General features: G+C 35.9%; 2 protein-coding genes across 4 annotated transcripts; both read left to right on the top strand.

The window, feature by feature from the left end:
• The first annotated feature begins 48593 nt into the window (after positions 1 to 48593).
• LOC131438166 (homeotic protein labial) lies at positions 48594 to 98086 on the top strand. The gene is made up of 4 exons (XM_058607999.1): positions 48594 to 49628; positions 86276 to 86365; positions 92829 to 93004; positions 97685 to 98086. The coding sequence occupies exons 1-4, from the start codon at positions 48743 to 48745 to the stop codon at positions 97865 to 97867; spliced, it is 1335 nt and encodes a 444-aa protein (XP_058463982.1). The 5' UTR covers positions 48594 to 48742; the 3' UTR covers positions 97868 to 98086.
• A 14597-nt stretch (positions 98087 to 112683) lies between these two features.
• LOC131435715 (neprilysin-1-like) lies at positions 112684 to 130008 on the top strand. Of its 3 annotated transcripts, none has more exons than XM_058603871.1 (10): positions 112684 to 113073; positions 113288 to 113841; positions 113897 to 114024; positions 114082 to 114199; positions 114253 to 114458; positions 127026 to 127316; positions 127370 to 127873; positions 127928 to 128090; positions 129118 to 129434; positions 129490 to 130008. In XM_058603871.1, exons 2-10 carry the CDS (start codon positions 113337 to 113339, stop codon positions 129760 to 129762), a joined length of 2505 nt encoding a protein of 834 aa, XP_058459854.1. In that variant the 5' UTR covers positions 112684 to 113073; positions 113288 to 113336; the 3' UTR covers positions 129763 to 130008. The 3 variants fall into 3 exon arrangements, with proteins under 3 accessions (XP_058459854.1, XP_058459852.1, XP_058459851.1); XM_058603869.1 differs by having other exon boundaries at positions 113197 to 113841; XM_058603868.1 differs by having other exon boundaries at positions 113155 to 113841.
• The last annotated feature ends 6728 nt before the right edge of the window (positions 130009 to 136736 follow it).

Raw genomic sequence — 136736 nt, 5'->3', positions numbered from 1 at the left:
TGCACCAAAACAGGGGAAAAATAGTCACACACGTTTCTCAGGGATGGCGCGACCGATCTTCACAAACTTAGATTCAAATGAATGGTTTTATGGCCTCATACAATTTTCTTGAATTTCATTTGGATCCAAGAATTAGGAATTACAAGGAAATATGTGCAAATTTATTAAAAAATGCACTCAATTTGCTCAGAAATTTCTTAACAGATTTTCACAAACTAAGAAGCAAATAAAAGGTTTTAATTTTTTTATAAAAGTCCCCGAAAAAGTTGATCCAGATGCAACTTCCGGTTCCGGTATTGCAGGGCGATTAGTGACAATTTACAATTTCATGAGTATTTTTTCACGAGCGATGGCGAAACGAGGTGCACATTTTTATAAAACTTACCGCTAAATTCATCTAATTGGCAGATCTTGTTAGTTAGTGAATATATAAAACTACTTTGGGACTACTAGTCCCCGGTTTCCGCTTCCGAAAGCACCGATAATAGTGAAAAACTCTCCAAAAACGAAACTCACTTCGATTTCTCAGTAACGGTTAAGCTGATTTTTACGAATCATGATTCAAATTAAAGTTCTCATTGTCTTTAAGTATACTGTGCAATTTCATCCTGATCCGATTTCTGGTTCCGAAGTTATAGGGCGATGATTGTCAAAACATTCAAATCGTCATTCACAACGACGATGCAAAACTAGTACGCGATGGTAATTGATACGCCTATATGAAGTATTTTCATGAGTGCCCTCGATAGCCCAAAAAACATTATTGATAGACAAAACAATTCGGTAATCAATACATGTAATTTTCGGAGGCTTGTTGAGTAGCTCAATATTTTCAGTGCGGGGCATAAGTGCCCTCTATGTTGGGCAGAACCGCCACCCTAACAATAATTACATTTTCTCCGTAATTTAATTGGATTTCCTCTACTATACTGCTTTCCTTAATACAATCAATAAGATTCACGTTTATTTTAGATAATACATGTACTAAAAATATCATCATTATTTACTTCTTTGCAGTTTTCCGCGACATGTCGAATTCTTTAGCCGTCTTTCGAATTGTTGAGCCACCACCGTGCACTGACTGGATTACAGCAAGCATGTTTGTGTTTGACCACAGAAACCCTATTGTATGTCCGTACCATCGTTCAGAATCTGCTGTTAGTTGTTTGTTTACATTGAATGTTTCAACACTGAACGACTTTGAGGTTAGGTTTGTTCATCATCTGTTATGGCACACCTGCCCCATAGCAATATGGTGAACTTGCCCCGTTATGAACCGATTGCAAAATCATGGTACTATGTTACTAAGAAATCAATTATCGATATTCAATTTTTAACAAATATTCTACTAAAAGGTATACCAATGATCTGATATTAAAATGAAACCCTAGCAAATGGAGAATAATTGAAAAACTCCTATTTTGAAAGATCTCGTTTTTATATTTTCTGTGTGCTAATTACAAGATCTGGTTTGTTTGGATTTCACGATCAAATGAATAAATGAGGAAAATAGAAGCAATATGAAATTATATCGTGGACATTCAATGAACAAACCCAAATGTGATAAATGCTCATTCTATGTGAAAATGGTAGGGGTGACAAATTTGCCCCTCTGGCAGTTTTGCCCCACCTTCCCATACGTGTGGCTTTGCTCCGTTTGCAGCGTGTTTAGTTCCGTATAACGTGCAGGGTTGCCACATTAAAGTTGATATTTCTCAGGTGAACAAAATGTAAACAAATTGTACCTAGTTGTTAGTGTTATTACAAGATCACGAAAACGATGCTTTTCTATAAAAGTACACTTATTGCATTTCTCATATAGAAAGTTAATACAATCACTTGAAAAATTGACTAGTGGAAATTGGCCCGATGGGCTAAGTGTTCTATATCATTCGACACAGTTCATCGAGCTAAGCAATGTATGTGGCTGTGTGTGTATGTGTCAAATATTGTTACTCATTAAATAAAAAATCTCGTAGTCCCACAGGTTGCTATTGAATTTCACACCGCCATTTAAAGCGACGATGCAAGCAAGGGTAAAAATATTCTAGATTTGGCTTAAAACTGATTCAATTTGTATTGGCTATATTAGTTACTTACTAAACGAACCGTCTTCGGATATACTGGTTTCAAGTTCCCGGTTTCAGAAGTACCGGAAATAGTGGTCAAATGACTTGAGCAAAAAAACAAGGTCCCAAAGAGTAGTTTGCCGCCCCCCTAGAAACGTTGCGCCGGGGGCGAGTGCCCCCTACTGCCGTAAAAAAATACTTATTTGTTGTGATATATCAGTAGAATGAACATGTTCGGTAGTTTGGCTGTTCAAAACTTGTAAAAATATGCAAATATTACCGAACGAAGTTCAGTATTCGTGCTCTGGGTGAAAAACAGTACAAATAGTGGTTTCGAAAATTTAAAAGTATTTCGACGTGAGATTCGAAGAGCGTGGCAGAACACCGAAAAAAATTGAAGACGCCGAATTACAAGTATTTTTGGACGCAGATGATGAACAAACGCAAATTAACAACTCGCAGAACAATTCAAAGTTACCTAATGCAGGTTTTCTTCACTGTTTAAGTCAGCATTGAGATTCTGTTGCATTTAGTTTTCAGACATTTTTACTGTGTAGTGAAAATCTATTCAATTATATGTGGGAAAGTGTTGTGAGCTCCATTTTATCACACTTGATTACTATTGTCGGTACTTCTGAAACCGAAAACTGGATATCGGCATAATAACATTCAATCATAAACTAATTTGACCTACAAAATGTTTTACGATTCTCTATGATGGTTTGAATTTGGATAAAATTCAGCAAATCATTGATGGGACTATTAATCCTTTATTTGATTACAGGCTATCATGATCGGCAATGTGGAGAAATTTACGCTCCAATTTAAAGAACAGTTGGAGATCAACCTATAGACTCTAAAAATCAGTGCATATGTTATTTCCGCAGAAAATATTACGAGGAAGAAAGCCTTCGAAGACTGCAAAACAATCCGACATTTGAAGAAAAAGTTATTAAAGGAAAACCGATACAAGGTCCGAACAATGGTTCTTTCGTTAACACATCTAGTACCACTGTTGCTAGTGATCGTAATATGATTTGACTTTCTCTTACTATACTATAACGGTTGATCTGAGTTGTTTGTTGTCTTTACAATAGTTACTTAGTTTAGTATGAAGATTCATTTTAATTGACAAGCCATGTTCCAAAACTCACTGTTATGGGAACCAAAACGAACACGGAAAATGTGCTGTATATGCTACTGTTGAATTTCATCCTACTTCCGGTTCCGGAACTCCAGGGTCAAGTATATTCAAAAGAGATCAACAAATGCGTGTGTGACAAATAATTTCACTCAATTTTTTTCGGAGATGACTCAACTGTTTTCTACAAACTCAGGTTCATATGAAAAGTCGTATATTCCAAAACAAGGTTCCTGAATTATGTTTGGCTCCGACCTCTGGTCCCGGAACTACAGGATAATATATGAAACGAAATTAAAATTGTGTAACTCATTTTTCTCGTAGATGGCTGAACCGATCTAAGATTCAAATGAAAAGTTTTAAGATTCTATAAAACATCTTGTTTTTCAGTCAGATCCAACTTCCTGTTTAGGGGATTAGTATAAAAATGTCTTTTTCACATAAATTAATCAGGTTTATCGGGTTAGCAGATTTGGATAGTCGATAACCAGATAAACTTATTTCATTTTTGGTTGTTTTCAGTTTTCGTTTCGGAAGCCACCCAAAAATTTAATTCGCGCTGCAATTCCTCAAAGATGTCTACATTGATTTTCAAACATTTTGAAACAAATGTAAACTACACAGCTACTCAGGTGAATTTGTCTGACTTCGGCTAAACCGAATTTCGAATTCCGGTTCCAGTATCGAATCGTTTCTCAAAGCTCAATTGTTTTCTCAAAAAAGCCAAATCTAATTTCAGAAACAAAAGTTCAAATTAAAATAAATCCAATATTATCCAATTCTGACTTCCGATTCTGGAATTGTAGGATGATGAATTTTTCAAATTCAAAGCGATATAGAAGATGATAATCTCGAAAAGCTTTAAAGTTGGACTCAAAAATATTGCAATTTGTTCGTCATATGGCCATACGACTCGGTTTGGGTTATGCTGATTCCTGAATATCGGCTCTGGAAGTACCTTAAATTACCCTAAACTCTAAAGTGGAAATTACTTTAACATATCATGGAATGTTTAATCGATTGTTACACTTTTAGATTTAAATTCGATCCGATTAGCAGTTTCGACATTACAGAGTAATAAGTGATTAAAATCTCAAATTGCCATTTAAAACGACGGACATTAGAATAATGTCATGAAAACTGAAACACCGAAGAATATTCATGCAAAAAACACGTGCGGATTGATAAAAAAGGTATCATCTCACTGCTAGGTGGATTAAGCACGTTTTTCTATATTTGAAAAACGAGTAAAACACTGCTGGGGCTGCCGGTTTTTCTAGTTATTAAATCCAGATTTAAATTTTAAAACTGACATAAATTATGCATCTACACGAAGAACCCTACGATCATAAAATTGCGATATCGCAGTTTTTGATTTTTGCGATAGTTGATTTAACTAATTTCTTTTTGATTCAACCAAAATGGTTCTTGATTTGCATATATTCAAGTAGTTGAAAAATATGTTGTTTTGAATGCTGTCAAATGCCGGAGACAGTTGAAAGCAAAACAATAATCGCAATGCAAAATCAACAACTTTTTTAGTTGAAATCTGTTCGCGTCGCTTCAAAATGTCGATGAAAACAACATCGATGGTTAAAGCGTTTGGTGAAATTGTGTTCATTCGATTTGAGAAATTTACGATAACAAGTGTTTATCTAACAGCGGTGTTGTGATAAAGTTAACCTTGTTTGACATGAAAAAGATTTGGTGACAAATTAGAAAATGTCAATGAATGATCATCTCGTAATCTCATCGCATCTTTCAGGTATGCGCAAAAATTTTATGCTTCAAATTCGATCATTATTTACTTCCAGCAGACTGTTTTACTTCCAGCTGTTTGATACCGATGATGATGTTCATGCATTAGCAATAAAACGCTTTTTGACATGAATTTAGTTTATAAAAGTAACAGGAGCGAAGGGTTTCAAATGCACAGAACGCGCTGCGATTGAATGGCGCGTTTGAATTGCCGTTGCAAAATTCCAATTCCCAGCGGTTGATGCACCCAAGCTCATATAAATTGACTAAAATTATCAGTGCATAACTTTAGTTCAACCGTTTGAAGGCATCATTCTAGGTAAATTTAATAATTTCGCTAATTTATTCGCCCCTCCGGGCACTTTTGCTGATTAAAAACGTTTTTCTACATCAATCATTTCCGATCGAATCAGAAGTATTTTTTTTAGAATTTAGATCTTTACTGATCTGAAAACAAACAAACAAATAAAACCGATTTATTTTTCAACTAACAGAATTTTGTTTCAATAACAACACCAGTTATTTCAACTAAAATATTTGTTGAAATTGAAAGGTATGTGTCCTCACTAATTGACAGCATTTTTTTCAAATCGTTTCTGCTAATCGAAAAACAAAAATGACAGTTTAGTTAAAACAACAATCGATTAGTTGTACCAAATTTTAACCAATCGAATTCAGAAAATCAACTAATATTCTGGTTGAAATGGGATCGCGGGTGGTTCCGTGTAGAACTATAACACTACTGAATATGCCCTAAAGCTATAGAAATAATTTTGCTTATATTTATAGATTCGCGTGCTTACTTTGTATTGCCTGACCAATCAGAGCGATACTTCCCATCTGATAAATCGCTAACTCCTTCAAACTAATCGTCTCCGTTAGGGAAATTCAGTAAGCCAGCATAGTGTCCTAGATTTTTAGTAGACAAAATAGGACACTGTTCGCTAATAATCAAAATTTCAATCATATATAATTGAAAATTCGTGGCTTGATACATTCAAATCGGAACTTAGAAATATTTCCAATCAAATGGTGAAATAATATTAATAATTGATACAAAATTGACTGAGCTATATGTGTTCAAAACCTGACCACATTTCTACGTGTATTTTTCCTTGAGTTACTAATTTGCACCCCTATATAGAAAATAAAGATGTGTTCTACATAAAAAAATTCTCCTTTTTGTTTCGCCGTTCTGAATGACTGAAACAGAGTTAACAAAAGTGTCACGATATCGTTTATTTATACCGGCTTCAACCTAGTTCGATCGTTCGCCGGGTATGCAACATAAGTTTCATAAACACGCTTAAAATGAATATTTCTCTACTTATCCCCATGTAAAATTGGAACCGGAAGTAGTATCGAAATAAAAATCAGAATTATTTCACTAGTATGTTAGACCTTTAATTTGATTCTATATTTGTGAAAATCGGTTCAGTCTACAAGAACATGAAGTGCTTATTTTTTGCTATTTTTTTTAACACCCTGTAACTCTGGAAACGGAGATCGAGTCTAAACATGAGATGGATTAAAACAGGTTTTTGTATTGAAACAGCATTAAAATTTATATATATATATATATATATATATATATATATATATATATATATATATATATATATATATATATATATATATATATATATATATATATATATATATATATATATATATATATATATATATATATATATATATATATATATATATATATATATATATATATATATATATATATATATATATATATATATATATATATATACATACATATATAATTACGTTCTTGGTTCGCGTGAGCAAGTTTTAAAAAACTTATTTTATTATTATTATTAACAAAGGAACCTTCTTTGTACACTTCTGATAAAAGACTAACTGAAAACTGCCTAAGCTACCTGCCGCTAACCTAACCTGTTGGGGCCAAGGGTGCTGATGATGCAGATAATGTGCCTGGTCTCTGGTTTCCTTGCTAACCAGGATAGTGCTTACGTTGTTTCCTGTCTCACGCCACTTCGTCTGTTGGCAAGTGCGTGAGATGCTTAGTTTGCATGAATTTAGTCCATAACTCCTCCGGGGGGTGAAAAAGTGGCGTCCTCAGCACTTGAGCATAGGTTTCTAGAATTTGTAATGGTTTGGGAATTATTGGGTTTATGAGTTGTCTTGTGGTGATTATTCCAACGATCTTTTGAACGTTTGTAGGAAATAATTATGAAGGCACTTAATGCTATTAACATTATTGTCGTTAGAGACAATCCTCCTGATAGACTTCATGTCCAGATCTTATTATCATACTGCTTTAAATAAACATGCTGAATTTGTTTGCGGTTCAGCTGTGTTCTATTATCGATCTCGTCAATGTCATGATTGTCCAACAGATGATGATTCATAAGTAGGTTGTGTAGAGCACCTTGCATAACTTGTGGTTCTTCGAAGATTTCGTTTGTTGTGACTTGTTTATTCATAATTGTTATGGTACAGTTTGAGAATGTTATTAGGAGATTTCCTTTTAATGGTCTGTTTTCTAGACCGCAGTCGGATTTTAGCTCGTTGTTTTTAGCATTCGTAATTAAAAGTTGGTTGTTTCCGATGAGTTGCGCTTCGGTACCGGATTCGGTTTTGGTTATACAGTGGCTTTGCATTCCGTTGATAACGGGATAAATACAATTGTCTCGGAACTTTTCGATGAATGCGCTTCGTTGAACGTAGACTGCTTGTTGTAAAAAGTTCTTTTCCATGTTGGATGCTTTTTAATAACTGTGTTGTTGTAGTTTAATGCGAAAATACGGATTATGTCCGATTCCTTTTCCTGTAGTTTTGGAATATGTAGGATGTACAAAAGTGTGTCCTTGCTAGTAGCTATTTTGGGTGTAACATAGGTAAGCGCTTCGTCTGGGATGTCTACTGTCACTCCCTGGTTTTGTAGTATTTGTTTGATGGTGTTAACTTCTTTGAATGATAACATTTTACTGTTGGCTGTTTTCGATAATAGTATCGCGTCCTGGATGTCTAGTAGTATTTTGTTTATTGTGTCTACGTTCAAGATCAGCGTAATTGTATCTAGTTCGGTGAGAACTAGCTGGTTGGAGTGGTAGTTTTCTGCTATGCTATTTATAGCGTTTATTAATTGTTGAATTCTTTGACCCAGTTGCTCGTTGACCGTGTACTGCCTATTATTTTCGTCTATTAGTTTGTTCAGTGTTGTGTTGATTATCCTTAAGTCCTCTGCATCCGGGTTGCCGGCGATCGATTTCCACGTACTCCCTAGTGTGTCCCATCTCTTGAATCTATGATTTGTTTCTGGTCTGATCTGATAGAAATTACTATATGTATTCCTAATCTTATGTTTTGCTATGTTTTTCAAAGTGTTGTTATCTGAGATCTTTTTGTATGCTATGTTGGTCAATGTTTGAATAGTAATTTCTAGATTGGTTAAGTTTATAGGATGTATAATTTGAGTGTTCCCTATTGGGATCCTGCATTTTCTTAGTTTTATCATCAAAATAGGCTTCTCGTTCAAGTCTGTGATTCCTAGGTTCTGACATAATGTTCCTGTTACTAAAAATATGATAGTTATAATTTGCATATTGGTATTGAATGAAAGGAGAGGAAAAAATTGATACTAGGGTTTGTTGTTTTCTTTTTGTTGAGCTGAAAAGAAGAGAATGTTGGTATTTTGGTTAGGGTAGGCTGCTTTCAGTGGGTTTTGTAGTACGTCTCTTTATTTTCTATATTTTTTTTATTGTATCAATGGTTCCTAAAACGAGAAAGGATAATATTAGTGGAGTTATCTCTTGTTTCTTGTCCGTTTTAATTTACTCTTGTTCCTTTTAACGTTTCGTTTAATTGCAATTGTTTTTCGTTGTTACTTAAACATTTTGATTCTGTAAATCTGGGGTCAGTTTTCTTTCTAGTTATCTTTTTTATAAAAACATCATCATTTAATTTAATTTCTGGGGGGTGTTCTTTTGTGTCGTTGTATTTGGTCTTGTTCATTTGACTTCTTTTTAGGTGGTTTCGGGTTTTGGAGAATATATTCTGGGCAGCTAGTGTTATGTTGCGTGGGTGTATTGTGTTCGTTTGGTTGAAGATAATTTCATTAGGTTTATATGAGGTAGCTGAGTGTATGGTTTCGTTGTATAGAGCTACGACAAGTGCGATGATTTCTGGAGAATTGAGTTCGGGGAATTTATGTTTGTTTGTGTTGAACATCGCGATTATTGTGCTGTGAGTCTTTTCGACTTGGCCATTGGATTCTGATGATGACGAATTGTATTTGAATTCCGAGTTCACCTAGAAAACTTTTGATTCGGATGCTCGTAAATGAGGCTTCGTGATCACAAATTAGCAGTTTAGGTGTGCCAAAATGTAGGAAATATTGGGATAGTGCGTTTTGGATGTCTACAACGTTTCGAGTTGGGATTTCGATAAGATAGAGGTGTTTCGAGAAAGCGCATATTAGGGATAAGTAGTTGTGCTTGTCAATGCCAAAGATGTCCATATGGACCCTATGGAAAGGAGCTGTTTCTATTGGCCTGGGTGATATTTTGATGTTGTATGGTCGTCTTTCGTATTTATGTTGCGCGCAGATTATGCATGAATTTATGAATTTCCGAATTTTTTTTTGTTGTATTTGGGAAAAAGAAAGACCGTTTTATCTGGTTTTCTACTTTTTGTATGCCACGGTGGGCACGCTCGTGCTCTCTTTTCATAATTTGATCTTGTCTCTCTTCCACGGTCACGTCCTCTACTGTATTTTGTGTTATGACAAAGTGGGAGTTAGAGTTTGAGAAGTGTTCTCTATACACGTCCTGAATCATTTGCAACATATTTTCTGGGGCTTGTATGGCTGTCTGCCTTCCGTTATGATATGTTTTCAGAGCGTCTGTAATGGTTTCATGGTTAAAAGAACCACGGCAGATAATTGTTCTTCTGTAGTTTGGAAAAATTTGTTCGGTGATGTCTGAATTGAAGGTTGCTTCTCGGAATATTAATTGGTTTCTGAAGTTATTGATGGGTCTATCGGTACAGCGGATGTAGAAGTCGTCGGACGTATCAGCGGAGTGTGAGGTGTCTGGCAAGGAACAGGGTGGGTTGTTGATTTGGGAGTCTGAGAGGCTTGAGATTTCGTCTGTTTCGTTTGCATTGACGTCGATCTTTCGGCTTAACGCGTCGGCAACGATTTGGTCGAATTTTTTATAAGAATCAAAGGTTTATGATCCGTTATGAGAGTGAATTTGTTTCCGTATAAATACGGTTTGAATTTTTCTACGGCCCAAATTATGGCTAGCGTCTCTTTTTCTGCCGTGGAATAGTTGATTTCGTGTTTATTTAACGTACGGGATGCGAAAGCAATGGGTCTTTTTGTTTGTGTATATAATACAGCGCCCAATGCGTAATTAGACGCGTCGGTCGTCAAAATGAAGGGTTTGGTGAAGTCGGGGTATCTGAGTATGGGGTCGTCTACTAGGATTTTTTTGCATTTTTCGAAAGTTTCTATGAATTGTGGGTCGTTAGCATTTAGTGTTTTTTTGGGTCATGGGTTTTGTAAGCTTTGCGTAATCTTTTATAAATTTCCTGTAGTAGCCTAAGAGTCCTAGAAATTGTTTGATTTGTTTTTCTGAAGTTGGCAATTGCCAATTTTGTATTTCCTTATTTTTTCTATGTTGGGTTTTATGCCGTCGGGAGTTATTATATGTCCGAGAAATTCACAATTTCTTTGAAGAAATACGCATTTGTCGAGTTGTATTTTGAGATTAGCGTTCTCCAATCTTTCCAATACGTTTTTCAGATTTTTCAAATGATCTTTTAGGTCCCTGTCGAAAACGATAACGACGTCTAGGTATACATGCCGATTAGTTCTCCTAAGATGGCGTTCATGGCCCTTTGAAAAGTTGCCGGAGCATTTTTGAGGCCGAACGGCATCCGCAAGAATTCGTAGTGTCCGAGATCGGTACTGAATGCCGTTTTTTGTCTCGATTCATCGTCCATTTCGATTTGGTGGAATCCAAATCTGATTTTAGGTCGATAGTGGTGAATATTGTGAATGTCCTAAATTGTCGAGTACATCTTCGATTTGTGGTATAGGGTGTTTGTCGTCTATTGTTACTTCGTTCAGTTTCCTGTAGTCTATAACTACGTGAAACTTCTTTTTGCCTGACGCATCGGTTTTTTTTGGTACAATCCATATAGGAGCGTTCCACGGTGAGTTTGAGTATGTTATTATTCCGTTCTAGAACATTTCTTGAATTTGCTCTTTAACGGTTTCTTTATGGATGTGCGAATAGCGATAGGTTTTAGTATAGATTGGTCTGTCGCTAGTTGTTTGGATCTTATGCTTTATTTTGGTTGTCGAGGTCAGTTTTTCGTCTTCTTTTAATATGACTTTATGATGATCGGTGAGTACCTGTAGTAGTTCGGTTTTCTCTAGGTTAGAAAGATGGTCGGTTCGAATTAAGGTTTTTATGTTGTCTTTAAATTTGGGTGAGTTTTCTGTTTTTTGCGAAAAAAAATCATGTGTTTCGAAGTTGTTGACTTTGATTTGAATTCTCTTAAGTGGTAATTGTGGTTTTTTGGGACTGTTTGTTCTGACAAGAAGAGAAGTAAGTTTATTTTTTGATTGGTATAAGCCAGGTTCGACGAGTATGTTTTTGCATAGTTTTGTAGGTTTCGGGACAAACCAGTCTCCATTTCTGTGGCTTGGAAGAGTTTGTTATATGGTTGAAATTTTTCTTCAGAGGGTAATATTTGCAATAAGGTATCGTGTGACCTGCTATCGATATTGTTTCTGTTTTGTGGTTAATTACAGTATTTGTTTTAACGAAGAATTCTGAGCCAATGATTCCGTCAAAAAAATTGTGAATATTTGCTTCGAAATAGATTTGTTTGGGGATGTCAAAACCAAGTAAGTTGACTTCTCCTTTGCGATTGATGATGTGCGTGCCAGTGATATTTTTCACGTTTATATTTTTGGTTATTTTTGTGTTGGGGATTATTCCCAATTTAATGATATTCTTATTAGCTCCTGTATCTAAAAGAAATTTTATTTTATGTTATGTTTCTAAATATGGGAGATAATTCATGTTTCGAGGATGTTCTGAGTTGTTAGCCAAAAATTTACTTCATTTTCCTCCTCTTCGTCTGACTGCTCCGAGTTGTCGGAATCGGCTACCGTTTCACTATTATTAATCGCTTTCTTGTTCAAAATGAGTCTACTCCTGATCGATGGATCTACGTCCATGGGTGGTTGTTGGTTGTAGAAAGGTTTTTTCGGTTCCGGCTTGTCGTTAGAAGTTTGTTTGTTAAAATTAGGTTTATCATTTGGGTTTTGTCTGTTGGGGTTTGATTTTACGAATTTTGGCTGGTTCATATTATTCGCCGTTATTTATTTGCTTCTAAATTTGCACAGGAAGGCGTATGCGTCTTCCAGATCTTTTGGGCGCGCAGCCTGTGCATAACAAAAGTATGGTTCGCGAAGGCCGGCAATGAAGGCTGCGAGTGCGTCCTCTTCTATGAAGCTGGTAATTGCGTCCCAGTGTATGCGATATTTTTCGTTTTGTTTTGAGAGTGTTTTGATATTTTGGATGAGGTCATTAGTCCGTTGATAGTATTTATGTACGCTTGTGTTTTCAGTCATTTTATTTTGCCATAACTGGCTCTTGTAAGTAGTTAATTCTTATCTGTCACCTATGGCATTGGTTAGTATTTCCTTGATTTCTTCGAAAGATGTCGGGTTTCCGGCGAGGCGATTTTGACATCGTACTTCAAACGACGGTGTTAATATTTATTGAATCCGAAAAATATTTTGGAGTATAATATCTTCCGTCGTTAAAAGGAAGCCAGTATAGCCGGAATCTTTCTCTCTCCCTCTCTCTATCACTCTCACCCTCTCTTTCTCTCTCTCTCAGATACCGGTGGGAGCACCGGAAATAGTGGTCATATATTCCAAAATATATCTCACTCACTTTTCTCAGTTTCTTTGGTTTGACCGATTTCCACAATCTTAGAAACAAATGAAAGGTCTCACGGTCTCATGTGGAATTCCTGAATAGCATCCGGATCCGACTTCCGGTTCCGGAGTTATAGGGTAAAGTGTGTTAAATATTGTACACCGTCACTTAAACCGGCAAAACTAAACACGCAAAAGTTTTTCTAAACTGAACTCAAAACTACTTTAATTGATAGTCATTATCAGTAGGCAACTAAAAACCCGATTTTGGTTATCCTGGTTCTCGGTTTTCGATTAACGACGGGAGATAATAGTCCTATGCTCAAAAATGGATCTTATTTTCTCAGAGATTGTAGAACCGATATTCCCAATCTTAGGGTCAAATGAAAGATCTTATGATTCTACCAAAAATTACTGCATATTTTCGGATACAACAAAAATTTAAATCGTATAAAAACTTCAAAATTTGAAAAAAAAACTTGGAGTAGGTAATGCCAAAGACATAACCGCGATGTTGGCGTAGGACTGCACGGCCGGTTATCTTGTTGTTAATACGGCCGATTATCTTGTTGTTAGGTGGATAAGAGTGGAAGCCGTATTATGGGGCGACCTGCTCCCCTAAAGTTAGTAAAGGAGTGTCAGGAGGGTGGGACCTATACTGTATTGATTTTGAACATATTTTGATATTACAAATCATTCATTAATAGCTTGCATCTTCTAAACACACTTTGCATTTCCGAGTTCTTGACGTTCTCCAGATTATAACGAGGGAGAGACTATACTAAACTCGGATGCTTTGTTGGTGTACTTTGATGTCGGTGTGTCATTTATGGATGGTTTCCAGCAATTCAGCTTGACCAGTGTTTAGTTCGTTTGGGGTAGGACCACTGTAGAAGAAAGAAAGAGAAAGAGAGGGCACTAGATTTGCACGTTTATAGCTTTGAGGAAGTTGTAGAGGTAGGTCATGTAAAGGAGATCTCGGGTTGCCAAAACGTCACGAACTGGAACATAAGGTGGTCTACCTCGGGCCCGAAGGGAATCAATTAGCTGGAGTCTGACGTCGCAATACTCGGAGCACACCCAAACAACATGCTCGATGTCATGATAACCGTCTCCGCAAACGCAAAGATTACTCTCACTAAGGCCAACACGATGAAGATGCGCTTTGAGCAAAGAGTGGTTGGACATAAGTCTTGACATTGTGCGAATAAAGTACCGGTTCACGTCCAACCCTCGGAACCAAGCTTTCGTCGATACCTGCGGTATAATGGAATGTAACCACCGTCCTAGATATCCATCATTCCAGGAGGTTTGCCAGCTGACGAGTGCCTCTTGATGAGAACGACTGAAAAATTCATTGAAGCAGATTGGTCTTTCATAGGTTTCACCTTGTAATGCGCCCACCTTGGCCAGTGAGTCCGCCATCTCATTGCCCCTTACGGAACAATGTGATGGGACCCAAACCAAGGTAATCCGATATGATTTTTCAGATAAAGCTGTTCCCGTATTTTCCCCGAGAAATACGCGAGTACTTTCTAGGCTTCACTGAGCTAAGAGCCTCGTTAGAGCTGAGACTGTCCGATACAATGAAGTAGTGGTCTGTGGGCAAAGTTTCAATGATCTCAAGGGTATACTGAATTGCAGCTAGTTCTGCGACGTAAACTGAAGCCGGATCACTGAGTTTATAGGAGGCGGTGAAATTTTCATTAAAAATACCGAAGCCAGTGGACCCGTCGAGATGTGATCCGTCAGTGTAAAACATTTTATTACAGTCGACTTCTCTAAATTTGTCATTAAAAATATTTGGGATCACTTGAGGGCATACGTGATCCGGGATTCCATAAATATCTTGTGTCGAAAAACACCGTAGAATTAGAAGTATCATAGAAACGAACACTGTGAGGATTGTAGGAAGAAGAATAATTGTTACGTGACATGAAATCAAAGTACAATGTCATAAATCGGGTCTGAGAATTGAGCTCGACTAGCCGTTCAAAGTTATCGATAACCAACGGGTTTAAGACGCTACATCGAATGAGTTGTCGATATGAGAGATCCCACAAACGGTTTTTCAACGGTAGAATTCCCGCTAGTACCTCGAGACTCCCCGTATGAGTCGACTGCATACAACCCAAGGCAATACGCAAGCAATGATACTGGACTCTCTCCAGCTTGATAAAGTGTATTTTCGCGCTGAACGGAAACAGAAACATCCATATTCCATCACTGACAATATCGTTGTTTGGTACAGCCTTATAAGATCTGTTGGGTGAGCTCCCCACCAAGTCCCGGTCACTGTACGGAGAAAGTAGATTCTTTTTTGGCATTTTCGTTTCAGATACCTAATGTGACATCCCCAGGCACCTTTGGAATCAAACCAGACTCCGAGGTATTTGAATGTGAAGGCCTGAGCTATGGTTTGACCCATTAGTTGAAGCTGTAGTTGTGCAGGTTCACGCTTCCTGGAAAATACTACCAACTCAGTTTTCTCCGTGGAGAATTCGATACCCAGTAATGGTCCTTGCAGGTCGGTAGACTTGGATCCTGTAATAGACACCACGCCATCATCTGCAAGTTGCCTTAACGTGCAAGAATTTTCAAGACATTCATCGATGTCATTGACGTAAAAGTTATAAAGAAGGGGGCTGAGGCATGAGCCCTGGGGAAGGCCCATGTAACTAATTCGTGAGGTCGTCAAGTCTTCATGTGTAAAAAACATGTGCTTTTCCGATAATAAGTTGTGCAAAAAATTGTTCAAAAGTGGGGAAAGACCATGCTTGTGCAGCTTCTCCGAGAGAATTTTTATGGAAACTGATTCAAAAGCCCCCTTTATGTCCAAGAATACTGATGCCATTTGCTTCTTGTGAGCGAATACCATTTGAATTTCTGTAGAAAGCAGCGCAAGGCAATCGTTCGTTCCTTTGCCTTTACGGAAGCCAAATTGTGTATCTGAAAGCAAGCCACTTGTTTCCATCCATTCATCGAGACGAAACAGAATCATTTTTTCCAACAGTTTCCGAATACAGGAAAGCATTGCAATCGGCCGATACGAGTTGTGGTTGGAGGCTGGTTTGTCCGGTTTCTGAATAGCGATAACCCTCACTTGTCTCCAGTCTTGAGGAACAAAGTTCTGTTCGACGAACTTGTTGAACAAGTTCAACAGACGTTTTTTCGCGATATCGGGAAGATTTTTAAGCAAATTAAATTTAATTTTATCACACCCTGGGGCATTGTTGTTGCACGATAAGAGGGCAAAAGAAAACTCCGTCATCGTAAAGGGGGAATCGTTTTCAGTGTATCGAGAGGACGTGACGCGATAGATATTCGATTCGCGAACAAAATCCAGGCAAACTTTCTTGGCGAAGTCAAATATCCAGCGATTTGAATATTCTACGGATTCGTTATTAGTGGTTGCATTTCTCATACGACGGGCTGTATTCCACAGAGTGGTCATCGATGTTTCCCTAGATAGGCCATTGACGAACCGACGCCAGTAACCTTTTTTTTTTTGCTTTAATCAGATTTTTCAGGGTCTTTTCTAATGATGCATATTTCTCGTAGTCTTCGCGCTTGCCACTGTTCCCGAATTTTTTATACGCGGATGATTTTGTTTTATATATTTCCGAGCATTCTTTATCCTACCATGGGGTTGAAGGTCGCGTAGTGATTGTAGTTTTGGGTACTCGTTTGGTCTGGGCTTGAATCGCGGCGTTGAGGATCAAGTCAGCTAGGGATTTGTATTCTTCTTCTAGCGAATCTGGTTGTTTCGTTTCGAGAGCTTGGGATATCGCGGTCGAGTAAGAATTCCAGTCGATGTTTTTCGTGAGATCATATGTCATATCGACTGATGTCGGTGTTTGTGCACCAGTGGATATTGAAACCAAAATCGGCAAGTGATCACTACCGTGGGGATCAGGGATTACCTTCCACTTGCAATCTAGCTGTAGTGATGTCGAGCAAAGGGATAAGTCCAGCGCACTAGAGCGGGCTGGCGGTCTTGGATTGCGTGTCATTTCACCCGTATTTAAAATTGTCATATTGAAGTTGTCGCACAGATCATAAATTAACGAAGAACGGTTATCATCATATAGGCAGCCCCACCCCGTACCATGCGAGTTAAAGTCTCCTAAAACTAACCGCGGGGTGGGAAGAAGCCCAATGATGTCTGCCAGTCGTCGATGCCCTATCGAGACTCTGGGAGGTATGTAGATAGAAGCTATACAAAGATCTTTGCCTCTAATTCTGATTTGGCAAGCAACAACTTCAATGCCCGGGATCGAGGGAAGGTTAATTCTATGAAACGAATAGAACTTTTTGATCCCTAAAAGAACCCCTCCATAGGAGTCTTTCTCGATCCAGGCGTATAATGTTGAAATTGTGGAAGTCAAAGTTTATATTTGAAGTAAGCCATGTTTCACACAATGAAAATACGTCGCAGTTACGCGAATTTATCAGAAATTTGAAAGAATCTAATTTTGGGATGATACTTCTGCAATTCCACTGCAGTATAGTGATCATATTCTCGATTTCTGTAGGTATTTCAGCCATCGATAGATACGATCGCTGCAAGGAGGGGCCATTGTTCTATCAACTGTTTTAAAAATGTTCTTACTGTTGGTAATAAAGCCGTTAGAATACTTTTAAGAGGATCAGTTATATTGAAGGCTGTTAATATCCAGTCCACGATATCAGAGAATTTTAGGGGTTTCATAACTCTTAAACGCCTAAACGTATCAACATACTTCCTTCAGCAAAATAATAGTATCAAATTAGTTCTATAAGTGTTCCATACATTGTTTTTCGAGAAATGAGATACACCAAAACTACAGTTATAGTTTTCCTTTCAAAACATTCTATGTGAGCTATCTCTTCGTGAGGAATGGTTGACTTGTAATTTGAACGGCAACTTGATGAACACATAGTTTGTTATACGGACGGTTCTCTGTTGAATGGTCGTTCTGGTGCTGGTGTCTACTGTCGCGAAATAAGACTAGAGCAGTCTCATTCACTTGGTAGATACTGTACTGTGTTCGAAGCAGAAATCTACGCGATTCAGTGTTAAATACAATCGGCACTTCAGTAGAGGATCTGTAGTAAACGAATTTACGTACATACTGCGAATCGTTCTGCATTCTTCCGGGAGTGCAGAATGGTGTCGCTTTTGTAAAATCTCTGAATCCTCTCGGGAGTTGGAGGTTTTATTAACTGTGCATCGTTCATCAGAAAGAACGCACATAGTAACAAACCTAAAAAGGTTTTACAGCAGACTGTTCGGTACCTTCAGAATTTACTTCTTCTTCCACTCAATGTGATTCCCAGCAGAAGTTGGATCTGGATGATATTTGGAAGATTGTTTGATTTGTAAGTTTGTTCAGGAATCAGAAGAAAAATTGGCTCAAATGGCACGTTCCCCTTGATAATTGGAGATTTGTGCCTTGCCATCAATTTGTTTTTAGCATCATTTTCCCGATATATAAGAGGGAAGGATTGAAAGGAAATGGTAAGGGTTGGACTAGGAGGATTGGGAAAATTGACGACACAAAAACACATAAAAGCAGAAGTAAATTCTGCACCCCTAAGGGATGCTGAACAATCTGCTGGGGATCACATTTAGTGGAAGCAGAAGTAAATTCTGAATCTCTACGAGGTCCCGAACAGTCTGCTGTTAATAAAACCTCCAACCCCGGAGAGGATTTAAAGATCTTACAAAAGCGACACCATTCTGCACTCCCGGAAGAATGCAGAACGATTCGCAGTATGTACGAGCAGAAGTAAATTAGGTACCCCCTAAAGGATGCCAAACAATCTACTAAACCCTATTTAAGGTGAATACAGAAAGGATTCATTCACTCCAGGAAGAACGATGAACCCTTCTGACTGTAGCTCCTTACCACATCGGGTGAGAAACGAGAGAATATCCTTTAATTTTAGCTCCACATACACAAACTCAACCATGTATGGAGAACCAAAAACCCGGATACGTAGTTGCGTCAATGCGGGACAGGTACATATCAGATGATATGAAGTACCATAATCGCATTCACACAAATCACACGAATAATACTCAGCACGGTGAATAGTAGCCATGTGATAATTGAGTTTGCAATGTCCAGTTAGAGCTCTGACCAGAATACTGCAATGATGCTTGGAGAAATGCAGTGGACACTTTAACATTTTCAGATTTAAATCTGGTAGAAATGCTTTTGTCTGAGCGCAAGTTTGCAAGCTGCGCCAGTAGCTGGCATGTTTGGATGCAGCCCAAGAACGAATCTTGTTCTTTATCCAACTAGTTGAAAGTGGTAAATCTGGTTCAGGACCAACGAACTCATTCGTTGCACCAGCTCTAGCCAACTAATCAGCCCATTCATTTCCAGTAATACCAGAATCCATAAGAAGTAAACAGCATTTAAAATGCTAAGGTCTTCAATTTGAGTTCGACATGCGATCACTAGAATCGACCGTGAATCATTCGAACAGAGTGCTTTTAAGGCTGCCTGACTGTCGGAACAAAAATAAATTCGTTTACCACAGATCCTCTGCTGAAGTGCCGATTGTACTCCACACAGAATCGCGTAGATTTCTGCTTGGAACACAGTACAGTATCTACCAAGTGAATGAGACTGCTCCAGCCTCATTTCACGACAGTAGACACCAGCACCAGCACGACCATTCAACAGAGAACCGTCCGTATAACAAACTATGTGTTCATCAAGTTGTCGTTCCAGACAACTAGACAACCATTCCTCACGAAAAGGATAGCTCACATTGAATGTTTTGAAAGGAAAACTGCATGTGAGAGTTAGGTCACTAGGAGCGAGTAAATACTCATCCCACGTAACCATTTGAGACCACAAGCGAATGTGGCTAGTAGCATAATCTAAAGGGTTACTATTCCAAAGCCCTGTAACCTTAAGACGATATGCACAAGATAATGCTTCTTGTTTTAGGAACACATGTAGAGGTTTAATGCACAGTAGCGCCTCTAGAGCAGCAGTAGGAGTTGTCGTAAATGCTCCTGTCATCGCCATTAGGACCATCCTTTGGAGATGATTTAGCTTTGACTGAATTGTCGCGACTTCTCCTTTCTCCCACCATACAAGACATCCATATGCTAAAATGGATCTAACAATAGTTGTGTAGATCCAATGAATATATCTGGGTTTGAGTCCCCATGATTTTCCAAAAGCTCGTCTGCATTGGCCGAAAGCCATGCAAGCTCTTTTAATCCTGAAGTCAATGTAAGCAGACCAATTCAGTTTTGAATCAAGAATAACCCCGACGTATTTAATTTGATCAATCACAGTGACCTCTGAATCGAAGAACTGTAACGGACGAGCTCCTGTGATTATCCTACGATGAGTGAAAAGCACCATTGATGTTTTGCCCGGATTTACAGATAATCCAACCTGACAACACCATTGCTCATCAGATCGCAGGGCTTGCTGCATTAAATCAAAGAGAGTGTTAATGCTTATACCGGTCATCAATATATGATAATCGTCGGCCAAACCGTAAGTCGGAAATCCAAGTTTGTTAAGTTTTCTTAACAAACCATCAGCGACTAGGTTCCATAAAAGTGGAGATAGTACACCACCTTGAGGACACCCACAGACACTCAGCTTTCTAATCTCTGCTTGCCGAAGCGATGAACAAAGAAGTCGATTGCTAAGCATTGCGTGTATCCAATTTGTGATACTTGAAGGTATGCCATGATCACGGGTTGCTTCCAGAATTGAATTGAAATACATGTTATCAAAGACACCTTCAATATCTAGGAAAACTCCCAAGCAATATTGCTTTTTTGAGAAAGCTTTTTCAATGTTGTACACAACATCATGTAACAGGGTTGTAGTGGACTTTCCACGCTGGTAAGCATGTTGCATTCCATGTAGCGGATGCACGCTCAGGCTAACATACCTGATATAGTGATCGACTATGCGTTCCACTGTTTTAAGAAGAAATGAGCTAAGACTGATAGGCCTGAAACTCTTCGCTTCCTCATAAGTGTCGCGACCGCCTTTGGGAATAAATTTGACAATTATTTCCTGCCAGGCTCTTGGAATATATTCTGTCGCAAGACTAAAAGTAAGTATTTTCTTCAAAACATGTTTGAAACGTTCATACCCTTTCTGCAGTAACACTGGGAAAACTCCATCCTTTCCAGGAGACTTGTACGGAGCAAAACTCTCAACTGCCCATTTGATCAATTCAATCGTCACAACGCTTCGAGCAAGGGTCCAAGAATCGTAACTACCTGAAAAAGTCTCGGGAAGAGCTGTCGGTGATGGATCCATACATCCTGGAAAAAGAGTGTTAAAAAGATAGTGAAGTACATCACCTTCATCAGACAAGTGTTCACCATCTGAAGTTCTAAAGAAACTGACATTAAAGTCCTTAGACTTCGAAAGTAACTTATTTAGTCTGCTAGCCTCGTTGAGACTAGAGACATTTGTGCAGAGGCTTTTCCAACCACTTCGCTCAGACGATCGAAGAGCATTTTTGGTAAGCCCTTCGAGCCGACACGAATGCTTCCGACCCATCTCTGCGTCGGTGATTCCAAGCTCTTCTGCATATTTTCCTTAGTCTAGCAAGTCCAGCATTCCACCGATGTCCAGCCAGCGACTGGCACCATTAAAGAAGGTGACAAGCGATTATAAATACACTCTCCTACTCAATGCTTGATCGGAGAAATAGGTATAAAGCGAGAAGACTAGTGTTTGATGGACAGAGAAGATGTTTGGATGTAAGCGTATCTCTTTCCAAAAATTCATCTTTTCTGTTATTTTTTCATTCATTTGGCTTCTCCAAATTTATCGTTTGAATGATCAAAGAAGATGTACTTATAATCAGACAACGAAGGTTCGAGCTCATCGGAGACGATCCAATTAACCAACTCATGCGCAATTCTATCAGAGCAGAGAGTTACTTCCAGATCTCGCAAAAGTTGGACGGTTTCTTGCATTGACTATGTGCAGGTTTGTACTGTTCACAAATTCCATCATATCAGAACCTCTCAAATTTATATCAGTGCTGCCCCAAATGATATGGTGAGCATTTATGTCACTGTCGATTATAAGCGGTAAATCACTTTTGCAACAGTATGATACAACCTTTTTGAAGTCATCGCTTGGTGAAGGTTGATTATGCGCAAATATGTCGAACAATAGACATATTTTCTGTCTGTGCCATCAATAGTCATACCAACTGTGACAGCACAAATATACTGAGTTGTGAGCTCCGATATGAAAGAAACATCGAGAGCACTATTGCACGTATTGCAATAGTCATTTCACGTGGAGGAATTTCACGTGTATTAGTCATACCGTTTCAACAAAGACTGGGTTTAACAATTTTCCAACGTAGAAGTTTCCCTTTTGGAAATATTGTTCTTGAACCAAAGCTATAGAAGCTTTACTTTCATGCAGAAGTCTGGATAGATTATAGTTGTTGTAAGTTTATAATAGAAATAGATTTCTGCTACTCTAACCATTGTCAATTAAAGTAATGAACACTCCGCACTTATCGTACAACAACTAGAAGAAACCAAATATATTGGCTTATAATCGCCTATAGCGAACCATGTAAGGATTTTTTAAATGTTTTAATCATTTAAATTCCACGAGTTGCGAAGAAAGAAGTCGTCCACTGTGCCAGAGCTTCGCTTAACACAGTAAGGGAAAACCCCAAGATATTCCGTTCACGACTGCATTGTTTAACCTCCTGCAGCCATTCAGTCATCAGCACGGAAATACACCTTGACTTAGGAGTTCCTATTTTTGTGGCCTTTTACGACATGGAACAGGAAACCAGTGGATCAGTTCTTGGTAAAAAATAATTCCGCCGGATGCCACACGGCTTACCTGTTTGGTGGACTTATACTAACGGTACAGATGGACCGTAGTGTTATTCTTAGCCAGTTGGGAAACCGCTACCGACACTACACGGCTATCTAGGCTGCTTAGAGAGGGAAGTTGACATTGATGGTCATCTTCCATGGATGGCCGAGCAGCTGGACGAGTTTGTTAGTTTGTTAGAATCGGTTGTACCATCACTGAGAAATATGAGGAAGTAATTTGAATATTTACAGAAATCACCCTGTAATTCCGGAACCGGAAGTCGGATCGAAATGAAGTTCAGGAACTTTGTATGAGATAAATATACATTTTATTAGAATCTAAATCTGTGGAAATCGGTTCAGCCGGCTCTGAGAAAAGATAAAGCACTTATTTTCATTACGCTGTAAATCCGGAACCGAAAGTCCGATTCGAGTAAACTTCAGGAACTTTGCATGGAGCTACATGATTTCGCATTTGAATCTAAGTTTATAAAAATCGGGTCTGCCATATCCGAGAAAAGTAAGTGCAAAAAATGTTACATATATACATAGGCATACACACACATACAGACATTTTCTCCGTTCGTCTAGCTGAGTCGAATGGCGTATAACATTCGGCCATCCGGGCCTTGGTTCAAAAGTCGGTTTTCACAGTGATTCGGTAGCCTTTTTATATTAGAAAGGCAAAAATAATTGTGAAGGTTGCTGAAAACAAAATCATTTCAAGGATATTGAAGCGCTATGTTTGTTCAACCTGATTCTACTTCATTGATGCTAGTTTTCGTACGAATAAACTGTTTCCATGCAATGACATTTTTTTTTCAAAAATTTCAGAGTTATATTCATAAGTATTCCTCTAGTTATGAACAGATGTGCATATGCAGGAAAGCCTGTAATAAAAGGATTCTTTGTAAGAATTGTTGTAACTGCCGGATAGTGAGAATGAGCTGAGGTCGAATACTGATCTCACGAGATTTAAAATCATTTTCTAACCATGAAAGCGATGCAAGTTTCGATTTAATTTTTCTTCTTCATTTTCAAAGCGAAACAGTAATGCACAAAAAATGACTTGTAGAATGTTCCTTTTGTGGTTTTCTATCCTGTAAGTCAAATGCTGTAATGTCAAGATTGTCATATCAATTCGTTTAATCTTTTCATCTGACACAGCAGTTGATATTCCTTTTTGGGTTGTCGTCTCTACATTTGTGCGACAGCTTGACGTGTTTATATATTTAAGAGATTATCTCTACCTTTTCTTATACATGGAAAAGAAAGAGTAATTTTTGCGAATTCTAGTGCTAGCTATGTTTATGGAAGAAGCGTTAAGGGAATAGACATTCATTTGTACAGTTTTCTGATTCTAATAAACATGTTGAATGTTCGCTGATCCTGGGGCTTAAAAGGGATTATCTCTTCTCAATGTCTAACGAACACGCTTCTAAAACAAACTTCTGTGCGTGATGTATGAATGGGAAAAATACATCGAAAGATGAATAAAAGGCATAAGGAACAAGTGATGTCCATATTTTTGGTTGGCAAGTTTTGTTCAGTCGCTTTCAGGCATATCCGTTCATTTGATTAATACATCAATGTTATTTTTGATAAACGCAATAAGTTCTATAAATCTTCGCAAAACCAGCAATTTCGAAGTATTCTCAGAACATCAGAAGTTTCTTTTAATCATCAATAAAATGCCAAGATTTTAATTTTTGCTGTATCTCTTTTAACACCATCGATAAAAAAAAATTATATCACGATCATTGTTTTCTGCGTTCCTTTGCTCAAACCAGTTTTCTACTCTGTCACAACGACAAACACGAGGGCATTAAACAGCTATGTCAATGACATTCGAGAAACTTTGTCATGTAATAAGTTTGAAATTAAAAGTGACAAGCTACGCGTCCATCGCACTTCCAATCTTTGAGAAGGTGCTGCGATGAATGAACATAACAAGAATACTGAGAAGTGATATCAATCTCTGTATGCTGATGAGTAAATCGATACCCGGAAGAAGAAAAGAAATCTTCACTGGAGCATTGTTTGATATTATATTGTATTAGCAAAAAAAATCAAGAGTCATACAATCATAATATAAAATCGATTTTAATACAAAACAAATTGTTTTGAAAATGATTTTCTTGTTCTTGTTTTTAGCTGTAGAAATTGGAGTGTTTGGTACCGGAATAATTGTATTGTTTAAATGAAGAAGATAATAAATTCAGCGGGTGAATCCGTGTATAAAAAAAAATAATAAATTTTTTAATATGAATGTCGAATGATTGTAGAATTATGTATTTAATAACATCTAATATTTTGATTAAGCATTAAAGGAAATAATCCCCTGAATCGTTGATACACAGTAATATTGATTGCATAAAACTACGTATAAGATCACAGCTCAACAATAAAAGCTCATATCTTTTAATATCTGTGGACTCAGAGAAGCATAGTACTTCGGATTAACATATTTTACAGTAAAACGTCACCATTCTGCATTTCCGGAAGAGTGAAGAACGGTTCACAATTTCATGAGCTGAAGTAAATCCAGTACCCCATAAGAGAAGGTCAACAATCTGATAAAACTTTTTAATAGCAATATAACAAGGATTGATTCTCTCCAGGAAGAAAAATGATTATTACTTCTTCAAGTTATGCTTAATTCCAAGCTAATTTCTGATAAATCTTATAGGATCTTTGACATTGAGGTATCAATGGTAGCTACACTGAAGTCTTTTTTTATGCGAATTTACGTATCGCATAAAAAAAACCGCCTCACTCTGAAAATTCGAATAAAAAAAACCGCATAACTCTGAAAATTCGCATAAAAAAACCGCATAACTCTGAAACTTCGCATAAAAAAACCGCATAACTCTGAAAATTCGCATAAAAAAGTCGCGTAAAAAACCGCATAAAAAAGACCTCAGTGTAGTTGCCTTGCTGATGTAAGCGTGGATATGGAATATCGATATGCGAAGCGTTTTAGTGCTTCCGAACACCGGTGGCGGCGGCTACCAAGTCGTTTTATAAAACTGTACGTAAACAGTGCCGTAATTCGGTGTGAATATTGATATCGATAAGAAGAGGACATAGAACTGTTTATTTAATATTGGTAACTGTTTTCTTCATAATGAAACAAAATACCTAAATGTTTACAACATACAACTCGTGAACGCTTCGAAACAGTGTCGCTTTTTGTTAAACAATAAAATTGTTGAGTAAACATTGGTTTTGGTATTAAAAAATGCCTTACTCTTCACTACACGGGCCGGGTGTTAATTAAAAAATACGAATTCAGCCGCGTAACCTTTTTCTGTCATATTTTTGTCGCATATAACTCATTTGTGAATGGATTCTTATAATTTAACTAATAATCGATTCGGGTTCACAGGGTTTTTGCAACTAGTAGGTTCGAAAACATTTAACTCAAACAAGCAAAGCAAAAGTATTTGCTATTCATAATATGTACTTATAATCAATGATACTAATGTTTGAACGTGTCAATCAGAGCACGTTAACCAGCTTGATAAGTGGATGTCAATTATTATTGTTATCGATACTGTCTAAAATCTCTACATATGGGTATTTTGGAATGGGTTCCAAACATTGATGTTTCAAGTCACTATTAAACCCAAATTGGTGACGTCCACTTCATCGAGATTAAAGCAAATTCTTACAATATTTTTTTTTTTGAACGGGTAAGGCGAATTCATGTCCGGAAGTAATGTTTTGAGCTACCTTGTCAAGTAGGATTTGAAAATTTATGTTTTAAGTTATTTTCTAAACAAGATGACGATCGGAATGAACTCGTTATATCGTTCGTTCAAACCAGTCAGAGTAGATATCGGTGTAATCAGATTTTGATTTACGAGAAAAAAAAACCTGTTTTAATCCACCGAGTGGTGTTATGATGCCTTTCTCATATCAATCATACTATCACATAATACTGTGGTATTCTTCAAAATAATTTTCTTCGATTTTTGAAGGAATAACCGGAATCGCTTTGTTTGGCCATCTACTGATAATTTCTACCGATTGGAACAGTTTTTATGTCGATTTAGAATTTTTTTAAAGTAATTTGTTTCGCCCCTTTAAGTGTTGGTGTAAAATTTTTAACACATTTTACCTTATAATCCTGAAACCGAAAGTGGGATCCAGATGAAATTTAGAAGTTTTGTATAGAATCATTAATTTGAATTTTAGTTTGTAAAAAACGGTCACGCCATCTTTGAGATAAATAAGTACTCTTTTTTACATTTTTCCAATCCAAACCAAATTCCAGGAATTTTGAATGGGATGACAAGACCATTCATTTGAATCTAAGTTTGTGAAAATCAGATCAGCACTCTCTGAGGAAAGTTGGTGCACTTATTTTAACAATTTTCGCACATTTTATCCCACATTTCCGGAACCGGATGTCCAGTCCAAATAATATTCAGGAATTTGGTATTTGAAACCTTGCATTTGAATATGAATTTTTGAAAATCCGGTTTATCCGCTTCTAAGAAATTGGAGTGATTTCCTGTTTGTAGTACACGATCACTTTTTTATACTTCCGGAATCTGAAACGAAGATCCGGTATACCCAAAATGTATTTGGTCATCCAAATATGTCCAATACAAGAATTTAAGGCTATTTAAATGTATTTGATGGAATTTATCCGTGTCATGAAAACACGCCCCTGAAAATGAAATTTTTATACCTATCAGTTTGTAATTCCGGAACCGGAAGGCATATCTGGTTGAAATTTGGTATTATTATATGGGGTTGTAAGATCTTTCATTTGAACCTACACTTGTGAAAATTGGATGAGCAGTCTCTGAAAAAAATCGATGAAACGTTTTTAATTTATTTTGCACATTTTACCCCGTAACTCCCGAACTTGAAATCGGATCCAGATGAAATTCAATAGCAACCTATGGAACCATAAGAGATTAAATTTAAATCTTTGTTTAAGAGAATCGGTTGAGCAGTCTCTGTGAAAATCGAGTGCACTTTTTCTTCATTTTTTTTGCAAATTTTACCCCGTTATTCCCGAACCGGAAGTCCGATCCGAGTTAAATTCAATAGCAACCTATGGGACCAAGAGATCTTTGAATCAAAGTTTGTGATAAACGGCCCAGCCACGCACACACACATACACACACATGCGCGCGCACAGAGGCATTTGCTCAGTTCGTCGAGCTGAGTCGAATAGCATATAACATTCGGCCCTCCTGACCTCGGTTAAAAAGTCGGTTTTCACAGTGATTGCATAACATTTCTATATGAGAAAGGCAAAAACGGTAAGGAACATATATTTTTTTATTTGGCATGCAAAAATTATGTATAATCACATTAAATATGAAGTGCCACTGGAAAATTATTGAATTATAGTGCACAGAAATGTCTAGTTACGAAAAAAAGTGGAAGTTTGAAATCATAATAATATTCAATAAATACTCCTTGAATGCACTTGACTATGATATATTAGTAACTGAAGTGTTTCGCAATTATTTGACTGTTTTTCAAAAATTTGAATCTGTTGATGATAGTTTGAAAATTTCATTTTTATTATCATCATGAACGGTCGTGTCTCGTATATAACCCTGTATTATTTTGTAAAGTAAAACGTGTAACGCGATTCCGTACGGTAATAGCTATCCAACAAGAGAGTCAAGAGTTCTACGCGCTTGACGATAAAGCAATGTTTTGAAGCAAAGTGAAACACAATTTTAAATACTGTCTTATGCAATTGTTTCTTAGCCCCTAAAAGACTTTGGACACACACCCTTTTTCATGACGTTTCGATTTTAGCACGGTTCGTTTTAGGCAACATGACCATTCGAACATGACATAAGTATTAGGATACTTATGCTGATTTATACTGCTTCCAGTATAATTTTTGGAAGAACACAATTTCTTACATCCTTATACCATTCGAAGAAGTTCGTCGAGATAAGCGTCGAGAATTTGTGTGTGGAAAATTTTATCGTAAACTACTTGACCTTTTTTCAAATTCACCCCGGATGGCCTTGCTGGAAGGCGCCGGGTCCTCAAAACCCATTTTGGCCTTCCTTATAGCAGTTGTATGAAAGTTATCTGATAATCAAATTCGGATCTACTGTAAGTCTCCCTGAATACACTGGTAAAGCTTTGAACTGATGGTGTCTTTACAAATACATACATACATACATACACATAATTAAATTTGTATGAGAAAAATAATTTCATTGATTTTATTCGCAGATGCATTAACTGATTTCTACAAATTCATATTCATATGAATAGTATGCTGCCATATAAGGTGTCTGAATTTCAGTTGGATCCGACCGAAGCGATTTTATCGATCTAATATTCAAATGAAACGTCTTAAGGTCCAATAAGAACTGCTTGTTTTTAATCGACTTCCGGTTCTGAGTGATTAGTTTAAAAATTTCACATTAATTTATTGTGTTTATCGGATTCAAAAATTTAGAGGATCGATTACCAAATAAATTTATTTCAGTTTTATCGATATTCGATTTTCGACTCCAGAAAGTACTCAAAATTTTCATTCTGAGCGCACTACGATTTCTCTAATACCGTTTTTGTTTATTGATCAGAGCAGCCCGAAAGCTGACCCAGAGTCGCCCAAACAACGCTTGATATGTTTGTTTTAGCAACCTGAGGTCGCTCTAGATCGGACTCCAATCGCGTAGTTTCGCTCTGAAAATTTTCTCGGGTCGCACCACGCATCCATGCAAGTTTGTTTATTTTTTTCTTTTTTTCATGAGTTGTTGTTTAGGACGCGTACCACGTGTTCGTTTTACTCGGAGTCAGAGTCGCCCGCGTCTAGGTTCAAAAACGAAAACGGTATAAGATGGCTACACTGATTTTCAAAATTTTCGAATCTAATGAAATTGTTTACAATCCATTAGACAAATTTAACTGGCTTCGGTCCACCGCTTTCGAATTCCGTTTCTGAAAGTATCGGGAATAGGGAAACTAAAAGAAGGCCAAAATGAATTTAATAAATAAAAATTCAAATTAAAATAAACTTATCATTCCATACAAAATTGGTGAATTTTATCCGACTCCGACTTCCAATTTTAAAATTACAGGGTGATGAGTTTTTAAAAATCAAACCATCATAACAGATGACGATACTAAAAAATCTTCAAAGTTGGGCTATTTATTTATTCGTGATACTAATTCGTGGGCATACAAACTATTTTATGTTATGCTGGTCTCCGTGTCTGGAAGTACCATAAATAATGACAAAAGGGGCTCACTTCTACATCTCAGGGAATCGATTGTCACACGTTTAGATCGAAGGGAATATTTTTAAGCTTAATAGGAGGGGCTCTGATGTAGTATATGAACAGTACAAAATAGTCTATGCAGGTACTTGTTCAACTCCGGATCTCGGTTCAAAACTCGAGTTGCACAGTGATTGCATTCTTTATGGGAAAGGCAAAAATTCTATGATGAGCTCTTAACTATTCCACTTTTTAGTCCATGCTAGATGTTGGGGTAAATGGGGTAAAACGTACCCTCTAAGGAAATGTTTCTATAATTCAACTGAAGAGAATAACACGTTTCTCATAATTACGAACAAACACTCGCTAAATGCATTGAAAAATACATAAAATATCCTATTTTCCTAAACCCTTAAAATTGAAATATATGCGGGGCATAACATGACATCTTGGAAAACATGAAAATATACATTTTAAATTGCTCGAACTCAAAACTATCTTAACATAGAGGCAGGATGAACCTCAACAACGAGTAAACATCCATCAAAACCACGGAGCAAAACTCATGACAACAACGGGACAAAAGGCACCCCCATAAAGGTTATTCTTCTTATTTAAAGAAAATTTCGTAAATGAAATATTTGCCATGGGGAAGATTGTTCAGTATTCTTCGTTAGATTGATAACCCATACATAATATACGTAAGTAAATTCTTGCCCTACACAATTCGGGTACTTTTGCCCCTAAAAACATGGGACGATAACGATTTTGCCATATAATTGCAAATACATCATCTGTATTACCACCTAGTTTTGAAAATCGAAGCATTGACAAAGATGTTCATTATTACCTAATTATAATCATCTTCCTCACTCAAGAAAATTACTATGGAACGAACATAAAAAATTACATATAACAGAGACATAATTGTTTTTTGATTATTTTCCCAGATGTAATTTTAAAATTTTTTTAAAATGCATTACTACAACTTTTGTTATTACTATTACTATTACTATTACTATTACTATTACTATTACTATTACTATTACTATTACTATTACTATTACTATTACTATTACTATTACTATTACTATTACTATTACTATTACTATTACTATTACTATTACTATTACTATTACTATTACTATTACTATTACTATTACTATTACTATTACTATTACTATTACTATTACTATTACTATTACTATTACTATTACTATTACTATTACTATTACTATTACTATTACTATTACTATTACTATTACTATTACTATTACCATTACTATTACTATTACTATTACTATTACTATTACTATTACTATTACTACTAGTGGTTTTGTTACTGCCGTTGTTAACCCATTCTAACCCGGGGGTTTTAAAATTTAAATCAAATGAACTGATATCATCCGTTCCATCATGTTATGTGTTGAAGATTATGGGAAAAGCAAAACCACTGTTGGAAATCTCTTTTAAACGAAATTATTCCACCGTATGATATATCATAGACACAAATGTTAGCTTCAAATTTTACATTATTTTACACATTACTTGGCATTATTTTTATATAGATATAACCTTTTTAGAGCCTCTGCTAATGTTTTGTCACAAGATATAAGTAATAGCGCATAATTTGACCTAAAAATACAAATACAAATACAAGTAGGTCAAAGGTCAAGGATCAAAATACAATTAAATTTTGAAAAACAAACAACTGATTTAACGCACTAAGAAGTTGCCTGTTGTAGTTTATCTGTTTTTGCTATCGTGAAGCTGTTGGGTAGTGCAGTTCCACAGTAAACATTTTTTGAAAAATGGATATTTCTACGTATGATATTTCATACGCTAGGACATAATGGGTTAAAGCTTTGTGGTGTAAATTTGGAGTGCCGCGTGTCGGTAAACAATCGATTTTATATATTTTTATCGAAAATTTGAAAATAAACTAACAATGCTGTTTTTTCATATGGTCTAAGAATTTTTTTCCAATAATCGTTAAAATTTAATGAAAATAGTTTTGTTTTAATAAAATTTTATATAACACTTCCTGATCCGTCAAACTTCGAAATTTATGATTTCGGACAGCAGAATTGTCAATTACGACAAATTCATATTCAACACATTAAATTCGGCCCCTAGAAGAAATATCATCAAAAATTATTGGGAACATTGCAAAAGTTTTGTTACGAAAAAATTAAGCAAACGCACCGATCGCCATCTCATCCTTTGAATCAGTGCATTGAACAGATTGTATATCTTTAAACTAATGGTTTCGACATTTGGGATGAAGGGTGGAGCAAAGATGACCAAGATGAATACTTTAAATTGATTCCGCAATTTTACAAAAACTGCCCTCGATTGTCATTACATGTTAAGGCTTAATTGTAGACTGAAGATGTTTAAAAATTTAATGACAAAATCCTTGGGATTATCAGAAGGAATAAAATTGTTTTGAGCGGTTTCCCATAAACTGGTTCACCGCTAGCAAAGACAACATATTCACCCCTGTTCTATACGACGGTTTCGTTTACTAAGAAATGAATAATATAAAAAGAACGTGTAAGTAGTGTTGACAGCTTTGATGGTTAGTGTTCGAAATTTGAAGTGTTCCCGAACGAGAGTCGATCGAATCATACAAGTCGAACGGAATATAGAATGCAAAATTCGAACTCGAATGAAAGTGTACATTCGTTCGTATCACAAATCCGTCGGATTGCAGAATCGGGGATTATCTAGAAATCCAGCTCTCACATTTCCTGAACAAATCATTGGCAACATCCTTTTTTTGCGAGCATGACGCCCTCAGGCGAGTCCGCATCGAATCTCGTACATAGAAGTAGGGGAGAGAAATGTCAAATTCGTGCGCGCCAAAATAGCAGCAATGCGCACTCATACGCAATTGATATGATATGTTGAATGTGATACCGGACGATGGCGTTGCTGAACTGAAGATTGATTTCGCTCCAAGCTGACAGAGTCTGCCGCTAGTCTGATGATATTACGACACGACTAACGTGTTTGATGAATGTTCGTAGCACAGGATCAATTTTCGATTAACAATTTAGCAATAAAATGAGACATCCTTATTCGACATTTGAAAGTTCAAATTATCGTTTTATTAAATATTGTGTTCATTAACTTTTACAGGAACACTGAATTCGTTTAGTAATTGTATCAGTAGTCGTCTGATTAGCAGAACCACCACATAATTTGGCTTATTATTTGATCTACAATTACCGATTGGCATTGAGTTCGGTCCTTAGAATCAATATCAGAAAGAATTATATGACAAAATGTGCAATTCGTCTGTTCTAGCAAAGTGAACATGAGGAGTTACCAGTATTCTTCTTATTGTTCAAGTCTATGCATAAAACAGTGTATCACACAACTAATGGTTTTCACATGCCACGACTTGTCCTCCATGTATGATATTCACGATTAGTATTTGGTAATTGGTCGTTAGGAAAATGGAATGATTTGGCTTACGCAGATTACAAATATCATGAATAGCATCTAAGAAGTCCATTTTAAGTAATCTGTCCTTGAAAATTCATCCGAAGCGGCAGAACGAACATCGACATGATAAATGCAAGCAAAATCTTTTTGCCTATCTCTATAGAAAAGTATTAGAATTGCTGGGAAAACCGACTATCGAACGGAGCCTCGAAGACCCATGGTGTAATATATCAATCGACTTAGCTCGACGAGATCGGAAAATGTCTGTGTGTATGTGCATCTTTTAACGAATTTTTTCAATGCGCAATTTTCTCAGAGACCTAAACCGATTTCAACAAGCTTAGGCTCGTTTGAGAGCTAGTATTAGGCTATTGGTCAAGTTCGAAGATTAAATGGCTGGACTTCTGGTTCCGGAGATATGATGGTATAAATGACGTAATCGACAAAACGAGTTGCTTTTTTTACCGCGCAAGTTTCTCGGAAATGGCGAAACCAATTTTTACAAACCTAGGTTCGTTTGAAAGCTACTATTGGACCATTGATCAAGTTCGAAAATCAAATGGCTGTGTTCATTTGGTTCCGGAGATATGATGGTATAAGTGACGTAACCTACAAAACAGATCGTTTTCACCGCTCTAATGCATATAAGGGTGTCAATATTTTGGGATCACCTCTAATTTCGTAAAGCGGTAGAGCTCAAAAGTGTAAGCATCTCGAAATAAGTCTCCATGCATAATTTGAGCTGAATCGGATATATAAGGAGTGCTACCCGACGATTAAGGTTTGAAAATTTTCGATCTTGAAAAATCGGATAATCGGCGTATGAATACATGTTTCACCATTAAAATGCAATTCGTTGTCGATTTTATATTTATAAAAATACAGACAACCAATTCTACAATATATAGCATTATCATTTTCAATGCTCAGTATATTTTCGAAGATCCATGTTTGTGATACGAGCAGTTGTATTGAAAATCAAATGTGAAACTTCATTCATTAGAAATTAAAGTTTTTTTGCTTTTGTAAACATCAATTCAATTCTTGTTTACATTACATAGTAGTTTCCACGAGTTCCCTAATTGTTTTTGCCTTGCTCATATAGAAAGGCTATGCAATCACTATGAAAACCGACTTTTGAACCGAGGCCCGGAACGAGGGAGATCTTGATATTCGTTTGGATACGACTTCTGGTTCGAAATTACAGGGTGATATGCACCAAGAATGTGAAAATAATGTCACTCACTTTTCTCGGAGATGGTTACACCGATTTTCACCATCTTAGATTCTACTGAAGGGTCTTAAGATGTCATAAGAATATTTCAATTTACATTCGGATCAAATCCTTGGATCCGAAGGTAGAGTGCTTAGTGTAAAAATATCAATTTCAAGAATATTTTTTCATAAGCTTTCCCTTTATATTGGGTAGTGAATTTCTCTAGTTTGTATGACCATGAGAGTCTGTAACCAAATAAACCATTGATAGTCCCATAAATGATTTACTGAATTGTATCCAAGTCCGACTACCGGTACATTTTTTTCCAAAATTCAAATCACCATAGAGCATCATAAACAAGTGTGTATGGTTGAATGAACCGAATGTCACTATGCCGATATTCAGCATTCGGTTCCAGAAATACCGACAATAGTAATCAAATGTCATAAAATGGGGCTAACTTCACTTTAAATGTAATGTGTCAATGTAGTGGTATTATGCAATAGAAATCTTCAAAACTTTTTTCTGAACTTTTATAAATTTTAGTACTTCGGATAATTTTTGCTGTAACATATATAAGAGAAAATGAATAGTATGAGAAAGGCAGCATTACACCAATATGTGAATTAAAGTAGGTTTTCGCTGATTTTATTGCTGCATTTGTAATGGGATCTGTGCATCAGTTTTTGTATCAGTTGCACAATCGTTTTAAATAAAACAGACGCAACTAAATGAGAATTTTTTAAAATAAGTGTAACAATCGATTATTTATTCGGTCACATATCTCTAACGTAAAATTGTTTTTTTGTTATTATTTTAGCTAGTCTCAAAACTGATTTTCCAAGTTCATATTAACGTTTGTAAAACCCAAGTTCATATTAAAGTTGCATATTCAATTTCTCTCCATCAAATATCACTGATAGTCGAAAATAGCTTAAAATGTTGTTATTCAAAACAACGGAAGAACTTAAAGATATGTTGCACAACACAGAAAGGTGCATTTTTTCATAACACAACAGTTATCATAATAGTAATATAAACTAACTTGATAAGTTGCACAATCGGTATGAAAATACAGGACAACAACTTAACGTGCTACTTGGGCAAGATCATTCGTCTCTTCGGACCAGGAACATTTTCTGACCGTATGTGCGGAGTTGGGAATCGAACTCAGATGGACTGCGTGAAAAGTATCGACTTACCCATCACGCTATACCCATCCCTGTATTTGACCGCAGAATCCTATTTTTGATTTAAAAAAATCGTTCTATAATTTGATTTGTTCAAATCACGCCCATGATGTCCAACATTATTCATTTAACTGATTTCATTGCACACAATGCATCTACTGGTAAACGATATCAGAACTTTTGATCCTGCTTATGGTATAGCTGGAACAATCGTATGCGTTCTACCTTTTAGTCATTTGGCATACTCTATAAAGCTCGTATTTCAAAACGACGAATCACATGGATGCATGTAAAGTTTCCACCCAAAACTACTCGTTGGGCGCCAAACGATTTTCCAACGATTCAACGGCGAAATACTGAGTATCTCGTTGCGCGCTAAACAGCAATCGTAGATCTAACAATCATTGGTGACTTTTTCCAGTGTAAAATTCCATTTTCATACAGAGCAAATTTATGGATTTTCAAACTTTTCCGGTGTAATCTGATCAAACAAAATATGTAAATCCGTTCACTCGTTCTTACGTGATGCGATTACAAAAAAATACCTCTGCATCTAATAACATTTTGCAAAAGTCTACATTTATAATAGTAGAGCAAATATTTATAATAATAGCATTTGAACTTTATGGATCTAGAGATCTGAGCCATTACGGAGAAAGACAGAAAGAAAAAAATAGCACTCATACAAAATATTGTTCACATATCTCACTTGGATTGTCTTGGAATCAATTAATTCACTTTATTAGTACTTTATGTGTCAAGCTACGACACTCACTTAGATCTTGACTGAATTTAAGGAAGAAGAGAGACTGTAAGAAAATTCAAACATTTCTAAACTTTATAGGCAGACGAATTTTCATACGACATTATAATTTTATTCAAGGAAACGAAATTTTGATTTGATCTATTTTGCAATTAGACCGTTGAATATTATTTACTTCCCTCAATACATAATATATTAAATTTTTTGTTTAATTATCTAAACTAGTCCAAATTCCACAAACGTTTCACATTCCGCTAGCATTTTCATTCTTCTAATATCGAAATAAATAAAGTCAAACAAGAAATGGTCGTAAGTGCAAATAACAGTTTTTCTTAGAATACATTTTCTCCCGATCATTACGGCACAATTGGTAATCCTTTCCTTTATTTCTTTATCTAGAATATCTATAATATTGAATAATATGTTGTTGGAAAATACAGGAATATGCCGTAATAGTTGAAAGAACAAACGAAGAGAAACTGCCATTTGCACATAAATTCGTTTTTAATGTTTATTGAGAACGAGAGAAAAAGTTAAAACAGTAGGGTAGTAAACGTAATTCTTGTCTTACTTACTTCCAAAGGACAACATCTATCTGAATTACATCTGCAATTGTTTAAAATGGTAGAAAACGAGAAAGTCGGAAGCATCTATACCATGGCATTAACTTTGTAAGTAAAACTTGTTTTTATAGTCCCCTATCCATGATATGCTTTATGATTATGTTTTCCTTTTAGCTGAAAATTCTGCTGCCAGAAAAATTAGATTCGATGTGCCACTGTTGTTCAACTTGCCAAACTGATAATATTCAGTGCGAAGAATAATAGCGATGTGTACAAAGAAAACATATTTCTACGATTCGAAAAAGTAAAAGAGAAAAGCTTAACAGAAACATGAATATGTACGCATTTCGAATATGAAGGTGACATGACAGGAAGATGGATTGTTTTTTCTCTATACGTCCATCCACACTCAAACATCTGAGATCGCAGGATAAACGTGCCTTGACAGAGTGGCATTTATGAACATGAATGTGCCATCTCTCATCTCGGATCGGGTCGGATATAGCTACTATTTCAATTTGCTGACTGTACTAAAATAAGCAGAAAGAGAATGAATGGATGTAGAAATTCGGTTGGCGCAGCACGTTTTCTACGTATAGGTCGCTTCTGTACACGATCCCATACTTTTTATTACATCTTTAGCATCCATGCCTATCATTCCCGTATGTACATCTATATTTCTGTTAATATATTCCTGAAGTTGACAAGCATTGTGGAATGGCAACAAAACGTATTGAAGTGTACTATGAAGAGGATACTAGCGTCATAAAGTAAAAATACTTACATAGGAATATTTTTAAAATTTCGTTAACTTTATGTGAGTATTCACTTCAAGATTTAGAAATATTCAATATAGATTAAATTAGAAATCAACTGCGACTATAAAAATACTAAATAAACTATAATTACTGGAGGTGTAAGTAGAAAATTTGCGTTTGGCCTTTCTCATATTTGTAAAACGTAAAATGTGACTTTTTATCTGAAGCCTGAAGGGAGAGTGTCATATACCATTCGAATCACTTTGTAGATATAGCAAAATGTCTAATCTTAGAACGGTTATGTATGCCAGGAATCGGCATTGGTACAGAATGGTCAAATGCCACAAAAGGAATGTAATACCAAGACTTTGGTTTGAACATGACTTTTAATCGTTGTCAAATTGCTTTCTGGGTGACTATTAGTGCCTGACATTTTAAACTAACGTTGCCATTTATCACTTCTAATCATCTGAATATCAGTTTAGATCAGCAATCGATTAACTTCAGCTGATTATTTCTCCTAGTAAAATGATATTATTAGTCTTGATAGATATTAATAAGTCCGTGCGATATTGCCATTCTCTAAAGAAAAGTATTAGAATTGCTGGAAAAACAAACTTTGGCGCGTTTAAAAGTTACTGACGGGCCATTGATCAAGTTCGAAAATCAAATGGCTGTGACTTTTGGTTCCGAAAATAAGTGACGTAACGAACAAAACGCGTTGTTTTTTTTTATCGCGCAAGTTTCTCGGAAATGGCTGAACCGATTATAATAAGCTTAGCTACTATGTTCATGAAATTCTAATACCGTTTTCGTTTATTGATCAGAGTCGCCCAAACAACTTTTGAGATGTTTGTTTTAGCAACCTGTGGTCGCTCTAGATCGGACTCCAATCGCGTAGTTTCGCTCTGAAAATTTTCTCGGGTCGCACTACGCATCCATGCGAGTTTGTTTATTTTTTATGAGTTGTTGTTTAGGGCGCGTACTACATGTTTGTTTTACTCGGAGTCAGAGTCGCCCGCGTGTAGGTTCAAAAACGAAAACGGTATAAGACTTTCGTCATAATTTTTTTTTTCGATTTTGGAAATTTCATATATAAATAAATAGAATGATAAAGAGAAAGGCTTTATCACACCACTAGGTGGATTGAGGATGGTTTTTTAAACTCTAATTGAGGACAATAAATGTACATGAATAATTAGTAAGATTAATTTGCAAAAGATCAAACAAAAATCTATACATTAAAATAATTTTAAAACCACTTTTTAAAATTCTATTGATTTATATTTGGTGTATTCAATATCTTTGTCTTACTTTAAGCTGAAGCTAACTCGTATATTTCAACACAACATTGATACCATATCGAACTAATGGTCAAATCGGTTTTATATCCATAATTCTAGCTATCGTATGAACATTTCAACTAGGATTCTTGAAAGAAATTTATGACAGGAAATAAGAATATTTAGTCTACTCGAAGTTCTGAATAGTTGTAAAGCAAACAATAATAAAATCAGAACCAGCAATAATAGAATCATTTGAGATATTAAAAATAAAGTCATTAGAAGAAAATGTAATGTTTCTAATCTGTTGAATCATATTCTTGTGTTTAAATGACTATTTATCATCTAAAACATCAAGATTTGCAAATGCCTATATATTATTTTTGCTGTTACTTCTTTATTTTAAAAATAATAACAAATTTAAAAAAAATTAATTAAAAAACTGCAAGGATCAGCCCCATGGGGTTGTTCGAACCATTGATGTGGAACAAGGCAACCAAAATTTCTAATGATAATCAGAATGATCTTGATTAGGAACCAACACCGAACATTGTTTGTCTTGATTTGTATTTGTTTTATAACCGATGAAATTACACCAATATCCCAAATGTATGCAATTATATCTTATGTACATACTTGCGATACGGATTTCGATATTCAAGCTTCTCTTCGCCAAGCTTGTGCTCAAGTTTTGTATGCAAGAAGTTATTTTTATGTCGTTAAGTTTCTCCACCATTATGTGTTTTCTCATTATCAATTGAGTTCATCGTATATAAATTAGAAATTTAATTTAACAAAAGAATTTTGTAAAGATCGCTAAAGAGACATTTTTGTTTAGCCGTCGGTTTTAAGAAAAAAAGGTTAGCATTTGATTTAAAAATATAATAAATTCCATTTAATTCAACTATATTTAAAAGTCTTTACTATGTCGCCTCTAATGTCACGAGATAGTAACAGATAACAGATCGGCTGATAAGTTCATATCGTTTCTATGAGAGGGCGCCACTAGAATTAAATCCATACCATTTTCAGTTAGTACCAACCTTAAAAAGATACGTGTATAAATTTGACAGCTGTCTGATTATTAGTTTGTGAGATATTGCATTTTGAGTGAAGCTACTTTTGTTATTGTGAAAAAAATGGAAAAAAAGGAATTTCGTGTGTTGATGAAACACTACTTTTTGATGAAAAAAAGTGCCACCGATACCAAAAAATGGCTTGATGAGTGTTATCCAGACTCTGCACCGGGCGAAGCAACAATTCGTAAAATTTCGTACTGGTCATATGAGCACCGAAGACGATGAACGCAGTGGACGTCCAAAAGAGGCTGTTACCGATGAAAACGTGAAAAAAATCCACAAAATGATTTTCAATGACTTTAAAGTGAAGTTGATCGAGATAGCTGACACCCTAAAGATATCAAAGGAACGTGTTGGACATATTATTCACGAATATTTGGATATGAGAAAGCTTTGTGCAAAATGGGCGCTGCGTGAGCTTACAATCGATCAAAAACAACAACGAATTGATGATTCTGATTTTTTTCGTCGATATATAACAATGGACGAAACATGGCTTCATCACTTCACTCCGGAGTCCAATCGACAGTCAGCTGAGTGGACTGCTCGCGATGAACCGAACCCAAAGCGTGGAAAGACTCAACAATTGGCCGGTAAGGTTATGGCGTCTGTATTTTGGGATTCGCATGGTATAATTTTCATCGACTACCTTGAAAAGGGAAAAACCATCAACAGTGACTATATAGCGTTATTAGAGCGTTTGAAGGACGAAATTTCAAAAAAAAACGGCCTGATTCAAAGAAGAAAAAAGTTTTGTTTCATCAAGACAATGCACCGTGTCACAAGTCGATGAAAACCATGCTGAAATTGAACGAATTGGGCTTCGAATTGCCCCCCCACCATCCACTGTATTCTCCAGATTTGGCCTCCAGTGACTTTTTCCTGTTCTCAGACCTCAAGAGAATGCTCGCTGGTGAAAAATTGTGCAAGCTAGACGGAAATTGATAGATTGAATGAAGAGATACTTTAGTAAAATAGAGTAATCAGAAGTGAAACATTGAAAATATCTGATAACTGAAAGGAAAAAGAAACTCCAGCAATTGTCGCTTTTTTTCGACATGGAAGCAGGAACCCAGTTGATCTATTCTCGGTTCATTTTTTCTCGGTCGGATTCCACACGGCATCTAGGCAGGTACTGTCCGGAGAGAGCTAATAGGTACTATCAATCTCCTAGTGAACCCCAGCCCCTCCTAACTGCATGCCGATCTACACAGAGCCGGAAAAGTTGACATAAGCCTGCAGCTGTCCTAAATGTTCGAACCCTTACTTGGAAGGATTTTTAGTGTCAGTAGGATTCATAGTACTAGCCATGCAATAATTTTGTATGTAATAAATCGACTGCGGAATCTGTTGAAACATAAATACCAAATTCCACAAAAGGAATGTAATGCCAAGACTTCGAGGGAATTACACGAATCTCTTCTTTCGTGAATGTGTGGAGAAACGCTGTTGAGACAGAAGTATCCAATAAATGTGCACGGTTTGGAACATACATACGGATAAGGATTACTATTCTGAGCCATGTAACCAAAATAAAAGTGTATAAAACGAGTTTGAGAAATTCGACAAGCCCTTCGAATTTTTCAATCACCTCCGGACTCAAGATGTCGCATCAGATATGCAAACGATATGAGAGATCCTCGTTAAGTAAATTTGTTGCATATCTTTTCCTCTTAAATATATTGAATAACAGGGATGTTATGACAGAAACGGGTCATTTCGCTGAAAGCTATTTCGCCGAAAGTCGTGGCGAAGCCGCATTATATATTATTTCATTTTTACTTAGTAAACGGATACACCTATGCAATTGCTTTGATGCTTCAGACCTGATTGGCTCAAGTGAACTAATTGGACTCGACGAAATGACCCTTTCGGCGAAATGGCTTTCGGCGAAATTACCCTGATCCGTTATGACAACGTTTCATACTTGAAAACAGACGGTATGGTTTCAGAATTTCCCAAATATAATTAAGATTTAAGATCTTCATTTCAAATCCATATAATTCTTGGTTGAATTTACAATGAAATGCACCAACTGAATCAAGTTGATGGATAAATAATCTTTTCTCAATTTTCAATAGAAAAGAAAAACCTTTTATTAAAATTATCATTTTGCTCAAATTTTCAACACAAATAGTTTATTGTTGTGTATGATGAATAGCATGTAGTCTCATCTTGTTGGAACAAAATCTTTTATAAATATTTCCGCTAATACAAAGGGCTCGACCTTGGTTGTTTCACTAGATTTGAACATTAACGGAATATTTCATTTATGTATGTATAATCAAAATAATTTTTGTCTCGCTATTGGACGCAGTACTGCCACATATTTCCAGCGAAATTCACGATGGATTACCACAACTGATCGATAATATTCAATATCAGTCGAAACTATTTCGTAGCGATCTCGGGGTGTAGGTAAACACTCGGTTAAAACTGTGCTGGATCAAATATTTTTTTTGTTTCGATTATAGAGGTTTTAACCTTAAGGTTTTTCTGACCCTATATGCGGGGTTGGGAATCGAACCCAGGTGGGCTGCGTGAAAGGGCATCGACTTACCCATCACACTATACCCGTTCCCTGGATCAAATTTATGTAAAAACTGTAAAAATCTTGTTGAGCTTTCAGTGACTGGGGACTAAGTAATACTACCTCTCACCGAAAACTGATTATAGTCTGTTACATAAGAGCGTGATCACGATTACCTGCGATCGGTAAAGTGGAATGGTGTTATTTTTTTTAACACATAGGGTAGTAGTGTTCTTCATGCAATGCGGGAATAAATCAGCTGACTATTGTTTACAATTCGATCTCAGCATTTTTCCAAAATGAGTACCGCATACGCTTCGCGCTTCGAAGCAGTTTTTTTTGTGCTCGTATCCGAAAGGTCCCAAAATGACGCAGGATGCTGTGGCGAAATACATGCAAAAGTCTAAAAAGTTTGTGAGTAAGTGGGTGAATTGTTTTAAAGAAGTGAAAAATGTTGTCGACTTTCCAAATCGCGGATCTTCGGTGTATTGTCTGAAAAAGACGAAAAAGTGATTTGTGACCTACTGACCTGTGACAATAGTTAGCTGATTTATTCTCGCATTGCATGAATGACACTACTGCCCTCTGTGTTAAAAGAAATCACACCTTTCCAATTTACCGGTCGCGAGTAATCGTGACCACACTCTTATGTAATAGACTGTAAAACAATGTTTTGTTAAAAAGAAAAGTCTACATAGGCTTTTAATTAAGGGGGGGGGGGGCTATTTTTGAAAAGTCTACTGAAGTCAACACACGGAACGACCGAAATTAGCTCTGCGCCTAATTCGTATTACTGTTTTTGAATTAGTTGATTTTAACAACAAAATTTCCAAAATAACTATAAAATTAGTTAAAATTGAGAATTTATTTGCTGAAAAAAACTCTTATTTTTAGAGAATGTGTTTAGTTGGCGAATATTCTGGACACAAACCAGCAATATCTCAATCCAACACGAAATTCTCATTGACAACTAATTTTGTTTTTGAAATCAGAAAATTTGTTTCTATTTACCTACCACCAGTTTATTAGCCACAAAATTCATGAGAAGTGTCAAAACAAAACAATCCAATAAAAAGCTAAAAGGGACAGTCTTGTTGAAACTGCTTGCAAATTGATTAGATGTTTTATGCATGTGTTACGATATATCCATATATAAATTTCTAAACCGGTATGTAAAAATGACGTAAACTGTTAGTGGAAAGTGTATTTATTCAGAATTTGTGCGCATTTGAAGCGATTGTGCGTAATAATGTTTTTACGCGGAACAGTGAATTGAGTTTCGAATGTTGCACTCTAATTGTACATGTCAAATGATGTTTTTTGTATCTTCCAACCTTCCGGGCCACGCCGTTCGATGTACTACTTGTATTCGGTTTTTATTTTCCGAGTGCTCAAAGTTTTCAGTCGAGAGAGTCGATTTCGCGAAGTCGAATGAAGCAAACAGCGATTTAGAAGAAAAATGTTCAAAAAGAAGTTTATGTTTCGCTTATGTGTTTTTCTCCAATACAACATCGTATTTATACCTGCCAATATAGAAAAGACAACCGCGACTGAATTTTTTTTCGGTAGTAGTGTGCCATCTAGTGGCTAGTAGTCATTACGGTGCGTTATTTCGGCGACAGAGCGCCATATAGCTGCAAATTGCAGAAACCAATTCAACCATTTATGTTGGTTGAAAACAACGTTTTATTTCTCTAATTCAACTAAAAAATTAGTTGAATGGATATGAAGTGTGCCTTAGCTAAGAAATGACAATTGGTGAATTCAACTAAAAAAATAGCCATTTCAATAAATATTTTATTATTATCAAGGAAATTAGAATTAAAAAATCTAAATTAGCAAAAGTAAGATTTTTTTAGTTGTCTCAAAAAATAACTAACTAAAATCAGAAAATCAACTAATTTTTTCGCCAAAATGCTGATATAGGTCTTTCCGTGCAAGGTGTTTGGTACAACCTGATCGGGTCCTTGAATGTGCAGATGGCTTAAGCCATTTTCACAAACTAAGATTCAAATAAAAGATCTCATAGTCCCATAGCCTGCTATTGAATTTCTTTTAAACGGCTGAACCGATTTTCACAAACTGAGATTTAGTTGAAAGATCTTCTAGTTTTCTAAAAATTGTTAGAACATTTTATCGAGATCCGATTTCTGGTTTTGGAACTAAAGCGTGATAAGTGGAAAATTACCAATTTCATTCGTTATTTATGGGTTTGGTACCGCGTGGGTACCGGATTTGTGCTAAGTACACATAACTATTTCCATTTTTACTTTTCGCTTTCAGCTCATCAGTGCTTCAGTAGTTTATGTTGAACTGCTAACACCACCGTTTACCGTTAGGTGGCGTTAGCAGTTCGACATAAACCGCTGACGCACTGATAAGCTGAAAGCGAAAAGTAAAAATGATAAGATTCTTCCAGTTTACAGAGATTGTTAGTTTATGGACATGAAAACTTAATTCGGCACTACTGGTCCCCCTTTTCCTGTTCCGGAAGCACCGAAAGTGGTGAAGAATAACTCAAAAACGGAATTCACTTCGATTTCTCTGCGATGTTTCAACCGATTCTCACAAATCTTGATTTGAATTATATCTCATATTATCTTTAAAGTTACTCTGAAATTTCATCCTGATTTGACCTTCGGTTCCGCAGTTACAGGGCGATAAGTGTCTCAAATCGCCATATAGAATGACAATTTGCACAACACCGGTATGGTGTGGTTCGGTGAAAGGAGAAAACACAAAGCAAACGACGCGTGCTTTGTTCTATTCCGTACACGCTATAATAAAAAAAACGGCTGGGGATGTCTCCCACTAGTATGTGATATTAGTAAAAGACAGTACTGCGGTTGATACAAATTTTAGCTATTTTGTGATAAGTACGACCGAAAGAATAAAAGAAGGTCAATGAATTGAAATTTATTTGAAAAAAGTATGTAATTTTAACATCCGGTAGTGCAGTAATACCGTGCTGATGGTATAGTGATGTCAATAATAATAATAATAATAATAATAATAATAATAATAATAATAATAATAATAATAATAATAATAATAATAATAATAATAATAATAATAATAATAATAATAATAATAATAATAATAATAATAATAATAATAATAATAATAATAATAATAATAATAATAATAATAATAATAATAATAATAATAATAATAATAATAATGATGATGAATAATAATTCTACTACATGCTCTATGCTGCTGATTCATGCTGTTTATTTGAGTTACATATGCAGAAGTAACAGAAACGCAGCTTCGTTTCGTTCGTTAGATTTCGTTTAATTGGTTTAATCGAAATAGAGCATGAGATAGTAAGTATAGGTTTAACTACTGTTCCAATTTGTATCTCATATTTGCTACTGGCAAACGCACAAACTTCGGCTATTCCGTTCATCTGAATCAGGTTTCGGAAGAATTGGAAATGGTTATTAAAAACTGCAAAAAGGATCTGACTCACTTTTCAAAAGGAAGTTTAAAGGAAAAGTCTTACAGTTTCATACGGAATTCCTTAATTTGTCGAAGATACTACTTCCGGTTCCGGAACTACAGGATAAACAAGATTTGTAGAGTTTGTTAGATTAAGTTCAATAAATCTTTCCTATTCCTATTCAATGAACAGTTGTTTTCGCGAAGTCCACAGTAATATTTATGACGTTATGAGTAATATGAGAAATGCATTATTACACCACTAGGTAGAATTAAACAGGTTTTTTGACAGTGGTGACGCACATTTATCCACTTACAATTATTTCACCTGTAGATTTTATGTTGGAAAGGGATTCAACTAATAGTAAATTTTCAACCTGATTTGAGAGAGCTGAACACGAATTTAACGGAATTATTTATGTATTTGTACGCAGATTTTATGTATTTGCTTTAGTTGTCAAAAAACGTGGGGCAAATTGGTAAACAAATGGTGGGGCAAATTGGCATGCCAACATTTATTCTTGCGTGTCATGATTTTTTCGTGAATGTCATGGGTGCTATTGGGGAGGTAAAAAAATAATGACAAAACAAGGAAATAAGTGTGACTCATTAAAAATTCCAAAATTTGTCAAAAATAATTTGTAATCATATTTTTTACAAAACTGATCCATGAATATATATAAAAAACTATTCTTAATCCACCTAGTGGTGTGATAATGCCTTTCTATTTCATCGGAACAGTCTCATTCAAATATTTTTTGCCTTATTTATAGTATTGAGATAATTGCTGGCACTGATTAGGACTCATTTTTGACACCAATTTATTCAGATTGATTCGAGTTTACAAGGTGGGGAAAATGGCAAAATTACCTTTTTTCCTCAGTCTTCCCTATTATCAACGTATTAGATTGAGTTGACTCACGCTTGAATGAATGAATTAGAACATGTCAACAAGCTTGATGAGTGAGTTTCAAAAATTAATTCCTGAAATCTTCTTAAAATCCGAACCGATCCGAACATATGTTTGGATTCGGTTGGACGAGTTGGTCTTGTAAGTTATTGTAAAACCTAAAACGGCGCAAACGCTGGCTCTGGTTATATAATATCGTTTTAAATGTCTACACATATGTTCAAATATTCAAATAATAAATGTCTACACATATGTTCAAATATTCAAATAATTTAAATTCTTGCATAATTAGTATTTTTTTAATGGAAATTATGATTAGATGTAAAAAGTAATATTTTAAACTATTTTTCGACTTTTTGAATTGTCGAGTACAAAGAAAGTCACATGATTTCACCTAACAAATAGTTTGAAAGATTTAGCACTTATTTCGCTATAATTCTGAAAGCGAAAGTTGGAGCCGAATAAAATTCAGGAGTTTTATGTAGAACCATTTGAATCTAAGTTTTTGAAAATCGGTGAAGCAACCTCTAAGAAATCGCATTGCGTTCTTTTCTGGAATGTTTTATTTTTTTCCGGTAATTCGGGAACCGGAAACTCGTTAGTAGATGCTTTGTGTAGTCAAAGTACGTTTCAATTCACCATCCACCCCTAGACCTACGATTTGAAATAGTTTTCAATACAGTTCCAAAGAGTTTTGGCGATCTTTGCCTCGTCAGATTGAGATTTCCTATCTTCATCATCTTATTGTACTATGAAATAGTTTTTCGTGAAATTTTAGAATGTCTTCCACTTCTACTGCTACTAGTGTTGGTACCCTTTTGCCAATTGTGGAAGTGAATCAATTCTTTTATTTTCGAATACACAATATAAATCCCTAGCCTATGCATGTTGCCTTCGAATTAACATTAAAGTATGACATATTCAACAAAGTATGACATTTATTTTTATAAAATATTAACAACTAATCCTTTACTGCATTTTATTTGTTCACAAATGCACTGATTGAGGCGTTACATCAAATTGTTTTATCATTGCATGCGTAGCAAAATATAATAACACAGTAGCGTTCATATCAGACTTTTTGTTTTCGAATACGCCAATAGGTAGTACAAAACTCCGCCTCCGAAACTTGTATCGCAACAAGCGTGGATTATGACATTTGTTTTCTTTCCTCATTGGCTGTAGGAAATGCATAAGCGAAAAAGACGACGATAGCTGTTGTTGTTACCGAGAAGAATGTGCGAATAATGTAAGTCCGAGAGAGAGATAGTTACATAGTGGAAGCAGCTCAACTGTATATGTCTATAGCCTTTTTGTTGCATGTTTCTATTCGCCGGCTGGTGAAATGCTCAATAAGTTCAGTCTCACTCGAAATGTTTGAAGAGTAACAACCTCGCGTGCTTCCACCATATACGGTTTGAAAAACTGGATGTAAAAATGTACCTTTTCAATTGGAATTATGCCTAATTGATGGTTATCGCGAAAGAAAAGATACTTCTAATGTACATAACATTTCAAATTTTGTGAAAATCGTCGATTTTGAAAAATGAAGAGTTAAGTTTATTCCGATGCATTATTGTGGTTCAATATGATTGATGTGAGTGTGTATGGAAATCATGCAATGCACGCAACTAGTTTTCAAAGTAACGAAGCAGGATCAGATGGATATCCTTATTTATCATCAAATCATCAACACCATCACCATCATTACTACCATCAGCGAAATTCAGTAACAACTGATGTCCCTAATCCGTCGGGCTCGAGAACATGTAATTCGCAATCCGTCGGTAGCATTATCAATCCGGGTAATAATTGTACCGGCACACTAAATTGTACACAACAACAAACTTATTTGCACAGTCACTTGTATAGCCCTTCTGCATTAGAATATGGAATTACAACATCAAATTCACCTTCGGACCTTTATTTTGACAGTGAAACTCAAAACTTATTCTATAACAATAGTCAAAGTTCCGCTGCTCCGTTTCAACAATCTAGGATTATCAGTGCTGACAACGGTTTAAGTTATACGAATTTGGATTATATGTATAACCAACAGGATTGTGGTGACAGTGTAATAAATGAAGAGAATAAGTTACATCTACATCGGTATGGAACATTTGGATTCCCAGTGGTGGGTGATGGTTCTAGTGAACATTCTGTGAGCCATCATGCGATGCCAAATACTACTTGGGCTCACCAGTTATATACAGAAAACAGTGTACAACATTCACAATCGAATTGCACGGTTGAGTATTCAATAACGAATTCAATAGAATCACAGAATTTAAATAGTACACAATCCGAAATCGAGAATGAAGTCGGAGTTTCCAAAAATAGTAATAATGAATCTAACTCCGATAACGACCGCGTTATGTTGCAAATAAGACATGATCACATGCAACAACAAAATCAAACAAATGCCCCTACCTATAAATGGATGCAAGTCAAACGCAATGTGCCAAAACCACAGAGTAAGTGTGCATGACTTTATTAATTAATTCACTACAACTGTTGATTTACATATTGAAGAAAATCTCCCATACAAAATCTGCCTGAGATATTTTACATCGATGAATGGAGTATATATATATATATATATATATATATATATATATATATATATATATATATATATATATATATATATATATATATATATATATATATATATATATATATATATATATATATATATATATATATATATATGAAAATATTAGAGTTCGAATATTTTTCGTCATCTCTAATTTACCAAAGTAGCATGTTAAGTTACTGTCCTGTATTTGTCTACTAATTGTGCAATTTATCAAGTTAGTTTATGTTACTATTCTAGTAACTGTTGTGCTATAAAAAAGCGCAATTTTTCTGTGTTTTGCAACATATCTTTAAGTTCTTCCGTTATTTCGAATATTTATTGACAACGATTGTGCAACTGATACAAAAACTCATGCGTCGATCGCATCAAAAAGGCAGTAATGAAATCAGTGGAAAAACAATTGTAAAACTCGTGAAAACTACTACGTAATGTAAACAAGAAATGGAATGAAGTTCACAAAAACATAACAAACTTACTTACTAATGAATAAGTTTCACATTTGATTTCCAATACAACTGCTGTTGACAAAAAACATGGATCTTGTAAAATAATCTGCACACGAAAAATTATAATGCTACATATTGTAGAATTGATCTTTTGTGTTTTTGTAAGTGGAACATCTAGAACGAACTGCATTTTCATGGTGAAACATGTATTCGTACGCCTGAAATTTTCAAGTGCCTTTGAATTGACTTGTTTTGATGGTTGTACACCAATTTCTGTGAAAACAACATTCGATTATTTTAATGAGAATCATCGGAATGCTGTTAAAAATACGTATATTCAAACATTCTAAAAATTTTCAGATGATTTTGATCAAACTAACGTTTTATTGAATCTAGAAAATCTCGAAATGAATTTTTCCTGAATATTTTCCAATATGGCATCGATGGGAATAGTGAGTTCAATAGAAAATGGTTCACGCAACGAAATGACTTATATTATCTAAATAACAAGAAACATTAATATGTTAATATTTTGATAAGAAATGATCTGTTTAAATATTCTAGTTTAATTTAACAACAATATAGTATAGTCATTCATCTTAGCAAGTTCGAATTTTGTAATACACACTATAGGTATTATTCTGGCAAGCCCATGTGCTGGAGTTGCAAAAGAAAACTTTTCATGATCCGCTATAGGCGATTATAAGCTAATACATTTGCTAATAGTACTGTTGTTGTACCGTTTAATTCCACTATGTCACGTCATTACACTCTCACAAAGTCACAATTTTCACGAAAGTGTATCAAACGTTATAATACAGATACGTATTTCGGAATGTTATTTACATTCTTTTTCAGTGTATCGGGTTTAAACAGAAATTTAGCAATACATTTGGTTTCTTCTTGTTGTTGGATGAGAAGTGCTGGAGACGGAGTGTACATTATTCAGATTGGTGATGGTTAGAGTACGGTACCTTCAGAATGACCATTTCGAGGTTGGTGTGCTCGAATGGCCATAGCTTGAGTTCTGTATTTCCAATCCGTCCGATTTTTGGAGAGGTGTAAGACAAGAGTTCTAGATTTCGTTTTCCCTCGAAACAAACATTTGAAAGTGTTGGCTATCAAATCAATCTCCAGTATAAACGTACATTAACTATGAATTTATCCAGAATTCTTCAAAGAGCAAAAGCTTCTATAGCTTTGGTTCAGAAACCATATTTCTAAAAGAGAAACTTGTACGTTGGAAAGTTATTAAGCCCATTCTTCGTTGCCTTTAGCAAGAATGATAGGACCAATCCACGTGAAATGCTTCGAGCATGCATACTTTTTAAAATATGATATCGTTGTGTCTCTCATATCTGAGCTCACAACCTGGGATATTTCTGATGTGACAGTGCCTTCCATAATGTGCCTTTCAATTCAACTCTGGAAACAATTCGTGGTCATGGGATAACTTTAAGTATCACAAATTGGATACACACAATACTTATTAAACGACTTCTTTGTTCATTCCTATGGTAAGCAAAGATTAGAAAGCTTAGTGTCTGTGGGTGTCCCCAAGATGATGTACTACCACAATTTTCCTGTTACCTAATCGCTGATGGTTTGTTGAGGAAACTTAATGACCTTGGATTCCCGACTTACGGCTTTGCCGATCAGATTGCCGTTATATATTGTGACCGGTATGAACACCCACTTTGATTGAATGCAGCAAGCTTTGCGATTGTGGTCTTCAAATAGTGAGTCGCCTCTCCTAAGTATCTATCTTATATCTCCCGTGTGTCGACCGCTTTCCGCAGATGTGGCATGGCAGACATCTAAGAAACCCCCACGATGGCCCTCCGATGAGACAGTAGATTGGGACATACCTATTGAGCCATCCAGAAAAAATGCTCTTTGAGAGAAAGCTAGCAATAAATACGAATCGGAACAATCGGCATCGACCTAGATGACGAATAAAGGACAACGATTGGAAGCTCGGCACATGGAACTGTAAATTGCTCGGCTTTCCAGAGTGCAATTGAATACTGCACGACTTCAATTGCAGCATCATCAACCTGCACTGTCCATACGAAATGAGACCCGATAAAAATCGCGTGCCTAATCATCTTGGCTCCGTGTACCAATAATTTATGAGGAACTGGTGATAGTGGATACCAGCCATACAACGCTCGTTTTTATCAGTGTTACTTTGAAATTCATCCACGTTTATCTTATTCCGGCTATTGATCAATTGACCTCATCAAAATGATCTGCTTGAGTATTGAACTTCCTTCAGAATTTGGAAATTCTTTAATGATATACTGTAAAATGTCATTATTACTCTTCTCAGCAATCATTAGCTTTTAGTAAGTCGAAGCACTTCCTGAAACCCAAGAAAATCATTAGTTTGTAAAATGAGAAGAATGTATTTATTCTGATCAAAACTGTGTGTCATTTTCCGGTTGTTACTGACTATTCGGCACACAAGTGGATGAGAAAGAAGGGCTAGTGTCATAGGCGTCTCGATACGATTTGGATAAAAATATTTGCGTTTTACTAAATTACACCAGTTTGTTTGAATGGTTGTCGAGATAATGAAAATTTCTGTTCATAGATTTATCATGGCCAACTAGTTCAGTATGGTTATTACACAGTGGGCAGTATGAATAAAATGTAGTAAAGTCTGTTGTTTGTAGTATCTTCTCAAAAACAAAGTCCACAGAGTAAAACACGTTTGGTATGAATGAAAAATCAAGTTCGAACATGTAGTTAATGCTACCTTAGAATTTGAGTATTTATTGCATGCCGTATCGACTCGGAGCCGGAAAAGCTGGAATAAGAATGCATAAAGCAAGAAACGTACTTACTGCTGCAAAATTGCCACTTTATTAAATTTTTCTTCTTCATTTTATCAGCAAACACACAAGTAGCAACCCCGGGTTGGCGGTTCAATGCATAGGACGGTGGTCTTACAAGCCAGTTGTCGTATGTTCGAGTCCCGACCTGGAAGGATTCTTAGTGTCAGTAGGATCCATAGTACTAGCCATGCAATGATTCTGTACACTAAGAATCGGCTGCGAAGTCTGTTGAAACAGAAAGGCCAAATTCCACAAAAAGGAATGTAATGCCAGGACTTTGACAAGTAGCAACCTCTGAAGCTACCTACCGAAAAATTGTAGTAAATACTACATGTTCGAAAGTTGTTGTGTAGTAAAGTCTCTACTTTTGACATGAAAGTGATCCACATGTAGCATTTACTACCAAAATTCAAGCATGCTACGTTTTATTCATACGGCCCATTATCTCTAATCCTCAGTTGCTCAAACTCAATTGAAGTAGTTATTTTGATAATAATTAATTAAAATTGTTCAGCAAAAACCCTATATTCTGCTTTAGTTTTTATGTGTCTCATTTCTGGAATGGAAAATGTATGAAGCACTTGTAGTGCTAATTTGATACTACTTTGCTAAAGGAAGTATGTTGATACGTTAAGGCGTTTAAGAGTTATGCGGACTAATTTAAATGAGTTTAAACAAATAACACCCTTCCAATTTTATCTTAACTTTTTAATTATATTATGACCTTTCAGGAACCGCATAGGATTTTTGATGAAAAATCAATAATAACTTTCTACTGGTAGCACGTATGTAAAATTTTAGTTGAACAAAATTGTGCGCAATAATTAGTTCAACGACTCTTTTGAAGACAACTTTTGCATAGAACGTTTCACAAAAAAAGTTAGATATAAAAGTGATTTTTCGAGAGAAACCTTACTTTTACTAGGGAAAATTGATCTAACTTGATCAAATAAAATCTAGAAAGGTGCTTTTTTCAGCAAAGTTGCTCGAAACAAAATTTCCTATAATTTTATTGTGCAATAAAATCGTTTTTGAGTTCAATTAAGAAAGTTAGATTTCAGATTTCAATCTAAATAAGGGCCACCCTAGTAATTTTTTACATCCAAAGGAGCGTCATTTGATTAAAAAACAATTTCTGTAAAGACACCAACTACAAAAAAACTAATATTTAATAGTGAAAATATTTTTGTCACGCTAATTTCCCGTTTCGGACCACAGTGCACTCGTCGCCCACGAACGCCGAGACTCAATATCGAGCAACTACTACGTAGCGATCGTACCCGATCAGAAAACCATATCTGAATTGTATTGAAATTGTATCTCGTTTTGATATTTATACCAAAAAAGACTAATAATTAAGATGTACAGTTTTGCACTCCATAAATAATTCGGTGTAAATTGTACCAAAATTTGATTTATCAGTAGTGATATTTATTTATAAATTTTGTGTTTCAAACATTATAGCGAAATTATAAATATTTTTCAGTAAGACTGAAAGAAAAAGTAAATGAACTTCAATCTACTGTATACAATTTCAAATCTATTAAGATATAACAATATTATTTCACATAAAAATAATCTTAGATATAATCAGATACAAATGACACAAATTTTTGATATAAAATCTTGATATTTTAACAACTATCCATAGAGAATTTATATCGAATTCTGATGGATTTTGTGTTATTTATGAAATCAAAATTTGATACAATTTTCATAAACACGTCTGATCGGGTACTGTCAAAGAATACGCGTATTAGCGAGAAAGATATTGGTTCGACGGCAAGGGCTGCAATAGCGCACGAGAGCGAATCATTAACGATACAAACAGGCGCGAAACGGACAGAGCTCGGGTCCCCAGAGGAAAAAACGCCAGCAGAAAGATCGTGGGCGCGAAGCGAAGGAAAATCGAAAAACCTCGACTTAGACATTTCCAGAGTCCCAGAAATTCGATTTTTATATTTAAAAAAATCGAGATGACACTAGATTTCGACGTTTCATGCAATTTCCAAGCAGCCTGTAACCGTGTAGTGTCGGTAGTTGTTCCCAAACGGCTAAAAATAACACTACGGTCCACGTTTGGTAAGCCGTGTAGCATCCGGCGGAATTATTCTAACCAAGAATTGAACCGCTGGTTTCCTGTTCCATGTCGTAAAAGGCCACAAAAAGGACTGCATGGCAACCGGAGCTTAAGGGGTTACATTACTGTAGAAAAAAAGAGAAGGGGGGGGGGGGGGGGGGGAATTATTTTACGAGTCAAAAAATGAAGTAATCCGGATTCTGTATAAAGTACTTTTTAATATTTATATTTAAGTACAAAATAATGATCAGTTTTAAAAATTGAAAAACAAAATGGCGGCTTGGCGGCATTTCCGCGAAAGTGCTTTTTTAATCATTTAATTTTTTGGGTTTTTTAATTAATTGTATTTCTGTAAAATGGCAGCCCTTTGAACATAAAACCGCATTTTTTCATCACAAAATTGTTCGTAAAAAAAATATTCACAATTTTCAAAAACCTCTACGTACCTCAGTGGAGATAAGTACCGAGAAAATTCTGTAAAATTTTTGAATCGAATTTACTTGACTTATGTTTCCGGTCAGCTCAAAAAACGTGGTTCCGAGATAAACGCGTTTAAAGTTTTCGGTGCTGTAAGATCGTATTTCATATTCGAAATTAAGACGTCTAGAAATTTTTCCCGCTTTTCATCTTTTGGAATAATATTTTTTAAAATCATACATGACCTATTGCAATGAAAATTTTTTTTCCGATTTTTTTTAAATTCTGCAGTGTTGTAACCCCTTTAATAATGCAGTCGTGCACGGAATATCTTGGACATTTCCCTTACTATGTTAAGCGAACGACTGTACAGTGTAAATGATACATGGAAGTTCTATGAGAAGGCTACCCGCTCACGTAGAAGCAACACGCCTCAGGCCGAAATGTGTAGAGATACCAGTGGTAACCTTCTCACAAACAAATTTAAGGTGATCGACAGGTGGAAGCAGAACAACGACGAGCATCTGAATGGTGAAACACAAGATGTAGAGAACGATACAGAAATCAATCAGGGTACACGCTCAGCCGCCGATAGATTTTTAGTTCCTGATCTATCGGAGATAAGTTAGGAGATCGGCAATCTGACGAACAACAAATCTACGTACAATGACCAATTACCTGGCGAGTTGCTCAAACATGGAGGAAAGGCACCGGTTAGCGCGGTGCACTGGATGATTTCTAAGATTTGGGAGGCAGAGATTCTACCGCAGGAATGGATGGAAGGAGTGGTATGCGCCATCTAAAAAAAGTTGATAAGCTTGATAGTTTCAACAGTAGACACTCACTTCGAATGACATCAGCATTTCAAATGCTGTTTACTTCTAATGAGTACCCGGTCATTTTGACATTACTGGAAATGAATGGGATGATGATTTGGTTAGTTAGTTGCAACGAATTATTTCGTTGGGCGTGAACTAGCGTTACCACTATCAACTCGTAAAATAAAGCACGAGATTCGTTCTTGGGCTTCGTCTAAACATGCCAGCTACTTGCGAAGCTTGAAAACTTGCGCCCAGACAAAAGCATTTTTACCATATCTCAATCTGAAAATGTAAAACTATCTACTGCATTTTTCTACGCATTGTTGCAGTAATCTGGCTCTGACTGGACATTGGAAACTAAACTATTACATGGCTATTATTCAGCATGCTAAACATTATTCAATCTGTGTATGGGTCGCTAAAATGAAGAATATTTTATTGTTTCTCTTCAAAATTTCTTTCCATGTTTCCTATATCCTTCCCTTTCCACCAGGAAAATGATGGGAAGTTATGGCAAGGTACTATTCTTTAAATAACCAGATAAACGTGCCACTTGAGCCAATTAGTTCTAAATTGATTAACGGAAGAAGGTAACATTGATCTGAATTGACTCGAAAGTTATATAATCAATGTGCCTCTACAGTAGGCCACTCGAAATAATTCGAACAGTAAAAGTCACATCACAACGACTAAACCCGCTGTACGTTGGTCCGAGCATTGGCTACAATTGGCTTATGTTCATTTGACATGCCATCCATTCAGTTGACTCTAAGTATTCGGTGAGTGCAAAAGTGTCATTTGTTTCGTCAAAAGTAAAATTTTCTATTTCCCGATTTTTTGGGTTATTGAATATATTCGGTGAATGTACTAGTGGTTTTATGATCAATGATAAAATGTGTAATGACTTCGCAAAATCGAAACGAAACGGTGAAGCGAAAATTACCACTTTTCGGTTGACCAAAATGTCAAGTAGACTCTATCTGAGTCGTCAATTTGTTGTTGTTTTTAACAAGAACTTGCTGAGATTATGAAGCTCAACTCTTTTTTCAAGTACGTACCAACAAAAAAGTTCAAAATTCCCCACCGGCAGCACAAAAGATTAATTGAAATTCCTAATCATGGAATGATTTTGACAAATGCTGCGTTTAATATAAAGTTAGTACTGAATGCTTCCACAGAGCTAACCCGGTAAACCTGGCGCTCACGCGACAAGATAGTAAACCATATTGTAAGTGAATGTTTTTTTTTATCAATTTAAAATGGTCTTAACTGAAAAACAATTGCGTTTTATTCCACAAATTTCTTATCAAAATTTTTCTTATTTGTTTAAAAAATGAAATCTTTCATGTATGAAACAGCTGTAAGACATAAATCAGGTCAAACAATTTCATTGTTTACCAGGTTTATTTGGAGAGATTTAATATCATCCGGAGTTCATGTGTCGTATGAAACACTCATTTTCGATATTCTTTCGTTTTTGTTTAGGCGAACTTAAACCTATAGCAACGACCAGGTAACGTTGTCAGAATTAACATTTCGAAACAAAAGGATGGGCTAGAATAAATTGATCATTTTGCAAACCAAATATTGACGATCCGAATGTATGGGACCTGGCGGTATTATCATTTGTATTTGGTTGAAGCACTCCGAGTTAGATTGCGCCCGTATTAGCGGGAGTATGTACCTCAAACCAAAGCCATTTGTAACTGAATGTTGGAGCTTTCGAACAGTATGTAACATTCGCAGTGAACATATTATTTCCCGTAGAAATTATCCATTAGAAAAACGATAAGAATAATAAATTCGATTTAAAACCATTAGTTTTGAAAAGTAATTTTTGTACTTTTGATTTTTATTCACTATATCCAATACGAGATGAAAGATTCATGTGGAAGAAATTATGATTGAGTTTAGTCTATATCAATATTAATTCTAATATTGTATAAACAAACAACATTAAAACGTGTCAATATACTTGCATAATGTATAATCGACTTAATGTTATTTAATACTAATGCTGAGATAAATAAATTGATACAATGATATGTATACCATGTTGCAGCCATTTGCGTCAAAGAGGAGGGTGGAATAACTTAGTATTTGAAGGGATCATATTTCACTTCACAAATCAAAGAGAATTTGCGTTGGTTCGTGGAATACTATGATCAGCTTACATAAAATAAATATTTGAGTATGTTATGAAGAATGCAATTCAGGGGGTTTAGTTTTCAAATGCGCACTTTTTGTAAAACTCTCAACGAGTGATGCTCGATCCTCTCGTGTTAGTGAAGTGAAAAAAATTTCATTTGAACTTTGGCGTTTCAAAGTTGCAACACAGTGAGTGAGACGACTTCAACCAGAAGAAAATAGAGCTTCAAATGTGACTGGAATTAAACATTCATTTAAACATTTCGTTCAACTACCCACACACACACATATATATATATATATATATATATATATATATATATATATATATATATATATATATATATATATATATATATATATATATATATATATATATATATATATATATGTATATATATATAGAAAAAAATTATGAATTTTACAGGTGACAGAATTTAAAATGTTTCGAGTGTAATTTGCACTCGGCTACCAAGTGCCGCTGTATGGATTTATATTTATCACTTATTCAATAAACAGATAAAAGCTCTGCGGTTTAGTCGTATAACCGATGTGCTTGTGACCTACACAGATAAAAATATTTACATCTATTTTCATTCACGTATTTGGAGCAGGAAATTGAATCTATAATGATTTCCAGATCTTTAATTTTCAATATACTTTAAAAGCAAATCTATATATGTTGTACGATTCATAGAAAAATAAAAGCATTCTAATTCATTTTGACATCGATGATGGTTTTCAATCAAATTTTTGATTCAACTGATGTGTCTTTCAAAGTATTATTGAATTACATGCCGTGTAAATTTAATTATTTTTTTTCTGTGTAATGTTTCTCGGTTCAAGTCGCGCTGCTGCTAACGATCTTGTTTTTTATTTCATTCGAATTCAAGACATGTAATTTTCAAATCACACAATTCTACTTGTTCTTGAATGTTGAATATAAATTTGTATGAAATACGACGCTCCAGTTATGTGCATCTTATAAGATGTAAAATCACTATAATATATATATATATATATATATATATATATATATATATATATATATATATATATATATATATATATATATATATATATATATATATATATATATATATATATATATATATATATATATATATATATATATATGTATATATATCGCAACTTCTTCTTTCTGCTACCATATGCTTACATTGGTCTTACAATAGTTGCTTTGATCCAATCAATGTATCTGTGTTTGAGTTCGCATGATTTTCCAAAAGCACGTCTGCATTGGCGGAAAGCCATGCAAGCTCTTTTAATTCTGAAGTCAATGTGAACAGACCAATTCAGTTTTGAATTAAGAATAACCCCGACGTATTTTACTTGATCAACAACAGTAACCTTTGAACCGAAGAACTGTAACGGATAAGCTCCTGTGATTATCCTGATATTTTGGATTTACAGATAATCCAATCTAACAACTCCATTGCTGCATTAAATCAAAGTTAGTGTTAATGCTTATACCGATCATTGATCGCCCAACCCGTAAGTCAAGGTTTCAAGGTCATTAAGATTCCTTAACAAACCATCACTGACTAGGTTACATAAAAGTGGGGACAGTACATCACCTTGAGGACACCCACAGGCACTCAGCTTTCAAATCTCTGATTGCCGAAGCGATGAACAAAGAAACCGATTGCTAAGCATTGCATGTATTCAATTTGTGATACTTGAAGGTATGCCATAACCACGGGTTGCTTCCACAATTGAATTGAAAGACATGTTATCAAAGCACTTTCAATATCTAGGAAAACTCCCAAGCAAGATTGCTTTTGTGAGAAAGCTTTTTCAATGTTGTACTCAACATCATGTAACAGGGTTGTAACGGACTTGCTGGTAAACATGTTGCATTTAATGTAGCGGATGCACGCCCTAACTAACATTCCTGAAATCGTGATGTACTATGCGTTCCACTGTTTTAAGAAGAAATGTGCTAAGGTCTGAAACACTTCGTTTCCTCATTCGTGTCGCGACTGATTTTTGGAATAAATTTCATTAGTATTTATTTACAAGCTTTTAAAATATATGCTTTCGAAAGACATGTTCTTTTTTTTTATGCAGTAACACTGGAAAACTGCATCCTTTCCAGGAGACTTGTACGGAGCAAAAATACTCAACTTCCCATTTGACCGATTCAATCGTCATAATTCTTCCAGCAAGTTCCCAAGAAACGTAACTACCCGAACAAAGTCTCGGGAACAGCTGTCGGTGATGACTCAATACATCCTGGAAAGTGAGTAATAAAAATATAGTTAAGTATATCACCTTCATCAGACAAGTATTCACAAGTAAGTTTTGAAGTTCTTAAAAAACCGACATGAAAGTCCTTCGAATTCGAAAGTAAATTAAATTTGTGAGAAGGCTTTTCCAACCACTTCGCTCAAACGATCGAAAAGCATTTTTGTAAGCCCTTTCAGCCGACATGAATGTCTCCGACTCATCTCGGCGCGTTGGTCCCAAGATCTTTCTTTCCTTAGGCTAACAAGTTTAGCATTCCACCAAGGAGTTCATTAAGTAGCTCGCACAATCCGAAGTGGACAAGCCTTTTCATATGCTGCAATTATGAGTGAGTTTTTCTCGTCGACAGCATTTTCCAAATCAATTGTGGTTTCAATTGCTGGTTGGTACCCATAAAATCTAGTCACCAAGCCCTCTTCATAGAGGTCCCAGTTTGTACAGTTGGGATTACGATATGTGACAACATCAAATTTAAATGAATGATCAAAAAAGATGTACTTATAATCAGATAACGAAGGTTCGAGCTCATCGAAGACGAGTCAATTTACCAACTCATGCGCAATCCTATCAGAGCAGAAAGTTACGTCCAAAACCTCCTCTCTTCCAGATCTCGCAGATTTCCTGTATTAATTATGTGCCGGTCTGTACTGCTCACAAATTCTATCGTATCATACCAACTGTGACAGCACAAATATCCCGAGTTGCGAGCTCCGAGTTGTGAGAGAAACATCGAGAGCACTATTTGCACGTATGCATGCTCGAGGCATTTTACGTGGATTAGTCATACCGGTCTTGTTGAAGGCAACGAAGACTGGGTTTAACAATTTTCCAACGTAGAAGTTTCCCTTTTGGAAATATGGTTCTTGAACCAAAGCTATAGAAGCTCTACCTTCTTGCAGAAGTCTGGATAGATTTATAGTTGCTGTACGTTTATGCTGGAGATTGATTTGTGCCACTCTAACCATTATCAATTAGAGTAATTAACACTCCATCTCCACCACTTATCGTACAACAACTAGAAGAAACCAAATATATTGGCTTATAACCACCCATAGCGAATCATGGAAGGATGCTTTAATCATCTAAATCCCACGAGTTGCGAAGAATGAAATCGTCCACTGTGCCAAAGCTTCGCTTTACACAGTAAGGGCAAAACCCGAGATATTCCGTTTACGACTGGATTGTTTAACCTCATGAAGCCATTCAGTCATCGGCATGGAAATACACCTTGACTTGGGGACTGCTCGTAAGGAAGGTAGTGGAAGACCAGCCAAAATTATGGACGCAAAGGACTTCGTTCTCTTTCTCGTGCCTTCAACAACAAGGATTCATTGAGTCAAAGCGATGCCGCAAAAAAGTTCAACTGTTCTCACCAGTACATCTGCAAAACATTGAAAACACTCGGAATAAAGTACCGAAAGAAGACACGAGCCCCGGAATATACTGACGCACAGATTTCAACGCTGAATTCCCAATGCCGCTGGTTGATTAAAAAATTTTCCGGAAAAAGTTCTGTTTTGGACGACGAAAGTTACGATACTATTCAACGGATAGTTCTACTGTACATGCGAACATAAAATATTAGTTTAAACATAAGTTTGAACAGAAAGTGATTGAAGTGAAGACATTGTCATTTCCGAGAAAGGCATTTCTAAGCCATGGTTCGAGCCATCTGGGTTGGCAATTAATCAAGATGTGTACCAGAACGAATGTTTGTAGAAAGTTTTGATCCCGTTTTTCCAAAAACATCATGCTGATGGACAATACGTGTTTTGGCCGGATAAAGCGTCATCACATTGCACAAAAAAACATTACATTCCTTTCGTGGAATTTGGCCTTTCTGTTTCAACAGACTTCGCAGCCGATTCTTAGTGTACAGAATCATTGCATGGCTAGTACTATGGATCCTACTGACACTAAGACACTAATCTACCTCAGTGTCGCCTAATCGAAGATTTCTTCGGGGTTTTGAGCTCCTTGGTGTACAAAAATAACTGGAGAGCCACGAATTGCTAACAGTTGATTGGTAGAATCAAGAGATGCATTCGCAAAGTTGACATGAAGGCCGTACAACGCTCCTGTTCCGACATCAAACGGAAGCTTCGCCGAACATCCGATTACGGACCGTTTTCAAATGTTCACTAATTTTTTTTCAACAATGAACAATGTATTTTTAATTTCAATAAATCAGATCTTCTCCAAGTATGTTTGTCATTTTTTGACAGCTTGAGAAAGAAATTCCAAAATTTTAATATTCCATGTATGTGGGTTGTATGATGTGGCGTTTCCAATGGTGAAAAAAGAATTTCCGCTATTTGTTGTTATATATTATTACCTGTTTTCATTTTATCATTAATATGTTAGGTTCATATAGTTAATAAGTAGTTAATAGCTTACATTTAATGGTTCTTTTCAAAATAACTTTTTCCAATAAAGGCTTCGTAACCTATCGATATAAACATTGGATTCTGCATATATTTGTAGACAGTCACTATTTTACTTGCTTTCAAACAGTAACACCTTACTTGAGCGCCAATTCGATATTCTTGATTCCACAATGATCCACGATCTTCAATCGCCATAGAATATATACTTTATAATTTTAGGTTAAGATGTGTTCACTACATTATAAATCAATTCAGTTCTAGTTGTTCTGTTATCTCATAAAATGCCCAATCATTATCAAGGGTTATGAAGGCGATTGCCCGATCATAATAATAGGTTTACTGTTGGTTGATCGAGGGATGTCGTTAGAGCGTGCACAGTAGTGCTCACACTCCTCGCAATACGCTAGTACTACTTACGCTCTAAATCAATTACTGCTAAATGGTTGGCCTCTCGTAGATTCCGGAACTGGTTTGAACCGCAGCACGGCGAACCTGATCATCTTTACCGGAAGTGACTGCTATCACACGCGCTTTTGGCCAACAGTTTTTTGGAAATTTCGAATCTACGACTATAACAATGTTTCCTACGGCGCTGTTTTTTTTTTTTTCAAACCATTGGAAACGTTGGAAGATAATCTCGAATCCATAACCGCCAGAACTGGTTTGCGATTACCTGTGATGTATGCCATGCTCGCTCTAGTTCTGTTCCACTATGATCAAATAGAATATCTGGTTTCAAGTCATTTGGTGAATCATTTAAAAAGTGGTTGGGGGTTAAAACGGGAGCGATTTCATCATCGATCGGAATACAGGTCAAGGGACGAGAGTTCACTATATTTTCGATATGTATCAAGGCATTTCTTCACTAGGAAGCCGTTTCACTTCACTAGGAAGGAATTTCATTCGATCTAGACAGTGGCGTATCTAGAGGGGGCGAAGGGGGCACTCGCTCTAGGCGCAACGTTTTTAGGGGGGTGGCTAACCAAACCTTGGGACTTTTTTTTGCACATACAAGTCATCTTTCCGGAGATGGAGTTGAGCCTTTTGCTCACTAAACCAACGATGGGGCAAATTTTCTCGGTACGCCACTGAATCTAGATTTCTTTTTACGCTTTGAAATAATCTCTCCACCTCTGCTTCACCCATATATGGAGACCCAGAAGGTATAAATTTCCATTTCGTTTCCGAACTAACAAATTCAGCTACCATTTGATCATGATCAATATTTTCGCTCGATGCTCTAAATTCGTATAAATTTCCATTTCGTTTCCGAACTAACAAATTCAGCTACCATTTGATCATGATCAATATTTTCGCTCGATGTTCTAAATTCGTTACTGGCACCACGGGAATTATTTGCGTTATCACTGATAATCTCCCTTGGTATTCTTCGTCGACCCATAAAATTTTTTAGGGCCATAAGGAATATGCGGTTAGACTGTGTACTATTTCAACGTGAATAGCTCGCGTTGTATGACATGTGATAATAACTCCTACCCGGTGAACGACCACGATAGGTTAAAGCCGGGTATAAATAAATGATATACAATATAATAATAACTCCTCAACGTTTCTCAACTCGTCGACCAACTGCAATCGCCATTGGACCAAAATAATCAATACCCGAGTGAGTAAAAGGTTTCGCATATGCAGCTAATCTATTTGTCAGTAAACTAACAATTTCAGGAGGAATTGGAAATGCTTTTTGATTTCTGCACCACTGACAGTTTCTTCGAATCTTTCTGTAAGACCCCGCAGACGTGGAGTGTAGAGCCGCTGTCAAATCTCATTAAGTGCTGTTTCATGATTCATGTAATAATAAAGCGTTGACTAGACTTTGGTAGCTTCGATGAGCTGGTGTAACCAGTTAAAGAATATAATATTTTTTTAAATATTTTTATTTAGGCCCTTTGCGTACAAGCTTTACGTGGCCGATTTAGCCGATTAGATGTGTGTTACCTTTTTTTCTAGGGGGTGAGGAGATTCCATTTCCATCCTGCGATGGTTGAGTGGCACTTTGTTCGTGGTTCGTCTCGTCATCCATTGCCGCATCGGTGGTATTGTTGTTGGTTTCCGTTTTCTTTTCGTTTACCTTGTTACACCCAAACCTCCGTTTACGAACACTTTTTATACGTAACCTCTTTTTACGTACCTCTTTTTACGAACCAAATCCCAAATAACGTAAACTTTTTTTACGAACCAAATCCCAAATAACGTAAACTTTTTTTACGAACCTACTTCGTAAAAAGAGGTTTTGTCATTCATCGAAAGCGATTTCCGACTCCATGAAAACTACTACAATATAGATATTTTTGGAACGGGTTTAAAGAGTACATTCCGGAAAATGATGTTTGAGGTATTTTGGAAATCCAAGATGGCGACTTCCGGTTGATTGATATTCCTTTAAAACCAGTACAATATGGGTATTTTCGGAACGGAATTGATGAGTAGATGTCAGAAAACGATGTTTGAGGTAGTTTTGAAATTCAAGATGGCGACTTCCGGTTTGTTGATATTCTTTGAAAACCTATATAATATGGGTATATCCGGAACGGGGTTAATGAGTAGATGTCGGAAAATGATGTTTGAGGTGGTTCTGAAATCCAAGATGTCGACTTCCGGTTTATCGATATTCCTTGAAAACCCTTGCAATATGGTTATTTTCGGAACGGAATTGATGAGAAGATGTCGGAAAATTATGTTTGAAGTGGTTCTTAAATCTAAGATGGCGACTTCCGGTGTGTTGATATTCCATGAAAACCCTTGCAATATGGGTATTTTCTGAACGGAATTGATGAGTAGATGTCGAAAAATTATGTTTGAAGTGGTTCTCAAATCCAAGATGGCGACTTCCGGTATGTTGATATTTCTTGAAAACCCATACAATATGGATATTTTCGGAACGGAATTGATGAGTAGATGTCAGAAAACGATGTTTGAGGTAGTTTTGAAATTCAAGATGGCGACTTCCGATTTGATAATATTCCTTGAAAACCCTTACAATATGGGTATTTTCGAAACGGGGTTAATGAGTAGATGTCGGAAAATTATGTTTGAAGTGGTTCCGAAATCCAATATGGCGACTTCCGGTTTGTTGATATTCCTTGAAAACCCATACAATATAGGTATTTTCGGAACGGAATTGATGAGTAGATATCAGAAAACGATGTTTGATGTAGTTTTGAAATTCAAGATGGCGACTTCCGGTTTGTTGATATTCTTTGAAAACTTATATAATATGGGTATTTCCGGAACGGGGTTAATGAGTAGATGTCGGAAAATGATGTTTGAGGTGGTTCTGAAATCCAATATGGCGACTTCCGGTTTATCGATATTCCTTGAAAACCCTTGCAATATGGGTATTTTCGGAACGGAATTGATGAGTAGATGTCGGAAAATTATGTTTGAAGTGGTTCTCAAATCCATGATGACGACATCCGGTGTGTTGATAGTCCTTGAAAACCCATACAATATTGGTATTTTCGGAATAGGGTTAATGAGTAGATGTCCGGAAATGATGTTTGAGATGGTTCTGAAATCCAATATGGCGACTTCCGGTTTGTTGATATTCCTTGAAAACCCATACAATATAGGTATTTTTGGAACGGAATTGATGAGTAGATGTCAGAAAATAATGTTTGAGGTAGTTTTGAAATTCAAGATGGCGACTTCTGGTTTGTTGATATTCCTTGAAAACCCATACAATATGGGTATTTTCGGAACGGTATAGTGTTTTAAAGGAATAAAGAGTTAAAGGAAAATGGCAAAAACTTTCAAAAGATAATAATCAACCGGAAGTCACTATTTTGCATTTCAAGACCACCTCAAATATAATTTTCCGACGTCTACTTTTAAATCTCTTTCCGAAAGTACCCATATTGTAAGGGTTTTCAAGGAACATCAAGAAACCGGAAGTTGCCATCTTGGAACTAAGAACCACCTCAAACATGGTTTTCTGACATCTACTCATCAATCCCGTTCTGAAAATACCCATTATGTAAGGGTTTTCAAGGAATATCAAGAAACCGGATGACACCATATTGGATGTCAGAACCACCTCAAACTTTATTTTCTGATATCTACTCATCAATCCCGTTCCGAAAATATCCATATTGTATGGGTTTTCAAGGAATATCAACAAACCGGAAGTAGCCATCTTGGATTTCAGAACCACTTCAAACATCATTTTCCGACATCTACTCATTAACCCCGTTTCGAACATACTTATATTGTAAGGGTTTTCAAGGAATATTAGCAAATCGGAAGTCGCCATCTTGAATTTCAAAACTACCTCAAACATCGTTTTCTGACATCTACTCATCAATTCCGTTCCGAAAATACCTATATTGTATGGGTTTTCAAGGAATATCAACAAACCGGAAGTCGCCATCTTGAATTTCAGAACCACTTCAAACATAATTTTCCGACATCTACTCATTAACCCCGTTTCGAAAATACCCATATTGTAAGGGTTTTCAAGGAATATTAGCAAATCGGAAGTCGCCATCTTGAATTTCAAAACTACCTCAAACATCGTTTTCTGACATCTACTCATCAATTCCGTTCCGAAAATATCCATATTGCAAGGGTTTTCAAGGAATATCAACAAACCGGAAGTCGCCATCTTGAATTTCAAAACTACCTCAAACATCGTTTTCTGACATCTACTCATCAATTCCGTTCCGAAAATATCCATATTGTAAGGGTTTTCAAGGAATATAAAGAAACCGGAAGTCGCCATCTTGGATTTCAGAACCACTTCAAACATCGTTTTCCGACATCTACTCATCAATTCCGTTCCGAAGATACCCATATTGTTAGGGGTTTTAGGCAATCTCAATAAACCGGAAGCCGCCATCTTGGATTTTGAAACGAACCCAAACATCATTTTCTTGCACTTACTCTTCACATCCGTTCCGAAAATAAACATATGATGCGCGGTTTCCACAATAATCACACAAAACTTTTTTTACGAAGTAAATTCCAAATAACGTAAACTTTTTTTACGAACCAAATCCCAAATAACGTAAACTTTTTTTACGAACCAAATCCCAAATAACGTAAACTTTTTTTACGAACCCCCGTTTAGTTCGTAAATGGAGGTTTCGGTGTATTCGCAGTCTAGGGCTCGTTGTTATTTGTTGTTGATGCGCCTTGTTGTACATTTATTGCAGTTGCTGGTTGGTTTGGTTTCGTCCCGGGTTGGCGGTTCAATGCATAGATCACTGGTCTAGCAAACCAGTTGTCGTATGTTCGAGCCCCAACCTTTAAGGATTCGTAGTGTCAGTAGGATCGTAGCACCAATCATGCAATGGTTCTGTACACTCTGAATCGACTGCGAAGTCTGTTGAAACAGAAGGTCAAATTCCACTACAGGAATGTAATACCAAGGCTTGATGGTGAAACAAGATTACTGCGCTCACTAGTTTCCGTTGTTGAACGGTTGACTTTGTCTTTGGTTAACGGTGTTCTTTTCGCAGTTTCAGTGCAAGGTTTGCCGTAGTGTGCAGGTCGTTCACAAAACTGACATGTAATTGGCTGATTTTCATAGGTAATCAGTGTTTTACACGGATGTATCCCATCTAGACCACACATGATGTAACACATGGATCAATAAGTCCCGAGACTAACAATGGAAACAACATTTTTTTGCCAAATTTTTTTTTATTCATTGACATAATCACCTTTTAGGGTGATACAATGGTTCCAACGTTTTTCCAATTTTTCAATACCATGTTTATAAAAAAATTTATCTTTCGCTTCAAAATAAGCTTCAGTTTCAGCGATGACCTCCTCATTTGAGCCAAATTTTTTTCCCTGGAGCATTTTTTTAAGATCAGCAAAGAGCCAGTAGTCACTGTGGGCTAAATCTGGCGAGTATGGGGGGTGGGGAAGCAGATCAAAGCCCAATTCGTTCAATTTCGCCATTGTTTTCATCGACTTGTGGCAGGGTGCATTGTCTTGATAAAAAAGGATTTTTTTCTCTGCGTGCGCGGTCGTTTTTTTGCGATTTCCTCCTTCAAACGCACCATTAAGTCAATATAATAATCACTGTTGATCGATTTACCTTTTTCGAGGTAGTCAATGAAAATTACGCCATGCGTATCCCAAAAAACTGACGCCATGACTTTGCCAGCTAACTGCTGCGTTTTCGGACGCTTCGGACGGCTTTCGCCAGCTGTGCGCCACTCAGATGACTGCCGCTTCGACTCTGGAGTGTAGTGATGTATCCATGTTTCGTCCATGGTCACGTAACGACGCAAGAAATCTTTTTTGTTGCGAGTAAATAGCGATAAACTGCTTTCTGAATCATCGACTCGTTGCTGTTTTTGTTCCATCGAAAGCAATCGCGGCACCCACTTGGAAAAAACCTTTTTCATGCTCAATTTTTAAATACATAGTAAATACACTTCCATATGATATCTGTGTCATCTCAGCAATCTCACGGAGCTTCACTTTACGATCTTTCATTATAATTTTTGTCACTTCACTCACATTTTCCGGTGTAACGGCTTCCACAGGTTTACCCGAACGTTCCGCGTCATTTGTGTCGGTATGACCACGTTTAAACTCGGCGAACCACCGACAAATCGTTGCTTTTGATGGACAAGAGTCCGGATAACATTTTTCAATCCATTGTTTCGCTTGCACGGTGTTTTTACCCATTAAAAACAATGTTTTATCAAAACACGAAACTCGATTTTTTCCATTTTTTAAACAAACTACAAAACGACTTTACTCCAACCTCGATAACTCAGCTGTTTCTGGTCAGATCGACTTAAAATTTTTTTCCCGGTTAGTACTCTAGAAAGACGTGGTTACTTGTTTACTAGGAGCGCCATCTCTGATTTAGTCTCGGGACTTATTGATCCATGTGTTAAGATGGAATTGCCTTACGTAGTTGCATACGCACAACTCGCACGCCATTCCGGGAAAACATTTCGCCATACTTCCCTTTCGATGGAAAGAACTTCACCGTACTGCGACATATTTTCCCGAACGAACTGATCGCTGGTCTGCAGGGAAAGGTCATGCACGCGTACTTCTATGACATTGTCCACCATGTACGCAGGGATTTTATATTTAACATTGTCATGATCAACACTGTGCACCTCGTTATTAACCGAAGCAAATGCAATTGAACATAATGTACACACAGTTAGACGCCTTGTTGAATTGAATCTCACTTACATCATTAACGTTTAGATGCATTCGTTTCTTAAGCAAGATTTCAATTTCGGTTGCTGCTGGTCTAACTTTGCAGCACTTGAAATCAATACAAATTGAATTTGGTCTAGTAGGCCAAATTTCAGGCTACAATACACTCCACTACACTGAATTGTTTTTGTTCCTGTCGTCTCGACCGTAAGTGATTTTCGACTGCCTCGGATGAGATGCGAACACGAACTGAAAATATAACGTTGATCGTTTTAGAATAGTATAATTCAGTAACCTTTTAAACCAGTACAGAATAATAAAAAAATTCAATGATACCTTTCCGCAATTGTTGATAGTTCACTGAGCACGATATAATCTGTTCTGTTGTATCAAACAATGCCCGATCATTATCAAGGATTATGAAGGGGATTCCCTGATCATAAAAATAGGTTAACTGTTGGTTGATTGAGGGATGTCCTTAGAGCGCGCATAGTAGTGCTCACAAGTGGGATTTTTTAAAATACAAGTAATATTAGAAAGTGAAAGTTACACAAAAAGGGAAAATTTCGCTGGGCTAATGCTCTGATATGTTATGTAAAAAAGTCTAAATTTTCAACAACAAAAAATGAAAACATGAGTAAACAGGGTGCTCCATCTTTTATGTCGGTATGTAAACGCTGAATAACTTTCACATTTACCAACCGAGCGATTACAATTTTGGTCATGGCTTCACACCGAAATAACGCTCTGAAAAAGTGACACTTCACATCGAAAACAGTCGCGTCATTGTGTTAAATCAACGTGCACTTAACTGAAAGTGTCTAAAAATTAAACAAAAATACTAAGTCGATCGAAAGTTTTAATTTTTTTTTGGTTGATAAATAAATGACTAAAAATTTTCAAAAAAATATATCTCGAAAACGGAAAGTTTTGCTTCACTAATTTTTTTATATATTTTGTAGAAAGGCCTGAATTTAAAAAAAAAATAAGAGCATGTAGCGTTCTCTATCTACAAAGCATGAAAACAACTAAACATATTATACAATTGACGTTTCAATCACAAAACTCCAACTGTATCTATCTACGCATTTTGTTAAGCTATTGACTTTTCTAGACAAGATATCGAAAAATTGAAAAATGGTTCCGATTATATATATATATATATATATATATATATATATATATATATATATATATATATATATATATATATATATATATATATATATATATATATATATATATATATATATATATATATATATATATATATATATATATATATATATATATATATATATATATATATATATATATATATATATATATATATATATATATATATATATATATATATATATATAATTTAATAGTCTCAAAGAACCGTTGTCCAGTCTCAATCTACTAGCACTAGGAATACTTTTCCTTCATTAAAATACAGAACAACACAGTTAATTATTTTATTGATCCTGCGTGGGCCAACAAAACCCATTCAGTCAACAACAAAGTGAACGACTGCCAAAAACGAAGTAGTATAAGTTCGCATGTCGGTTGACGGGGAAATATTATAATTATGTATAACGATAAAAATCTCTTATTATGCTTTGCTTTCCAGTGGTCTGTTAATTAGTCTCACGTCTTGAAAGTTCAAACCCTCACCATGGGGAAAGTGTTCTATGCATACATACACAAATCGTTGATTTATGCGTATAGTAATCTGGCTGTTTCCACTGTAGACTATATAACACCCTAGCTTTTTTTCTTTTAATAACACGATATTCAGTCGATTAAGGAATACATGCTCAAAGTAAAATACGCATCTTTGCAAGAATTCAATTATTCATTTGAAAATTAAAAATTTCACCCCTTAAAAAGCATCGGAAGAACATGTCAATGTAAAAAGAGGCAATGAAAAATTGGTTGTAAAATAATATTGGTGTATGTGAGCTCAACATTTGTTGCCTTTCTCATTTAGAGAGGTATATGCAACCACTTGAAAATCGACTAGTAAAAATAGTATGAGTCACATACCATTCGACTCAGTGCTTCAAGCTGAGCAATGTCTGTGTGTATGTATGTATGTGTCAAATAATCTCACCAGGTTTTCACAGAGATGGCTGAACTGATTTAGACAATATTAGGTTCCATCCGACTTCCGGTTCCGGAATTATAGGGTGAAGTTTGTTAGAAATAATATAACGTCGCTTGAAACGGCGAAACAAAATACGTTAAAAATTTCTCTAAACTGGCCCAAAACTACTACAGTTGGTAGCAATTATCAGTAGACGGCCAAACAAACCGATTTCGGCTATTCTTTTAGGAATTGAAGATAATTACACAAGAACTCTTCTCGCAACGATTATGCGATTGGAAAAGCGCACTTTTCTTGTATGATGTTCAACAAGTTTCTTGTCTCATATGGTTCACAACAGTAATATTTGCTAAGTGGAAACCGGAATTGAAACTGCTCAAATGATCTTGCTGTACAGTCAGTTGAAAAACCGGATATGGAACTTAATCCATTCAGGTTTTTCAGTTGGTTTCACTAGCAGTAATATGAATGAATTTTACATCCCTTACAAAAACGTGTTGGATCAATTGTCTAACATATCTAACAAAAATAACCGATATGAAGCAATTGTGAAACATGTAAATTATAACAAGTTTTAATTGCTACTTGGGTATTGTGAAGAATATTACAGTATTATATATGAGAGTATATTTGATATGAGAAAGGCATCCAACATTTTCACAAACGTATCTCCATTATAAAAAACTTGAGTGTACTAAACGATTTTCATTAAGTGAAAATCGTTCTCACTCCGATCACAAAATTGTGGTTGTATTAACATGAAACTGTTGTTGGAATGTTTGTGGGAAATTGGTTCAACCACGCAACGTCGGGTTTGTCTTTTTTTTTATGCACAGCCGTACACAATTTTCTACTTCAGTAGTTGTTGTTGTTTTATTAGCAGTTCAACCTTTCGGTTATTCACTGCACTTTAATTAAAAGACTGTAATTTACATATAATTTCACAATAATATCAATAGGATAGAAATCCTTCTCGCCTTTCTCTACAGAAAGGTAATAGAATTGCTGGAAACCCCGACTTTCGAACGGAGCCTTGGGGATCCACAGTGTAATATACCATTAGACGAGATTGGAAAATGTATGTGTTTGTATGTGCGTGGACCTTTTAACGAATTGAAGTGCTGTGACTTCTGGTTTCGGAGCTATATTGGTATAAGTGACGTAATCGAAAAAACGCTCAATTTTCTCAGACACCGACTGAACTGATTTTAATAAGTACAGGCTCGTTTTGAAGCCACTTTTGGACTATTGATCAATTTCGAAGATCCCATTCTATCTCCGGAAACAGAAGTGCAATCATCACTTTTCTCGAAGATAGCTAAGCCGATTTCAACAAAATTAGACTCGTTTTAATGCTAATAATTTTTCATTATTTTGAAATGTTCAGGCTCGTTTGGAAGCTACTAGCTACTTCATTGAAAAAATTTGAAATTCAAAAGGCTGTTACTCACGGTTATGAGAGACGTAAAGGCTCTTTGAGAGTAAATAGTGTCAGATTATCTTAATACAAAGGCAGAAAATATTTTAATGACACTGTTGCGATGAAAGAGAGAGGCATTATCACACCACTAGGTGAATTAAGAAAAGGGTTTTTCGTTGGTGTTGTTAAAAATACACGATTATAAAGTTGTTTTGCCGGGTCTTAAACAGGTATTTCGTCCCAAAAATTATGCGCTTCAGGAACCATGATATTCGGAAATAGTTCCATATTAATCTATATCGCAGTAAATTATAAGTCTCGCATCTTCTCTTATTGTTGCATGTTCTGGGTTGCAGCGAAGTCTCATTGACACCATCGGAGGTCAGGTGAAAGGTTCATGGATGTTCAAACTAGTAGTTTATCGCGACGGTAGCGCATGATGTAACGGTACAAGATAGAGTAAGAGATTATGAATTATTGAGTTTGTCTTAGTTTTTGGTAATGTTTTAAGCTAGAGATGGTATGTTCAGTGAGGCAGTGAGTTATTATGCTTATTTACGGTATACTATATGGCATCAAAAAGTTTCGCATCCCTTAACTCTACTTCAGTAGTAGTCACAGATGCCATCAGATCTTCCCTTATCTTGTCACTGATCCAGAATTCTAAAACGGAATTCTCTGTCTGCAACGAATGCTTCCAGAACATAATTACAAAAAACCTGTTTTAATCCCCCTAGTGGTGTAATGATGCCTTTCTCATATCAATCATACTATCATATATAATACTGTGGTATTCTTCAAAATAATTTTCATCAATTCTTGAAAGAATAACTGAAATCGGTTTGTTTGACCATCTACTGATAAAAACTATCAATTGGAGAAGATTTAAGGTCGATTTAGAGAATTTTTTACGGTTTTCCGCCCTTTTCAGTGATGGTACAAAATTTTTAACACACTTTTCCGTATATATCCGGATCCTGATGTAATTAAGGAATTTCATTTGAAACTAAGTTTGTAAAAATCGGTCGCGCCATCTATGAGAAAAGTTAGAAACCATATTTTCATGGTTTTGTACTTTTTACTCCATAATCCCACGACCGGAAGTCCGATCCAAATAATATTCAGAAATTTTGTGTGGGACCATAAGATCTTTCATTTGAATCTAAGTTTGTGAAAATCGGTTCAGCCATCTCCGAGAAAACATAGTGCAAAAAAACATTACATACACACACGCACATACACACACAGACATTTTGCGTATTCGACGAACTGAGTCGAATGGTATATGACACACGGCCCTCCGGGCCTAGGTTCAAAAGTCGGTTTTCACAGTGATTTCATAACCTTTCTATATGAGAAAGGCAAAAAGTAATCTTATCGTTTAGGATAAAATCAATTTTTGTTCAGCGTGCTCCACACTTTACATTGAAATATTCCAAATTTGTAAAAGCAATACCGCATAAACATCAATTCAGCGAAATTTTGCAGCATGCTAAATATTCAAACCTTGTCTAATTCAAGCCTCGTGAAAGTGGCATGATCCTGTTCGAAACAGCGCAAATCCGATCTTCAATTTTTGGTAGCGCTCTTTGTGCTCCCGGATTGTGACAATTGTATTAGATATTTCCTGCTTGAGAAGGCGGTTGTATACCCTTGTGAATATATAAGCACCACAAAGAATTTATTTTGGAAATCGCCAGTCGTATTCTCTCTTGACAGCTGTTGGATTACACGCTTAAAAATAGTTACTCAAAAATGAGAAAGATCTCACTCATCTACAGAAAAAGTCGAACAACTCTAATTTAGAGTAACTCTAAAGTTACTCAAATTTGAGTTCTTCCACTGGAAACGATATTTGGGTAAAATCTACTCATTTACTGAGCAATACTTAATTTGTACGTGTACCAAAAATAGAGTAACTATCACTCAAATTTTGAGTGAAATTTTATTTCACATATACCAAATTTGCAAAAAAATTGCTCCTTTTCTGAGTGTATTGTATTAAAATATTAAGTAATTGAACTCAATACTATATCAAGTGGTGGTCGCTTGGAGTTGTGTGTCAATCGCAAATTAACATACATGTCAGTTATGCTCAGGCACCAATCATACACTTATTCCTCATAAATGACATTTGAGCATATTCGTTTCCATTCTAAAGCACAACACGGAGTTTATCATTCCGGTTTTTGCAGACACAACACCGTTCGTGTTAAGCGACTCACCCTCGAAACACGCGATCTCACTAACAAAAAATACAACCTGTTGCTACAAATGGTATCATTTGAAAATGAGTAACTAGTACTCAAACTCTGAGTAACTTTTTCTAAGCGTGTACCGTCAGCAAACTCATAACAGAAAATATCGGTGCGTTCGCTGCTCGAAACCTGCATTTTCTGGTACGCGGTGGTGGTAAACAAGAGTTAGTGGTAAGACAGTCAACGTTGATAACTATCATTGTTGTAACATTTTTCATTAGCATTACTATACTAAGAGTATCCAAGGAAAAAGAAGCATGATGGGCCAGAATAAAATGACTTTTGCACAGTTAAGAGTGATATTCAGATCTATTTTCCTATACAATTTTTGATTACAAATGATGCCTATAATCACCTACTTTCCTCCACCATTAATTTTTCACGATAGGTTAAAGCCGACTATAAATAAATGATATACAATACAATACCATCAATTTCCAGTCACCCTGTGTAATCAAAATTCGGTTATGATAGTACTAACACCGATATTTTTGTCGATTATTTTACCCTGATTTCAACCTTCAGATCGATCGCTTGGAGATGTAGCTATTATTTAGTCAAAGTATATAAAAAATGGTTTAAGGTCAGCAAAAGATTAATTGCATTCTAGGCAAACAAGGTCAAACTAATACCGTTTTTAATATCAAAACAATATGAAATAGATCACAGTGACAACTCACTGGGCACAAAGTTATTTGCTTTGATAATCAAACGATATATATATTTTTTTATATTTTGATGCACTATCACGGGTGGAGTGATGAATTGATCAAAGGTTGATTTTTATAAAACTCAACGGCAGAGGACTATGTGTTGTACCCTAAACTGAATTCAGTAGCTATTTTACGTTATCTTGACATCATGTCAATCTAAACGAAAGTGGATCGATGGCTTTTTCGTTTCAAATTTTTTACTTAGACTTTGGTTATCGAACATTGATCAAATATTTGTTAGGGTTTATTATGTTTTCAATCGTAGATACGCACCCATACACGAAACGATGAACATTTCTTGCCTCATCGAAGCTTACATTTGTTTTTTGATAAGGATTTTTATCACCTTTTAACTTTTCGTCTGATTAGATTGGATTTAAGATTTTAGAGTTTTTTTTCCATAGTTCTGGTTCTGCACAAGAAACTTTACAAAAGTAAAATGACTTCAAACATTTAGGCTATAGTTCTTTCTAATCAATCGAAATTAAACTTTTAGATTGATAAATTCAATCATCTAACGCTATTGGAAAATTGCATAAGATGTAATTGAAATGAATAGGTCTCAGAAAGGTGGGTTTAATAATCTATTGATAGTTAACATACCGTTTTGGGACCTGGCTCTGCAACCTCGAATCCCGCTGCAACAAGTACTTCGTATCATTGAATTCAATTGAATTGATTGCTATTTACGACTATGTTTATATCTTATGTTCCAGAACAATGAAACCCCGTTCACCGAGTAAGTCAGAGAATTTTATTAATCCGATTGATCAATGAACAACAATCTATATCATCAAATAATTTGATGTTATCTAGTTTCTATAAGTCTTCAATATGAGAAACTATTTTTTCTATAATTTAATTTTTGAGTAAGCATGAGCAAAGGTGGTTTAACAACGATGAAACGGATCTTTTTCAGTTTGTCCATGATAAATGATGATGATTAGTTTTGTCCATGATAAAACCCAAAATTGTCGATCCAAACAGACCATTACTTTGGATAGGTAATTTTTATACACAGGCGTTATGCACAAATTACGTAACGCTAAATTTCGATAAATTTAAGCGTCGAATAGTCGAAACTATTGAAACAGTTGTTGAAATTTCGTGGTCTTGGTAACTCGGTAGGTTTAAAGGATATCTCCTTGGAAGACGACGGAGAGTGAATCGGACTATATATATGATCCATTGTAGAATATGCATTTGAACTTTTGAACTGAAATTTATATATTGAACCACAAAAAAAATGAATAAAAGGAATTGAGTTGGCATCACTGGGACTGCGATGCGGTGTCCTGGTGCTGCTTGCAAATAAGTATAATTCCGATGTGTTGTTTGATACGTATAGTTAAAAATTTGGTTGGATAAGTTATTTTGAGTGATAGTTCAGGTGTGGTAAGTGTGTGTTTAGTAGTGAAAGTGCTATTAATTGAATAATTTTGTTTCGCAAAACTAAAGATGCTTAAGCGGCGGAAACAGAGAATTTACCGCTCCAAAATGCGACGATGTTAACCGATCGAAGCGCCATCTGCATGCTTTGTCGGTGTTGTCGGATTTCTATGGAATGTGTGAAAGTTTACAAGTCGATCGCCATTCAGACTGAAGGTCAAGGGTTACAGCGGACCACTTCGCGAGTGTTTTTATTTTATTCATTCAGTGGCCGTGTTTCATCTCGCGTTGCTGACAGCAGAGTGAGCAGGAGAAAAGGGATACTGGTGAGATCGTTCCTTGGAGATATTTTATATTTTTCTTACTTATTATATTTCTCCTGAGTATTGAAAATCAGGTTTTGTTGAGATCATATTGTTTACCAAAACATATCCGGATCTCTTTCCCTCCCTACTAACAAATCTCCTATCCCGTAGCTCGTGGTGATACAGTGGTACCCGCGGTCTCTAGAAACGACGAGTATCGGACTAACATTCCTTCCTTTCCCTCAGTAGCACAGCCTTTGGTCGTAGCCAGCGTCGTTATTGATCATTTAACAAAAAGTTAGGAGTTACCGGGTATGTACAGTGAAAATGATTTGCTTCTCCCAAGCTTCATTTCTTGGTTCATTGTACATTTCCACTCATTCGGTCAATCACGAAGTGCCACTACGGGCGATCTACTTCAGCTCAGCTCAGGTCAGCTGAACCACAGATAAATTGAATGAAAATAATTTCAGTATCGAAAAACAAAGCGATCAATTGCATTTTGGTTAGTCGTCAGTCTCCTTTTTGTATAGAATATCAAACTGATATTTCTAGTCGACCAAAATCTCCGGATTCCGTAGTCGGATTTTATTAAAATACAATAGCAGTTATTGTACTACCTTATAAAGTACCTTCATTTGACGGGGCTGGGGCTCAATAGGTGATTGATAGTACAGGGTCCGGCACTCGAAGTGTAACCAATTAAAAAGGCCATAAATTCAGTTTGGAAAATTACTTTTACTTAATTCAAAGTACAAAATGTGTAAAAATAATACAAAATTCAGAATCAATTCACTTTTGCTCGATATGACCACCTTTTGCCTTGACTTGATGACTTGAGAGAGCGAAGGAGTTGCTTCGTTTGGCCGAATGTGACTTGCAGGTATTTTGGCCCACTCGCGGACAATAACTTTTTTCAGCGCCTCGAGACTGGTGTATCTTTTAGTTCGGACTTTGCTCTCCAAAATGGCCCAAAGAGAATAATCCATTGGATTCGCATCTGGTGAATTCGAGAGCCATTGTGTGGACGTGATGAAGTTCGGAACGTTGTTTTTCAGCCATTCTTGGTTCACTCGAGCTTTGTGAAACGGTGCCGAGTCCTGCTGAAACGTCCATGGTCTGCCACCGAAATGTTTGTCTGCCCACGGCTTCAAAGCAACCTCCAGAATACTTTCCCGATAATATGTCGCATTTACCTTGACACCAGGCTCGATGAAAACGATTGAAGAGCGCCCATCTGCGGTTACAGCGGCCCAAACCATTATCTGTTGCGGGTGCTGCCTCCTGGTGGCCAATCGATGACTCAAATTCTCGTATGAACGGTCGGTCAAGTAAACCCTATCGTTTTGAGAGTTTACGAATTGCTCAATTGGAAAAATTTTCTCGTCAGAAAATACAATGTTCGGAAATTGACCGCTTTCGGCCAAACGAAGCAACTCCTTCGCTCTCTCAAGTCATCAAGTCAAGACAAAAGGTGGTCATATCGAGCAAAAGTGAATTGATTCTGAATTTTGTATTATTTTTACACATTTTGTAATTTGAATTAAGTAAAAGTAATTTTCCAAACTGAATTTATGGCCTTTTTAATTGGTTACACTTCGAGTGCCGGACCCTGTACTTTTTTTTTCTTCGGACAAGACCAGGATTTCTTTTTCTACTTTCAGTTATCAGTATCAGGCCACGCTTCTACAACTTTTAATCATTTTTCTACTCTCTCCGTTTGCACCATAAAGATATTTTTTGCGCTAAATAAAATGAAATATGACTATAATTTTTTTTATCATATATCATAGGGACTCGGTTGGTTATTTATTCATTTAAAGATTAGTTACAACTGAGCACTCAGGCTACGAACATCCTATCGATTATCTACCAAGATAAATCCTGAACATTTTCTAGCACCACCTCTTTGCTGTGACACTTGTGGTAATGTAGAAAATTTCTTGGACACTAGTAGCAGGAATCAGGAATCAGAACAAATTGGCTCAAATGGCACGTTCCCCTTGATATTTGGAGATTTGTGCCTTGCCATCAATTTGTTTTTAGCATCATTTTCCCGATATATAAGAGGGAAGGTTTGAAAGGAAATGGTAAGGGTTGGACTAGGAGGATGGGAAAAATTGACGACACAAAAACACATAAAAGCAGAAGTAAATTCTACACCCCTGAGGGATGCTGAACAATCTGCTGGGGATCACATTTAGTGGAAGCAGAAGTAAATTCTGAACCTCTACGAGGTCCCGAACAGTCTGCTGTTAATAAAACCTCCAACCCCCGAGAGGATTTAGAGATCTTACAAAAGCGACACCATTCTGCACTCCCGGAAGAATGTAGAACGATTCGCAGTATGTACGAGCAGAAGTAAATTCGGTACCCCCCAAAGGATGACAAACAATCTGCTAAACCCTATTTAAGGGATTCATTCACTCCAGGAAGAACGATGAACCCTTCTGATTCTGCACTCCCGGAAGAATGCAGAACGATTCGCAGTATGTACGAGCAGAAGTAAATTCGGTACCCCCCAAAGGATGCCAAACAATCTGCTAAACCCTATTTAAGGGATTCATTCACTCCAGGAAGAACGATGAACCCTTCTGACTATAGCTCCACACCACATTGGGTGAGAAACGAGAGAATATCCTGTAATTTTAGCTCCGCATACACAAACTCAACCATGTATGGAGAACCAAAAACCCGGATACGTAGTTGCGTCAATGCGGGACACTTACATATCAGATGATATGAAGTACCATAATCGCATTCACACAAATCACTCGAATAATACTCAGCACGTTGAATAGAAGCCATGTGATAATTGAGTTTGAAATGTTCAGTCAGAGCTCTGACCAGAATACTGCAATGATGCTTGGAGAAATGCAGTAGACACTTTGACATTTTCAGATTTAAATCTGGTAGAAATGCTTTTGTCTGAGCGCAAGTTTGCAAGCTGCGTCAGTAGCTGGCATGTTTGGATGCAACCCAAGAACGAATCTCGTGCTTCATCCAACTAGTTGAAATTGGTAAAGCTGGTTCAGGACCAACGAAATCATTCGTTGCACCAGCTCTAGCCAACTCATCAGCCCATTCGTAAACCAGAATGGCCGGGTACCCATAAGAAGTAAACAGCATTTGAAATACTGAGGTCTTCAATTTGAGTTCGACATGCGATCACTAGATTCGACCGTGAGTCATTCGAACCGAGTGCTTTTAAGGCTACCTGACTGTCGGAACAAAAATAAATTCGTTTACCACAGATCCTCTGCTGAAGTGCCGATTGTACTCCACACAGAATCGCGTAGATTTCTGCTTGGAACACAGTACAGTATCTACCAAGTGAAAGAGACTGCTCCTCATTTCACGACAGTAGACATCAGCACCAGCACGACCATTCAACAGAGAACCGTCCGTATAACAAACTATGCGTTCATCAAGTTGTCGTTCCAGACAACCAGACAACCATTCCTCACGAAGAGGATAGCTCACATTGAATGTTTTGAAAGGAAAACTGCATGTGAGAGTTAGGTCACTAGGAACGAGTAAATACTCATCCCACGTAACCATTTGAGACCACAAGCGAATGTGGCTAGTAGCATAATCTAAAGGGTTACTATTCCAAAGCCCTGTAACCTTAAGACGATATGCACAAGATAATGCTTCTTGTTTTAGGAACACATGTAGAGGTTTAATGCACAGTAGCGCCTCTAGAGCAGCAGTAGGAGTTGTCGTGAATGCTCCTGTCATCGCCATTAGGACCATCCTTTGGAGATGATTTAGCTTTGACTGAACTGTCGCGACTTCTCCTTTCTGCCACCATACAAGACATCCATATGCTAAAATTGGTCTAACAATAGTTGTGTAGATCCAATGAATGTTGCTGAGTTTGAGTCCCCATGATTTTCCAAAAGCTCGTCTGCATTGGCCGAAAGCCATGCAAGCTCTTTTAATCCTGAAGTCAATGTGAGCAGACCAATTCAATTTTGAATCAATCTACGAACATCGTATCGATTATCTACCAAGATAAATCCTGAACATTTTCTAGCACCACCTCTTTGCTGTGACACTTGTGGTAATGTAGAAAATTTCTTGGGCACTAGTAGCAACAATTGTAGAGCTAAAATTTCTTCCCTTCTTCTGGGCGTGACCATCTATGTTACGTTGTTGATTATCCCATGCTCTAAGTCAGGTTAGGTTGCACGTGAAGCATGATCTACTACTCTCAAGTATTTGGTTCAATAAACGATTTCAACTGATTTCTGTTCAATCCACAGGAGTCCAAAACTGCAATTTCATGCTTAATTATTTGGCGGTCTTACCATAAACTTTTCCTTGTTGGTGTCTTCTGCAAAGTTGTAGGGGTTATTGACGCGATCTTTTGTGAATGAACGACCATGTTCCATCACGCGTGTAAAGACAAATAGAAAAATTAACTTTTTACTAGAAACAGATAGAGAGATTTCGTCTTTGACAATATTGTAGTCATTGCAATTTCTGGTAACTTTGCTGAAAAAATCTAACTCATTATTCGGTAATTACTAAAAGGTTAAAAAAAACAGTTTTTTCGTTCTAACTGTTTTCAAATGAATTCTAGAGAAATGATTTGTTCAACAAAGTGCTAGATTTTGTAAAAAATACGTATTTGTAGGAACTTCGTATCCGATAGTATCCTGAGATTCTATGAGCGAATGTATATCTGATGTATATGAGATATATATATATATATATATATATATATATATATATATATATATATATATATATATATATATATATATATATATATATATATATATATATATATATATATATATGTATATATTCGTATTTAAATATTTTCCTAAACATAAATAAAATGAACATAATATAAGAAGATATATAAGTTCAACAAACTCTGATTCATCTTCTGAATCTTTCAAACTAAAAATGTATGATGAATTCTTACACTTATCATTGTAACTCAAAAACCTTCTTGCATCCGGTGAAAGGAACTTCACCTCCAGTTAGTTACTACGGAATTAGAAGAGAAAAAGAAAGTTGCATGAAAGCATATTTGTCTTTGCAGTTTAAGCACTGACGAGCCGAAGGCGAAACGCGAAGAAATAGAAACAAAATATGTACTTCCGTGACGTAACGTTCTACTAAGTCCCCCCTCCTTGTAACTATTTGTCGAAATATAACTCCATTCAACCCCCCGATTCACACGAGGCCGATGTGAACATGAGCCCAAATTGTAACTTCGTAATCAAGAAACCTGCGTACTAGTGCAATGTGATGTTTCTTGAGACAATAAGCATAGTAAAAACTTGCGCAAAAAGTTCGTGATCGAGAATGATGGTCACGTTTTTAACAGATAGAACTTTTTCACCTGGAAGTGTCATTACTGAGTTTATTTTACCCCGATTTTAACCTCCATATGTTGTGGCATATCCCTATAGAAAAACTTATTCGAAAATAACTGACAGAATGCCTCTCAGAAATGTAATTACGCGATAAAATTATCGCAGTGGCAGGTCTCTGAACCGTAGTTTTTTTCTATCCAGAGAAGTGGATTTGCCAATTAAACTATTCTGCAAGACAGAGACGAACCAGCCACCGGCTGAAAGTCTCTTTCATAAAGAAAACTAACTAACTATTCTGCATGTGATCTCAACCGAATTTTTTGTAGGGGCGGGTATTGCGTAATGGGAAAGCCGATGCTTTTGACGCAGCCCGCCTGGGTTCGATTTCATAGGGGTCAGAAAGTTTTTCTGGCCCGAAGAGACGAATGACCTTAAGGTTAAAACCTCCATAATCGAGATAAAAAAATAAACAACCCAATTGAACAAAAGAGAGTTTACATAGAAGTAGAAATAAGTCGATATAAATCAGTGAGGGTTTATTTTTGTCAATATTGCGTCGAGCTCACAATCGTCACTGCCACTTATAAACACATTGGTTGAGATCATCAAGAAGTTTATGACGCTGATGTAATGATTCGGTATTGTATCGTTTGCAAGAGAGTTATGTTTATTTCAAATATCTTTGTATTCACTAATATCAAACATGTTTATGACGCTTGCAATGATAAAGTGTGCTTATAGTTACCATGGTAATCGTCACAATAAACAATTCTGAATTCCATATCAATCATCATGTTATTGATCCACTTAGAGGATTATCTGAACCAAATATTGGTAAGTATTATATTAACCTTGTTTCATATCAAGTATGGTTAGACCCTGTCAGTTTAAAGTGAAATTAGTCTTCATGCACAGTGAACTTTTTTAGAAAGCGTTTGACATCCTCACATGCTTCTATCAAGTCCGTAGTCCGTAGGGTCATGAATTATTTCAATTCAGAATTGATCTATTGGTTTCCTGTTCCAAGTTGTAAGTGATCATTTAAACGGGAGGCCACTAATCGGCGTTCTTCCTAAGGTGAATGAATGCTTAATATATTAACCTTAACAGATTTTAGAAGATCGTTTGACATTTTTTTAAAGGGTTCCGAATTTACTTTTGCTCAAAAATATTGCGAATCGTTCTGCCTTTTTTCCGGATTGCAGAATGCTGTCGTTTTTGTTAAATCTCTAAATGCTTTCGAGAGGCTGGAGGTTTCATTAAATGCGCATTTTGGCATCTGTTGATCGTTCATTACCATTTCTTCGTCCCTGTTTTTTTTTTGTGCTGGTTGTTCACCTCAGCCTCAACACCAGTGATCCCCGAAGTAGTCCTTACAGCCCACTAGTGGGCACTAGCCCATTTTTAGTGAGCATTAAACAACAGGTTGTCAACAGGTGGACAATGAGTCGCCAATGGTAGGTTTCACTGTCTTAAAAAATCTTTCTGAGAAAGGCTCTGAGTAAATGTAATCATGACAAGTTTATATAGACATGTCTTTGCGTTTGAAATTACTTTCATGCTATACTTACTTCTAGGTATAAAAACATGCCTAATCCACTGGTCATGGATTGCTTTATTAAAATAATCCGGACAAATGTTGAAAAAAAACATTTTTAGTTATAAAAATATATGGGTTATCGCTTTGAATTCAAAGATAGTGCAGAATTTCAAATAAACTGAGGTCTTTTTTTATGCGCTCTTTTTTATGCGGTTTTTACGCGACTTTTTCTATGCGAATTTTCAGAGTTATGCGGTTTTTTTTATGCGAAGTTTCAGAGTTATGCGGTTTTTTTATGCGAATTTTCAGAGTTATGCGGTTTCCCTTCTGCGGTCTTTTTTATGCGAAGTTTCAGAGTTATGCGGTTTTTTTATGCGAAGTTTCAGAGTTATGCGGTTTTTTTTATGCGAATTTTCAGAGTTATGCGGTTTTTTATGCGGTGCGTAAATTCGCATAAAAAAGACTTCAGTGTATAAGGCTTAACACGACAAAGCCGTGTTTGCTGTTATTTTTGCCAAAAAGTAACTGTGCTAAAAAAATCGAGCAAAAATGTCATGCTGAAGAGTACTGTCAATTGTGACACATATTGTCAATAAACTGTAAATCTTGAAATAAAAGTTTGTATCATTCGAAAATTAATCATCAGATCAAAACAACCAATTGCGTATATAGTTCCTGTTCGTTGAACTGAATCGAAATGTTATCCAAAGTTGGAGCGAATGCTATAGCTATTTTTTAATATTTATGAAAAAAATAAAAAACAATAACAGCTGTCTAGTAAGAATGCATGAGTATAATTTAATACCTAACATATATTGAAAAATCATTCTATAACCCATCGTTGCTATTAATCAACGCTACTCATTTGATTTCATTCATTCAGCGTATTTTTTCTCTATTTTAGTACAAAAGTCAGTCTCACAAACAGTTCCGGAATTCCATATCAATCATCATGTTATTGATCCACTTAGAGGATTATCTGAACCAAATATTGGTAAGTATTATATTAACCTTGTTTCATATCAAGTATGGTTAGACCCTGTCAGTTTAAAGTGAAATTAGTCTTCATGCACAGTGAACTTTTTTAGAAAGCGTTTGACATCCTCACATGCTTCTATCAAGTCCGTAGGGTCATGAATTATTTCAATTCAGAATTGATCTATTGGTTTCCTGTTCCAAGTTGTAAGTGATCATTAAAACGGGAGGCCACTAATCGGCGTTCTTCCTAAGGTGAATGAATGCTTAATATATTAACCTTAACAGATTTTAGAAGATCGTTTGACATTTTTTTAAAGGGTTCCGAATTTACTTTTGCTCAAAAATATTGCGAATCGTTCTGCCTTTTTCCGGATTGCAGAATGCTGCCGTTTTTGTTAAATCTCTAAATGCTTTTGAGAGGCTGGAGGTTTCATTAAATGCGCATTTTGGCGTCTGTTGATCGTTCATTACCATTTCTTCGTCCCTGTTTGTTTTGTGCTGGTTGTTCACCTCAGCCTCAACACCAGTGATCCCCGAAGTAGTCCTTACAGCCCACTAGTGGGCACTAGCCCATTTTTAGTGAGCATTAAACAACAGGTTGTCAACAGGTGGACAATGAGTCGCAAATGATAGGTTTCACTGTCTTAAAAAATCTTTCTGAGAAAGGCTCTGAGTAAATGTAATCATGACAAGTTTATATAGACATGCGGAAATATCAAAATCAAACAGTAGACTTCAAACTTGTTGAGGTGTAGTACGGCTTAGCGTACTCAACAAATTGATATTTATTTTTAAATAACTTTTTATTGGAATATGAGTTAAAATTAAATTATTAAGATTTAAATTGGGTGTTCAGCCACAAGTGGTGACTTTTCAGCCCTATTATATACATCATTTGGTTATTACCATGAGGACATCATTTGCTTCCGCAATTCTGAGATTTTTGTGTAGGGAAAATTCTACACCTACTTGTATTGTGTATTGGGGAAAAGGAACTTATATACTAACTTACTAGCTAATACAGAGAGCGAATCGATTCAATTGAAGATTGCATCGATTTTTGTCGGAATTTGCTTATAATATTATGTGACATTACATTTAATGGTTCTATATTTGTGAGTCTGTGTAACTCATTTGTACTAAACCAGGGAGGACGCTTCAAAATCATTTTCAGAATTTTATTCGAATCCTTTGAAGCGTTTTCTTCCTGGTGGAACAACAACTTGACCAAATCGGTACTGCATAAAGCATGGCTGGTCTGAAAATTTGCTTATAAATTAACAATTTGTTTTTAGACAGAGCATAGAATTTCTGTTTATAAGAGGATATAAACATTTAATATATTTATTTCACTTTGCCTGGATTCCTTCAATGTGATCCTTGAAAGTGAGTTTTTTGTCATACGTTAAACCTAAGTATTTAGCTTGATCAGACCATGTCAATTCCAAGCCATTCAATTTGATAATTTGATTATTGTTTGGTTTAAGAAAAGAAGCTCTTGGCTTATGAGGAAAGATAATTAATTGCGTTTTTGCTGCATTTGGTTTAATTTTCCATTTTGACAGATAATCACTGAAAATATTTAAACTTCTTTGTAGGCGACTGCAGATCACTCTTAGATTTCTACCTGTGGCTAACAGGCTTGTGTCGTCACAGAATAGCTATTTCTGACAACATTTTTGCTATTAACCTTTGTGCCAAACACTGTCGAATGCTTTTTCTATGTCTAGAAGAGCAACTCCAGTGGATAACCCAGAAGATTTATTTGATTTTATCATGTTCGTTACTCTGACAAGTTGATGAGTAGTTGAATGTTCATGACGAAATCCAAACTGCTCTGGTAAAAAATTGAATTCTCATTTATATGAGACATCATTCTCTACAAGATAATTTTTTCAAAAAGTTTACTGATAGAAGAAAGTAAGCTAATTGGTCGATAACGATGTTTCTGCTGTGTTTTTATCAGGTTTGAGGATAGGAATAACTTTAGCGTTTTTTCCATCTTTTTGGGAAGTAAGCTAGTGAAAAACACTTGTTGAAAATTCTAACCAGGAGTCTCAAGGCAACATCGGGAAGATTTTTAATAAGAATATTGAAAATTCCATCATTACCAGGACTCAGGAGCCTTCATGTTTTTGAGTTTCCTAATAATTGATTTATTTTCATCAAAATTCGTCTCAATAATGTCATCTTGTGATAACACTTGGGTTGAAATATGCTCATATTTCAGTGAGACTTCACTCACAACGTTCAAAATAAAATTGTGTACACTCTCGAACTGCCGAGCAAGTTTTTGAGCTTTTTCGCCATTTGTAAGAAGTATTTGATTTCCTTCCTTGAGAGCAGGAATTGGTTTCTGAGGTTTCTTAAGAACCTTAGAAAGTTTCCAGAAAGGTTTTGAATATGATTTAATTTGTTCAACTTCTTTAGCGAAATTTTCATTTCGCAAAAGAGTAAATCTATGTTTAATTTCTTTTTGTAAATCCTTAACTATGTTTTTCATAGCAGGATCACGAGAACGTTGATATTGTCGTCGACGAACATTCTTCAACCGAATAAGCAGTTGAAGATTGTCATCGATGATAGGAGAATTTAATTTTGTTTGAGCCTTGGGAACTGAAAGATTTCTAGCTTCTATAATGTAATGATTCAAATTATCAGTTGCTGTGTCGATGTCCGCAGAATTTTCTAAAATAGTTTCATGATCCACATGATTTTCAATGTGAGATCTGTAATCCAACCAATTAGCTCTATGAAAGTTGAATATAGAACTAATTTGATTAATTATAGCTTCGTTGGAGAGTCTGAATGTTACTGGAAGATGGTCTAAGTCAAAGTTGGACAAAAATGGCAACTCCACCACCCATTCCAGTAAACCTGTCAAATCGATGAACCACAAAATGTGGATTACTTTTCAATTTGACATTTGGTTTAAGAAAAGTTTCTGTCACAATGGCAATATGAATTTTGTGAACTTTGAGAAAATTATAAAATTCATCTTCACTCGATTTCAAAGATCGAGCATTCCAATTTAAAATATTCAAATAATTATTTAACATCACTGTTAAATTTTAAATTCATTATAATATCATTTGCAAATTTCCATCCGATTTGAAATGCTTCAAAAGGGGACGGGTATAGCGTGTTGGGTAAGTCGATGCCTTTCACGCAGTCCGCCTGGGTTCGATTCCCAACCCCGCACATAGGGTCAGAAAGTTTTTCTGGCCCGAAGAGGTGAATGACATTAATGTTAAAGCCTCTATAACTGAAACAAAAAACAAATGCTTCAAAAAGTGATGAAGTCGAATTCATTCGGATGATCATTTGAAAAAGTTGATCTTGTAGGTAGATCATTTTATTTTCAGTTATATCGTTTAAATCAACTTCATTTAAAGAAGCGAATGGCATTGAAGGAATATTTGTAGGTAGACTGTCATTAGAACTGCCACTAGAAGAAGATGATCTGGCCGATCTACCTATTAATAAATTGTTTTCGTTAGAAGATGAACTGCAAGGCGTTCCTGTGTTTTGATTATTTACATTAGAAGAATTAGGTGGTAGATTTCTACTTGTTATACTAGCATAAGTGACATTAGAAGATGATGATGACGAGGTCGATCTACCTGTCAATAAATTGTTTTCGTTAGAAGACGAATTGGAAGGCGTACCTGTTTTTTGTTTTAAATTCGAGGAAATAAGGGTCTTAGAAGAATTAGGCGTGGCATTTGTAACGGTTTTTTGATTTTCAGGTATGTTCTGTAAATTGAAGGTCGTTGATTTGACTTGTTGTCTAAGCGAACGAACGTTTAAAATTTTTTCCCTGACAGGACGTTCGTAATCTTCCAATCCATCAACCAAGACTCGACATTTTCCTCTTTGTCCGATTTGAATTGAGACTTTTACTTCCGGGAGAAAAGTAGAAAGCTCAGTACGGAATGCTTTGAAATCGGAAATTATCACCGTCACTGGTGGCATAGATTGATGTTTCTTCCCAGAACGACAAGCGTCCGTTTTGGGAATTTTTGAAGAATTTTCTTCTATGTCGCTACAATCGGATTCAGGAAGAATCTCGTAAATATTGTTAGACGGCATAGGATCAACGGAAGGGAAATCCGTCCGTTGTCTTTTATTTTTACATTCAGATTCTATAAGATCGTGAATGTTATTAGGAAAATGTTGAATAACGGATTGTGATTTATTTCGTATTGAATTATTTTTAGCCTTAGGCTTGTTGCCTTTCCGGTTGGACGGAGGCATTTTTGAAATGAATGAAATTTGAAATTAAATTAACTAGGTTAAATTAGTTTTCGATTAGACTCCTAGTTTGGAAAAGTCTTGATAAAGACTGATTTTGTGGTAGTCTTAATAAAGACTGAATAGCTAGCCTTAAAAAAGCCTGATTAATTTCTTAGTCACTCTAATATCACTCTTTGTATCCTTGGTCACTCAATTATCACTCTTTGTACAGCCTTGAGAAAGGCCGGCTAATTGTTAGTCTTTAAAAAGGCTTGAAAAAGACTGAAGCCTTGAATCAATGAAACTCTAGGTAGCCAGAAAAATTTTCCATGAGCCAAGAGCTATACGCGTACGGTGCGAACGACTGTTCAACACCGACTGACAACAAATTGATATTCTTATTTCAATAAGCTCATTAAGTTTAAATATTAAATTCACATATTCTCCGTATCTCGTCCAACGTATTGTATTGTATATCATTTATTTATACCCGGCTTTAACCTCTCGTCCAACGATGAGCTGAAGATGTTGATTTGAAGAAAAATGCATTCTTTTAAAAATTCCTTCCAAAGTCTTAATATCGAGATTTGACGATATTTCGAAATTTGATATCTCAGTTTGAATCCGTTTGCAATTTCGAAAACAGCCAGATTCACAACCAGTGATGGCATTTCACTAGAGTGTGTTTGTGGTTAAATAAGCTGGTGCGAGAGAACCACATTCTCTTCAAATAAATCGCTCTTTCGCGCTCTTGCCTAAATACACCTAAGTGATCACTGGCGCGTGCTGGTGAGCGAACACTTCTGTGATTTAATTTTTAAATTAACAGAAAGAAGTACTTAATAGTAAATCTTCGTCATACAGAGAAGATAGACATCTCTGTTCACAACTACAAGACAAATAGATTGAATTGATGAAAAATGAAAAATTCATGTCTATGTTTAAGCGAAATTTTCTGGATTTTTAGATTCCCTAACTAAATTCTGGTCTATGAAACATTGTTGAAATAGTTGGTATAGCGATTCCTTCTTCATATCCGGTCGAAGAAGATTCAATGCAGTTTTGGTTACCGAACTCATATATCGCATACTAGCTGAATTACCCGGCCTTGTTCGGAAATATTTCGTGAAGGCAAGGCCGCAAAACGATTCCAGAAATTGTCCTGTCCGTTGAAATACTCTGAAAGTAGTGAAACACAACTTAGACGGCTATCCGATTAAATAATACTCCGTACATATTCAGATTGCGAACGGCCAGTGTCCCATCTCAGTCTCTTTTGTAAGGACATTTAAAATACCTTTCTCTCTATAAATTCCACAACTCAGAAGACTTCCTAGTAGAAAAGAACTTGGTATTTGATCTGACTGTAAACGACCGATGTGGTTCAAATTTTAGTTGAATTTTTAATTCTTCGATTGACCAATTGTATGAGTGATTTTGTTGTGTCTATATTGACTTCTATTTGGCTTACCCAATGTTTAATCATTAGAATCTTGGATTGACAATTAATTCCTACCGTGTAGCAGCGCGAAAAAAATAATTTTTTGTGCTATTTCTATAAATTTTATATTTGAATCTCGAGTTAATTGCAAAAATGATGATTCGATTGACCGAGAATTTTAATTATTTTTTTACTACGAATAATATATTCGATTTCTACTTCGATTGACTTAGAAACTTGATAAAACATTCTCGAAATGTTTCATTATAACAAAATACAAAAGTAAAAATATGGCTTTTTGAGAATGTTAAAGCCTACGTGCTCCCCTGAATAATAAATTGTTTCCTTCGATTTTGTAGACAATAAACGTTAAACGCGTTTTTCTCGAAAGCTAGTTTTGAAAGTCCATCGTGTGGGTCCATCGTCATTTAAAAACTACCGCACCAATTTTTTTCAAATTTTGCACACACTTTCTACATAAAAACAATCAGACCCCAACGTTTTCCTTTCCGTTGTTTGGTTCTAGGGGAGGTTTACCAGCTACAAAATGGCCGATTTTTTCGTGAAAAATCGTTCTGTCGAATTTGAACAACCACCAAAAATTGAAAAAAAAATTTAAAAATCTCTAGAAAAACTTCTGCTTTAACTATGCTGCTTTGATTTGTTCACTTCTGATTAGTCTGCGCTAAGATACAGTGATCCCCGCAAATCATGATTTTTAAGAAGATTCCTCAAAAATATTTCATACATTTTTATTTTAGTACTAAAAATTCAAACGAATATATCAAGTCCTTGTTTTTAGGCACCAACACTGCTACGCATCACACAAATTTTTTGATGAACAGTACAAGCACGGGGCGCACTAATTTCACCAATAAACAACTCACCGAACTAGAGAAAGAGTTCCATTTCAACAAATACTTAACGAGAGCTAGGAGGATAGAAATAGCGAATTCGTTGCATCTGAATGAAACTCAGGTAAATATTAACATTCTGCAAATCAAAATGACTTATTGGTTCATAGTATTACGTAATAATTTGTTTGGATACTTGTCGAAAAAATATACGTGTGTAATTGTGGTGATTCAACCAGCTTTTTCCCGAAGGGCCAAGTGTCATATCTCGGTTAATTTTTCATTAGGGTGTATAAGCAAGTGACAGTTTCTCTTTAATCACTCTCTCTTTCGATTATTGTGATGTGATTAAAAAGATTTTCTTTGATATCACTATTCTGTTTGAAAGTCGAAAATTTCGGGTATCATTTCATGCAAAGAGTTGAGTGATGAACGTGGAAACCGCTTGGTAATTAATAGAAGAGAAAGTAAACAAAGAGAAACTGTCACTTGCTTATACGCCATTTTGAAAAATTAGCCGAGATATATTCTTTTAATCAGTTCGTCGAGACGCCTGTGTGTATGTAATATTTTTGTGCACGAACTTTTCCCTGATATGACTGGATAGATTTATACAATGTCAAAGCGGAAGAGTAGTTTAAAAAGGTCAAATAAATGAAAACTCTTTTCTGTTAGTTTTCATATCTGTTTTCCATCCAATCATTGCAACACTGAACTTAGTTATGACAACCTTATGTGAAACCAACTGAAAATTAGTTATTTTTACAATTCATCCGTTAACAAATCCAACACTTACAATGAAAATATATTAAATCTGGTTTCAAAAATCGATTGTAAACAATCAAAATATAAAAGTAAACGCGATCTTTAAGTTAATACTTTGATTATATAATAATAGATACGGCAATCGAGTCATTTAAAATCAATTCAACAATTACGATTGTACCTTGGAAATAAGCATCTTATGACAAATCGAAAGTATGTATTTTATTCAACACTACATTGATTTCTCTTATACTTACCAATACTGATCATAAGCCCAGCAGGAACAATAATTTTCCCCATTATCTGGACGGAGTGATTAAAATCTTAAAATCTAAATGTAAAAATTTGACTCTAGACCCGCTTGAAGAGCGGCTTTTCTCGGCCTGCATCTCGCTTGAAGAGCAGTTTAGTTTTGTTAATTATTTTCATAATACTTTACTATGGGTGGGTCCGTAACACTAAGTACAGATATTATTTGCACTTCAGATGATCTTATGAGCATTTTAAGGGGAAAAGAAGAGGCGGGGGGTAAATTAAGGGTCTCATTCCAAAGGGAGTGCTAAGTTCAAATCGTTTTTATGATCGAACATATCTCTGAAACAACTCAATAGATTTCCACACAGTTATTATTGCTGCTCATAGGTTACTATAAAAATATTTAGGAAGAGTGGGTGTGTTTTGTAAAAGTTTACTAGCAGAGGGAATCCGAGGTAAAATGATTCGAATATTGTGAAAATCGACATTTTTCGACAAGCACCAATTTTTATAATTGTAAACAACTAGTTCACTAAAAAAGAATAGTTCAATCTGAACATGTGAGGGGTACTGTTCAATCGGGTTGCCGTGTTTCTCTACATTCAGAGTAATTCGATGAGCAAGGCAATTTCTAGAATCCTTTTGCGGCCTTGCCTTCACGAAATATTTACGAACAACGCCGGGCAATTCAGCTAGTTAAATTATATTGATCGTTTTATTGATTCCAATGAAGATTTAATCAATTTTCTCAAATTTTTGTTTTTGTTTAATCTAATCCTATACATCTTAAGAAATCATCCTTTTTTTCTTGTTCACGCTTGGCGAGTGGATATCAATAATTTATATTTTTTAAATTCTTAAAATCGAAGACGAAGACGGCTTTCGAATTGTGGATATTCTTTCAGCTTGCTATACAATTTGTATTTTCGTGAAAGGTTTGACAAGTAAGTTATTGAAATTCCAGATGGATAGAAACGATTTGTTGTGGATTTTTGGATTTATTAATGAATTTGAACATTGCATTTTTTATTTAATCGTAAATTTTGACGTAGGACTACGTCCTTCTCTACTATGTTTGCCTGTTTTGCTTTCGTGTGTTCCGCTTTATAATTGTACCGTTACAATTATGCAAGTGAAGTATTGAAACTTTTCGTTCAAATTACGATTAAAACGATATTATATTCAAACTAAAAATTAATCTTTCATTGTACGAGGTTAAACTTGAACATAATGAAAATCGGATGAAAAATTTAAGTTATTCCTTCACGAATTTTCGAACTTTTAATCGAACGCTCTTCATCAAGTTCCGGACAAGTGTTGCATCGCATTTTTTAGACTTTCTGGTCCAGTTTCGGGTTGGAAGAACCGGGTTTTCTGTCTCCTCCTGGTAGCTCATCCAAAGAATAGTGTTCCCCAAACTTATTAATGATGGTTTTAACACTGGCATGATGAATTCCAAACCGCTTAGCCAATTTTCGCATAGTAATACCCTTCTCACTTTGCCATATGTCCAGAACCTTAATTTTCACCTCGTTTTCAGCACGCGACATTCTGAAAACGCAGAATTTCAACCGCACAAACAAATAAACAAACGAAAGCTGACAGCCAAACGCACAGCATGCTATGATCTGAGCATAAAAAACCATCACAAATACATGCGTACAACACAAATGTATGTGGATAACTTATTTTCGATACACTCCTTAATTCGCATAATCATTCAACTAGTAATTGCGATTTTCGATATTCGGATGTGTGGATAAAGCATGTCAGTTTTGTTAGTATTCACGTTATCCAGTTGTATCTCTGACATTACTCTCCTGACTGTTTTCTTTTCGAAATGCATATTAGTGTTTCTGGATGAGTGCTCTGGACTGAAAGATTTGTACTAATCTGTTTAATCGTCATGCGCTTGAGAGCAAAGCCTTGGTAGTACTTTCCTGTAGTGTTTTTTGACCTTCTGTTTCAACAGACTTCGCAGTCGATTCAGAGTGTACAGAACCATTGCATGGTTGGTGCTAATGATCCTAATGACACTACGAATCCTTCAAGGTCGGGGCTCGAACATACGACAACTGGTTCGTAAGACCAGCGCCCTATTCATTGAACCGCCAACCCGGGACAAGAGAACTTCCCCTAAATAACTGTTTAGGTGTATTGGACGGTAACTACCAGGGTCAGCTATCACTTTTTTCCTTTATACACTGGAATGGCAAGGGATTGGGTCTGCAAGTAGATTTTCCTCTTTTTCGCCCGGGTTGGCGGTTCAATGCATAGGACGCTGGTCTTACAAGACATTTCTCATATGTTCGAGCCCCGACCAGGAAGGATTACTAGTGTCAAAAGGATTGTAGCCATGTGGTTCAGTACGCTATGAATCAGCCGTGAAGTATTTTGAAATAGAAGGGCAAATACCACAAAAGGAATGTAATGCCAAGACTTTACTTTTACTTCAACGGTATAATAATATTAATAATAATAATAATAATAATAATAATAATAATAATAATAATAATAATAATAATAATAATAATAATAATAATAATAATAATAATAATAATAATAATAATAATAATAATAATAATAATAATAATAATAATAATAATAATAATAATAATAATAATAATGATAATAATAATAATAATAATAATCAGTTTTTGCAATGACTGAGCGGAAATATATATTGGAGAAGCCAAGTGAAAGAAAAACTAACAGACAAGATGAATTTTTGGAAAAAGATACGCTCAGAGACAGGACTCGAACCTGCGTTCTTATGCATTCCGTGCATACGCGCTACCATTTCGCCACTCTGATCTTGTTTTAGCCACTGCAAAACTCGAAACAGACACAGTAGCAACGTACATCGAACATGGTCTACATCCTGGCCGTCTCACCCGACCGATATCTCACATCCATGTAGACCATGTTCGATGTACGTTGCTACTGTGTCTGTTTCGAGTTTTGCAGTGGCTAAAACAAGATCAGAGTGGCGAAATGGTAGCGCGTATGCACGGAATGCATAAGAACGCAGGTTCGAGTCCTGTCTCTGAGCGTATCTTTTTCCAAAAATTCATCTTGTCTGTTAGTTTTTCTTTCACTTGGCTTCTCCAATATATATTTCCGCTCAGTCATTGCAAAAACTGAACATAGTCATGGCGGCTTTACGTCAAACTAAAAATTAATAAATCGTTAAAAACAATTGCGGTTTGATTTTCCGTAACAATCTGCTTCTGGTAGGAAAGGGCAGACAATCAATACAACCTTCATAGGGGTCTGTCGCTGACGATGTCCAGCCAGCGACTGGCACCATTAAGAAGGTGACAAGCGATTATAAATACACTCTCCTACTCAATGCTTGATCGGAGAAATAGGTATAGAGCGAGAGGACTAGTGTTTGATGAACAGAGAAGATGTTTGGATGTGAGATATCGGTCGGGTGAGACGGCCAGGATGTAGACCATGTTCGATGTACGTTGCTACTGTGTCTGTTTCGAGTTTTGCAGTGGCTAAAACAAGATCAGAGTGGCGAAATGGTAGCGCGTATGCACGGAATGCATAAGAACGCAGGTTCGAGTCCTGTCTCTGAGCGTATCTTTTTCCAAAAATTCATCTTGTCTGTTAGTTTTTCTTTCACTTGGCTTCTCCAATATATATTTCCGCTCAGTCATTGCAAAAACTGAACATAGTCATGGCGGCTTTACGTCAAACTAAAAATTAATAAATCGTTAAAAATAATAATAATACTGATAATAATAAATATTAATGCTATTTTATACTATTTCAGGTCAAAATCTGGTTTCAAAACCGTCGGATGAAACAAAAGAAGCGTATTAAAGAAGGATTAGTGCCGAATGATGTTCAGTGCTCATCACCAAAAAATAGTGCCGTTTCTCAGCATGAAAGCGCTGTTGTAAAGCCTTCCATACTTGAGAGTAATGACAATAGTCGAGAATCTACCACGTTATAATATTTAACTTGGGTTCGCGAATTATGCCAAAAAATCACATATTCAAAGTATGTAGCAGCACAATGACAACTAAGCAAAGTAAAATAAAAATCTTAAAACAACATTCCGGTACAAAACTGTACAATTTCATAGCTCAAACCTACTAACTTTTTACTCATTATTTTCCCATGTCGCCAAAAAAATTGCGTGCCTAATTAAAAAACTTGCTCATTAGACATGTTCAGTCAATAAAAATTTTTTTCAAATGTTCAATTTTCGACAATATTTTGAAATCGAATATTCATTATTTAACACATGTCCAATTTTAAATGATTCACATATTTTTTTAAACGGAAATCAATACTCAAATATAAATTCAGTGCATCAGTTAATATATATATATATATATATATATATATATATATATATATATATATATATATATATATATATATATATATATATATATATATATATATATATATATATATATATATATATATATATATATATATATATATATATATATATATATATATATATATATATATATATATATATATATATATATATATATATATATATATATATATATATATATATATATATATATATATATATATATATAGTTAATATTATGACTATTACTATAATTATTTTATTTTTTTTAATTATAATTATTATATTTATTATGGTCACTGGGTTTCTATTGGAATTTTGATTTCCAATTAAATAAATACCTAAACTATGTTTCATTGTTACAATAATATTGATTGTGATGTATTAAAAAAACAGTTCTTTTCGCAGTTTTTTCCGGATGTTCTGTAATTCGTCCTATTCTGTGATCTGTAAAGTACACGAAATTTGACTAGTGTAGAGGTTAAGATTGAGTCCCAATTAAACTTGACTGCGGCTTGCGCGCATTTTTATATAGAAGAAGAAGCTGGGATCAAAATGGCCACTTTTGAATTTACGCTGAAAATAATATTTCCTTTCGTAATGTTATATACTATTCGAATGCTAGAGCCTTTAGCGAAGGCAATCTCGCTCAGAGTGCACCAACCTCGAAATCGGAAACTCAAAATGGTTGTTGCCCAAATGGCAAGTCACATTTTGATGCTGGAAACTATCAGACATGACCAAATATTTTGTGAACATGAAATTTGAATGTTTTTTTTTTATTTTTTTAAATATAGTTTCATGACATACTGCTTAAGTTCAAAGATACCGAGGGTAATTCTAATGCGTCATTGGTATCTTACAGCTATTTCGTACATGAGAAATATTATTTAAAGCAATATGTAAAATGATGAATCAAAAATATTTTAAATAAACTGTAATTATTTTTGAACTAAATTAAAATAAACAAAATATCGTTTCACTTCTGTTTTATAATCTTAATATCTGAATCACTGGGAATAATTCACGCATGTGAAAATTTGGTCACTCTTCGGATGCATTCAATGCAAACTTTATAGAATCAGTGCTCATCTTTTATGAACGAAAGAATTTTTAAAAACAAAGCCTTTTAAACAGCTTAATATTCTTATTTAAAGTTCTGCCGAGATTAGGGGCTATTTTCCTGGATTTTACAGTGAGTCATTATGTCCTTTTAGCTTTAGACTGGCATAAAATAGCACTGCTAGTTGTGTGTTCGAAGACATCTATTACCTGATGAGAAATATTGTAGTATCGTCAAGCCAAAACATCAAAACAAAACATCAGCTCGATGGAAAATCAACGCGATTTCAAAGTACCGCACGAAACTGTTGAAGCAAGCCCTAGTTTTGCTCAGCATCGAAGGTAAGGTGTTAAAATTCGTGGCATCCATTCATCGAGCCATTTTCGAACATTCTCCAAAGTTTGAAAGCGTTGCTCGGCCAGCGCGTGTCCCATCGATAAAAAGATGTGATAATCAGAAGGTGCCAGGTGTTGTGAATTATGACGGATGAGGTAGGAGTTTCCAACCAAGTGTAGAAAATATTTCATTGACCACTTTTGCTGTATGTGCAACTTTTAGAATTTAGCTCATTCCAAAAATACCAATATTGAAAACGAGAGTCAAACATACAAAGAATTCATTCATGTATTCAGTTGACTTTTTTACTTTGCTTTCAAATCTAATTTTCAATGGTTTTAACAACGATTATATTGTTAATATGCTTATAACAACAATCTAGGATTACCTTTTTAGTAAAAAAATTGTCAAACACAAAACAAGTGGCTTCAAATTTTGCTTAAAATTTAAATTGCTCCTCGGTATAAAAAATAAAAGACGATAATTTTGTTTTGTTCATTTTTTGTTAAGATATTTTTTGACACGAAATCAGGCAGGTTTTTGAAACAAATTCATCCAAATTGATTTGTGTAGTTCACAAAAGCGTTCTTTAGTGCTAATATTGGCCTAGACTTTTTCAGGGGGTCCGAAAATTTGAAGGTTTAAATTTGGTTTTTATTCTTCACAATAAAAAAATTAAAAAAGTTTAAACAGGCAAATGCATACACTAAGACATTTTTCTATCTCATCGAGTTGAGTCGAATGGTATATCACACTAGGGGTCTTTGGGACTTCGATTAAAGGTTTCAACGATTTTATATCCTTTCTATAGAGAAAGACAAAAATGTCATCTCACTGTTGGATGAATTGGGAATCTTTCATTTGATTTCAAATTCCTGATTTTACAGGAACTGATCGTTAAACAGATTTTAATTTTGTTTACTCTACAGAATATTTGTTAGTCTTCAGAAGTATCGGGATGTCAATGCTGTTGATTCACTAGCCATTATATTCAAAACAATTAACAATTATAATCGGAGAGTTGGATGAGTCAACTCATTTTGCTCAAAATAAGCCCATTAAACATTTGTTGTTTTCTGTTGATATATTTTATTCCATCACAGTTGCATGAAACGCTTAAAACAATCTGGTTGAAGTTATAATTCATCTACAAATCGCGATAGTGAAGCCAAATTTGCCACTTAACATTTTATGAACGTTTAGTTTGATTCGCTTCAATTTTTATAATTCCTTCTATGATCTATTGAGCTATCCAAATTTTGAGAATGGTTCTTGTAAAGTTTTTTGAGTTTGTTTTACAACAAATTTTCCAATGAAAAAAGCACCCAACTCATATAGCTGATTATTAAGTCACTCAATGAGCTGATTATTAGGTCACATATGTATTTCTATGAAGCTCTATAAATTATACAGTTTTCTGTTCTTCTAAGAATTACAGTCTTTTTATCCATTATGATTGCGTTCAACTAGCTCCTCGTTTGGAGTTCTCAGCTGTATTTTTGTGTACATAAAACTTCTACTGAAGCTTTCTGAGTAGAATAATATTTTATTCTCTAAAAACTGTTGTTGAAAAGGCGTGAAGGGTAATTTCTGCCTTGCATCAGACCCTGTCCGCTGAATATCTTCATTATATGATGTCTTTGTTTCCATGCATCCTACCTGGGTTGGAATCCTAACTCCGCACATAGGGCCTGAAGCAAAAAAAAATTCTTTAATCAAAATAAAAAAACAGGAAGTATTCTTTCAACTGTGTAATCTAATTCACCAGGAAAAGTTTCATATTAATGAACAGAATAACTGTTTGACATGAAATAAGCATTTCATGCAATTTTATAAACATGAAATTTTATAAACTTTGAAAACACTATCATTTTTAATAGAAAATCTTCAGTTATTGTTCTAACTATAGATGAATTAACAAAAAAAACATTAGGATATGTGTCACAACAAACTATCGTTGTGCACCAAAATCACAAGCTGTTTATTAGCTCAAATTCGGCGAATATTTCCCTATTGATCAAATGCTCGTTTAATCAAATATATTTCAGTCTTATCTCCTAAAATTAACCGCACTAGTCCACCACCAGTTTCATTTGACTGCTACGTACATCTTCAATACTAAAATTATACAAAATAGTCTAAATATCATTGAAACTGAACTATTATTTTAAGTCAGCAATGGTAATTGAATTCTATCAAGTAAGTTTAATACTAATGATAAACGAAAACAAAAAGTAAACAAATACCAAATATGAATGATATCCATTAGTAGTATAGCTTACACGAGGAAAACAAGCAAATTGTAAATGTGTCAATCTACTACTATTTCTATGATTAATAATACTACTTTTTTCATCCACATAGTGAAAAATGATCGAAATAATTTCGATTTGAAGAGCTCGAAATTCTACTGAATAGTTGATACAGTTTGTAAACATTATACAGCTCATAATTATTTATTCAGATGGGAATAAACTTGCTAACAATACGTTAATATGCTCAGAAAGAATTCCAATATCTACCGTTCGAAATTTCTAAATTATTAGTTATTTAATTCAACTCCAAACAACTGAGAACGGTGACTAATCGTATTATCAACATACGTGATGTGTAAAAATAATTTATAAGTAAAATTAAATTAGGAAAATTAACATCGAATGTTCCTCTAACTTAGTGTAATTAAAAAACTTTACGATAAGTAAGAAAACAAAAACCTTTGTTAAACTATGTACATTTTATTAAAAAAAAACTTTGAAAGGTATTCAAAAATTGTTTTACTTAGATTTTTACCTTTTTTACTCCTTATTTAATTGAAATGTGCTCGCTGTCCTCCCATTTTCACAAGATTATTCGGAAACCTACACACTAAGATTTGATTTCGCTTTTTGACGAAAACTTACGGTAATCATTATAAATAACCGACATTTCGGTACATTTACAATTTTATTTTACAAAAATTATGCAAATTTTCACCGAACGATTAGTTATACGCAAGTTTTTATAACATAATTTTATTCATTTCTCATTTATATTCGGTAACTTCCAGTTACCAAGCTACTGTAAATTCTGATTGTCGTGGAAACTAACTGTCAAACAGTTATTAAAATTTTCCGCAAGTGTCTTTAATTCACCAGCGATAAATATTTTGGAAGGGCTCGTCGCATGGATTGCGGTGCATATATTTTCAAAACATCAGTTATTTGTATATTTATAGGCAGAAAATAATTTCATATCGCTATGTCCACTAGCTACCAACACATATCGTTTTGATTAATTCGAAGAATTGTTCAGTGTGCTGGAAGGCGCTCAAAATTCTGGTCAACCGGGACACGAAGCATTATTTTTTCTTAATTTTTACCGACAGCAACTGATAAACATGTCTTTCTATTTTCGTGAATCTGTTTTGACAATGAGACTAATTTTCTTCACTCGTTTCTGTGAGAAATATCCAAATCCGAAAAACTAAAATTGAAAAATTTGTGTTATTTTATGAAATCCGAAAATCCATTTAAATCTTGATTTCAAACAAAACATAAAAATCACCGAACCTTTCGTTAGAAGATATTATTTCCTTTACAGAACTTCTCGGTACTTGTTTGATAGTCTAACAATATTTTTTTACAGACGATCAGTAATGAATTCAATTACCGAACTTTCAGCTATTGTAAAAAATTACCGAATCCTGCGAAATTTTCTGAGTGTGAAATGACATACCCACATTCTTTCCAGCCGCTACCAAATTTTGGGTCAAAACCTATCCAAAATCAACTAAAGTGCATCTCTCCATTTTTAGGTAACGAAATATGATATAAATAAATTTATATAAAGGTAAATGTAACTTTGCTTTGTTATGGCAAAGCTTACTAGTCATTTTTTTACGATAAAGTCAAAGTTTGAGTAGATAACGACCTAATTTTGGGTAGCTTATAGAAGAGCTTGACAATGAGTCATTTCTCCTAAAAAAATAAGTAAACTCGATTTTCAGTGCAATCCATCGCAGCCGTCCAACTTATGCTACTAGGTGGATTCTGCCAAAAACAATAAGGGATCGTTAATCGTCTTCTAGTATAGTCCTGCTCTCGTGGTATCAGAGAACAAACGGAGTCCATCACCTTGCTTTCTCCTAGACTCGAAGGGACACGAGAGTGTACTAGATACTCGTACGTATAAGAAATCAGAACAAATTGGCTCAAATTGCACGTTCCAAATTCAAATAAAAGGTATCTGGATCCCAAAGCCTGCTATTGAATTTTATCCGGATCGTATTTCCGGTTTGGGAGAACCGGGTTGGAATGTGTGTAAGTTAATGAATAAAGTGAATTTCTCAGTGAATCCTCGACAAATTTTCATTGTTGAATTTTCTCCGGATACGACTCCCGGTTCCGAAATTACTGGCTAAAGTAAGTATAAAAATTTCAACTTTAAGAACCAGTTATTATGCATGACATTGAAAAATCCAGCAAAATACTTCCAACCAATCGAATAAGTTGGGCAGGTCTGGCTTACCATTTTTTGTGGAGAGCATCATTTCGCTCATGTTTTGTCCATAAGAGACATATACAAGTCTGAGTTTGAAAAAACTGAAACAGCCATTTGGAGGGTTTTTGATAGGTTGTACTATTGTTATTGTTATTCCCTCTTAGCATGATGATGTATTTTTTGCAAAGCTTCTATATCTGCTAGGGCAATATGCACAAAAAAAATTACGGTGGTAATAGAACATTCGATATTAATATGGTTGAAAAATCTGTCTTAACATATCTCACATAAATTACAAATCTGAAATATTTTCACAACAACTTGAAATTCAAAAAAGTTATATTTCTTACTTGAGTTCCACTACTTTGGAACTAGACATAAGTCAAAACTAAAATGAAAGCAACGATGTTCCATCATAATAAAATCAATTAAGCTTACACAATGTTATTTTAGAAAAACATTTTGCAAGCTTAATTGGTGGTCGGGCGATCTCTAATGTTTATGCTAAGTGAGTAACTATAGATGTTATTTTCATTTATTCACGAGTTCATGTATTTTAATCCAATTATGTTTTTATTTTGTGTGGATTCATTTCTCATACAATGAATTCTCATATTATGTGAATGTATTTTCTCTACATATAAAAAACCCGACCGATATCTCACATCCATGTAGACCATGTTCGATGTACGTTGCTACTGTGTCTGTTTCGAGTTTTGCAGTGGCTAAAACAAGATCAGAGTGGCGAAATGGTAGCGCGTATGCACGGAATGCATAAGAACGCAGGTTCGAGTCCTGTCTCTGAGCGTATCTTTTTCCAAAAATTCATCTTGTCTGTTAGTTTTTCTTTCACTTGGCTTCTCCAATATATATTTCCGCTCAGTCATTGCAAAAACTGAACATAGTCATGGCGGCTTTACGTCAAACTAAAAATTAATAAATCGTTAAAAACAATTGCGGTTTGATTTTCCGTAACAATCTGCTTCTGGTAGGAAAGGGCAGACAATCAATACAACCTTCATAGGGGTCTGTCGCTGACGATGTCCAGCCAGCGACTGGCACCATTAAGAAGGTGACAAGCGATTATAAATACACTCTCCTACTCAATGCTTGATCGGAGAAATAGGTATAGAGCGAGAGGACTAGTGTTTGATGAACAGAGAAGATGTTTGGATGTGAGATATCGGTCGGGTGAGACGGCCAGGATGTAGACCATGTTCGATGTACGTTGCTACTGTGTCTGTTTCGAGTTTTGCAGTGGCTAAAACAAGATCAGAGTGGCGAAATGGTAGCGCGTATGCACGGAATGCATAAGAACGCAGGTTCGAGTCCTGTCTCTGAGCGTATCTTTTTCCAAAAATTCATCTTGTCTGTTAGTTTTTCTTTCACTTGGCTTCTCCAATATATATTTCCGCTCAGTCATTGCAAAAACTGAACATAGTCATGGCGGCTTTACGTCAAACTAAAAATTAATAAATCGTTAAAAATAATAATAATACTGATAATAATAAATATTAATGCTATTTTATACTATTTCAGGTCAAAATCTGGTTTCAAAACCGTCGGATGAAACAAAAGAAGCGTATTAAAGAAGGATTAGTGCCGAATGATGTTCAGTGCTCATCACCAAAAAATAGTGCCGTTTCTCAGCATGAAAGCGCTGTTGTAAAGCCTTCCATACTTGAGAGTAATGACAATAGTCGAGAATCTACCACGTTATAATATTTAACTTGGGTTCGCGAATTATGCCAAAAAATCACATATTCAAAGTATGTAGCAGCACAATGACAACTAAGCAAAGTAAAATAAAAATCTTAAAACAACATTCCGGTACAAAACTGTACAATTTCATAGCTCAAACCTACTAACTTTTTACTCATTATTTTCCCATGTCGCCAAAAAAATTGCGTGCCTAATTAAAAAACTTGCTCATTAGACATGTTCAGTCAATAAAAATTTTTTTCAAATGTTCAATTTTCGACAATATTTTGAAATCGAATATTCATTATTTAACACATGTCCAATTTTAAATGATTCACATATTTTTTTAAACGGAAATCAATACTCAAATATAAATTCAGTGCATCAGTTAATATATATATATATATATATATATATATATATATATATATATATATATATATATATATATATATATATATATATATATATATATATATATATATATATATATATATATATATATATATATATATATATATATATATAGTTAATATTATGACTATTACTATAATTATTTTATTTTTTTTAATTATAATTAATTATATTTATTATGGTCACTGGGTTTCTATTGGAATTTTGATTTCCAATTAAATAAATACCTAAACTATGTTTCATTGTTACAATAATATTGATTGTGATGTATTAAAAAAACAGTTCTTTTCGCAGTTTTTTCCGGATGTTCTGTAATTCGTCCTATTCTGTGATCTGTAAAGTACACGAAATTTGACTAGTGTAGAGGTTAAGATTGAGTCCCAATTAAACTTGACTGCGGCTTGCGCGCATTTTTATATAGAAGAAGAAGCTGGGATCAAAATGGCCACTTTTGAATTTACGCTGAAAATAATATTTCCTTTCGTAATGTTATATACTATTCGAATGCTAGAGCCTTTAGCGAAGGCAATCTCGCTCAGAGTGCACCAACCTCGAAATCGGAAACTCAAAATGGTTGTTGCCCAAATGGCAAGTCACATTTTGATGCTGGAAACTATCAGACATGACCAAATATTTTGTGAACATGAAATTTGAATGTTTTTTTTTTATTTTTTTAAATATAGTTTCATGACATACTGCTTAAGTTCAAAGATACCGAGGGTAATTCTAATGCGTCATTGGTATCTTACAGCTATTTCGTACATGAGAAATATTATTTAAAGCAATATGTAAAATGATGAATCAAAAATATTTTAAATAAACTGTAATTATTTTTGAACTAAATTAAAATAAACAAAATATCGTTTCACTTCTGTTTTATAATCTTAATATCTGAATCACTGGGAATAATTCACGCATGTGAAAATTTGGTCACTCTTCGGATGCATTCAATGCAAACTTTATAGAATCAGTGCTCATCTTTTATGAACGAAAGAATTTTTAAAAACAAAGCCTTTTAAACAGCTTAATATTCTTATTTAAAGTTCTGCCGAGATTAGGGGCTATTTTCCTGGATTTTACAGTGAGTCATTATGTCCTTTTAGCTTTAGACTGGCATAAAATAGCACTGCTAGTTGTGTGTTCGAAGACATCTATTACCTGATGAGAAATATTGTAGTATCGTCAAGCCAAAACATCAAAACAAAACATCAGCTCGATGGAAAATCAACGCGATTTCAAAGTACCGCACGAAACTGTTGAAGCAAGCCCTAGTTTTGCTCAGCATCGAAGGTAAGGTGTTAAAATTCGTGGCATCCATTCATCGAGCCATTTTCGAACATTCTCCAAAGTTTGAAAGCGTTGCTCGGCCAGCGCGTGTCCCATCGATAAAAAGATGTGATAATCAGAAGGTGCCAGGTGTTGTGAATTATGACGGATGAGGTAGGAGTTTCCAACCAAGTGTAGAAAATATTTCATTGACCACTTTTGCTGTATGTGCAACTTTTAGAATTTAGCTCATTCCAAAAATACCAATATTGAAAACGAGAGTCAAACATACAAAGAATTCATTCATGTATTCAGTTGACTTTTTTACTTTGCTTTCAAATCTAATTTTCAATGGTTTTAACAACGATTATATTGTTAATATGCTTACAACAACAATCTAGGATTACCTTTTTAGTAAAAAAATTGTCAAACACAAAACAAGTGGCTTCAAATTTTGCTTAAAATTTAAATTGCTCCTCGGTATAAAAAATAAAAGACGATAATTTTGTTTTGTTCATTTTTTGTTAAGATATTTTTTGACACGAAATCAGGCAGGTTTTTGAAACAAATTCATCCAAATTGATTTGTGTAGTTCACAAAAGCGTTCTTTAGTGCTAATATTGGCCTAGACTTTTTCAGGGGGTCCGAAAATTTGAAGGTTTAAATTTGGTTTTTATTCTTCACAATAAAAAAATTAAAAAAGTTTAAACAGGCAAATGCATACACTAAGACATTTTTCTATCTCATCGAGTTGAGTCGAATGGTATATCACACTAGGGGTCTTTGGGACTTCGATTAAAGGTTTCAACGATTTTATATCCTTTCTATAGAGAAAGACAAAAATGTCATCTCACTGTTGGATGAATTGGGAATCTTTCATTTGATTTCAAATTCCTGATTTTACAGGAACTGATCGTTAAACAGATTTTAATTTTGTTTACTCTACAGAATATTTGTTAGTCTTCAGAAGTATCGGGATGTCAATGCTGTTGATTCACTAGCCATTATATTCAAAACAATTAACAATTATAATCGGAGAGTTGGATGAGTCAACTCATTTTGCTCAAAATAAGCCCATTAAACATTTGTTGTTTTCTGTTGATATATTTTATTCCATCACAGTTGCATGAAACGCTTAAAACAATCTGGTTGAAGTTATAATTCATCTACAAATCGCGATAGTGAAGCCAAATTTGCCACTTAACATTTTATGAACGTTTAGTTTGATTCGCTTCAATTTTTATAATTCCTTCTATGATCTATTGAGCTATCCAAATTTTGAGAATGGTTCTTGTAAAGTTTTTTGAGTTTGTTTTACAACAAATTTTCCAATGAAAAAAGCACCCAACTCATATAGCTGATTATTAAGTCACTCAATGAGCTGATTATTAGGTCACATATGTATTTCTATGAAGCTCTATAAATTATACAGTTTTCTGTTCTTCTAAGAATTACAGTCTTTTTATCCATTATGATTGCGTTCAACTAGCTCCTCGTTTGGAGTTCTCAGCTGTATTTTTGTGTACATAAAACTTCTACTGAAGCTTTCTGAGTAGAATAATATTTTATTCTCTAAAAACTGTTGTTGAAAAGGCGTGAAGGGTAATTTCTGCCTTGCATCAGACCCTGTCCGCTGAATATCTTCATTATATGATGTCTTTGTTTCCATGCATCCTACCTGGGTTGGAATCCTAACTCCGCACATAGGGCCTGAAGCAAAAAAAAATTCTTTAATCAAAATAAAAAAACAGGAAGTATTCTTTCAACTGTGTAATCTAATTCACCAGGAAAAGTTTCATATTAATGAACAGAATAACTGTTTGACATGAAATAAGCATTTCATGCAATTTTATAAACATGAAATTTTATAAACTTTGAAAACACTATCATTTTTAATAGAAAATCTTCAGTTATTGTTCTAACTATAGATGAATTAACAAAAAAAACATTAGGATATGTGTCACAACAAACTATCGTTGTGCACCAAAATCACAAGCTGTTTATTAGCTCAAATTCGGCGAATATTTCCCTATTGATCAAATGCTCGTTTAATCAAATATATTTCAGTCTTATCTCCTAAAATTAACCGCACTAGTCCACCACCAGTTTCATTTGACTGCTACGTACATCTTCAATACTAAAATTATACAAAATAGTCTAAATATCATTGAAACTGAACTATTATTTTAAGTCAGCAATGGTAATTGAATTCTATCAAGTAAGTTTAATACTAATGATAAACGAAAACAAAAAGTAAACAAATACCAAATATGAATGATATCCATTAGTAGTATAGCTTACACGAGGAAAACAAGCAAATTGTAAATGTGTCAATCTACTACTATTTCTATGATTAATAATACTACTTTTTTCATCCACATAGTGAAAAATGATCGAAATAATTTCGATTTGAAGAGCTCGAAATTCTACTGAATAGTTGATACAGTTTGTAAACATTATACAGCTCATAATTATTTATTCAGATGGGAATAAACTTGCTAACAATACGTTAATATGCTCAGAAAGAATTCCAATATCTACCGTTCGAAATTTCTAAATTATTAGTTATTTAATTCAACTCCAAACAACTGAGAACGGTGACTAATCGTATTATCAACATACGTGATGTGTAAAAATAATTTATAAGTAAAATTAAATTAGGAAAATTAACATCGAATGTTCCTCTAACTTAGTGTAATTAAAAAACTTTACGATAAGTAAGAAAACAAAAACCTTTGTTAAACTATGTACATTTTATTAAAAAAAAACTTTGAAAGGTATTCAAAAATTGTTTTACTTAGATTTTTACCTTTTTTACTCCTTATTTAATTGAAATGTGCTCGCTGTCCTCCCATTTTCACAAGATTATTCGGAAACCTACACACTAAGATTTGATTTCGCTTTTTGACGAAAACTTACGGTAATCATTATAAATAACCGACATTTCGGTACATTTACAATTTTATTTTACAAAAATTATGCAAATTTTCACCGAACGATTAGTTATACGCAAGTTTTTATAACATAATTTTATTCATTTCTCATTTATATTCGGTAACTTCCAGTTACCAAGCTACTGTAAATTCTGATTGTCGTGGAAACTAACTGTCAAACAGTTATTAAAATTTTCCGCAAGTGTCTTTAATTCACCAGCGATAAATATTTTGGAAGAGCTCGTCGCATGGATTGCGGTGCATATATTTTCAAAACATCAGTTATTTGTATATTTATAGGCAGAAAATAATTTCATATCGCTATGTCCACTAGCTACCAACACATATCGTTTTGATTAATTCGAAGAATTGTTCAGTGTGCTGGAAGGCGCTCAAAATTCTGGTCAACCGGGACACGAAGCATTATTTTTTCTTAATTTTTACCGACAGCAACTGATAAACATGTCTTTCTATTTTCGTGAATCTGTTTTGACAATGAGACTAATTTTCTTCACTCGTTTCTGTGAGAAATATCCAAATCCGAAAAACTAAAATTGAAAAATTTGTGTTATTTTATGAAATCCGAAAATCCATTTAAATCTTGATTTCAAACAAAACATAAAAATCACCGAACCTTTCGTTAGAAGATATTATTTCCTTTACAGAACTTCTCGGTACTTGTTTGATAGTCTAACAATATTTTTTTACAGACGATCAGTAATGAATTCAATTACCGAACTTTCAGCTATTGTAAAAAATTACCGAATCCTGCGAAATTTTCTGAGTGTGAAATGACATACCCACATTCTTTCCAGCCGCTACCAAATTTTGGGTCAAAACCTATCCAAAATCAACTAAAGTGCATCTCTCCATTTTTAGGTAACGAAATATGATATAAATAAATTTATATAAAGGTAAATGTAACTTTGCTTTGTTATGGCAAAGCTTACTAGTCATTTTTTTACGATAAAGTCAAAGTTTGAGTAGATAACGACCTAATTTTGGGTAGCTTATAGAAGAGCTTGACAATGAGTCATTTCTCCTAAAAAAATAAGTAAACTCGATTTTCAGTGCAATCCATCGCAGCCGTCCAACTTATGCTACTAGGTGGATTCTGCCAAAAACAATAAGGGATCGTTAATCGTCTTCTAGTATAGTCCTGCTCTCGTGGTATCAGAGAACAAACGGAGTCCATCACCTTGCTTTCTCCTAGACTCGAAGGGACACGAGAGTGTACTAGATACTCGTACGTATAAGAAATCAGAACAAATTGGCTCAAATTGCACGTTCCAAATTCAAATAAAAGGTATCTGGATCCCAAAGCCTGCTATTGAATTTTATCCGGATCGTATTTCCGGTTTGGGAGAACCGGGTTGGAATGTGTGTAAGTTAATGAATAAAGTGAATTTCTCAGTGAATCCTCGACAAATTTTCATTGTTGAATTTTCTCCGGATACGACTCCCGGTTCCGAAATTACTGGCTAAAGTAAGTATAAAAATTTCAACTTTAAGAACCAGTTATTATGCATGACATTGAAAAATCCAGCAAAATACTTCCAACCAATCGAATAAGTTGGGCAGGTCTGGCTTACCATTTTTTGTGGAGAGCATCATTTCGCTCATGTTTTGTCCATAAGAGACATATACAAGTCTGAGTTTGAAAAAACTGAAACAGCCATTTGGAGGGTTTTTGATAGGTTGTACTATTGTTATTGTTATTCCCTCTTAGCATGATGATGTATTTTTTGCAAAGCTTCTATATCTGCTAGGGCAATATGCACAAAAAAAATTACGGTGGTAATAGAACATTCGATATTAATATGGTTGAAAAATCTGTCTTAACATATCTCACATAAATTACAAATCTGAAATATTTTCACAACAACTTGAAATTCAAAAAAGTTATATTTCTTACTTGAGTTCCACTACTTTGGAACTAGACATAAGTCAAAACTAAAATGAAAGCAACGATGTTCCATCATAATAAAATCAATTAAGCTTACACAATGTTATTTTAGAAAAACATTTTGCAAGCTTAATTGGTGGTCGGGCGATCTCTAATGTTTATGCTAAGTGAGTAACTATAGATGTTATTTTCATTTATTCACGAGTTCATGTATTTTAATCCAATTATGTTTTTATTTTGTGTGGATTCATTTCTCATACAATGAATTCTCATATTATGTGAATGTATTTTCTCTACATATAAAAAAATCTATCGTGGTACTCTGTATTTGAAAAGTGAGTGTTGTGCTCTTTGGAAGGTATCATTCAAAACAGTTCCAGTTCTCTAAAGAGGAGATCTAAAATTAAAAGTGAAAATAATTGAGTGCATTTGAACTTCTTGGCAGAGTAATAGTATCAAAATACGTCAAAATAAATTTGGTTTCATTTTCTCTTTAGAGGAAAACAAATTCACAATAAACTGGAAAGTATAGAAAGAAACCCGAAAGGAATCTCATCAATATTTGACATGATTTTTATGCAGTTTGAATTGCGCATGTTCTGAGAGAGATTAGGCATTTTTAGGTAATGGTCCATATGCGAATACACAAGTTGCTTGTTCCTGTTGTCAGTGTACAAATTGATAACAACACATATCGTTTATCGCTCAATTTTTAGAAATCCAAATAGAGGTTAGTATCGTTTAGATTTATTCGAAGTATTGTTTGTACCTATTCAGTGCGAATTTGTCAAAACTGTTTACATTTCGCTAGTGTTTTTAATTGGACGTTGGATAAACCATTCGTATTTAATAGGACAGAGGTTGTGCCGATTTCCACGCGTATATTTGTAAAGTTGTCTCAAGGTTAAAAAATGTGAACGAAGCGTGGTTTATCCTTGTTGCAGATTTATTTATGATCAGGTAGAGCTTCGCTATAATAAATAGTCGAGAGGAATGAATACTCAAATAACAAACACAAAAACTGTACGAATCAGAGCTAGAAGTCAAGAGCTGAACGATTTTGGAAATAATAAAAATAATGATTCTATGAATGGATTTGTACCGAAGTGCAATGACGAAACAATTGAATCCAATATTCAATTTTTAAAGTCAACCGAAAATGATGAGAAGGGCTATTCTCATAATAAAAACGTTGAATCCTTGCCCAGCAGTAAAAAGAATAAAGCTATTGTAGTAAATTTTGCATCTGGTACTATGACTAAAAGCACAATACAGCATCAATATGTTGGCAATACCTCACCTCACGTACAAATATGGAGTGCACAATATAATCACTACAGGATATGCGTAACAGTGATATGTCTTTCAACTTTATTCGTTGGGCTAGTAATCGGTTATGTACTTTCTCCTTTACTTGGATATTCACAAAGCTGCACACTAAGACAGAACTGGGAAAATAAGCGGCAAATTTGTCTATCAGAAGAATGTGTGAGAACAGGTTAATCTATTAAAAATAAAAAATGAATCACACATTAAAGTTTATGAAATTTCAGCATCTTCATTACTCGCAGCCATGGATCGAACTGTTGATCCTTGTGTTGATTTTTTTCAGTTTGCTTGCGGAACATGGAACAAAAAACATGTGATACCAGAAGACAGAAGTTCTATAAGCACGTTTGAGGTACTGTGAAATGATGTGATAATTATTTCAATGCTAATTAGTTGCAATACGCATTAGGTGCTAGCAGACCAACAACAAATGATATTGAAAGGAGTTTTAGAAGAATCGACTGATATCAATGATAATCAAGCAACTATTAAAGCAAAAATGTTTTATAAAAGCTGCATGGATCTACGTAAGTAAAATTCTTATTATATCTAGTCCGCTGCGATTGATTGTTTATTTAAGAGCAAATTCGCCGAATCGGTATAAAACCTTTACGCCACGTGCTCAAGCTGCTTGGCGGTTGGCCTGTAACCGAACAACAATGGGTGCCTCCCACTACTAGTGTGGAATACTTACTTGGACTGCTAAGAGGAGTCTACAGTGAACCTGTGCTGGTTGAATTATATGTTGGAGCTGATGATAAGAACTCAAGTAGGAATATTTTACAGGTACTAACGTATTTTACATGGTATTTTACATGAAAACAAAGAGAATCTTAATATTACCCTTATTTGCCGATCGTATGTGAATGCAATGCAAGAAAATAGTTATATTAACTCTCAGTTTTTACCGATATTAGATTTTGTGTGCATATGTATGTATGGAAATAAAACAAGCTTCGCTCGAAGGATTTTTACACCTAATAGAAGTTCATATTATAATATGATCCTAGTATCATCCCGGGTTGGCGGTTCAATCACCCCTATTCTGTATTTCGATCGAATCGGATTTTCTCGAACGAATGTAAAAATTTACATTCTGTAATTCGATCGAGTGATGCTTTTGTATGGAAAACTTGAATTCGATCGAGCTACAAAATGCAAAATTCCGTAGTCGATCGAAACAATCCGATTCGAACGAAATACAGAATTGGGGTGAATATATAGGACTGCGAAATCTGTTGAAACTGAACGGTTAGATTTCACAAATGGAATGTAATAATAACAAGTATTTGTTTTCATTCGTAACCGAATGTTCGAAGTGAGCACACGCGTTTTTTAACAATCGACATCGGTAAGACGAAGGTGCCTATCACAGCAGAGGCTGTAGTATAGGCATTAAATAAAAGTGATAAAAAGTAGCATCCCCGCAAGTGAGTTCTGTCTGTGCACCGGTTTTGTATCGGTATCGACAGTAGACGCTATTGTGCTATCCTCGGGCAGCAGTTATTTCTATTGTTTGCTACCCGCATCGCAGCAGCCAAATCCTGAGTCAAGGTCACGCTGAAGCACAACGAAGGAGTGAAGGAGCAACTCACCTAACAGCTTACCGTGACATACTGTTAAGTATTTTCTCAAACTTTTTCTTTCAACTTTTACTATTCATATATTTTCTTTTCATTTTATTTCTTTCTTTTTCATTTCAAGTGCGGGAGACTTCTTTACTCCCGCACTTTAAATATGAATATTGATGACAGTGGGGGTGTCTCGGAGGAGGGCGAAGCTGAACGAATGAACGAAGAACATTTAGAGGCTGAGTTTGCTTCCGAGATGCCATCTACCCCTCCTATACCATCTCCCCCTCCGATACCATCTCCCCCTCCGATACCATCTCCCTCTCCGATGCCATTTCCCTCTCCGATGCCTCCATCTCCCTTTAAGATATTGCCTGCTCGCCAAAAAGTTTACCAAGACGATGGCTCGGGGGGTCCGTGGGTGGTATACTTCCGGCCCAAATTAAAGTCTCTCAGAGTTTTAAATATTGCTCGGGACCTGGAAAAACATTACTCGGCAATAAAAACAATAGATAAGGTTTCGCCAAACAAGTTACGCGTTGTTGTGTCCGACCTGAAGCAAGCAAACGGGATTGCTACCAACGAGTTGTTCACGAAGGAGTACCGCGTGTACGTCCCGTCTCATGTGGTGGAGATCGACGGTGTGGTCCGTGACGAAAGTCTGACAATCGAAGATCTGATGAAGGACGGGGTAGGCCGTTTCAAAAACCCCGACCTTCAACCAGTGAAAATTTTGGAGTGCAAGCAATTGCACTCCAAATCGATAGATGGTAAATTTTACCAATCGGACTCATTTCGCGTGACTTTTGCCGGATCTGCACTTCCAAATTATTTGGTAGTGAGTGGAGTTCGTCTACCTGTTCGGCTGTATGTACCGCGGGTAATGCATTGTACAAGCTGCAAACAGCTAGGTCATACGGCAACCTATTGTTGCAACAAACTGCGATGCGGCAAATGCGGAGAGGCCCATGAGGACGATCTCTGCAGAAGAGCAGTGGAAAAGTGTTGCTACTGCGGGGAGAATCCTCATGATCTTTCGGTGTGCCCTACGTACATACAGCGTGCGGAGAAATTGAAGCGATCCGTGAAAGAACGTTCCAAACGTTCTTATGCGGAAATCTTAAAAAGAACCACTCCATCGACCCCTGAGAACCCGTTTGCAATCTTGCCAGTTGAAGAGGATACCTCTGACGACCCAGGCGAAGGACCTTCCTACACACAGGTTGAAGGAAGCAGGAAAAGACAAAATCTGGCTTCTCCCAAGCTTCCTCGTAAAGGCCTCAGACTGTCCTCTTCGTCACAAAAGAACCAAACGGAAACAAAAAGTGCTGACTCAAAACCGAAGCAAACACCTCCTGGGTTCAAAAAACTTAGGGATGATAAGGAGTACCCAGCACTTCCTGGGGCATCAAAAACCCCGAATGACCCCAAAGCACAACCAGAAAATCCAACAAACGCTGGATTATTGAAATTTTCTGATATCGTGGACTGGATATTAACAGCCTTCAATATTACTGATCCTCTGAAAAGCTTCCTAACTGCTCTACTGCCAACAGTAAGGACATTTTTAAAACAGTTGACTGAACAATGGCCCCTCCTTGCAGCGATCGTATCTTTTGATGGATAATTTACCACTGAGAATCGAAGATATGATCATTGTGCTTCAGTGGAATTGCAGAAGTATCATCCCAAAACTTGATTCTTTCAAACACTTAATACATACTCATAATTGCGATGTATTCTCCTTGAGTGAAACTTGGCTTACTTCTAACATCAACCTCGACTTCCATAATTTTAACATAATCCGCCTGGACCGAGAAGACTCTTATGGAGGGGTACTTTTAGGGATTAAAAAGTGCTATTCATTTTATCGTATTAACCTCCCCTCGACACCGGGAATTGAAGTTGTTGCTTGCCAAATTAATATTAAAGGCAAAGATCTATGTATAGCTTCTATCTACATTCCTCCCAGAGTCTCGATAGGGCATCGTCGGCTTGCAGACATCATAGAACTTCTTCCTTCACCGCGGCTGGTTTTAGGGGACTTTAACTCGCATGGTACAGGATGGGGCTGCTTATATGATGATAATCGTTCTTCGTTAATTCAAGATCTGTGTGACAACTTCAATTTGACAATTCTAAACACGGGAGAAATGACACGGAACCCTAGACCACCAGCACAACCAAGTGCGCTGGATTTATCCCTTTGCTCGACTTCGCTACAGTTAGATTGCAAGTGGAAGGTAATCTGTGATCCTCACGGTAGCGATCACTTGCCGATCATAGTTTCTATCACCAACCGTGGAAGACCATCGGAAACAATCAATGTTTCGTACGATTTCACACGAAACATTGATTGGAAACGTTACGCGAGCTCGATGTCTGAGAAACTGGAAACATCACAGGAGCTTCCTCCGGAGGAAGAGTATACATTTTTGGCTGGCTTGATTCTTGACACCGCAATTCAAGCTCAGACGAAACGAGTACCTAGCGCGCAAACTATTATGCGTTCTCCCAACCCATGGTGGGACAAAGAGTGCTCAGAGCTGAAAACGAAAAAAGCTTCAGCCTTCATCTCGTTTAGAAGGAACGGAACTCCAGATAATTATCGGAAATACGCGGCGTTAGAATTTCAAATGAAAAGTCTGATTAAAGCTAAGAAACGCGGTTACTGGCGAAGGTTTGTTGACGGATTAACAAGAGAAACAGCAATGAGCACTCTTTGGAATACGGCCCGTCGCATGCGCAATCGAAATCACGCGAACGAAAGCGAGGAATATTCTAACCGCTGGATATTTGATTTCGCTAAGAAAGTATGTCCTGATTCTGTTCCGGAACAGAAGATATCCCGCGTCGCGACATTGAATACAAACGAAACACCGTTTTCGATGGTAGAGTTCTCACTTGCGCTCTTGTCGTGTAACAATAGAGCCCCGGGGTTAGACAGAATTAAATTCAACTTGTTGAAAAATCTGCCCGACTCTGCCAAAAGGCGCTTGTTGAATTTATTCAACAAGTTCCTCGAGGGTAATATTGTCCCACACGAATGGAGAGAAGTGAGAGTTATTACTATTCAAAAACCTGGAAAACCAGCCTCCGATCACAATTCGTATCGGCCGATTGCTATGCTTTCCTGTATTCGGAAATTGTTGGAGAAAATGATTCTCTTCCGTCTAGACAATTGGGTCGAAACAAATGGATTGCTTTCAGGTACACAATTTGGGTTCCGCAGGGGCAAAGGAACGAACGATTGTCTAGCGTTGCTCTCAACAGAAATTCAAATGGCATTTGCTCGTAAAGAACAAATGGCATCAGTTTTCCTCGACATCAAGGGGGCATTCGATTCAGTTTCCATTAACGTTCTATCTGAGAAGTTGCATCAGCATGGTCTTTCACCAGTTTTGAACAACTTTTTATATAATCTATTGTCCGAGAAACACATGCATTTTGAGCATGGTGATTTGACGACAAAGCGATTCAGTTACATGGGTCTTCCTCAGGGCTCATGCTTAAGCCCCCTTTTATACAACTTTTACGTAAATAACATTGATGAATGTATCAACACATCTTGCACGCTAAGACAACTTGCCGACGACAGTGTTGTGTCTATTATAGGACCCAAAGCTGCCGATCTCCAAGGACCATTGCAAGATACCCTCGACAACTTGTCGACATGGGCTTTTCAAATGGGTATCGAGTTCTCTACGGAGAAAACTGAGCTGGTTGTATTTTCAAGGAAGCGAGAACCTGCGCAATTACAGCTTCAACTAGGGGGTGAAACCATAGCTCAGGTTTTCACATTTAAATATCTCGGGGTCTGGTTCGATTCCAAAGGTACCTGGGGATGTCACATTAGGTATTTGAAACGAAAATGCCTACAGAGAATCAATTTCCTTCGTACAATAACCGGAACTTGGTGGGGCTCTCACCCAGGAGACCTGATCAGGTTGTACAAAACGACGATATTGTCAGTAATGGAATATGGATGTTTCTGTTTCCGCTCCGCTACGAATATTCATTTCATTAAACTGGAAAGAATTCAGTATCGTTGTTTACGTATTGCCTTGGGTTGCATGCAATCAACCCATACGATGAGTCTTGAAGTGCTGGCGGGCGTCTTACCGTTGAAAAACAGGTTCTGGGATCTCTCATATCGACTGCTAATCCGATGCGACATTTTGAATCCGATGGTGATAGAAAACTTTGAAAAGCTCGTCGAGCTTAATTCACAAACCCGTTTTATGTCCTTGTATTTTGACTACATGGCTCAGAATATAAATCCTTCTTCGTTTGTTCCCAATCTTGTTCATTTTGTGGATACTTCTAATTCTACTGTGTTCTTCGACACATCCATGAAAGAAGAAATTCGTGGAATCCCGGATCCTGTACGCCCTCAAGAGATCCCAAAAATTTTTAATAATAAATTTAAAGAAGTCGACTGTAATAAAATGTTTTACACTGACGGATCATATCTAGACGGGTCCACTGGCTTCGGTATATTCAATGTAAATTTCACCGCTTCCTATAAACTCAGTGATCCAGCTTCAGTTTACGTCGCAGAACTAGCTGCAATTCAGTATACCCTTGAGATCATTGACACTCTGCCCACAGATCACTACTTCATTGTATCGGACAGTCTCAGTTCCATTGAGGCTCTCCGTTCAGTGAAGCCTGGAAAGCACTCACCGTATTTCCTGGGGAAAATACGGGAACAATTGAGTGCTTTATCTGCAAAATCATACCAGATTACCTTGGTTTGGGTCCCCTCACATTGTTCCATACGGGGCAATGAGAGGGCGGACTCGTTAGCCAAGGTGGGCGCACTAGAAGGTGATATCTATGAAAGACCAATCTGCTTCAATGAATTTTTCAGTTGCTGTCGTCAGAAAACTCTAGCTAGCTGGCAGAATACATGGAATAGTGGAACTCTGGGACGATGGTTACACTCAATAATCCCACAGGTATCGACGAAAGCTTGGTTCCGGGGGTTGGACGTGAGCCGAGACTTTATTCGTGTAATGTCAAGGCTCATGTCTAATCATTATATGTTCAGCGCGCATCTCCGTCGTGTGGGGCTCGCTGAGAGTGGTGTCTGCGTTTGCGGTGAGGGTTATCATGACATCGAACATGTTGTTTGGACATGTGTCGAGTATTGTGATGCCAGGTCCCAACTCATAGGTTCCCTTCGGGCCCGAGGTATACCACCCTTCGTACCAGTCCGCGACGTCTTGGCAACTCGAAATCTTCCTTATATGACTCTCATCTATAACTTCTTGAAAACTATCAATGCTCAAATTTAGTGCTCTCCCTATCTCTTTCTCGTCTACAGCTCTACCGCACTCTTCTTTACGTTGCTGGAAGTATGGCCTGTGTAAACGATGCTTCGGAGCATGCACCTGCCTTGAACTGACTGAGTTGCTGGAAGCTACCCAAAAACGTCACATCAACGTCAGAACACACCAACGAAGCATCCCAATCCAGAATAATCTCTTCATTGCTACAAGCTGAAAAACATGAAGATTCATCGAACGCAAAATGTGTCTAAAAGATGTATGCCACAAACCAATGATGTATTCAAATTTCAATTCAATACTGTGTAGGTCCCACCCTCCCTATGTCCCCTTACTAACTGGGGAGTATGCCGCCCCGTAATACGGCATCCCTTTCTCTCTCCCTAACAACAAGACAATCGGCCACGTTAAGCTAAAGCAAATGAGCCTAATAAAAATTTTATTTGAAAAAAAAAAAAAAAGTATTTGTTTTGACTTGAACTTAATATTTTCTCTCTATGGCACTGTACATTGAAAGAAATCAAATGAGGTAAACAAATTAATAATTTAAAGTTATTAAAAATAACATAACTCATGTGTTGTATGCGAGGACAGTCAATCGCAGAAAAACTAAAAATGATGATACTCATAACAACTTTTCTCGTTACAGTCTTTTAATTAAGAGCGTGTCAAGCATAATTTTTAAATAGTTTCTTTAATAATAGTTCTTAACTTATACATACATTAAGTATATTGTAATGCGCATTCAGTTTAATCTCACCAATGACCACCAACATCACTTATTGAGGGGCTGGGGTCCACTAGGAGATTGATAGTACCTATTAGCTCTCTCCGGACAGTAACAGCCTGGATGCCGTGTGGAATCCGGCGGAAAAAAATGAACCAAGAATAGATCCACTGGGTTCCTGCTTCTATGTCGTAAAAGGCGACAATTGCAGGAGATTCTTTTTCCTTTCAGTTATTAGGTTTTTTCAATATCTAACTGATTGAAATAATTCACTTCTGATTACTCCATTTTACTAAATTATCTCTTCATTCAACCTATCAATTTCCGTCTAGCTTCGGAGAAAAGTTTTATTAGGAATGTTTTCTTCTTCCATGTTATTGATTGTCTTTCAGGATTGTAAATTGAATGATAAAAATCAACTAATGCGCAAATCCGTTGATATTACAAAGATAATAACAGAGATAACATATATCGGTATATTGAATACATAGTAAAAATACACTTGATGTTAATATTTCAAACAATAAATTAATATTTTTCTCGGTAGCTGGCTGCCCAGATCAACCAATATAACAAATAAATAATTTTATTAAATAATTAAAATAATAAATTGGAAATAATAAAGGATTAGGACGCGCGTGAGGTCTGTCGACTTTTGTTTGTGATTTAAAAAGATTTTATAACAACTGCTTAGAATATGTCAATGCAATGAATCAGCAGTTTTGTCTAAATTTTATTCACTCGTTTATTTTGTAATTTCATTTATAAAAAATAGGGAAGTTCTTATTCTTTACGCGATAGTATTGTAAATTTTTCTTCAGTTTTCTCGAATAAGAGCTCTCGGGAAGTCAGTGAGTTTAGTGGTGCATCCGAGCATCTTGAAACCGGAACATACTGAGTGGTGCGGGAATACTACCAACACTGAATTTTTCACTAACAAATATCCTTCTTCTGTGACACTTGTGGAGTGCGCAGTAGTATATACGGTCTCTAGTAACAACAAGTGTTGGACTAACATCCCTTCCCATTCCTTAGACGATCTACGTTCGGGCCTGGCCGGCGCCGGTACTGATCAATGAATGCTGGGATTACCAGAAGATGTACATTGAAGGATGATTTACCAGTCCCAGGTCGGATCATCTAGAAATTCCCTGTACAATTTCAGCTAATCCCGATCAGTAACGGAGTAGCAACCAGGGGTGGTCGCTCAAGCTCAATGACCACCAACATCACTTATTGCTAGGAATCTCCGAGGCTAACTTTCCACTAAATTTTCGGTGTATTCGAGGGGAAGTGGCTTCCAAATGAGTCGAATTTGTCGGGAGAGCTACTTCAAAGTGTAAACACGTTTTCCACGGAGCTTCTGCTTGATGTGAACTCAGACGTTTGTGATAGGGTTTGCATCAGGCGATTGCGAATTTTTCCCGTTTCCATTAAGTACAGAGCCGGCTCCAGCGTTTGGGATCATTATCTTATTGCAAGATGCAGGTCCGCCATATTACGTTATTTGCGCACAGATGTTCCGAATGGCGACACTGAAGACAGAGGATTCCTCTACCGATACTTACCGATATACACGCTCTTGCTTAACAAACTCTACATTCGCCACACTAAAAATAATTTCATTATCACAATATGTTTTTGATGGAAAACAAGTGCATAGTGAATTTTTAATTGCCACAGAAAGTATGCCAAACTTTTAAATTAAATAATTTGATTCGAGCCCAATTCTTATACGGGCTAGTTAAATGTGATATTACGACTTGATACTTAGTCTTAAACAACCGTTAATTTTGTTCATCTAGTATTTTGAACTTTCGAAATAAATTAGTCACATTATTTCTGACGTTTATTAGATGCTTGTAACGTCGTAACGACATTGGATTTGTTTCAGCTGTGACTGAGCGGGTTTAAGTGATGATGTGCAATATTTAACACACTTTACCCTATAACTCTGAAACCGGAAGTCGGATCTGGATGAAATTCAGGACCCTGCATTTGAACCTAAGTTTGTGGAAATCGGGAAGTCGATTTTTCAAGTGATTGCATAACCTTTCTATATGAGAAAGGCAAAAAATCATTAGTTAGAGCGAGATCTGCTGTCTCTGTCCAATGCATTGGCTTAAAGGTTAAGATAATAATTGGTGTCATTGCTTCGGATTTTCGAAATGCTGTACCAATGGTACAGCACTTTTGGCACTTAAAATGTCGTTTTGTCGTGAATACGACTTACTTTACTATAGGGCGCCTTTTCAAAATTTACCCTCTGAGAGAATGATAAGTTTTTGATCGTGAATATCTCCTGTTGTATCTAATGAATCAACATAATTCTTGCTACATACCATCGGAAATATGATCACAATTTTATGATAAAATTTTAAGTGGTGTGACATAATCTCAGATAGTTCAAAATTAAACTTTTCTGAAATGTTTGGTAGAAACGAGTATCAAAGAGGATAATTCATAAGGCGCGTTTGCCTTTCTCGTATTTTGAAAGCTCATAGCTCAGTGATCTGTGAAAGAATTTATATAATCTAACTACCAATAGAATCGAAATTTTTCAACTCAAACGTGTATAGAAACAGCATTGAAGTATTTCAATAGTATCTGTCTCATTTGACCCATGTCAACACCAGCCAATCATAACGCGTTCTGAGGAAGAGAACGAAATATCTGCTATATAATTGTACAAATCGTTCGAGAAAAATGTTCCGAACAGTGCTTAATATCGTAGTGAGTTCCACAATTTGGTCCTTCTGAAAGGCAGGAATGAATCCCGTACAGCATCCTGATAGTTTCTTTCAATGAAATGCAAATCCGAAATGAAATAATCGACATTAAAATTCTATATGCTGCTATTTTTGTAGCCGTTAGGACCGCCCATTAGTAAAAAAGCTACAAACGAAATCACGTAAAAAGAAACTTCTTAACAATAATTGAATCATTTTGGATTCTATCGCCACTGCGAGCAGATGTATTGTGCGTCGTTTGCAAAGCTAGTTTCGCTTCCGACAAGAGAGATTACGTCACAGCTACTAGTCGTTTGCATTGGTGAAAAAACAACGAAAGGAGGACAACGGTGGGGAGCATCACACAAAATCAGCCGTTCTACTGGCTTTAAAAGTTTTCTAAAGCGCTATTAGGATGTCTTCTTCGCAAATCGAAGTTAAAAAACCTCAGTTTTAGTCCAAATCTAGAACTGTTTGATTAGATTTGTGCACTTTTCGCTGTGTGAAATTCACAGTAATCGAGATCAAGTGAAGCCTTCTTTGTTTTTGCGAAAAATGTGAAAAAGGGGAATGCTTACATAATTCATACAATTGATCAACTAATTGATATTCGGAAGTGTTAAGAAACATGTCAGTTGTTTTCATATTCACGACATCCAGTTATGTCTCTGACATTACCCACCCGCCTTTTTTTTTAATAAAAAAATAATCGAGTATTCAAGAACGATCACGAAATATATTATATTCAAAGTATTGGTTCTCGCTTCCAACACATTATGTTCTCTTTTTGGCAATTGATGGATACCATCTCAAAAGATTTATTTTGAAATCCATTCATCGAGCCGTTTTCGCACATCCACGAAAATTTGGAAGTATTGCTTAGCCAGAGCGCCCCTTCGACGAAAAGAGACAATCATTATAAGTTACCTGATCTGGTGAAGCTCCCAATCAAGCGTAGACATTGTTTCTTAGACCACTTTGGCTGAATCTGGATGAGCATTATCATGCTGCAGAATTACTTTGCGGACGATATTAACTGTTTCGCCGGGTTTAAGAAACTCATAGTACAATGAATCCTTCTAATTCCACCACAGACATAGTCTTGTCTTTTTAACAGAACAATCCGACGATGAATCTCTAAAAAATATCCTTTTTTCGCTATCAGTTGAATTTGTAAGTACAAAACTCTTTCTTTCGTAGAGTAAAACCCGCATTTCCATCTGTCGTTCGCCCAGTCTGTGTGGAACTCATTTACCAACTCTTTGATTATTCCCATGGCTCTTAGGTGATCGGAAAAAGCTTTCCGAGTGACACTCAACTGCTTCGCCATCTACCCCTAAATGATCTTTCGCCGAGTTTGTGTATCATTTTCATCCAATAATGATTGAAATTCGTCATCTTCAAGCTTTTTCGTGTTTTTTGTTAGTAACATAAAAATTGCCTGCTTTGAATCATTGAAACCAGCGTTCACGAGTTCTGATGGTTAGAGAAAGATCGTCATAAGTCTCTACAAGAACTCGATGACTTTTTCTTTTGGGGTTTCTTTTTTTATTTCAGATGCCCTCGGCATGGTAAAGCTAATACAGCGTGCCTTTAAAAACATATTGGTAAAAATTTCAGGGTGAAGTGTGTTAAAATTTGAAAACTGTCATTAAGAGCAAAGATCCAAACAAGGAAAAAATTCTTTTAAATTTGACTCAAAGCTATTTCAATTTGTATGTTAGTCGCTGGCAATAAGAATCGACCTCTGGTATACCGATTTTCAGCTCTCGGTTCCGAAGGTACCGAAAATAGTGGTCAAACACTTTAAAACGGGACTCAGAACCGCCTTAACCGATTTCCACAAACTTAGGCTCAAATGAAAGATCTTTTGGTCCTTTGGCTATTGAGCTTCATTGGAGTCCGACATCCGGTTCCGGATCTACTGTGTGCGACAATGCAAAAAAACAGGATTTTTTCATAAGTTTTACTCATAACTGTTTACAAATTGAAAACGTTATGCTTGTTTGTTGAAAATGTTTTGTAACCGACAAACCGCCTTTTTTACCTTTCTCTATAGAAGTTACTGGAAAATCAAATTTTTGATCGAAGCTTCGGAGACCCCTTATACCATACGACTCAGCTCGACGAGATCGGCAAATGCCTGTGTGTATATTTTCGATGTTTGCATGACTATTACCTGTGATTTCTAGGATATAATAGTATGGATGACTTAAACGACGAACCCATTTTTTCTTACCAATTTTATCGGAGATGACGAAACCAATTTCGATAACCTTAGACTTATTTGAAAGCTACTATTGGATTATTGAGGAAGTTTGACGATCAAATGGTAGTCACTGCCAATGTTACACACATTCTTTGTGTAACCAATTCATACATCCATCTTCAGCGTGAGCTTACTAATTTAACTCACACCCGTTTCGAACAACAAATTATTTTTGCAATTTCTGAAAGTAACGTAAAAATAGAATGAATGAGTAAATTTTATTTATACTCGGTTTTAACCGTTTGGTATTTCACCGAGGTGAACACGTAAAGAACTAGGTGGATTTAAACTGATTTTCTATCTTTCCGGAGGTATAAATTTAATCGCGAGAAAGACTGAACTAAACATAATGTAAACAACCTCAATTATTATAAAAATGGCCTTTTCTATTTTAACATATTCTAAGAATTACTGCAATTTTTAGTATTTATGTCGTACATATTAATGTCTACTATTTAGAAAAACGTGTGTTTCTGAACCATGCGTTACAAACGCTATCTCTCTAGTCGAGTAAGCATATTGTTTCGATGATTTGTCGACTTTCAGTCAACGGGTTGCGAATTAATTGATGCCATTATCTTTGCATAAGTCTAACGAACCACACAGCAAAATTAGCGTGAAAAATGTGCTACACTTCTGTTACAGTCGCTCGAAGATGCAAAGCGAATGCTCCTATTTTTATTGTATAATTATATTGGAGCTGAGAAGATTATAGGTTACTCTGAGAAGAAAATATCGATAATATCGATTTATTTTGATTTAACAGATTGATCAGCTTGTTCTTGCACTTCCATCACGTGATTACTATTTGAAGACAAGCAGTGAAGGTGATCTCAAAGCGTACCATCGTTACATGACACAGATTGCAATATTGCTTGGTGGTGATTCCAAAAGAGCTTCGGAAGAATTACAAGATATTATTAATTTTGAAGTACGGTTAGCGAATGCATCACTCCCAGAAGCAGACAGACACGATACCAGTGCAATCTACAAAAAAATTACGTTGAATCAACTGCAGTATATAGTACCGCAAATCAATTGGAAAGAATATTTGCAAGTATGTAAAATTCACATGTTGAATATCTAAATATTATTTTAACTTTATGTTAGACGACTTTGGGAAACGTCAAACTTGATGAGAATGAAGAAATTGTTAGCTACGCGATGCCATATTTGATAGAGATGGGTCGAATACTTAATGAAACCGATAAACGAGTAATACATAATTATGCTATTTGGCGATTCGTAATGTCGATTATGACCCATATGATCGATGACTATCAAAAAGAACGAGTTGAATTTAAAAAAATTCTGCTTGGTATTCAATCTGAACGGCACAGATGGTCGCAGTGTGTAGAGTGGACTAACAAAAAATTAGGAATGGCTGTAGGAGCTCTATTTATTAGAGATAATTTCAATCACGACAGCAAAGAAACTGCTCTGGAAATGATACACACCATTAGAGAAGCATTTAATGAGCTTTTAGCTGATAACCATTGGATGGATGATGAAACTCGATCAGTTGCCAAAGAAAAGGCTGACAAAATGAATGAAAGAATCGGTTACCCAGAAATATTAACGAACTCTGCAGAGCTCGATAAAGAGTATATAAATGTAAGTCTATACATACCTGTGACTTAAAAATTATCATGAAACTTTTTATTTCAGCTGACTATCTCGAAAGATCATTTTTTGAACAACATTCTGAAAATACTGAAATGGGAGGCTGAACGTAATATGCAAATGCTAAGAAAACCAGTCGATAAAGATAAATGGACCACAGAACCCGCTGTAGTAAATGCATTTTATAATCCCAACAAAAATGATATAGGTGAAATATTATTTACTAAACATAGTCACACTACTATAATTACAATATCAATTTATAACACTACAATAGCAAAATTATTATAAAGGGTGATTTTTTAAGAGGTATAGGATTCGATTATCAAATTTGAGAAAATTGATGAAATCTTTATTGGAATCGATAGAACGATCAATAGCTTCCAGTACGTCAATCGTTGCTGGTTTATCCTTGTAGACATGAGTCTTAACATGGCCCCACAAGAAATAGTCCAAAGACGGTCAATCACACGATCTAGTCGGCAAATTGATGGACCCAAAACGTAAGATAAACTGTTCACCGAATGCGGCTCTCAATTTGGTCATTGTTTCGCATGCCGTATGGGATGTGGCACCGGCTTGTTGAAACCACATGGCAGGCATGTCCAATCCATCCATTTTAGGCAAAATAATTTCGTCGATCATCACACGGTAGCGCGCGCCATTCACTGTATCGTTCCATCCATCGTCGCCTTTGAAGAAGTACAACACGATGATGCCACCGGCCCATATCCGCACCAAACAGTGACTTTTTTGGGATGCATTGGTAGCTATTTCAATGCTTCTGGCTGGTCTTCACTCTAGATGCGTCAATTTTACTTGTTGATATATTGATTCAACCAGAAATGGGCTTCGTCGCAGAACACAATTTTTCGAAATAAAAGTGGATCTTAATCTCTTAACATGCATGAATTTTGATAGTAAAATTCAATAAAATGCAAAAGTTGTTCGTTCGTTAATCGACTCATGATTAAATTATAGACCAAACTGTACTAGTTTGACATTGACACAAGATACGATTCACGCGTGTTGCCAAAAAGATACCTGCAAGAAATCACCCTTTAATACCAATCTAGCTGGTATAATAATATTTAATTATTGTTATTATTATTATTATTATTAATATTATTATTATTATTAATAATAATAATAATAATATGAACCATAGTAACGTTATCATATTCATCTCACGTTTGATCAAAAGAAATAAACACTAATTCAGAAAATTTCACCAGTATTTCCAGCAGGTATACTACAGCCACTTTTTTATAGTCAACATTTCCCAAAATCACTTAATTATGGTGGCATTGGAGTAGTAATCGGCCATGAAATTACACACGGATTTGATGACAAAGGACGCCAGTTTGACAAAGATGGGAACATGATGCAATGGTGGAATAATGCCACCATTCAAGCTTTTCGTGAGAGAACTCAGTGTATAATAGATCAGTACTCTCGTTACAAAATAAATGAAGTTAACTTATATATGAATGGAAGAATGACTCAAGGAGAAAACATAGCCGATAATGGTGGACTCAAGCAATCATTTCGGGTAAGCTTAGCATGATATTTTTTTGCTCATTCCAAAAGTTGTAATTTTTTTTTAGGCTTATCGGAAATGGGTTAAACATCATGGGCCAGAACTCGAGCTTCCTAGCATGAACATGACCCACGACCAACTGTTTTTCTTAAATTATGCTCAGATTTGGTGCGGCTCTATGCGCCCAGAAGATGCTCTGACCAAAATACGATCATCGGTGCATTCTCCAGGTATTGTGCGTGTTATTGGTCCACTGTCCAACTCCAAAGATTTTGCAGAAGCGTATAATTGTTCGTTGGGATCGCCTATGAATCCAGTCAACAAATGCAGTGTGTGGTGAAGCTTCATTGTAGAAATTTGTTCTTTAGATAACGATCGTTTATTACCGTGATATAAAAAATTATTACTGTTTTGTTCTAAAAATATATCCTAAGATGAATGGAGTTTACAATTAATGTTGATTATTTGAAAACCAAATTGTAAATTTATCATAGCTCACTTTGATACAAACTTTGAACAAACATGTCCGCATTTTGAATAACAAACAACTTTATATATTTGACACTGATCCTAAAGTGGAATAAAAAATGAGAAATGTAAATTAATTGGTTTTCTTTCGGAGGCTATTTGAGAATACGATCTGCTCGATGGTTAATGACCGATACACACTGAAATGCTGCTAATTCGTTATAATAATTTTAAAACAATGGTGCATGCTGTGGCAATCGAAAGTCGTAATGCTTTTGGTTTTACTTAAATAAGATATGTAAAATCACAAAAAACAGAACCTGAGCCTAATAATCTTCTTTCGAAAACGTATGTAAGCTTTAGTATCGATGGACGGTGGTAAATACCCCCATCTAATCTATTTCTATTACTTATCTAATGTCATAAAGCATATATTATATAGAAACTTCTAATGACTTCTTGAAAAGCGTGCTCACCGAAAATTTTAATTGTGGAATTGTTATTTACTCTGACTGTTTCGACAAAAAACTATTGATTGAACTGATATATCCAGTGGCTCTTCGTATTTAACTTGTTGAAAAATTGCACAAGTTATTGAAAAAGGCCACAGATATTCTGAAAAGGTTTAATACTGAAAATTCATCAATATCAAGAATTAGAACAAAATGACTCAAGTGGCACGTTCCACTGGTTGGTTGTAAATTTGTGCCTTTTCATAGCTTCTCATAAATTTTCTAAATTCAGCCTCGAGTCGCCAAAGTACGGATCAAAATTCTTTCTTTCTAGCGAAATACTCGATTTTTCAACGCACTAACACAACAGACTAACAGACATGACACTATTAGTAAATTCTTCTAAAAATCGAATTTTGTGGGCACTATGGCACTGCGCGAACTATTTACTATCGGTTCACCCCTTGTGTTTTGTGGAAGTTTTTTTTACTAGCGGTGGGGTTGGGAATCGAACCCAGGTGGGCTGCGATAAAGGCATCGACTAACCCATCCCGCTGTACACGTCCCCAATGGAACATTTTTTTTTGTTCGGATTCGACGAAACGCCAGGCTCGTGCATGGATTGGTATGACGTGGACTAGCCGTCGTTGAAATTTGTTCTCGACAATCTCGCTCCGTCCCACAAGTGCACTGAAAGAGAGTGAAATGAGCGAAAACCATCAACAAAACAGGCACATAAAGGCCATACTCTCAGAGGATTCAATCATTTCAATTTTTCACACTCATTGCACTCTCTCTCAGTGCGCCTGTGGGACGACGCGAGATTGTCGAGTACGAATTTCAACGACGGCTAGCCCACGTCATACCAATACATGCGCGAGCCTGGTCCCGTGATAATAGCTATAGGAATTGTTACTACTGCTTCGCGTTTTGCCTTCGGCTCACCAGTGCTTAAAGAAGTTCAAATTGAAAAAATCGTTCAAATTGTTCAAATCGTTCAATTTTAACCACAAGCTTAGCACTGACGAGCTGAAGAAATCGAAACAAAATAAGTGCTTTTGCACAAACCAACGAAACTCCTAAATGTTCAATAGGAATTGGCTTTTAGTGTAGTATCCGTGTATCGACATAAAGGTTGATAAGTTTTGAGAAAATAAGTGAAATGTGAAACACAAAGTGGCTTGCGGAAATTCTTTGACGTGAACCGAAAGTCACGAAAGTCGAAGTGCAATCCATGTGGCAAGCAATATGCGTATATTAGTGGCACAAAAAATTTATGGAGAAACATTTCTGTACATCATAAAATAATGCCACAGTCGACAATTTTATTTTATTTCAAAATGATTAATACTTACAGGTATCGATTGTCCCGGGTTGGCGGTTCAATGCATAGGATGCTGGTCTTACAAGCCAGTTGTCGTATGTTCGAACCCCGACCTGGAAGGATTCTTAGTGTCAGTAGGATCCATAGTACTAGCCATGCAATGATTTATGTACACTAAGAATCGGCTGCGAAGTCTGTTGGAACAGAAAGGCCAAATTCCACCAAAGGAATGTAACACCAAGACTTTGCTTTACAGGTATCGATACTTTATTGCCTTTTGATAGCTTGTATCGATACCCAAAATTTTGGTATCCCGATACCCTAGGTATCGATACTTTACCTTCCAAGTACCATCCCTAGTTGGAGAATAAGAAATAGGCACAATTCTGAATTTAGTTTTGGAAATATGTATTAAATCTGTATCGTGCATGAAATCCGCATGGACGTATACAAATCAGTACATTACAGATAATTCTGTATGAATGGCAACTCTGTTGGTAAATGAAAAACTGACTGATTGTTTTTGATAGGGTAACGTGGTACCATTATGACATATGCGAGTACTGTCTTAATTAAAGGAATATTCGAAATGACCGTTAAAATGATTAAAGAATCAAATTCGAGTATCCTGTCTGTTAATCTGTGCTAACGCGACACAACGTCCCTGTTAGCTCGGAGCGAAATCAATCTTCAGTTCAGCAACGCCATCGCACTCTCTCCTACATCTTTGTTTGGGGTTAGATGAAATTGAAGATTGTGCCGTCTTTGAGAAAAAGGATAACGGTTATCTCGGCTATGGGGTCGTTCGAGAGGATATTTCAAATGAAGGTTCCTGTGTTATACTGTGCTCGGAGGTTTTGGAACTCTGGACAGTTGGATAGAATGTGCTCCACTTACAGGATGAGCACATTGGTGGAGATTGTTTGATGATATAATGGATGTGGGTGAGTCGGGATAACACATCTGTAGCCGAGAAAGCGCTCGTTGTTCCCAGTGGTCAGGGCGGTCCGCCCATTTTGTCAGATCGCCCTTTATCTTGGGCAGTAGGCCGCAGGACGCTATTCAGTGTTGTACAAAATTATAGGTGAGCTTGACCCTGAGGTTCGTCAATATGTCGGCTGAAGGGACCTCAGATGCCGTCCGGCGACTTTTCCTGCCTATAGCCGCTAGTGTATCCGAGTTTTCGTTGCCCGTGATCCCACTGTGCCCAGGGATCCAGTATACCGTGACATTGCTGCCAAAGTATGCCTCGATCACCTGGACAAGGGGATGTCTAGAACCTACCGTCTCAAGAGCCGTGATTACCGCTAGGAAATTCAAGAGGATCACGGTATTAGACCCCGGGGGAATAATCCTTATACACTCAAATATGGCGGCTTGTTCCGCCGAGAACACCGAGCAGATGGGGTTTAGGCTGCAGTTCAATTTTGAATCTCGATTATATCCCCGACAAATTCAACTTGATCAACCAGAACAACAGAAACGAAGAACTGTACTGATTTTGACATAACAGTGCTTTTAAATTAGAACATGCTATCGAATACCAAACGAATGAACACTCCAACCAACGATAAAACGTCACAACATATAAAATGCCGCATTGAAAAGTTTAACATGCAATAGAATATTAGAAGTAGTCCTGCAGCTAACTGAAAATTAAGAATCCACCTCGAAATCCGTCGAATTACGAATAATTTTTTTTTCATTGCTATGCAAGGCCTGGAAATTAATCTTAAGACCTGTAACCTTAAGACGGTATGCACAAGATAATGCTTCTTGTTTTAGGAACACATGTAGTGGTTTAATGCACAGTAGCGCCTCTAAAGCAGCAGTAGGAGTTGTCGTGAATGCTCCTGTCATCGCCATTAGGACCATCTTTTGGAGATGATTTAGATTTGTCTGAACTGTCGCGACTTCTCCTTTCTACCACCATACAAGACATCCATATGCTAAAATTGATCTAACAATAGTTGTGTAGATCCAATGAATATATCTGGGTTTGAGTCCCCATGATTTTCCAAAAGCTCATCTGCATTAGCCGAAAGCCATTCAAGCTTTTTTAATCCTGAAGTCAATGTGAGCAGACCAATTCAGTTTTGAGTCAAGAATAACTCCGACGTATTTAACTTGATCGACCATAGTAACCATTGAATCAAAGAACTGTAACGGACGAGCTCCTGTGATTATCCTACGATGAGTGAAAAGCACCATTGATGTTTTGCCCGGATTTACAGATAATCCAACCTGCCAACACCATTGTTCAACAGATCGCAGGGCTTGCTGCATTAAATCAAAGAGAGTGGTAATGATTATACCGGTCATGAATATACAATAATCGTCGGCAAAACCATAAGTCGGAAATCCAAGGTTATCAAGTTTCCTTAACAACCCATCAGCGACTAGGTTCCATAAAAGTGGGGATAGTACACCACCTTGAGGACACCCACAGACACTCAGCTTTCTAATCTCTACTTGCCGAAGCGATGAACAAATGAGTCGATTGCTAAGCATTGCGTGTATCCAATTTGTGATACTTGAAGGTATGCCATGACCACAGGCTGCTTCCAGAATTGAATTGAAAGACACGTTATCAAAGACACCTTCAATATCTAGGAAAACTCCCAAGCAAGACTGCTTTTGTGGAAAAGCTTTTTCAATGTTGTACACAACAACGCCTTTGGGAATAAATTTGACAATTATTTCCTGCCAAGCTCTTGGAATATATCCTGTCGCAAGACTAAAAGTAAGTATTTTCTTCATAACATGTTTGAAATGTTCATACCCTTTCTGCAGTAACACTGGGAAAACTTCATCCTTTCCAGGAGACTTGTACGTGAGCAAAACTCTCAACTGCCCATTTGACTGATTCAATCGTCACAACGCTTCGAGCAAGGGCCCAAGAATCGTAACAACCTGAAAAAGTCTCGGGAAGAGCTGTCGGTGAAGGCGAATATATAATCTAGCCTTAAAACGAAGAAATTTGAATTTGATAATCGCTGACTTCTCTATCACCCATTCGTTCATATGGCGATACCAGATGTTAGCAAAGCTTAGCTTTGCTTTGGACTTTCATTGGACCAATGATCCAACGTATTGGACCAATGAAAGACCACCATTGAACGTTTTTTTCTAAGTGGGTGGCGAGTGGGAAAAAACAACAAATTCAATCCCACTTAGAAAAAAACGTTCAACGATGGTCCTTCATTGGTCCAATACGTTGGATCATTGGTCCAATGAAAGTCCAATCAATCGTTCAACGGGAGGCCAACACGGGACCTTCGTTTGCCGCTTTTGAAACAGAGCGTTGAACCGAATGTCATTTTTTTCGTTAAACAAACCCGGCAGACAGAGGTCCATTGTTGACCCATTTTTAACATGAGGAGTTGGAGCCCCGTTGGACTAGTTTGACTGCAGAATTTCTGAAGTTTTTTTCACTTATTTGTTTAAACTAACACTACATACCTGCACAATACTTCTACTTCACGTAGAAAAACAACAAATTTTCTTTCTATGTAAAGGTAACACTTAATTTTCACACTATTTTTGCAAGAGAAAAAACAACAACAAACCGTTTCAGCAAATTGAACGAATATTTCGTGCAATATGTCGTTCAACAAGCGCTCGTCTATTTCACAGGTTTGGCAAGTTGATAATCACACAAACTCACATCGGATAGATGATCAAACCAAACCATACTTTACACCAACAAATAATACATTATCATTTTTTTAAATTTCGTTATACTCGATTCATTAGATTTATCTATTCAGAAAATTATTTTTATTTCAAAAATTGATTGCAGCTTTCAAATAACGTTATCAAACTATTTATCGCCCTTCGGTTAAGCGATTTTACAACGTTCGAGCAAGGTTCTTGTTAGAAATGTCCTGCGGTACGTCACTTCTACGACTAGATTGAATCAATAGTACCTGCGTAACAAATGCTACACGCTACCGACGTTGGAATGGAGTCCTTCGTTCAATTAGTGCCTTTCTGCGTAACAAATCGGCACTAACTCTGGTCATATACGCAGAAAAAAATTGTAAAAATAAGCAAATATAAGTTTCAAACACCGATTTGATTTATAGAAATAATGACAAAATAAAATCTGGCTTGATATTGTAAATATTGTTGCCTTATACTACAAAACAAGATATTTGATTTTCCTTTATGGAATAGTTTGTTTCAATATTTGAAGAAATATTTTATGCGTTGCATTTATTCTTTAAATTCTTTCAATTTCATTCGGTTCAATGGTCTGTTTCAAAATCGGCAAACGAAGGTCCCGTGTTGGCCTCCCGTTGAACGATTGATTGGACTTTCATTGGACCAATGATCCAACGTAATGGACCAACGAAGGACCACCGTTGAACGTTTTTTTCTAAGAGGGTTAGCAGCCGATTCCTAAACGTACATAACCATGGTGCTACGATCTTACTGACTCTAAGAATAATTACAGATCGAAACTCGAACAATGGTATTGAACGGACACACGACATAAATAATGTTAACTTAGCACAATTTTCCCAGTACTATCTGATTAACCTAACTCAACGTCAAGTGCAGCTGATGTTTTTTTTATTCTTTCTCGTTTTGTGCTGGGCCGCCGAGGATGAATCCCCAGGGCCCGTAAATTTGAAGATGAAAAGATTTTTTATTCATAAAAATATTAAAATTACAAGGCTCTGGTGGTGTAAACATGGAACTAGCTGTATGGACCATACAAATATTGAGGTCCAAGTTTGTTTTATCATTAATGAACGAGTGTTACGTTGATAACAGCTAATTTTATTTTGGATTAAAGGTTTACGTCGTCGACACTGTTCCTGCAAATACCGGAGAGGTAAAAACTAACCATATCAATAATACAATCGCTAAAAACTGACTCAAATTTAGCTGTTGTAATGGGAATGCAATGTGCTGATCACTAGTGCTACCTTTGATTTTGTTTATTCTAAGTGCAGAAAAACAATTAATACTGATATGATAAAAACAGTTTATTTGATTATATGATTGCGTTGACTGTTACTGACTTAATTATATGTTTGTGTTATATCTCTATTTACAGAT

Source organism: Malaya genurostris, chromosome 3 (assembly GCF_030247185.1).
Source record: "Malaya genurostris strain Urasoe2022 chromosome 3, Malgen_1.1, whole genome shotgun sequence".
Lineage (NCBI taxonomy): Eukaryota > Metazoa > Arthropoda > Insecta > Diptera > Culicidae > Malaya > Malaya genurostris.
The sequence above is the reverse complement of the archived record's forward strand: the minus strand, read 5'-3'. Positions and strand labels throughout refer to the sequence as shown.

Excerpts from the sequence above, each read along its gene's own strand:
- LOC131438166 (XM_058607999.1), top strand. The coding sequence starts at position 48,743 with ATGATTGATGTGAGTGTGTATGGAAATCATGCAATGCACGCAACTAGT. Across the intron at positions 49,629-86,275 it reads CAATGTGCCAAAACCACAGA|TACAAAAGTCAGTCTCACAA; the intron begins GTAAGTGTGCAT and ends TCTCTATTTTAG. Across the intron at positions 93,005-97,684 it reads TGCATCTGAATGAAACTCAG|GTCAAAATCTGGTTTCAAAA; the intron begins GTAAATATTAAC and ends ATACTATTTCAG.
- LOC131435715 (XM_058603871.1), top strand. The coding sequence starts at position 113,337 with ATGAATACTCAAATAACAAACACAAAAACTGTACGAATCAGAGCTAGA. Across the intron at positions 114,200-114,252 it reads TAAAAGCTGCATGGATCTAC|AGCAAATTCGCCGAATCGGT; the intron begins GTAAGTAAAATT and ends TGTTTATTTAAG. Across the intron at positions 128,091-129,117 it reads TCCCAACAAAAATGATATAG|TATTTCCAGCAGGTATACTA; the intron begins GTGAAATATTAT and ends AAATTTCACCAG.